The sequence below is a fragment of the Phallusia mammillata genome, chromosome 2 (assembly GCF_965637545.1).
Source record: "Phallusia mammillata chromosome 2, kaPhaMamm4.hap1.1, whole genome shotgun sequence".
In the NCBI taxonomy this organism is placed as follows: Eukaryota; Metazoa; Chordata; class Ascidiacea; order Phlebobranchia; family Ascidiidae; genus Phallusia; species Phallusia mammillata.
The window spans coordinates 2,033,056-2,164,656 of record NC_137253.1 but is presented as its reverse complement, the minus strand read 5'-3'; the positions used below and the strand labels follow the sequence as shown (position 1 = coordinate 2,164,656).

Here is a 131,601-nt window from a genome sequence, read left to right as displayed (position 1 = left end):
GCGTTTAGCCATCATTCAACAAAAAGATACGTAGAACTATAACTCACTGGTGGACGCGCTGGATAAACTATTTTGACAAACCTTTGGCAGTTGCAGCCATTTGGAGATTGTTGGACGGTTGTCGAATCGACGTGCTGTTGATTGACACGCCCCCTGGTGGAGCGCGGACAACGTTGGAACGCGGCACAAGGTGTCGCTGAGGAGCATTTTGGTGACTTGCTGGAAATCTTGACGCTGGTCCAGGTCGTACGGGAGGTTGTATTTGTTGTGGTGGTTGTTGGTGATGCTGCAAACATTGGTTTCGCTTTGTTTCTGTAGATTAGCGGGAGCGTACCGTTGTGATGACGACATGAAGGTATTCGCAAACAAAAGACTGATTCACTTCTCGGCTCAACAGACAGCGGGCGTACTTTCCGAATTATTACATTCATCTTTAGAAAAAGCCATATCATCGACTAGCAATGCCTTATTTACGGCATGCGGGACAGGAAGGCACATTCCAGCACAATCAACGTTTTTACAAACCAATCAAGGGGGAGCAATGAAGGTGCCATAACACAACTAAAGTGCCACAACGAAAAAGAATGACAACAATAAATGATGGTGACAAAAAAACAACAAGCAAACAAAATTTCGTTACAGTTTTCTCTGTGGAAGCAAAAGACGTTCGGACGTTACTCGAGAAATACAATTTATAATTTGCCTTCGTAACAATTTTTGCTGCATCTCAAAATTGCTTTAAGGTTGTACGAAAATAACATAGATGACATGTTTCTGTTTTTGGTAAAAATGTTTTTAAATTGACGTGTCGCAGGCGGTTCGGCATGAGCAGTTTTCCCCGAACGTCGTACTTCTGTATGACGTCATAATGGGTGGGTAACGGAATCTTATCAACAGTTGTAAAAAAATCGACGGGTGGCGGTCGTATATTGTGAAACGACACCGAACTCGGGCCAGACACAAACCCAAAGTCCCTGCCTAAAAAGTTTTTTTTTTGAAGTTTTTTTTTAAAAAAAAAGGAGTTTCACCGAAAAAAAATTGGTCGTTAAGTAAATCTGTGTGCGAGAATAATTTTTACTCTAAATGCTAAAATTTTATCTTCGAGTAGCCAAATCTGCAGTATTTCTCACAATTCAGTATATTGTCTGTGCGGTTTTGATGCACAATGCCGAACGCTCTTGAACGACCATTTCATTTTTCAAACTATCAATGACATGACAGCAATTTTGTATTTAGAAATTAAACTTGTTATGTTTAAAGTTTGAAACTGGCAATGCAAAATTATGTTTTCGAATAGATGTTTCCAGTGAATTTGTCTTTTTAGCATCACACGTTTTATTCTCTACATTCTACCACTGCACGATCTGACGACATAAACCTGTTGTCTGAGCACGAACCGTTTTGCTTTTCCACCAGATGGAGTAATGGGTCGTTTAATTTGACTAAACCATGTTTTGCTCTGCACTTGACCAAGCAGAAACACCGAAGCACGAGTTTCACCTAAACAGGAAAACACGTTTCAGCTACACCGTTATTACCGAGCAAAATGTGACTATGAGTTCACAGGAGAGTGATTGTTGTAGAACAATGCCTTGTCGCTCGAAAACGCTTAAAAGCTGACTTAATTAGATAGAACGTATTTCGTAGGTCTGTCATGCTGTGATTTGGTAACCAGTTATAGTGTTTCCTAACTGTAATTTTCTTTAAACTTTCAAACAATTTATTTGCGACGTGGATATGTTACGAAGTTTCTTAGTTGATAAATTTCAGAAAATCAAACTTTGCATCAACTGAACTCAGGCGTGTGGGGCGTATGACATCATTCATGGTCTGCTACCCGTCACGCATCAGTGCCATTTAGCAACCCTAAACCCACCAGCTTTGTTATTGTTGCTAAGTTGAATCACTCCATCGATATTTTGAAAATGTTCCAAATAAATCTCGGAAACGCTGCTTTATATGATTGAGATACATTACGTAGCAAAACCTAAAAAACAAACATGGGAAAGTTGGTAAATGCTACGGTTCTCACTCTGACTCAAAAAGTCCGACTTTAATACGTTAAAAAATACATAAAAAAATCGTACAACCTGGAAAAATTAGTTTTGGTTTAATTCTGCAACAAGTTTATATATTTCAGAGTTAGGCGTGTAAATTTTAAAAATGTTCTCATATTTTCCTGGAACAGAGGTTTCGATCGGGTTTAGATTTAGGAAAATCTAATTTTTTTATGTATGTGGGATCAGTGTTTGTCAAGGGGTAAACGGGAGAGAAAATGCGAAAACTCGTTGCTCAATAGAATGAACAGATAAATCGTTTGTAAAACCTTGTAAGTGTACAGAACCCGTGACCTTCCAATTTCAAAATGCTACATTAAAACAGAACAGCTAAAATGACTCGAGAAGTAAAATTTCCTGTTTAAGATTAAACTTTGCAACAAATAGAGGGCGTTTTTGTTATAAAGCGGGCATTGTTTTGTCTTGTGCTTGGCGTAAAACGTCACCCTTGTACGGCCTGTTGAAAGTCGACCCGCTGTCTCGGCACGAACGCGACGAATCTTTTGTTCAGGCGTCCTCAGAAGATCGTGTTTCAAAAGGATCAGTTGAGTTGTCAAGCCAACCTTAACAAGTCGCCTCTGGTTGCGCTGTAGTTTAGAAACAGTAGAGACGTAAAACAGATTGAAAAGAAATTGTTTTGCGAATCGAAAGTTGTTAGTTCCGCAAACGGTTTGTTGTTAGATTACTTGTTTATTCGCTTTTCCGGTTAAATGCAGGAGTAGAAATGTAAGAATAAATTCAACTTGCTGGTTTTTAAACATAACCATGAATTACAGCTTTTTTTACTTCCTGAAAAAAGTGTTCCAATTTAAATTAGGTAACCTATGTTTTCTAGATTTCCCTTTTGTGAAATTAAATTGATCACAAATGAGTTATGCAAACTATTAACGGGGAATTTCCTAATTTTGTGTCATGTTATTGTATGAAGTAAAGGTCGATTCAATCATTCGAATTAATCTGTTCACAATTACATTGAAATATTACAAAGTAGTTTATACTTTATACTCCCACAATGCAACAGTAAACTTCTTCTCTCGCACATTATTACGTTTGTTTATGCTGCTTTTAACTGGGCAAAGTCCACATTTTCCTTTTTTGTGTGTTAAGAATGTACTCGAAAACAGGAACATAGACGTCAGTGGGAACGGACATGTATGACTGCGAAATACAAGGCAAAATGTCCCAAAATATAATATTACTTCACCCATACAAGCAAAACATGTACCTGAAAAACGTGTGAAATGTTCGTTTTATGGACTATTTGCGTTTGTTCTTTATAATAGCTGCAAACGCTGCTCTAATGCAGCATGTAAAAGTATATCGCGTAATTCGTGTGAAATATTTATCTACTCCCCGGCTCTGATCAACCATAATTAAATGAAGCCGATTGTTTGCTTGTGTTTACTCGCCCTAATTGCGTTTGTTTATCGGTGTAAGAAAATAAAATAACAGTTTGTTTTAGCCTTTGGTGACAAGAGTGATTGTTAAAATGTTTGAATTACTGAATATTGTATATGCAGAGCAGTTTATAAATACAAAAAGCAATTACAAGGTTAAGTTGGGGACAGTTTTTATGTTTTGCTTTTGTTACATTTAACAATCTGGGTATCTGGCTTGTCGTTAAACGGCCAATGTCTTGTCACCAGCTGCACTGATGAGACAGTATAGGTCAACAACCGCTGAAATTTCGCACTGCTATATGCAATCTGTATTGGCTTTAGCTTCGGCTATTCCTCCATGTCGAATTAATAAGTCTGGATTGCAAAATGTCCACAAACAGATTAATTGGTTCATTCTTTCATAATAAAGATTATTGGGTCATGAAAAAAACCCGGTGACTGTTTAGGTTTATAGGCTACTGACTTCAGTTCAAGCCAGATTTAGTGTCAAAAGTATATGCATTTTTTACCAAGTTGCTTATATTAAACGATTGAAAAAAATGAACACATTTCCTTGTCGCTGTGTTTTGTTCAAACTACTTCGAGACATTTTAGCATTCCTCATTGAACAATATTCATTTGTATTTGCGAACACTTCCAAAGTGGCGCTGACTTCCGGTTTCCGGAATGTTTAAAATTTAATGAGGCAGATTTACTTTTTATTGTAATATTTATTTGAATATTTGGGGAACCTATGGTTCGCTCTTTTGATAGTTTGCGTCTAGCACCCAGACAAATCTTAGCTTACATTTCCTAATATAAAAAGCAATTAAATCAAAGTGTTGAAGTAATCTTTGGTAAGGGAAGGTCCTCTACATATGTACTATCACAAACAAATGTAAATAATTCCCTTTGATTTCAAGAATATACATTTTAAAATATGTGACTTTGTAGATTTATTCAGTTGAAAGGATTCCCGACCCTAATGTAAAGTGATTCAGTTGAATAGATTCCCGACCCTAATGCTTTTGATTTAATACTTTCTTTTTGTTATATCGTTTGATTTCTACGTTTGTTAAAATTTGAGCGATCTTTCTTAATCGCTTTAACATGCCCTAGCCCAGTGGTTCCCAAACTGTGGGCCATGGCCCAGTAGTGGGCCACCAAGACATTTTCAATGGGCCACAGAGCCATTTGAATAGATTCTACTGTTTTGTAATACTGTAGATGTTATGCGCTTTGTTTTTAAAAACGTAATTTTTGCAAAGAACTCTGAATCCTTTAGCCAAATTTCAAGACCATGTATCTCATTAACAATAAATTGCTGGAATATTTCGCCTGTTTTTGAGTTATTTTTTTGTTTGTGCCCAAATTTACAGCACGTGGTGGGCCACGAATCGCTATTAAATAGACATTTGGGCCACAGACCAAAAAAGTTTGGGAACCCCTGCCCTAGCCAAACAGGTTTTAAATCGATGTTGTTCTTTTTTGATCGCCTCCTACATATATGCAATAGATGTCTTGTTTAGACATGTTCTTAATTTTCATTTATCTGAGGACAGTTAAAACGCCCCTTGAAAACTTTTAAAGCTTTAAAATGTAAACTTGATTTTTAAACATGGAAACTTTGTGACGACACAAATATGTGTAGTTGTGGAACGTGATAATTGTTTGATGGATCATTTCTAAGTTAAACTTAATTTAAACTGCATAACGTTTCGAGTTTAATGCTCAGAATTCATAAAACGTGTGTCTTGTATTAAATTTCTTGAAAACTTTTAAGCAAAAGTTTTAAGCAAAAAAAATGTAATATATGTCATATTAACATATAAACGCCAACTTGTGTGCAGGGTTCAATGCAAAATTCAAACAATAACGCACGAATCTTGTAACAATACCGGTTACTGTGCTATGTTTTTATTTATGTTTTAGCTTTAGTCACAAGGAACAGCGTTTCTCCTACGATCATTTGTTTTTCATTCAACCTGTTGTATAGTTTAACTTAGCATATTTTATTGACGAAGGTAAAAAACACACAATATTTCACTCAATTTCCTAAAAATACTTCCTGGCTTGCTGTCTTAATCTGCATGTTGTCCACGTAAATTATCTTTGATTTATTGCTCGATGTAAACAAGCACACATTTAAAGATTTTTCAAAAAAATATTTTATCAAATCTTCAAAAAATATCTGGAGAAAATATGCAAAGTTCCGGCATTACAACTTCGTGTATTTTCATGTCATTGTTGCTTTTCTTGTTTTTCAAGTGCTCCAAATATGCGATAAAGAACAATTTGTTCTAGTTGGTACCGATTTATAAGAAACTGCTTATAATCGTCTCGAAAACGTTGCTTATATGCATCCCACAGAATCATTTTTAACCAGAAAATACAGGGAATCCAATCCTGAGAATTTTCGAGCTTGCTCATAATATCATCCGGATCGAAAACACCCATCGTTCCATTGCACCGCAGACTAGGACACATACAGTACTCGTATGCGGAATTCGCAGCTTGCATATTGTATAGGAATTGGAAAATTAGCGATCAATTACTTTTAAGTTTTCTAAAAAAAATAATTTCTATCTTTACATTCACACTTAGAAATGTAAAACTCCTTCCCAAACCTAATTCCTTTCCATAACACCTTGGTTGCTGTTTAGAATGCAGTTGGTATTTTCGACTGATTTATTTTCAAGTAAAGTGTTTGGTAATATTTTGCTGCTGAACTAATGTATTGCAAACCATCCTAACGTGTTTATTAACTCGTAATCAACAGCATCTACGAACGCTGCCTTTAAATTACCTCACCTTCGACACAGACAAATACAAGGTGATATTGTTTGGAAAGGGTTGGGTAGATTGTAATCTGGTATTTTATACTTTGCTTGATATTTGTGTATTATGATGCTCAATGTATTGTTTACAAGTTGAAAGCATAAACTCGCGTTGCTTGTTACTTGATCCAACTATGCCCACACACAACACGACCTTACGTTGTAATGTTGAACTGATGCCCGCTGCCCAAGCGACAATGACAAAGCCACATAGCTATTTTGGAAATACCTTTTTTACTTCCCACGACATTCACAATACAACTTTTAATTAACTTCAATATTAAAAGCTATATTTGACTGCACTTAAAATTAACTCAATGTAAGCTTTTAAAAAAATGAACCTGTTACAGCAAGATATAGCACTTTGCTGGTTAGAAGTTGGGGTCATTTTTCAGTTTTGTTTGGATTTTACGTCTCTAATAGCTATGCACCGTTCCTTCTAAAACTTGCCCATCAATCTCTACGCTGTTTAGCGTTTAATTCAAATCGGTTCGTTCATCAAACTTTTGGTAATGAAGCTTTATTTTATTTCGAACAACTACACAATGCAGGAAGTTTTGTTGAAAATACGTTTTTTTATTAATAAACGGCAACAATTGTAAGTCACATGCCTACTCTACTCGCCAACTCTTCTAACGTTTCTTTTTTTATCTCGTGATCAACATCGCATCATTGCTATTAAATTAGGGTTGCCATTCGTCCGGATTTTCCCTGACATGTCCGAGAATTTAGTGTTTAATTCTGCGTCAGGGAGAAATGGTAAAATGTACCTAAAAGTCCGGAATTCTAGAAAAAATAATTGTATATATTATAAAATTAATGTACCAACGGAGAAAGTTTCTAGTAGATAGCTACAACCGCGTCTATACCATGAAACGATAAGAGCGCGCAGGTTAGAGCACCTGTTACTGTTTGATGTGTGTGCGCGCGTAACAAAACCTGTTTGTTACTAGATGTTTAACAATATGCGTTAAATACACAAATAAAAATCCGCGTTTCAAGAAAACACAGCATTCTAAGCTACATGAGAACGTGGAAAATTTCATTTAAATGTGTACCTAATATGCAGGGAACTAACTAACAACTAAAAGTCATTTTTACAGTGGCATTTTTCTTCAAATTTAAAAAGCTCCTAGTGACTCCCATCGTTTAATTTTTTTGGTTAAAAAATAACTTAACTAAACAGAAGCCTGCGCAGAAAGTTAATTGACAAGGATCAGAGTATCATATGTAACGTTTTCTCGTGTCGCTGTCCGTGTGACTTCCCAATATTCTAATTTATTCCGGAATAGAAGTGGATCGCAAAAATGAGCAACGCAGCGGTTCTCAGTTCTAAGGTCCGCGGTCCTTTAGGGCAGTGGTCTTCAACCTGTGGGTCGCGACCCCAAGTGGGGTCGCCTAAACTTTTTCTGGGGTCGCCGCAAGTTTAATGTATTGGCGTTTAAATTTATTACCAAAAAATGTTTTTTTTTCTAGTTCGCAACCTTTGCTAATGTTTTGCAGTACAACTTGGTGTCACAATCTGATCATTGTGATGCAATAATGTATATAAAACACAAGTTGTCCGACCCATTGTTACGAGGTAGAGCCTCATAAATGAAATGTTGTGTCCAAACTAATACAGCGGGTAAAGGAAAAATACATAAATTTACTGATTTCTTTAATTAAATAAACTTATGGGTACTATCATTTGAGCGTAATAATGCACACTCAATGCAAATAGTTAAAGTCACTTAAAAATTTATTAGGCGGGCAAATTTACGTGAAAATTCGGCATTACTTAAAACATTTTTTCATTATCGGAAACAAATGGGGTCGCATGTAAATGCTGATTTAATTTTCTTTAAAATTGGGGTCGCCTTTAAAAAAGGTTGAAGACCCCTGCTTTAGGGCAGTGCTTCTCAACCGATGTGCGCAAAAAGATGCTGGGTGTGCCGCCGGTGTGGCCCAAAGAGGGTTTTTGTGTGGCCCGCGAATTAACTTTTAAATTTTAGGTGTTTACGTCAGGTGGAATACCCTGTCAGACCACTGATTTAAAAAAACGATCATTCTTTATTAGTAATAGCTAGAAATAAATTCGACGTTTTTATCGTATGGTAGAAATAGTCCCTTCTGTTGAAGGTCAGCAATTTCAACTGTTGCGTCATATTTCTCAGTTGTTTTGTCATTGTATGCCATTGTTTTCACACATAGTAGTTTATTGCACTTGTATTTTAGTTTACTGCACTGTATATCTGTTTCTTGCATTACAAGTGTTTCATGTACATGACATAGCATAAACGCACAACATTTTTAAGCACATAATGTTTTTGTTCATACAGTATTACTTTTACAAAAAAGTTCCAATAGTACGGCCATAAATACGACCCTTTATTAACGTAAAAATGTTTTTGGCCCCCAAAAAGTTTGAGACTCCTAAGTTGAAATCAAAGTTCAAGTGAGAATCGACCGTCTCCATTGTTAAACAATAAGCTTTATTGCATGACAACTAAAAAAATGCAATTGTTCGCGCACAATTGTTGTGTTTTTGTCCTGTCTGTGATGTCAGATCATTGTTATGTGCAATTTTGCATAACTAGCTAAAATCCTGCAATCAACTTTCGTTTTTCTGAAATACACACTTAGACTTACGTCAACACTTTTAGACTTAAAGTTTCAGAAAAACTGGGTTCACGCAACCGAGATAAATTTTGTCAGGGATTGTGTTTCATAAAATATGGCAACCCTATATTAAATTACCCCACCTTCGACAATGGCGTGAATAAGGCTTCGTTGTATTACGCGTATTTGTGAAATATGATGCTCAATGTATTGGTCACACGTTGTCATTTGAAATAACTGGAAATGTTTTAGTTGAAAGCATAAACTCGCGTTGCTTGTTACTTGATCCAACTATGCCCGCACACGATGTACCTGGGAGGTCGCAACACTATCACCCTCACTCCTATAAATGAGGAGAAGGAGGAGGAGGAGGAGGAGAAGGAGGAGAAGGAGGAGAAGGAGGAGGAGGAGGAGGAGGAGAACAAGTCAGGTTTATAAGCGCCCGGATTACGTAATGTATTCAAACGGAAGGAAGCCACCACATACACAAGACATTTACTGTGAGAGTTCACAAACTCGAATTTTCATCCGATTCCACCGGCTGCAGAAGTACCGCAAAACAACGAGCCAAATGTCCGGTTACGCGTGGAGCTCGCGACAGTCGGCAACATATCGTCCCACTAGGCTCATCTTCAACCTACACACTTCAGGCTTTTTTTAAATACCTTCTATTGTTCCCACGACGTGCACAATACTTTATAGACAGGATGCTAAAAAGGCTTTTGTGAAGAAATGAAGCACGATGCTGATCAAAACTAAATTGGGGTGGAACAAGCCTTTCACAAAATTTTCGATCCGAAACAGAATAGCAACAAAGTGATTTGGATTAAACCAAGTTTAAATCCTAAAATCATCAGTGTAAGTTTTTAAAACAATATAACCTGTCGAAGAAAAACATTTAGCTGATTGGTAGACAGGGTCGTTTGTTTGGGTTTTACGTTTGTGTATTAGATATGCACGGTCCGTTCTAAAACCTTGTCAACCAATGACGTTTAATGCAAATTAGTTTTTTAATCGGACTTTCGTTGATGAAATTTTATTTTAGCCGGTATTTTCGCCGGTTTTTTGCACGGTGCAGTAGTCAACGTTCAAAAAAGAATCACAGAAATTTTTTTTATTGATAAACGACAACAAATCTACGCCAAATGATACAACAACATTGTATAGATATTTAATGTAAAAGTATAAAACTTAGTAAAAAACACACGGTAGATTTTCAACTTTATTTGCATCGCAGTTGCACTTGAGACCGAACTTGTGTCATTTTCGCTTGGAAGTCTTTGATGTCAGGTCGATTTCGTTGTTTTTCGACATCTAGTTGGATGACCGTTTGCCAGTATTTGCACGGCACCCAATCTGGGTTGTTTTTCAAGTGTTCTTCGATCAATTTAGGATCATTGACCCCCATTGTTCCTCCACATCGTTTTTCGCCTACAGGACACATGCAGAAGTCGAATGCCGAAGCCCTAAAATATACGACACAGGCTTATCGATTTAAAAATTGTCAGAAATGAAAATACGAAACAGAGGCTGATGTATATACACAACACGTTCTGGCAATTAAAAATCACACACGTTTTATTTAGGTCGATATGTACGAAACACAAAAAAACTATCGCTACTTTGTTTAAAATGTACTCACATTTTTAGTGTTAACTCTGTCCGGTTCAAGCACACAAAGTCTATCATTTGAAAAAACACAACGAAAACTACCATGTCGTATACGCCCGTAACTGCTTTTATAAAGCACGGCCTAGAACAGCCCGTAACGAAGAAGGTAATGACTCTGACGAATATCGTATTTCGCTTCAAAACAAAAAAATTATAGTCCTGGCTTCTGACAACTTGAGCACAAGAGTTGTAATTGTAACTCGAACCTCGAACTGAATCCCGGCCCGATCCCGAAATCCCTAAATAAATTTATACAGTTAAAAACTTGGAAAAAATATTGGCCCGCAAGCGTTTTCATCTTATAAAAATTGGTCCTCTTTAAAAAAAGAGTTTGTACATCCCTGGCCTAAGAGATAAAAAAAACGAACCAAATATTTTGATATGAAGACCAAACTGTAGGCCAAATGATGATGCACCGAAGTTTCGGTTGGCCGAAACATTTCGGCCGAACACGCTGTTTTTCGATGTTTCGATTTTGGCCCGAACTTTTTCACAAATTCGGCCGAAGCTGAACATTTTAAATGCATGGAATTAATGCTCAAACTATCATTTTCACCAATACGAAACGTCCTAAATTAACTAATTGTTGTATCTATAAAATACGAGCCACTTTGTCTGCAAAATATTACAAGTTTAGTAAAGCTTCGGCATTGTAAAAGTGATTTTGATTTGTCATAATTTACTTCACTCGCATCAACAACACAAAGTTCAGTTGAAAACATCCATAGAAACGAGGATTTTCGGTTCGGCCTGGTTCGGCCTGATTCGGCCGGAATTATTTGGCCTCGTGGCTACATATTCGGTTTCGGCCCGAATCTTTTTAGGCGGGTTCGGTGCATCACTAGTTACAAGTATTAAAATGTAACTACGACCACCCGATCCGTCTACTTTTAGGCGCTTTAAACTGTCGAATTCTGGATAATCCCGGGCCTTTATGCTGTCGTATTATATTCCATATTATGGATTCTGTGCTGCTATTGATATTACGAACAGCTTAGGGGGTTACCCTAGGTGTTGTTTTCGTTGGTTGTGGCTGTTTGTTGACAAATTAAATCAGCTGAACTGAAGCTTACAGTGCGGTAGGAAGTTGGAAGTTAGAACACTGGCTTCAATTTATGGAGTTTTTTCCTAAAATTGGTGGTAAGTTTAACTTATTTATTTTGTAAATAATAGAAAACCATTTTAATACAGAAAGACATATCACATATTTGTCTGAGCTGAGGAGTCAGGACATTAACTGGGTTCACACACAGGAAGTAGATTTTGAGTGAAGCAGCATAGTTTTACGAGTTTGTCAGCCTTAAAAGTGACAAGAATCTGTGCCCCTGCAGGGACCTGGTGTGTATTTGATTTGGACAAAAACATCAAGGTGTTGGAAGTTTAAACTCATATGGGCAACACTTCCATCGATTATAAACAAGGCAGCTACACAGATGGTGTATTTTTGATTAAAGGAAGGTCCTAATTGTTTCAGAAAAAAATGCAACCCGGACAAGTCTGGAAATGTTTGGGCTGGTGGTGAAAATTGGAATGTTCAAACCAATACACTACAAGTACAGGACAAGTGACAGAGAGACAGATTTGGTGAACCACAGATGATTGTGTGAGTAAACAGTTGATCTAATAAACTTAAGGCAGATTAATATAGCATGACTTTGATATTTGGTATAGAAGTGTTTTACACACCTTACAAACTATTACCTGAAAGACTGCGATAGCATGCCTAGTTTTATTGACTGATTTTATTTGGTTGCCTCCAGCACTTGTAATATTAATGACTGGTAAAAACACTAAAATGGGTTCAAAATTGTTTGCGATTTTGAACATATACTGTATGTTTTTTTAGTTAATAGTGAATTGAAATTTATTACTATATTGTGCAATTGCAGCTAAAGCTATGGGTGAATCCTCATATGTACCATACAAACTCATCTTATGGTTTGCCATGAAGATGTCATTTGACAACAATTGCAGTGTTGGATTTCCCAACCAAAAACAATTTAAAGCATGCTTTTTGTCTTTAAAAGAAGCAAATGACACAAAGGCTATGGACTGAAGAGTAGACCAGGTAGATATATATACAATTATAGTACAAAATAGGTTACATTGTTTAACATAAATCAACTGTGTTTGTTCAAATTAATATTGCACCATTGCTACTAAAATAAATTCTACTTTCACAGTGAGATTTACTTAGCAGATATCTCCAATTGTTAACAAAATGTTTGTTAAAAAATGTTGCAGATAGTTTAGTTTGCAGCTCAGCTATTTTTATATTATGACCATTACATAGCAGTACTGTCATATAGTCATTTGATGGTAGCATAAAAAGCCTTTTTAGCAACTAACCATTTGGTTATCAAGTAAAGATTGTAAAAAAACAATTGCATTTAATTAACTCCAACGTTTCAAAACTAGATTTTTATGGTGTTTAATTATTTCATTAAATTTGTGTTTTATTACATGACAAGGCAAGGAGATATTACCCTTAAAATCTGGAAAAGTTAGATGCAAGGGAAGGATATGTGTACTATTTGAAACTTTAACCTTTACACAGCTATAGATTGCATGCAATCTGCTTTCTGTATTCCACATCCAGCACATTAACCAAGATATGACCAAAGGTTCAACATAATAAGCAAATCTGTCTATTCCAATTGTTGGGTAATATTTAGATTGCTATATATGTCCCAATCTATTTGTTAATTTGTGGTGCTTTTTGTGCTTATTTTAATGCCAATTGTATTGTTTTTTTGTTACACTGCGTTTTTAGTCTACAATTTTTATCCACATTTAATACTGAGTAAAAATCCATGACCACTTCCAAATGTTGAACCAGAATTATTTCACTGGATGTGAGGTGTTTTAATGCATTATTGCTGAGATACATTTGTGGCGCTTTTCATTGCGAGTTCTTTCAAAAGTTACAAAGTAAAGCCTCACGGAATTGGATCAATGGCTTGAATAAAGAATGTACAATCCGTGTTTCATTTCTACAGACTTGTTGAGGAAAGTTTACTCCAGAGAAACACAGGCGCAATGGTGTAACATAATGATGTAATATTCGCATTGACGTCATGAGTAAGAGCGGACGTGACTTGTAAGTTTTCCCATTACGTGATTTATATACCTCAAGTGTTTGATTGCGTGAGACCGCAGAGGTACATCCCATATAATTGCTAATTGATGTTTTGAACACAGGATGGAAACGTTCTGTGCCTCCAGGCCAATAACAGATCCCATGTGCGTAGTTTAATGACGATGTTTTGATATGTGTTTATATACCGTATCTTTCAAGTTCTCGTTGGGCAGATTTGACTGGGCTTCGCCCCAGCCCTGGACATTATTCTATTCGATTCGACTTCGGTTGGGCGTATGAATCACATTACGTCAAGCCACGTTTAAATCCGCATTACCGTTGTTGTCAACCGCACAAACACAACCAACCAAAGCTTCGTGCTTGCAATCGGATTTTGGAACTTCAAACCTCAGAACCCTGCCATATTTCCTACAATTTGGTGACCTCGACTGCGATAGCTTCCAGCAGCAAAATAACGACTAAGAAGAACAACTGTGACCGTGAGTACCAAAACAATTGTACTTTTGGTCGGAAGATCTTTCATCATCTAAACGAAGATAATCTTTCTTAAACCATTCAACAAATAACCTTCTGATCCATTCAAGTGTCAAGTAACAATCAAGCAAGCGGTACAACTTAACCCCGCAACAATCAAGCATCGCTTCGACTACGACGAGTCGACGAACAAGCATTAAGCCTTGCCAAGTGCTAGAAGGTTACTATCAATCAATCCATCCATCCACAAGAATTCAAAAGCACGAGCTTTCAATTTCTTGACGAATCAATCAAGCTCGAACTATTGAGGAGGATATGTACTATTCGAGGTACGAAGATGGGAAACACAAACTGTCTATTATAACTGGATTACGGAACAAATGGAACAAGCAAATACATCAAGCATCGTCATAAATCACTACTTCAACGATGACACTTCTTGAATCTTACCAGTTAAGTTATACCTTTTGTTTTTGTTATGTCATTAAGTTCTTTGCCTACCCCATTCTTGGGATATGTTATACTAACACCTTTGTTTGTCTCTTTATTTGTAATGTGCTAGTTTAAAAGCTACTTATGGTAAACACACACTTAATTTGAACTATTAATTTCGAAACTAAGCTTTTTATTATCGCTTTTGCTTGTCTCGATATCCATTAGCTTCGTGGAGACTCGACTATTCGAGTTGAGACACTTTATTCTCTAGTATGCCACCGAGGAAAAGTTAGCTCTTGGTAGCGTTTGTGTCTGATCAACACAAATTATTACTTTTCGTGGTTCTGAGAAATACGTTAGCTTCTCGCGCGTACCTGCTTTACATCGGTCCGTATTGTATGCAAGCAACATGCTCTATTTTTGACGGGATGAGACTTTTCCCCGCACTTATATTCTCCCATGACACTTCACAAGGTTGCTATACCTTTACTGGCTAGATGGCGTCCCAATTGGAAACATGATGCATTAGACACTAGACCAGATATCTTTGCTAGGCCATAGCTGCCTCAGATGTTGCTTACTGAAGCATATTTACGTGAATAACTTTGACCACGTAGAGTAAAAGTGATTATTATTTAGTGATGTTTTGTTATTTGTAATTGCATCTAAATTTTGCTCTAGCACAAAGCAAACTGTTTTTGTACGTGTACTGCTGTTTATTTTATTGTTACAGAAATGTGAATTCATACAACTACTTGTGGCACAATGAAGGAGGACATTTGAATTTCCCATACCACTGCTAAACCCGATTCTCGAATTTTCGGATAACTGTCGACAACCGAGCTCGAGAGACGTGCAAGCGTTATGACAAATTTTACTGTTAATGCATATCAGTTTTGGTGTGGTTAATTAAATGTTTTTCTTTTGTATGTCATAATTGTTTTCACATGTTTTTTTCGCAATTCTTTCTTGTGCATGTTTCATGTAAAACACTTTTTGGAGGAAGACTAATGTAACATAATGATGTAATATTCGCATTGACGTCATGAGTAAGAGCGGACGTGACTTGTAAGTTTTCCCATTACGTGATTTATATACCTCAAGTGTTTGATTGCGTGAGACCGCAGAGGTACATCCCATATAATTGCTAATTGATGTTTTGAACACAGGATGGAAACGTTCTGTGCCTCCAGGCCAATAACAGATCCCATGTGCGTAGTTTAATGACGTTGTTTTGATATGTGTTTATATACCGTATCTTTCAAGTTCTCGTTGGGCAGATTTGACTGGGCTTCGCCCCAGCCCTGGACATTATTCTATTCGATTCGACTTCGGTTGGGCGTATGAATCACATTACGTCAAGCCACGTTTAAATTGCATTACTGTTGGTGTTATAATAAAACAAACTAACCAACGGCTGGACTATTGCTGTAAGAAGAATCAGGAAAACGCAAGTCGCAGAACACGTAATAATATACATACCTATTTCCTACAATGGGTTACCTTGGTAGAAATAGTAAAATTATAGTCAAGAGATAGGGGGCAATTCAGGGAGCGTAAACTTGCTTGAAAGGAAAGCAAATCAACGTCCTGTTGTTTCAGCTTTTGTTAAAAAACTTAATCACGTCACGCTCCTTGACTCGTTAGTTTGAAACTTTGTGTTGCAAGCAAGCTTTATTGCGTCACTATCTGTTGTTTCACATCAATTAGAAAACAATGACTATTCTTTAGTGCTAGACGATACAGTGATTTACCTACTTCAGGTTTTTTCGCATACCTTGGAAGTAATTAAGCATACGAAAGTTGTGTGTCTAATACAACTAATTCAACATTAAGTTTCACATCCTACAAAAAGCAAAAAACAAAAAAACAGTTTATGGTTTGTTTATGTCTTCGGTAGCTTACGACGATGAACACATGGCTTTGCATAAGGTCGCTAAAAGATTAAACAAAACTTTAGTCTTCAAATCTTACTTAACAAATGCCGACATGTTTAAAGAAACATAAAATAGTGTAAAGGCGCCAAAAACTTTTTGTGTGCTACTGGCGTTCGTGCTCCAAGTCGTAAAATAAAATGGCCTGCAGAAATTAGCAATATCAGTCACAAGCAACAATTCAAAAAGCTCGTTTGAAAAACCGTTTTGCCTGTGAAAACCGAATGATTTTATCTCAAACCGTTTGTGTTTTATGGCCGGCAATCTTTATCCCTGTGCGACCATTGTCGTCAGTGCGTGGACGGTCATGCCCTTCGACAAAATGATGATGTACGCTTCTTATTTTCGTTTTGCTTCTGGCAACAAGCTGAAACTTTGCAAGCTGTTACAAATTACAATTCCAAGTTGTCCTGTGCAAACCGTTTAATTTTATCTCAAACCGTTCGTGTTTTATAGCCGGCAATCTTTATCCCTGTGCGACCATTGTCGTCAGTGCGTGGACGGTCATGCCCTTCGACAAAATGATGATGTACGCTTCTTATTTTCGTTTTGCTTCTGGCAACAAGCTGAAACTTTGCAAGCTGTTACAGATTACAATTCCAAGTTGTCCTGTGCAAACCGTTTAATTTTATCTTAAACCGTTCGTGTTTTATAGCCGACAGTCTTAATCACCATGCGACATTATTGTATGGTATGGTGTGGCGGTCAAGCCATTCGACGAATGATGATGTACGCTTCTTATTTTCGTTTCGCTTATGGCAGCAAGCTGAAACTTTGCAAGCTGTTACAGATTACAATTCCAAGTTGTCCTGTGCAAACCGTTTAGTTTTATCTTAAACCGTTCGTGTTTTATAGCCGACAGTCTTAATCACTGTGCGACATTATTGTATGGTATGGTGTGGCGGTCAAGCCATTCGACGAATGATGATGTACGCTTCTTATTTTCGTTTCGCTTATGGCAGCAAGCTGAAACTTTGCAAGATGTTACAGATTACAATTCCACGTTGGCCTGTGAAAACCGTTTAATTTTATCTCAAACCGTTCGTGTTTTATAGCCGGCAATCTTTATCCCTGTGCGACCATTGTCGTCAGTGCGTGGACGGTTATGCCCTTCGACGAATGATGATGTACGCTTCTTATTTTCGTTTTATTTTGGCAACAAGCTGAAACTCGGCCAGCTGTTATAGTTTACAATTCCAAGTTGTCCTGTGAAAAACGTTTAATTTTATCTCAAGAAGTGTACATCATCATTCGTCGAAGGGCTTGACCGCCACACCATACCATACAATAATGTCGCACAGTGATTAAGACTGTCGGCTATAAAACACGAACGGTTTGAGATAAAATTAAACGGTTTTCACAGGCCAACGTGGAATTGTAATCTGTAATAGCTTGCAAAGTTTCAGCTTGTTGCCATAAGCGAAACAAAAATAAGAAGCGTACATCATCATTCGTCGAATGGCATGACCGCCCACAAACTGACGACAATGGTCGCACAGGGATAAAGATTGCCGGCTATAAAACACGAACGGTTTGAGATAAAATTAAACGGTTTTCACAGGCCAACATGGAATTGTAATCTGCAACAGCTTGCAAAGTTTCAGCTTGTTGCCATAAGCAAAACGAAAATAAGAAGCGTACATCATCATTCGTCGAAGGGCATAACCGTCCACGCACTGACGACAATGGTCGCACAGGGATAAAGATTGCCAGCCATAAAACACAAACGGCTTGAGATAAAATGATTCGGTTGTCATAGGCAAAACGATTTTTCAAACGAGCCTTTTGAATTGTTGCTTGTGACTGATATTGCTAATTTCTGCAGGCCATTTTATTTCACGACGTGGAGCACGAACGCCAGTATCACACAAAAAGTTTTTGGCGCCTTTACACTATTTTATGTTTCTTTAAACATGTCGGCATTTGTTAAGTAATATTTGAAGACTAAAGTTTTGTTTAATCTTTTAGCGACCTTATGCACAGTCATGTGATACCAAAGAAACTACTTCATCGTCGTAAGCTACCGAAGACAAAAACAAACCATAAACTGTTTTTTTTTGCTTTTTATAGGATAAGTAAGACTTATTGTTGAATTAGTTGTATTAGACACACAACTTTCGTATGCTCAATTACATTCAAGGTATGCGAAAAAACCTGAAGTAGGTAAATCACTGTATCGTTAAGCACTAAAGAATAGTCATTGTTTTCTAATTGATGTGAAACAACAGATAATGACGCAATAAAGCTTGCTTGCAACACAAAGTTTCAAACTAACGAGTCAAGGAGCGTGACGTGATTAAGTTTTTTAACAAAAGCTGAAACAACAGGACGTTGATTTGCTTTCCTTTCAAGCAAGTTTACGCTCCCTGAATTGTCCCCTATCTCTTGACTATAATTTTACTATTTCTACCAAGGTAACCCATTGCGCCTGTTGTTTCACGCCTGTTGTTTCAAGTAAACTTTCCTCAACAAGTCTGTAGAAATGAAACACGGATTGTACATTCTTTATTCAAGCCATTGATCCAATTCCGTGCAGCTTAACTTTGTAACTTTTGAAAGAACTCGCAATGAAAAGCGCCACAAATGTATCTCAGCAATAATGCAGTAAAACAACTCACATCCAGTGAAATAATTCTGGTTCAACATTTGGAAGTGGTCATGGATTTTTACTCAGTATTAAATGTGGATAAAAATTGTAGACTAAAAACGCAATGTAACAAAAAACAAACAAACAATACAATTTGCATTAAAATAAGCACAAAAAGCACCACAAATTAACATATTTTACAACAATTGGAATAGACAGATTTGCTTATTATGTTGAACCTTTGGTCATATCTTGGTTAATGTGCTGGATGTGGAATGCAGAAAGCAGATTGCATGTAATCTATAGCTGTGTAAAGGTTAAAGTTTCAAATAGTACACATATCCTTCCCTTGCATCTAACTTTTCCAGATTTTAAGGGTAATATCTCCTTGCCTTGTCCTGTAATAAAACACAAATTTAATGAAATAATTAAACACCATAAAAATCTAGTTTTGAAACAATGGAGTTAATTAAATGCAATTTTTACAATCTTTACTTGATAACCAAATGGTTAGTTGCTAAAAAGGCTTTTTATGCTACCATCAAATGACTATATGACAGTACTGCTATGTAATGGTCATAATATAAAAATAGCTGAGCTGCAAACTAAACTATCTGCAACATTTTTTAACAAACATTTTGTTAACAATTGGAGATATCTGCTAAGTAAATCTCACTGTGAAAGTAGAGCTTATTTTAGTAGCAATGGTGCAATATTAATTTGAACAAACACAGTTGATTTATGTTAAACAATGTAACCTATTTTGTACTATAATTGTATATATATCTACCTGGTCTACTCTTCAGTCCATAGCCTTTGTGTCATTTGCTTCTTTTAAAGACAAAAAGCATGCTTTAAATTGTTTTTGGTTGGGAAATCCAACACTGCAATTGTTGTCAAATGACATCTTCATGGCAAACCATAAGATGAGTTTGTATGGTACATATGAGGATTCACCCATAGCTTTAGCTGCAATTGCACAATATAGTAATAAATTTCAATTCACTATTAACTAAAAAAACATACAGTATATGTTCAAAATCGCAAACAATTTTGAACCCATTTTAGTGTTTTTACCAGTCATTAATATTGCAAGTGCTGGAGGCAACCAAATAAAATCAGTCAATAAAACTAGGCATGCTATCGCAGTCTTTCAGGTAATAGTTTGTAAGGTGTGTAAAACACTTCTATACCAAATATCAAAGTCATGCTATATTAATCTGCCTTAAGTTTATTAGATCAACTGTTTACTCACACAATCATCTGTGGTTCACCAAATCTGTCTCTCTGTCACTTGTCCTGTATATACTTGTAGTGTATTGGTTTCAACATTCCAATTTTCACCACCAGCCCAAACATTTCCAGAATTGTCCGGGTTGCATTTTTTTCTGAAACAATTAGGACCTTCCTTTAATCAAAAATACACCATCTGTGTAGCTGCCTTGTTTATAATCGATGGAAGTGTTGCCCATATGAGTTTAAACTTCCAACACCTTGATGTTTTTGTCCAAATCAAATACACACCAGGTCCCTGCAGGGGCACAGATTCTTGTCACTTTTAAGGCTGACAAACTCGTAAAACTATGCTGCTTCACTCAAAATCTACTTCCTGTGTGTGAACCCAGTTAATGTCCTCAGCTCAGACAAATATGTGATATGTCTTTCTGTATTAAAATGGTTTTCTATTATTTACAAAATAAATAAGTTAAACTTACCACCAATTTTAGGAAAAAACTCCATAAATTGAAGCCAGTGTTCTAACTTCCAACTTCCTACCGCACTGTAAGCTTCAGTTCAGCTGATTTAATTTGTCAACAAACAGCCACAACCAACGAAAACAACACCTAGGGTAACCCCCTAAGCTGTTCGTAATATCAATAGCATACCATGTCGCTTAAAGCGCAGAATCCATAACATGGAATATAATACGACAGCATAAAGGCCCGGGATTATCCAGAATTCGACAGTTTAAAGCGCCTAAAAGTAGACGGATCGGGTGCTACGACACAACTGTTGCAAGTAAAGTCCGGCCCGAGTTATTCCCGTTTTATGTCAGCTTCATCTCAAACCTTAAACAGGAAGTCCGGCCCGACTTCTGCCCTTGACCAGTCAATTAACCGACACATAGGCCTACATTTTGATAAAAAATGTGTATATTACAGATTCCCAACTTTCGATTCTCCCCTCAAGCGTCCATGGGTTGGTTTCAGAAGTCGATGAAGGTAAAATTTAAACTAGGTCCCAAAGAGAGCTTTACGTACACTTTATCTAGTAATATGTCAAAATCCAATGATGCAGTGCAAATAACAATTTCCTACAATTTAACAGTGAAAAACAGTTAAGTGACGCATGAACAACGTCACTTGACGTCAGCGCTGGCACGTAAATATTTGTCGCGGGCTGGACTCTTGGTCATGTTGCACGCCCGTGACGTAAACTTTTCAAAAATATCTGTTATCCTTGGAGAGAAGGATTACAATGACGCCTACCACACCACAGTGCTTCGTTTAATGTTACGCTGTTACCGTGCAAGAACATAAGGTATAAGGTTACAATGTGGTGTGTTTGTACATGTTTTTTTTCACAATTTTATTAAAATGTCGTCAAAATTTAAACACAAAACACTTTTGAGGCGTTTATTCGTTACAATACGCGACCGCTAATGTTCAAACTTGGTCAAATTTAATCTCCACAACATTGGGTGCTTCAACGCAAAATATGTCAATAAAGTTATGATACTTCATTGGCCACAACGATCATCAAATTTTCTACATTAAAAAAAAACATTGTTAACTAACATTCTGTAGTCAGGAAGTGTTTTCTATCGCAGTTTTTGCGATCATGTTACGTATGTTGTGCCTAGTTACTTTTTTGGTTTTTACAGTTCCACACTAAACCAAAAACGTAAACACACGGAACATATTAGAGGTTAGTGTTTATTTTGGCAGAATGTGTAAGTTTAACTTTGAACTCAATTCTGTCACCATTGATACATTTTTGTTAAGTATATCCAGTTTTGGTAAAAAGCAAGACGAACTTGTAGACAGATAGAAAACATAAAAAATACTCGCGGAATAAGAGTGGGGTAATACCCCAAAACGCAAATGTTGAGGTGGGATCAGAAATTTAATCAGGTTTCTTGACTTTAGTTTTTGTTTTTATTTGCAAGATTGGGTTTAATAAAGCTTTAGTTGGTGGTAATGTGGTATATTTTATTTAATGCAGAATATTTAAACGCTTACGAGACATCCTTAGCAGCCAGTTTAGTGGCAGTCACAGACATTGAAAAATATGGATCGTTGGGTTGGAAAGGTTGCTCTGGTAACTGGTGCCTCTGTTGGAATTGGAAACTCGATTGCTCGAAAACTTGCTGAGCATGGAATGAAAGTTGTGGCTTGTGCGAGAAACAAACAACAACTGGATGAACTGGCTGCAGCTGTGAATGGGAAAGGGGATATATTTCCATATCAATGCGATGTGAAGGATGAAAAGCAAATCATTGGAATGTTTGACTTCATCAGAAATAAGTTTGGAACGATTCATGTTTGTGTAAATAACGCTGGGCTTGCACGTGAAGCATCAATATTGGCTGGAAATACTGAGGTAAATATTTTCATTCGACTTATTGTTGTGTATATTTTTACAAACAATTTGATAACCTTAAGAACACTGTACACAGATAGAACTTGTGTATAAAGAACAAGTCTTGCATATCTTTTGACAATACATGTATGCTATACTCAAATTCTGAAATTGGCAGCTAGTTTTTTTTAATTGAATTAATAAACTATTTCGATTTTTGTAAATATTTAAGCATGGAGGTTAATTATTTAAATTATTAGCTACTTAAAAGTCTCTAATAAAATTACTTTGCTAAACCTTATAAAATCTATTCACAGGAGTGGCGTGAAATGTTTGATGTGAATGTGATCGGTTTGTGCATTGGATGTCGTGAGTCCGTGAAACTCATGAGAGAAAGTGGAGTAGATGATGGGCATGTGATTAACATCAATAGCATGTCTGGTCATCGAATATTAGGACTGCCATTGTACAGTGCAACTAAGTTTGCAGTCACTGCATTAAGTGAAGGATTACGAAAAGAATTAAATGAAACAAAAACCCACATTCGTTGTACTTCTATATCTCCTGGTGTTGTGGAAACAGAATTTGCTGCAAGGTAAATTATATTTGATTAAATTATTATTTATTGCTAAAAAAATGATGAAACGACAGATTTGGGCTACAAATTTGCTCAGATCAGCATTTCTCAAACTTATACGGATTGCGTACCACCTGACAACTTTTTCTATCGCGTGCTACCACCTAAACCAGTGGTTCCCAACCATTTTGTAGTCACGGACCCCTTTTATAAATTTAAAGCCTGCGGACCCCCAACGTAATTTCCAACAGGTATTTTTATGTTTCTCGTTTTTTTGCATTATACATTAGGATGCATTTGAAGCATTTTTATTCACCTTCACAGTCCTTTAATTTCAAAGAAGTTTTTGTATTGTAGCGGCCAACACAACAAATTGAGACACTTTCTGGTATATTTTTTAACGTGACACAACACTTAAAGTCTTTTGCCCATGTGTGTTATGATGTCACAATCGGAAAAACAATCACAAAAAGTAACTGTTCAGTGTTCTTGGCTCAATTAAGGGGTGATCAACAATTTGCATTTGTATGCAGGATTGTAAAAACAATTGAGAAACTTAAATATATTTAGCCTTAGAAACAGGCCTATTTTCTCCGCGTATTTAGCAATTATAAGAAACTGTCCAAAACACGACTATCGCACAAACCAGGGCTGATAAGTTGGGTCAGTTGAGGTGCAATTTTAAATTGGACTTAAATTAGGTATTACAAAAATCTACTTGCATATCACATAAAAAGTTCCGACGTACCACTAGTGGTACGCATACCACAGTTTGAGAACCACTGGCTTAGATACATTCACAAGGTCTTTTTCTAGGACAAGATTTGAAATTTAAATATGTGCTAAACCCTGCAGTCTCAAACACCTTCATGCACAAAACTCAAATATAAAAATATACACCTAGAATAGAAATTTCTACTCACATAATGCTTTGTACTCAATGCAGTACAGTAGGTGGCTTGTTGTGAAATACCAAAACACTTATCTGCATTTAAACCCTGCAATGCATGTGCGTGAAAGGTTGATATTGTTTTGAAACCTATGTCTAAACACTAATGATAAGATTCTCCTACAAACTATTGTAGAGTTTCAGTTGCACTAACAAGCCAACAAAAGTATGAAAAGATATTATACCCACTTTTTTCTGCTACTGTAAAAATCATGTTTATTACATTCTTTGGAACAGGGGTCGGCAGCCTTTTAAATGCTGCATGTCAGTTTACTGGTTATGTCAAAATAATAATGGGTAAGCATGCCAAAATTATTGTGTGTAATACTGGTTTGTGCCGTCTGATTTCAATTGCAATTAAAAAGCAGACATGTCTGTTTTTGCAGTTTTCATTCTTATTGCCATAAGTCATATAAAATTTTAGTTCTGTCAAACTGTACTTAAATATGAAACCTAAAAATTGCTTGGCGCGCCATGAAACCTCACCTTCAAGGTTGGTATGCATGACTGAGTTGTCGATCTCTGCTCTAGGGTAGGGCTTCTAACACAAGAACTCACAGTACAATAGGTTTGCTAAATACCGATAGATGGCATAAATAGTGCAGTTATTTTACTTAACAGTGAGACTGGAAAAGGGTTAGTGCCTAAAGTTAACATAAGAGTTTTTATGTTGTTGATATGTTGATTTTATTGTTATTATTATAAAGAAACCTTACACCAACCTTACTAGCCCTAACTGTCAGCATTTTTTACACAAACTGCATTTAAAATATTTATGTGTGCACCTATCGGATTTTAGCAAACCTGTCTACTGTAGTTCCTGTGTTAGTAGCTCTACCCTGCTCTAAAGCATGTCTTCTACTCTTTAAAGTAACATACATCCAAGGTTAAAATCTGAAGCTTTTGCACAAGAAATACTTCTTCTAAGACTCCTAGTTTAAAAAACTGCTTATTGTAGCACCATGTGAGAAAGTTTATATACAACTGTGTTACAGGTTGAGCAATAATGATGAAACCACCATAGAGGAATGGTATTCTCCTATCAAGTGTTTGCAAGCTGAAGACATTGCTGATGCTGTTTTATTTGCATTGCAAGCCCCATCTCATGTGAATGTCAATGAAATTATGATACGACCCACAGAACAAGCTATGTGACCTGAACTGCTGTTTTTTTGTTTGGTGCTTGCCTCAAATAGAATGAATATGCAAACTATTAAAATATTATTTATTGTTTAATGTTGGTTGATGGTGCTAAAATCCAAAACCTTTTAAATAAAAACAAAAATTTAAGTTTAGAGCCATTTTTGTTTTATCTTATTTTGTTTTTATGACAGAAATTGTGAATTGGATTTACAACAAGTAATTGAAGGTGCCAGCTACCTTGTTTATGGGTTTCAACTAACCAAGACTAAAAATGTACAAAATTATTCATTTTTACAAACATGAGTGCAAAGCTTTTTCAATGCTCAAACTTTTTGCCTTCAATCATTTGATGCATCATGTTTTTCCACTTTTGCAAGTATGTTGTTTCAGGGTGTGGTTGTGTTTGTTATATTGCCTAAGTCTGTGCTTAGCAAATCCTCAGCTACCAGTTTAGTGGAAAATGAATATTTAATATTTCGCAACTGCAAAGTTTTTTGTGTACCAACAAAAGTTTGGCGAAGGAAGGTTGTGCTTGGTTTCTATTGGACAGTGAAATACTTTACTTTAAGATAAGAGTTTGGCATGTTCATCAATCTCTTTGTAATGTAGATGATGTGCTGAATAGGATTCTTATTTTATTTGCCACATTCTAAAATCAAATCAAATTAGGGGACAACATTGAAATAGATTTTTAAACACTTGAACAAAGTTTTCATGTCTTACAGTTATTTAAATTTACACTGCGTTTTTTGCCATTTGTAACTCCAAAGGAACAGAACAACCGCTGTGCCATAATCCAACATGGTGGAATGGCAACTCAGACAAAGAGAACTCTATTAAGGAGCATGTTAATACACTTTACCAGACATGCAAGCGTAACCTTGCAATTTTGGCAAAGTTCAATGTTATTTGCAAAAAGACACACTATTAAGCCTCTACCATTCTCTCATCATGTCACACATTCGATACTGCATAATAACTCTTTTCTAACATGGGTGGTTAGATTCTAGGGCCCCCTTTCCATTTACTTTAAATAACTTTATCAAATGCCAAAGCATTTTTTACCGATAAATGTAACTGCAAACAAGTCCAAGGTTAACTATTAATAAAGACGAGGGATTTGTTGTGTGTTCTTTTTTCCGGCTTATGAAACTATCCGACAAGTTTTCTTTCGGTGGTTTCTTTTCTTGTCGAACCCCACCCTCTTTCCCTAACACGGGTGGTTAGATTCGGGCCCCCCTCGACCGGTCCCACCAACGCTAGCCCCCAGTCGTGTTATACTCACCTTGCGACCGTTGTGCCACTATCCACCAATTGTGCCATCCACTTTTTTGCGCTCCATAACTTTTTAATGTTGTATAGCTATTTCCAACTTGGGGATTGTTTTAGTGCAATTGTGTCGCTATGTTGTCTTTCACCAAGCAAAATAAACTTAGCGTTTCCTTTGAAAAGTGATTTCTAATTGCACGCTGTATATTTTGCCAACAGAAAGCGGGATGTCCTGTTTATTGCACACGGCTCGGTTTTATCGGATTGAGACAAACACGTTTAGGCTTGCCGTTGTTAAACCAACCATAACTATGCATTATCAAAATGGATGACTGATGTATATTTTCTCGTAACTCTCTTAACCTTTATCCGCATGTATTCTCTTTTAAGAGAGAAACCTATGACGCAAGTTGGGAAGAGGCATATTAACCCCTCGTTTTAGCTGCGTCGGGGCAGATGTTTTATGTGCAGGGTTAGGATTGGTTGTATTGAGACTGAAACCTAGTGTTCAGCCGTATGTTGAAGCCCTGCGTGTAAGCCGCCTTTAAGCAAAATATATTTATCACACAAACGGGGAGAAACTTTGCGTTTTGGCCTACACGACCTGAGGGAGTGTCTTAAAAGTACTTAACGTTGTAAAACATTAAACCTGTCAGTTAAACTTGTTTCGAAATATCCAAAGTCAATTATTTAAAATTGTTCATTAAACCAATGATTTTAAAAGTTTAAAATTAAACAGAGCTAATAAGTTGACGTCATCCACACACGTTTTTCTCGAGTAAGGGGATTTCCCTACAGCTCCTTGCAATTTGCAAATGTAAAGTATAATTACTGCAAAAGAAATTCAGAAAATATGAGGCGTAGTGTCAAAACATCAGCTGGTGTATTTAAATGCGGTAACGTTGAATTTGTCCGAAATATACAAATGCTTACAGTTAGGCTTATCAGCGATGTTTGTTTGAAATAATACTAAACTTTACTACCAGCCCTATTTTCCAACGCTTAATATTTATTATTTTGTCCATTCCGTCAACTAAAAATGTTGCAGGTCCAGGAATTTGACTAGTGTTAGCTGCATTATTAAATTTTATTGTTTGCTACTCTATAAGAAAATTAAAATAAATTGTTTCTACAAAGGTATTTCAAAAACAAGGGTTTAGTGTTAAAACCTAACCTGGTGTTAATTTACCGATTTGTAAAAGTCCAGTGCTTCGTTTTAAGAAGAACAATAAAACGTAATAAGATTTAAACTGTAGTAATAACTATACAGAATAAAATAAACCATGGATCGTTGGTTTGGAAAGGTTGCTCTGGTAACTGGTGCCTCTGTTGGAATTGGAAATTCGATTGCTCGAAAACTTGCTGAGCATGGAATGAAAGTTGTGGCTTGTGCGAGAAACAAACAACAACTGGATGAACTGGCTGCAGCTGTGAATGGGAAAGGGGAGATATTTCCATATCAATGCGATGTGAAAGATGAAAAGCAAATCATTGGAATGTTTGACTTTATCAGGAATAAGTTTGGAACGATTTATGTTTGTGTGAATAATGCTGGACTCGCCCACAGAGCATCAATATTGTCAGGAAATACTGAGGTAATGATATTCTGTTGTTGGTAAAATTGAATGTTACAAGCAGTGGTGAGATTCAGCCGGTTCGCACCAGAACCGTCTCACGAAATTTCATGATATCAGCGAACCGGTTAGCATTACTGATTACTGTCAAATGGACTTTGTAACAGAAATGGGTGAAAAATAGATATTTTGTGACTGAGCGGACTGACAAAAAATTGAATCTCACCGCTGGTTACATGACATAACAATGGTAGTGTATGGCCTATGTGAGGATAAATTTGTGGACTAACAGGTTATGAAAAATGTTTAACAATTGTTTTCACAGGAGTGGCGTGAAATGTTCGACGTGAACGTGATCGCTCTGTGCATTTGTTGTCGTGAGTCCGTGAAACTCATGAGAGAAAGTGGAGTAGATGATGGTCATGTGATCAACATCAATAGCATGTCTGGTCATCGGGTGACACTGCCTGTTTACAGCGCAACAAAGTTTGCAGTCACAGCATTGAGTGAAGGATTGAGAAAGGAATTAAACGAAGCCAAAACCCACATTCGTTGCACTTCTATATCTCCTGGTATGGTCGAGACACAATTTGCTCCAAGGTAGGCAAATTGGATTGTGGATAGCTCCAAATTTAAACTAGCAAAGTTGATTTGAATTTAGTTTGCCATTGGTTGTAAAAACATAATTTAAGCTGACTAACAACAGCTGTTTTTCTTGGGGTTCGAACCAAGCACTGTTGTGGGGACAAATCCCGATCAAGGTTTTTTAATTCCTGTATAAGGGTCAGGGCCCGGACCATTCAGTTTCTGTCCCTAACAACAGCTTTACCTGTCAAATTGTTTAATCTAAACCAGGGGTGTTAAATTTAATTTAGTGCGTTGGACAATATACACTGACCTAAGTTAAAGGGGCCTGCTACCTTGGCAGATGATGATATAATTGCAGTTTTTAGTTACTTACATGTACACTAGTAGCCAACTCATTTATGCAAGTATATTTTAAAAATAATGATAAGACAACCTAACAAACTGATAACAGTTTATTAAACATTAATGCATGGTATGACCTTATAATAATTGTATGTGGTAACTATTTTTTTTGTTATTGCAAATTTGTTATTGTTTATCTGAAATACAAAGTGCAAAACCCCACACAGACGACACTGTAAAGCAGGGGTATCACAGATGTAGCCCTCCGAGAGTTTTTGTGCGGCCAGCGAAGTAACCTTTAGAAAGTATATATGTGTTTCACAATATCTTGTTGTCATGTTACACTGTAACAAATGTTTCGATAGTGTGGCACCTAAAAGTTTGTTTTTGGCCTTTAAAGTTGTTTGAGTTTGACACCCCTGCTGTAGATCATTGAATTGCCTTAACTTTCAGTGCACATGTTGTCCATCATTTATCTGACCAGTTGTTAGTACCTGAATTGGTCAAAACAGTTTCACAAAAAGCTCATTTTACTTAAAAGTCTGCAAATATATTGTTTTTGTAAAAGCATATGAGCCAATAAATGATAAGCTGCAGACAGTGCACACTGTTTCAACCTATAAGGTCTCATCAGTGCAGCTGGTGACGAGAGATCGGCCGCATTGGCTGTCGAGTGTGCACTGCATATTCTTTTTGTATGTAAAAATGTTTCGATGCAGTATATAATTGATTGTCACCTTTTTTACCCACTTTTAATCAACTGTGTAACAGGTTGAACAAAGACACAACTGGCGAAAAGGATTGGTATTCCTCCATGAAGTGCCTGCAAGCTGAAGATATTGCTGATGCTGTTTTATTTGCATTGCAAGCCCCATCACATGTGAACGTCAATGAAATTATGATAAGGCCAACTGAACAAGCTAAATAACTTTTCCTGAGAGCTGAGAATTTACTATTAAAAACACCTACATTACTTAAGGACCCCCATTCCTGGAAGAGGGTTTAATCATGTTTTCACAAATACGCAAATGATTTTAAGATATTGCTAACTTTATGTATATATTTCACATGTAAATGCACCAGTAAACAATTATTTGTCTATTTTTGATCGGTTGTATTTTTTCCCAACCCCTTGTATCCAATGGTGTGCATCCAGATTTTTTTAACTGCCGAACATTTATTTTAGGTCAGGGAATTTTCTCACAGTCGTGCTTTCATAGATTTATGTGTTTATTTCTCTGCTTTGTTTTAAATGTGTGTTACTGCTTCTACAAATAAATTTAAACAAATATAAGGTAACTAACTTTTAAGAACAAACGGTTATTGATGTGTTGTGTTTTGTTTCTTGCAGAAATAGGATTTGGTTTAGTCATAATCACAATAAAAAAATAAAAAAAGCATGGATCGTTGGCTTGGAAAGGTTGCTCTGGTAACTGGTGCATCTGTTGGAATTGGAAACTCGATTGCTCGAAAACTTGCTGAGCATGGAATGAAAGTTGTGGCTTGTGCGAGAAACAAACAACAACTGGATGAACTGGCTGCAGCTGTGAATGGGAAAGGGGAGATATTTCCATATCAATGTGATTTGAAGGATGAAAAGCAAATCATTGGAATGTTTGACTTCATCCGGAATAAGTTTGGAATGATTCATGTTTGTGTGAATAACGCTGGACTTGGACATCAGGCACAAATACTGTCTGGAAATACTGAGGTAATTTTATTTTTGAGAATAATTAAAAAGTAATAGGTTGTAAAAAAATTGTTACAGGAGTGGCGTGAAATGTTTGATGTGAACGTGATCGGTTTGTGCATTGGATGTCGTGAGTCCGTGAAACTCATGAGAGAAAGTGGAGTAGATGATGGTCATGTGATCAACATCAATAGCATGTCAGGTCATCGTGTTGTAAAGTTATCCTTGTATGCTGCAACGAAGTTTGCTGTCACAGCATTAAGTGAGGGATTGAGAAAGGAACTGAAAGAGGCAAAAACCCACATTCGTTGTACTTCTATTTCTCCTGGAAGGGTCGAGACACAATTTGTTCCAAGGTAGAAGACTTGCACATAAAAGCACTCCATACTAAACCTTTTAGGATTAATTAAACCCTGTTTATAAATTTATCACATTAACAAAATTCACAACTAAAACTTTATCACAGCATTTTTGATTCAATTGAAGAATTAACTAAACATATTTTGTTGAAATATGATGCAAAATGTGCATTTTTCATAGGTGAATTATGCATATCTCTAATAGATGGTGGGCGACTTCAGACTTTTTACAGTCTGTTGTTATAGACCAGGGGTGTCCAACCTGTTGCCCGCGGGCCACATGTGGCCTGCAGGAAGGTTCTGAGTGGCCCATGTGGTATGTTTTGAAATGACTCATATTGGCAGTACAATCACCTACGTAATTTATGGCTAACTTTCATTTCGAAAAATTGGCATATTATTGTTTGCTTTATTTCTTTGTTAGTAGAGTAGTAATACACAACTGTTTAAGTTACTTTTATTGCGTCACAATGCGCATTGTTACGCTTAACAATTTCTACATTGTTACGTCACAATCTGACTCGTGCTTTAAGAGTCAGTCAGTAACGTTTCTTGGTTCATTGAGATACTGGTATCAGAGACTCGCGCAAAACACATTTAGCAGTAAAATATCTTCTGCACTCGGCAGTGATATAGATTATGCCAAACAGGAAACAAAAGCAAGTAACGCTAACAGAACTTTCCGAGAAAGGTTGACATGTGACATTAAATCCCCTGCGAGATCAGTAATTTCTGACAGCCATATAGAAAAAAAATCGCTTCGCATTGCTCCATCGTCCATCTCACCGAATTTTGCCAAACTTGTTAGAGAAAAACAGTGCCGAACTTCACATTGAAATGTCGACGTGTGGGAAAGACTTTGTTGACTTACTATATCTTGGTATGTTTATTGTTCTTATAACTGTAAACGAGGATGATACACACTTCTAAGATTAGAATTTCAGGGTGAGGATTTTAATTAGAAATTGTAAGACAGCTATTTCTAAGATTCCAAACTAGCACTGCCAGTAACACTTAAGTGGCCCGCGCAATAATTGTAAACCGCATGTGGCCCTTTGGCCAAAAAGGTTGGCCATCCCTGCTATAGACGTATGTTGTCTCAATCCTTCATACTAAGTCCTGGTAATTAGCAATGTTGTAATATTCTGCACATATTTTATGGTTTTGGGTTGAGTTACTGTCAAAACTTTAACTTTGTACTTTCGTGCAATCACTGAAGGTTAACAACCCCTTATGACTTTAACTTTGTCAAGTTACGTTTTGCCACCATTTTATAAACATTCCTTACTTAACTGTATTATGCTATTGGAAAAATAAAAACACTGTGTTTTAGACTAAACAAGGATACAAGTGGCGAAAAGGATTATTATTCCTTCATGAAGTGTTTGGAAGCTGACGATATTGCTGATGCAGTTTTATTTACATTGCAAGCCCCATCACATGTTAATGTCAATGAAATTATGATACGGCCTACTGAACAAAGCTTTTAATTAAGCTGGCTAATTCTAATTTGCATGAATAATGTAGTTAAGTGTAAAAGCACTGAGCCAATAAATCAAGCGGCCAACAGTACACACTGTTTCGACGTACCAGGGGTCATCAGTACAGCTGGTGATGAGAGATGGGCCATATTGGCTGCACTGATGAGACCTTATAGGTCCAAACAGTGTGGACAGTCTGTGGCTAAAGTTTTTTTTTTGAATATCAGTATGTTACTTTTATTGTTCACTAACTAGTGGTATTGCTATTACTTTGCAAACATGGATATTTACATGCTTACAAATTATTTTTATGTTCAATTTTTTGTTTTTACTATAAAATCGTAAACCAAATCAAAGTAGATCAATTTGCTTCTGACAGACTTTTTCAAACTTGTCTGAACTGTGGTTGTATGGCTCTATCCAGTAGCAAGGAATGTTTATTAGGAAACAGCTGGTATTAGTGACATATGCATTAGTTCAACAGGACCCTTTTCTGAAGTGTTTATATGTAACAAAACCTTTTTGCTATTGTTGTGTTATGCAAAAGTGTTTTTTTAACTAACGTTAAAAATCTGCTTGTGTTTTCTATGCCATACGGTTGTAAATTCTATTCAATCGCAATTTTTCTTAATTAATGCTTTTGTAGGTGACATTTTGGTTTGCTATTAAACCACGTCCTTATGCAATTAACCTTTGTTGCAATACTGGTGAATATTTTTTGTTTGAACTGCAAAACATTTGTTTTAGATCAGGGAGTTTTGTGGGTCTTGCTTTTCATAGATTTATGTGTCTGTTCCTTTGCTTTGTTTTAAATATGTGTTACTGCTTCTACAAAAAATGTAAATTAAAAAAAAAAAGTTACTTACTTTTTAAAACAGATTGTTGTTGATGTGTTGTGCTTTGTTTCTTGCAGAATATAGGATTTTATTTATGTCATAATCTGAATAAAAACTGAATAATAAACCATGGATTGTTGGGTTGGAAAGGTTGCTCTGGTAACTGGTGCCTCTGTTGGAATTGGAAACTCGATTGCTCGAAAACTTGCTGAGCATGGAATAAAAGTTGTGGCTTGTGCGAGAAACAAACAACAACTGGACGAATTGGCTGCAGCTGTGAATGGGAAAGGGGAGATATTTCCATATCAATGCGATGTGAAAGATGAAAAGCAAATCATTGGAATGTTTGACTTCATCAGAAATAAGTTTGGAACGATTCATGTTTGTGTGAATAATGCTGGACTTGCCCACAGAGCATCAATATTGTCAGGAAATACTGAGGTGGTGGTATTCTGTTGTTGGTAAAATTGAATGTTACAAGCAGGGGTGGGATTCAGCCAGTTCACACCGGTTCTATAGAGTCGTCTCACAAAAATTTATGAGCTGGATAAAAAATATAACTTTTGTGATAAAAGAAAATTGGAATTCCACCACTGGTTAACTTTTTGACCTATGTGAGAATAAATTTGTAAAGTATTAGGTTATGTAAAATGTCTACCAATTGTTTTCACAGGAGTGGCGCGACATGTTCGACGTGAACGTGATCGGTTTGTGTATCTGTTGTCGTGAGTCCGTTAAACTCATGAGAGAAAGTGGAGTAGATGATGGTCATGTGATTAACATCAACAGCATGTCGGGTCATCGAATCTTAGGTCTTCCTTTGTACAGTGCAACTAAGTTTGCTGTCACAGCATTAAGTGAAGGATTGAGAAAAGAATTAAACGAAGCAAAAACCCACATCCGTTGCACTTCTATATCGCCTGGTTTGGTGGAGACACAATTTGCTCCAAGGTAGACAAATTTGGATTGTGGTTAGCTCCAACTTAAATTCAGTATGCCATTGGCTGTAATAACGTATTCCAACCTGACTAACAACAGCTTGTTTTTCTTGGGGTTCGATCCAAGCACTCTCCTGGCGATGAATCCTGATCAAGGTTTTTTATGCCTGTATATGGGCTAGGTACCGGACCATTCAGTTTCTGTCCCTAACAACAGTTTTACCTGTCAAATTGTTCAATCTAAACCAGGGGTGTTTAAATTAATTTAGTGCATTGGACAATATACACTGACCCTAGTTAAAAAGGCCAAATACATTGGCAGATAATGATATAATTGTAGTTTTTAGTTATTTCTATCTACACTAGTAGCTAGTTCTACCATTTATGCAAGTATATTTAAAAAATATGATAAGGCAACCTAACAATTTGATAACAGTTTATTAAACATTAATGCATGGTATGACCTCATAATAATTGTATGTGGTGAAATATTTTTGTTGTCATTGTAAATATGTTATTGTTTATCTGGAATACAAAGTGCAAAACCCCACACAGGCGACAATGTAAAGAAGGGTTGTCAAACATGTAGCCCTCCAAGAGTCATGTTACACTATAAGAAATGTTTCGATGTGCCCTTGACTTACTTAAAAGTTTGTTTTTGGCCCTTAAATTTGTTTGAGTTTAAATTTGTCTTCTGTAGAGCAATGCAGACTTGACTTGGTTTTCAGTGCACATGTTTATCATCTTTCATCTAACCTGTTTTATTTGTTTAGTACCTAAATTAGTCAAAACAGTTTCACAAAAAGCTCATTTTACTCAAAAGTCTGCAAATATATTCTTTTTGTATGTAAAAATGTTTCGATGCAGTATATAATTCATTGTCACCTTTTTTACACACTTTTAATCAACTGTGTCACAGGTTGAACAAAGACACAACTGGCGAAAAGGATTATTATTCCTCCATAAAGTGTTTGCAAGCTGAAGATATTGCTGATGCAGTTTTATTTGCGTTACAAGCCCCATCACATGTTGATGTCAATGAAATTATGATAAGGCCTACTGAGCAAAGCTTTTAATTTAGTTGACAGGTTGCTGGTTTCACTGTAAGCTAGAAAATAGTTATGCTTGCATGAATGTGGCTTAATTTATGTATAATTTGTAGTTTGATTTTCAATTTCAGTTTGTTGCTTTTAATGTTTATTAACTAGTGGTGCTGCTATTAGTTGGCAAACATGATTTAAATGCTTACAAATAGTTTTTGTATTCAATATTTTTGGTTTTACTATAAAAGTGTTAACCAAATCAAAGTAGATTAATTGGCTTTTAAAAAAAATATGTCCGATTTGGGGATGTATCTCAAAACAATAGTAACGGAGTGATCTAGTAGTTTTTGTTTCATATGTATCAGTTTAACAAGACCTTTTTTCTTCAGTATTTGTGAACCAATTTTTTTTGTTATTCTTAAGTTATGCAATCATGTATTATTCCATAAGTTAAAATGATGCCTCAATCATGTTGTAAAGCAAATTATAGTAGTGTGTCAACCGTTTGGTTTTGCATTCTTTCTGTTTGTAATTGTGTTCATTGCGGTGTACGTCACTTGTCACGTGACCGCCTTAGCTTGCTGGAAACTGAAACATGATCATGAACGCTTTTGGGCTGATCCCAGCTATTCATCTATGTCTTAAATGATCACGAACTTCCGACAGCTTTGTGCAGTCGGCGTTACGCAGCCAATTTTGTGAGGTTTGTTCAAGTATGTTTTAGGAGTTCTGCTTTTTATGTATGCAACGTTTATTTACACAGACAAGTCGGTTAAATTGAACTGTTTCCTGTAAGGCGGTTGTATTTCCGAGGTGGGTTCGAATTTGCATAACGAGCTCTGTTAAGCCAATCACAGGAGCGCAATTTGGCTGGTGAGAAGATGGGTGCTTTTTTATCAAATGTTTTGTTTTCTTTCTCCAAATGTTCATCTTTCAGCAAACACACTTAAATTAACAACAATCTCTGCGCAAAAGTGAAGCAAGTATCGATAATATTATTAAAAACCAAGCGTTTTACGGAGCGTTGTTCTTAATCGTATTGTTTCTATTAGGGTTGGAAATTTGGGGCTATAGTGATAGTGGTGGATCGTAAATCAATCTATTTTTGAACACAATTACGGAACGTTTGAGATTCTGGGCTACAAGCAGGGCCCTGAAGAGGAAAAACTTACACTGTTCTAGACCAGGGGTCGGCAACCTTTTTTGCACTGCGGACCGTTTTTGAAACTATAACATTCTATCGCGGACCGGTCTTCAAAAAACCACAAATATATAGCAATAAAAGCGCTTAAATTAGTTTATCATCCTCGGGATACATGGGCAAAATGTTTTATAGAATTTAACCTAAAAATTTATACGGCCCGGTAACGAACTCCTCGCGGACCGGTACCGGGCCGCGGACCGGCGGTTGCCGACCACTGTTCTAGACGACTAATCGAGCACCAGTCAGTACTATTGGCCCTCACTTGTATCAAAAGAGATTATAAAACTGTTTTTCTGGACAATAACACCAATACCTTGAAGCTTAATAAAACAGTAAAAGTTTACATGTACATGTTTTTAGCGCCTGGTGCAGTGTGTTTTATCAACAACCTAAATTGTATTCTGACATCGAAGGCCGCAGGTTCCCCACCCCTGGAGTAGACTGTTATGGGCCCTGGTGCGGCGCTCCAGCTGCACCCCCCCGTTCGTGGGCCCGGGGGTAACTGATGTGACCCTTCATATCACTGATGATACCATTAGCATTTGTCGAAACGTTTGAATAATAAAGCATGTCGCTATTTGGGCCGTTATTTTCTACATTAAACAATCAATACATTTCTGAAATTAAACAACAAAATTTACGTGAAAGTCCATTGATGCGAAGATTTTTTCAACTTCACAGCCAGAAAACGCCGGACAACTGTTACAATAATTGCTCAATTGGTCGTATCATAATTTCATTGACATCGACATGCGGTGGAGCTTGTAAAGCAAATAAAACTGTGTCAGCAATATCTTTAGCTTGCAAACACTTCATTGATGAGTACCAATCCTTCCTTGCTAAATCCTTGTTCAACCTGTGGTTTTAACATGACTTGTTAAAGCAGTGGTTCCCAACCGGGGAGGAATTCCTCCTTAGGGAGGAATTTTATGGGTTCAAGGGAGCAATTTCATAAAAACTGTAAAAAAAATTTTCATTGGAATATTTTTGTATCCACATTATTATGTCCATTATAATTTGGGCCGGTTCACATTTAGAACCGGTTGTAAAGGATTCTGAAATGGACATCCCTAATTAAAAGGTATATTTCAAATTGCTATAATTTTTTATGTTATATTTGTTTTTCGTCTTATGGGGAGGAATGAATAGTTCGAAAAATGGGCAAAGGGGGAATGTAACAAAAAAGGTTGAGAACCACTGTGGTAAAGGTTTAATATTGATCTAGTTAACGGGAAAACAAATTTCATAAAGCGTTATTCGAGATACAGGCAAAACAACACGTTATACCGTAATGCTTTTTGACAACATACTTGCAGTAAAGTTTAAGTAAGAAGTAAGTTAACGACCTATTTTACTTCATTCGGTTTTAGGTGAATTTAAACCAAAATTAAAAATTGAAACTTCAAACACTGCTATTCAGTTGTATTTTTTTCGAATGATATCACACTTTTTAAAGGCAGGAAAAACTTTGTCGATATAGGCTACATAAAAGTTTAGTTATTGATTGTACGCATGGTTCAAATTGGTTTTGTCGCACTTCACTACAAATTCACTACAACATAAAAAGTAACATAAAAAAATTGAAATAGCTATACCTTTGTAAAAGCGGTGTATCTACATCACCGGGCGAAATAGAAGTACAACGAATGTGGGTTTTGGCTTCATTTAATTCCTTTCTTAATCCTTCACTCAATGCTGTGACAGCAAACTTAGATGCAGCATACAAATGCAAGTCAACAACCCGATGACCCGACATGCTATTGACGTTGATCACATGACCATCATCTACTCCACTTTCTCTCATGAGTTTCACGGACTCACGACAACAGATACACAAACCGATCACGTTCACGTCGAACATATCACGCCACTCCTGTGAATGGATTTTTGATCACGACCTAGTTTCATATGAACATTTTACTATTTTTTTTTTGTTCACAAGTATTTTAGTAGTTATTTAAATCACTCCAATATTCTACTGTTGCAATGTTTTACACAAGTCCTTGAAAACGATACAAACCTCAGTATTTCCAGACAATATTGATGACTTATACCAGGGGTGGGCAACATACGGCCCGCGGGCCGGATCCGGCCCGCGACGGGATTATGAGCGGCCCGCGGACAGTTTCCGGTCTTACATGATGATGTGGCCCGCGGCCACAGTCTGCCGCAATCCCCCATTACTTGCTTACTACGTCAAATTACAGTTGTAACGCACAGTAACGCTCCCCAATAGCAAAAAAAATTCCCGCCGTTGTTACCATTGCACCATACGTCCATTGTTACGACATAACTACCAACCTTGTGTGTGTCCTACTTTAACGGTTTTCTTTGTTTCCACACGTATAGCCTAGTTCAGGGCCAGACTGCAGAACATGGCAGTTCCCGGCGAGATCTCGTGCGTGAAGGACCAACATGTCCCGCGTGCGCGCGTGCACGACCCGTAAGTTCGCGTGCGAGGCCAAGTTCAGCAGGCGCATAGCAAGTAAAAGAAGTCAAGACAGGCCAATTAAACGCCTTTGGAGCGAAATTTCCGCGTGCAACCCCCCAAAATTGGCGTGCAAAAATTTTTTTTACAAAAAATAATCGCGCGTGCAGCTGCCACACTCTGCAGACTGGGTTCAGGGGTGGGGAACCTGCGGCCTAAAGGCCACATGCGGCCTTTCAGGGCACTAAGTGCGGCCTTCGATGGCAAAATACATTTTTAAGATGTTGATATAACCGACTGCACCAGGCGCTTAAAAAAATAGACAGAAACGTATTTTTGACTTTATTGCAGATTATTTTTTGATTAGTTCCAGGGCAGCGGTTTTCAAACAAGACCCATGTGGTCCCATAGTGGTACATAACGCGATTTCCATAGTTAGGACTACCAAAAACTCCAGGTTCAGCAATTTCTAGGTTAAATAAATCCTGAATGTTGTAGTGAAGATGAAAATGTAGTGAGGAATTTTAATTAGCTGGGACCGTAAGTCCTACAAACTACGAGGAAATAGCAAAACGACCATTCTGTAAGTCAAAAAGTTTGAACATCACTGCCCTTGGCCTGGGAAATAGTCTATGCGGCCTACACGAGTGTCGATAAATCGTTAGGTAGCTTTTATAAACAAAAAGGTTCCCCACCCCTGGTTTAGGTGGTCAAAAATCCGTTTTAAATCACTGGATAAATACGCGATTAATGTATCGATTCAGGAATCCGGCCCACCAAGTACTTCATTTTCCCATATCAGGCCCGCCCACTGGAGAAGTTGCCCGCCCCTGACTTATACGCTTGCCCAGCAGTATTCACACAAACATGAATCGTTCCAAACTTATTCCTGATGAAGTCAAACATTCCAATGATTTGCTTTTCATCCTTCACATCGCATTGATATGGAAATATCTCCCCTTTCCCATTCTCAGCTGCAGCCAGTTCATCCAGTTGTTGTTTGTTTCTGTCACAAGCCACAACTTTTATTCCATGCTCAGCAAGTTTTCGGGCAATTGAGTTTCCGATTCCACTAGAGGCACCAGTTACCAGAGCAATCTGTCCAAACCAACGATCCATGGTTTATTACTTAGTTTTGTATTTGAAAACTGAATTCGAGTCTAATGTGTGAAAAATACTGCATTTAAACAGAGTATAAGAAAATTACACCAAATTGGGTTTAACACTAAATGTAATGCCTTTCTTCCGTTGTAAATATCGTGATATTGATTTTTTTTCGGCAGGTTGAAATATCATCACCAAACTATGCACTTGTTTAAGTCTTGCGTTTTGTAAACACGTGTGCTCTGATTTTATAAAGTTGAAAAAGTTTCTACAAATTCAAAGTTTTTTTCTTATTCATGTTTTTACAAAGCTACTTAACAAATTTGTCGTTCAACTGGTGTGATGCTAAACAAAATACTAGTTGTTTTTTAAACACTCATGGTCAAATGTAGCTTATATTAAACCACTTCGGCATGTTGCTGAACGAAATTAAAGTACCACAACGTCACTTGCCAAGGTGATAACATTAAACTGTCAGGACGTTTACTAAACATGAATAAAGCTATTAAAGCTAGCGTCACTAAATTAAAAGTATAATCCTACGTTAATATAGATTAAGTTATTGAGCTAAGTTTATTCCAAAATATCGTAAGTTCACATACTCGCTTATAGCTTTTTTGTCTAATAGTTATAAATTAAAGTAAAAATATGTTATAAAAAAACTCTCAATAAGACAAGACCCAGTTCCACTCTACCAAGCAATTTTGATAAAAGTTACACAGCCAACTATGGTACACTTAAAAAGTTAAGATCACAACATCAGAATAAAGCATTCAATCCAACAAAACGACAAGCCTGGTTCTCAGCTCATAGTAACTAACTTACAACCAACAAAACTGAACAACCGCTCTTACTATAAAATGCAGAGCTTATAATATCTGAATTTAGTAGATGTGTATGTCACAGAGATATTTTCACCGAGTAAACTGCGTGCATGATGGGCTGATACGCCTCCAGGGCAAACTGCATGAAATCTTGTTCCAGATTGTTACAAACAAATGTTGGTTTACTATGTAACAGCAACAGAAAGAAGTGTTTCATGAAACACTAGTAAATAATATTATGGCATGCGGCTTACAATCGAGTAAATACGATACTTTGGGTAAACACGGGAAAAATAGTTTTAATTGAAATTGGATCAATTGGTGCGTTTGCCCAGATTTACAAACCACATCTAAAGGCCGATGCACACACAATGCGATGGATGCGATTTGCGATGAATGCGATAACTGGCTCATTGCGATGGCGGCGACGTGTCATGCACACACAAAGCGATTTTTGCGTTAAACAAGCGCATTACATCTGTATTAAGTCCGATCCACACTGGTTAATTGCTCGTTCGTACTTCCGTTTAGTTAAGTTTATTAGGCTAAGCTCACTTCTCTTACTATCCTTGAAACAATAAGCACATATATCAGGGGTCTCCAACCTTTACCACTCTAAAACTATTTTTACAAAGAATAAAACTAACAACGGGAGCCACAAAGACCTTTTTAAATTTGAAATAAAATGCCACTGAAAAAACGTTTTTATGTCTCACGACATTCGACGTTTCGTTGTTAGTTAGTTCCTTGCATATTAGGTACAGTGTACCTACCTGGTACACAGTTAAAGCAAATGAAATTTCTCACGTTCCCACGTAGCATCGAATGCTGTGTTTTCTTGAAACGCGGATTTTTATTTGTGTATTTAACGCGTACTGTTAGACAACTAGTAACAAACAGGTAGAAAGAAACAGTAACTTTGTGCGTTAACTAGCGCGCCGCCAGTTTACCTCTTTTCGCCGCCAGTTTACCTCTACGTTTCATGGCATAGACGCGGTTGTAGCTAACTACTAGAAACTTTCTCCGTTGGTACATTAATTTCATAGTATATATATATATATTTCTTAAATTCCTGACTTGTAAGTACATTTTAACATTTCTCCCTGATACAGATTTTAACACTAAATTCCCTGACATGTCAGGGAAAATCCTGACGTATGGCAACCCTACTCTTGAGCAGACTGGGCACTAACTTTCTTATTTTGCTTCCGAAACAGCGATTTTTAACGTGCGTTGCCGCTTAACTTTCACCTTTCCGAGGCCGTAGTCATGCCTGGTTGCGTAAGATCTAAATCAGTCGCTTCGTTTTTTGTTGGTTTGCTAGCGAATCACTACTTGCGATCGCTACTAGAAACGAAAAAACGTACAATCGTACATTTTTTTGTTTGTTTTTGTTAGAAAATCGGCTTAAATAAAAATTTCGAGATTCTCGAGAAATGGATTTTTAATTTCTCGTTTCTCGAGAAACGCAAAAGTCGAGAAATAGAGGACCCTAGTTCATACGATCGCCCGCTTGCCTTGAATTTCTGCGTCATGCTTGGTTGACTGTCTGCGTGCTTTTAAGCAGCTGACGACTTGACTACTAAACAACCAATAAAGCTAACATGGAATCCAGCAGTTGTAACTGTCTAACAAACCATGACAAAAGGCCTTCTGTGGATTGACAATATCTTTGGATGGGTTACAGTAATGAAGGCATTTTTCTTCAAAAAACTACTGTTATGTAAAAATTTTGCAATAGATTGATTAATAAATTTATGACACTGGAAGTGTAATCAATTGTAAGTAAATAAATCATGTCATTTTTTAGGGGGGAAGATTTGAAATAGTGCCCATCAGCAAACAGTAAAACTTATTTTGTCTTGACAATGCTCACAAACATATTATTTTAGTCATTTCCTATACATGAACATGAGCATTTGCAAAAAAATAAAACACCAAGGACAACAAGAAAACAGATATGGTGAGCTGTTTGTGGCAGTTGATTGTTGCTTCAATAATTGCTTGTCCAACCCTGTCATATTCTTTTAAATGGGAGGTTTGATCTCTGAGAGTAATCTTCAAAATCATCTGTTTGGTGGACACTGATATGGTTTGTTGATGCAGGTGTAGTTGACACCTTCAGCATCAAATGTAACCCAAAAGTTACATGTCAACCAAGTAGAAAGTAGCTTGTTTCAATGTTCTATCACCACACCCTTTCAGCTTGCACTTGAATTGGTAAATTGTCGGGTGTGCTGCTTAAAAGAAACAAAAATATTTAGTAATAAAAATAAATTATCAAATGTAAAACATACCTTATCTTCAAGGTTTTATAAATGACTCAAGAAATTGCATTGTTTCATAATATGTCCATGTTCCAAGCAGAAAGGCAGCAAATCCAAATTCAACATTTATTTCAACACTACGGTCAGTGAAACTTGAAGTATCTACAACATCATAACAATCCTCTTACTTCTGTTTCTTCAAGCAATACCAATCCAGTTTACAAGGTGATTCAGATTTACTAAGCTAATCTATTCAAAAGTTTTGTAAACACAAACACGACACTTTTGTGGAAGCTATAGCTATACCTGGTGATCCAGAGTTTATATTGTCGTTCTTGTTCTTGTAACTTTTCACTACAATATTATGTTTTAATTTTCTGTACACAAAAAGAAATCACCACAACTTTGCAACTTGCTGATTCGTTGTGGAGGGTGGACCGACAGCAAAGAAAGCCAAAATATGACGCGGACCTCTGCGAAGACCGCGATTTTGTAGCGAACATTTGAACTCTGCGATTTTGTCGCATTTGTCGCCGAAGAGCGGAAATGACGTCAATTATTTTGGCCTTGCGACAAAAAATCGCATCCATCGCATCGTGTGTGCATCGGCCTTAATAGTTAAAGTGAATTCCTCCTCTCAAGCTTTAAATTTCGCCCTAGAGAGGAATTTATCTTTGGTTGAAAACCGGTTACCTATATGGTAACAGGTCAAAGAAAATGCGCTTTTAGTGTTTTTATCCACACCCACGTTTCCCAATACCTCCAAATGCATACAACAATTTACACACCACGCACATCCAATTTTAATAAATGAGTTACGATGTACACAGGACAAAAGTAGCAGATCTGATTCCACACATAATATGAATACAATCCGTAATATTAACAACATATCTGAGATTATACAAATACAGGGCTTTAACAAAGGCTTAGCAAACTGTTAATCTCTAGAAGCGTATATGCTTTAGTCCTAATACTAGTATTACCAATCCAATCCCTAAACATAAAACATCTGTCCCGACGCAGCTAAAGCGAGGGGTTAATATGCCTCTTCCCAACTTGCGTCGTAGGTTTCTCTTTTACACTTTAAAAAGAGAATACATGCGAATAAACGTTGCGAGAGTTACGAGAAAATATACGTCAATCACCCATTTTCGAAATGCATGGTTAAATTAAAAGGAAACGGAAATTAGTCTATGTCTGTGTTGCCATCACGTGTGGGGCGCAACATGTCGAATAAATCAAGTTGCCGCAACTTAATTCTTTCGATAACGGCGCTTTTAGGCCGTTTTGAAAAGAAACAAAAAAACTTGCAAGATAGCTAACTTGCGGCAACTTTGCGATCTTGTGTCGCAAGTTAGCTATGTTTCGTTACAAGCTATCTAAGTTGTCGCAGAATAACCCAACTTGCGGCAAATTAGCTAACTTGCAACGCTTAGTTTCTGCAACTTACGGCCACCCATAATTACGCCATGTTGGATTATGGAACAATTACCGCATGATGGCGAAAAAGAGTAAGCAAGTTTTTTGATTTATTTCTTTGTCCGTCAAAGGATGGATATCAGTCAAAGTGAAAGTTTTTAACAAACTCAAATTGACGGTCGCGGCTTTTAATCTTTCACTTAAAACTGAAATAAAGAAATTGTGGGACGAGCACCTGTCGATCAAAAGGTTACTGGTTTCAAAACTCATACGCATCTCTGTGTTTCAGAAGCCAGCGACTGGATCAGAAGTTCTTACTTGTGATTGCCTCAGCAAGAAACTTGAGCGGCGCTGATCCAACCTAATGGAATCTGATAGATTGTAAAAGTTCAAAATAAAAACTCATCTACATAAAAAAACAAATTCAAACAAAAAAATATTCAACGAATAAGTACTTCAGAAGGTGGATCCCGGGGCGGACTCATTGTGAGCATAACGTATTCAGGCGTTTCCCAACCATCTAGGATAAAAACAAAACAATTAAACTCACACAAATTCATAAAAAAATGTAAATTAACAAAATGTTTCAATTTACCTGCCATGACGTATTCATCTGTTATTCCGCCCACTGACAATAAAAAACGAAACATGCCTGTCTATAAAGCACTTAACGTTAACCGCTTTAACCAGACCAGTAATCTATCTTGATCTGTTTAATCCTGTACCACAGCGTCATCGTAACATGATGAGGTGACGACAAACGAAGGCAGCTGTGGGTCTGGATAAGGAATAAACATGACGCTGAGAATTTGCACCAAAACAAAGAAGTTCCAGTTTGATTATCCTTTAGTGCAGTGGTTCTCTACCTTTTTTGTTCTGTGCACCCTTTTAGTCGATATTCAAATCCAATCTCTCCTAAAATTTTAGTTCGATAAAATTTCGTGCAGCAATGACACATACGCAGCAATAACTCATAGCACAGACAACCAGTAAGAGATTAATATTGTGACACAAATTCCCCCCTATTGGGAAATTCCCTCTTCTTGGGAACCACTGCCTTAAAGTTTTGTCAGAATGCGTTTGCCACTGTTCCATATTTGCGTCATTAATGATCAATTTTGAAACAAGTTATAATTTTATTTAACATATACGTTTTTTTTTAAAAAAAACGCAATAAATATCTTTATAGCCAGATCCACTAGTACTGTGATGTCATACGAGCGTCAGTGTGACGTCACAGTGATGCAACAATGGATAAAGCGGGTTGACCTCTCAAACAGCGGGCGCACGCCCCACTTTCGAACACAAACAAAGGGCGGCGACGCGATGCGAGCGTTGGAACTTGGAAGTTAATTAAACAAGTCGTCTTGGAATAGGAATCGCTGCTTTAATACTTCCAGTGGATTTCATTGTTTCGCGAATAATATTGCCCGGTTTGTGGTTATTGCTAACACAGGATTAGGGTTAGATCGGATTGTATTGTGAAAAAGCTATCTTCGTTATCCGTATAGTGTTTTATGTGTGGTAAATAAAAAACAAAAAATAGCGTAACAATATCCTGTGTCAGCTGTAATGTAGTGTTTTTGTCTTAATCTGTTGGCCATGTCCTATTTTAAGTGCAGAATCTGAATTTATACAATAGTGCAAATACATGTCATCTACTAGTAAATCATGTATACACTGGCGAAGTATTAGAATTATTTGAACGTGTTAATTTCACGAAAGTTTGCGATTTAAAGTCAAACCAGGTAAAGGTTTAAAATTCGGTCCTGTTTACATTAAACAAATACAAACATTAATTGATTCTGTAAAGCGTTATTACCGCATTTTCTTTATTGTATGCCGAATTTTAAGGTGTCAAAAAATAATGTAAGCCGCCCCCGTAAAAAACTTAAAAAAACCAAACCTGGTGTTCGGTTCCTAATATGCATTTCTAATGCTCTTAAAGTTAACTTTTATAACCAGAAGCCTAGAAACAGATTCAAACCCGAAGCCGCGACAGGAATTCGGCGATATTTTGTTTCCGACTTATCCAAACAAACAACAAGTCGCCACAGACCACATAAAGTCGATGTAATTCAAATTTGAAGACGCCGCACACAGACCAAAATCCCGGCTAGATCCACTTTTACCTTGTTGACACAACTTTGTGTGGCGCCGCCGTGAAACCTTGTTACCCTTGTAATCCTGCTGTACAAAAGGCGAGCGCACGATTTCATGGCGCATTTTTTCACGCTTTTTGTGCGTAGAATGCCAGCATCTCTTGAGGATGGCTCGTCTTGTCGCGGCGAAGATAAAGAACTGCGCGCTCGACGCGATTTCGCGGCCTTCAGCAACTTGCTTTGCTCTTTCAGTTGTTTCGAGCCGTCTTGCTGTCAGCACTAGAACTAGCGCACAATTGAAACGTGCCTTTTCGCCAGTTTGGCCAAGTTTTTGCTAGCACTAGTTGTGAAAACACAGACCAGCTAGTTTCTTCATTTAAGCCGTACTGTTTTACCAAATGCCTTAGGTATTTTAGTTCAAATACTTCACTGCTTATAAAGTTTTGCTATTCAGTTTAGTCAACAGTGCGGTTGTGCAGATGTGATTTCCTGAGGTCTTGGTCTTGTTTTATTTGAAATATTAGGATTTGTTTGGACCATTGTCGGCCATTGTTGTCAATAGTGCATTGAAACAAAGTTAGATTGCTCATTGTTGGCTGACAGTTATATTTAATGGAATCAAGTACAACTGCTACGATTCTTGGTCAGCTGTATTTCTGTTGGAAATGAAAAGTCTATGTACTTGTTAACAACAGTGTGCACTGTCTGCAGCTTAGAATTTTGTTTGTTATGTGAGTTTTCGGCAGAAATCAACTTGTATGATGTTATTTTAATGGTTTATAAACAGTTTATAGTATGTGCTTTTTGAAACATGTTTAAAGAGGCAATTATGTGGTACGTAACATTTCGCCAGAATATGCCGAACTTGCGCTTCTAGGCTTGCCAAAAATAACGTTACTGAATTAGTTGTCAAAAATCTTTACAAATTTGGGTTTTGTCAAACTTTGTTGTTTTGTGTTTTAGCGTGCTTGGAATAACCTTTGATCAAGTTGGCTTTGAGACGACGCAAATGGAATATTTCACATGAGTTCAGTTGTGTGGGATGGTACGCAGCTTTCAACTGAACAACACAAGCTTTTGGATTAACATCAGGTTTTTAGCCGGAAATCAGAGCCAGTTTTCCCGCCGAAGAAGTTTTTTGGCACTGTTTGAAAAAAACGCCGACCAAGAATGAAAGCCCTTGCCTGGACAATTGAAGGATGTGTTTTTGTGATTTTATTTGCTGGTAAGTGAATATTATAAAATCTAGTTGTACTTAGTTTATGAATTAATTTAACTAGTTAATTGTGGTGTTACTTAATGCAATAAGGTACATTAACAACACTACAGCCATTTTTACAATAGTTTTACTTTTCATAATTATACACATACACAATTTTGTAGGCACGTTACAACATTATAATATACATTATCATTATTAACCGTGCAATCAATGACAATAATGTCATAAAGCAATAAAAATATTGCTTGTGAGGAAAAGTTTCTTGCTATTGCGAAGTTTTAAAGCACTGTGGCAAAGCTTTTGTTTTAAATGGCCACTTCACAGCCATTCAAAAGTGCTTGAATGCAGCATGTCGAATTGTGGCGTCATAAAACACCCTTTATTGTGTCACATAAACCCTCATTGTGGTTTCGAGAATGAAAATTGTTCTTGGCTTGAAGCGGAGTTACGGAAAAGCTTTGTGCAGTCAACAAGGATTAATAAAAATTGTAAAGCCCTAAAAACATAGCTGAGATGTACGGATCTCAAGTCTTGTCATATGTGCAAAATGGGAATGCTCAGGAGACCGGCCTGATTCGGTATAACGTCTGTAGCATTAGACTGGCGCACTGTGATCGTTTATGCACAGTATTAGTGATAATTTTTTGGGATCCCCTGTTTAACTTTAATTGCTTGATTGTACCGACTGAATGAGTTTACATTAAAGTTTGTTACATGTAATGTTGCGCAGTAATTGTTGGGACTTTAGACCTATAAATACCACAAGAGGTAATGTTCAGATGTTTACAATACCAAAGCAATGGGCCACAACGATAAGTAATAGCTCCAAATAAACTATAGTGCAGTAATCAGGCTGATATTTTGTCACCAGTTGCATTGTCAGGACCTTACAAATCAAACGGATGATTCCACGTTGAAACTTACAATCTTTTACCCTATTAGCTGCGCAAAAGTTTCTTGAAAAGCTTCAAAAACTTTCGCCCCCAACCCCCCGCAGTTTAGCACAGCTTCCGTGGTGCCGCTTTTAACGTTGAAAACTCGAAAAGTTAAACCAGCTCACATTCCTTTTCCGCATCAACGAATCGTAGCAACGCGAAGAGCTTTTGAAAAGTGACTTCTCCCTCTTTTCACCACTGAGAACAAAGTTCGGGTTTTCGGCCCAAATCGTGCGTCACGGTAGAGCGCACTTGCGGATAGTGAACCGTGACCCTGTAGATCGTGTCACGTGATTCATTGGTCTCAGTTTTTGTTGAAGTCGTCGAAAAGTGTTCTGTCGTGCTTTTTTTGCGCAAAAAAGAAAGATTTGGATCAGTAACCAGTAAATAAAAATCTTCAAAAATGTTAGGTTATGCCAAAAAACAAAGTAATGTAACCGTTCACTTGGAAATTTGGTTGAAAGATTTTAGTTTTTTTCCTGCACAATCAACTTATGTTCTGGGCTAGTTTACAATTTTATAGCTGCCACTGCAAATTTTGTTTAGTACTATAGCGGTTTGAACCTCAGCAAGAAATTTTTGTGCCGATTCCGCGAAAAACAAATTTTAATTTTTTGAAGCTTTAAAAACCGCGTAAGCTAATAGCTGGTGAGTCATGATGCATAGAACCGCTCTCTCTCTCGTTTTCTCCCACGCAGACCCGGATAATTGCCCTCCCCGTCGAACCTCCTTTACCCTCCGGAAGTTCAATTTAGAATATTTTCTCAATTGCCAAATCCACAAAACAGCTCAACCCGAACGACCCCGTTAAGAATACGAACCGGGTTCTTGTGTGACGTGAAAGCAGTGTCAGTGATGTCACAAAGGATGCACGACGTCGCGCGCACGTGACACGTTTGTGTCAGTTCCAATGTTTGTTGATTCAACTTCGCGAGAGTCAACTTGCTTTGTGACGTCACATGGCTTGATCCGGTCATTGTCAATCCGGTTGTGACGCCACTATCCTGCGACAAATGTAGTCGAGGCTGGGATGAGAAGTGTTTCGATTGTTTTATGACGTCACAGTGAAACTGGAATCGTCGAGAAGTGAATTCGGTTTCTGGTTGGGGAAGTTCCCTATCTAGGGCGCTCGTCAAATATTTTATCAATGTTTTTATGTTTTTCCGTTTCCCTGTGGCGACGCGTCATTAAAAACCAACAAACGATCGTAAAACTGGAAGTGGTGTTTTACAGCTGGGAGATGAAACACTTGTTCGAGTTTTATTGTACCCGTCATGTCCAGTTTCCTTTCAAGGGTTCTGGCAAAATGTCGGTCATTAAATTTAACGTTTTTTGTGTCAACTTGTTTCTGAAACGCATCCAGCACTTTTTAGGGGTCAGGATTGTTGTGTTGAAACTCATGCAGGTTCTGAATCTTTTTTACGTGAAAGTTTTATTGACAACACGCTTTAAGCGCTATTGTTGACTGCACGAAGCTCCTTAGTAAACCGGCTTTGAGCTTGCAAAGTCGTGCATTTAACAAGCGCTGTGGATGACTGTACGAAGCTTGTTTGTAAATCCGCTTTAATTGTTCAAAGTCGTGCGTGTAACAAGTGCTATGGTTGACTGCATGAAGCTCGTTGGCAACACACGTGTTGGACATGTACAGTGGTGCATGTGACAAATCCGTACTTACGCAAATTGGCCTTAACAGCCTTTTTCGAAACCGAATCTTGTACCCCTGCTCTGGTTGTTTGTACCCTTGCCTAAAAACCCGTAGTAAAAGCGCTTGTATCAAAAACAGTTAACAGCACTCGACAACCGATACAACGTTAATATCAAGTCTCTCTGTTCGAACGAGCGATCTTGAGTATTAAACCGTCGACTCTATCTCGTCCGAACAAGACCACAGGCTTCCAACATGCCTCAGTGCAGCTAATTACAGCCAGCATACCGTGATTAGAGTCTCGTTGTCGTATTTTTACCCACAGTCTAGTCGTTATCCTGCTCTGCGATCATCCGATTATTATCCACTTAACCTGAACGAATTGTTTGCAAAGTCATTTCAAAATTTGATGTTCACTGGCCGCAACACAGCGTAAAACATGGGTATATGTTCAGTTTAATTCACTGTTTCAAACAAGACATTGAAAACACTCTTGTTTATGTCAGTCGCCGAAAAACGAAGCACGCGTTGTTTTACTTATATCTACCCGATATAATTTGCGATTGTAATGCAAAAAATTAAGGGTTTTTGTTAATACAAACATTTTATTTCACCTGACAATGACAGTAGGAAATATTAAAACTTTATAAAAATACACAACATTACATTAGCAAGTTTATTCTTGCCTGTAATTCTTAGTTATAAAATTTAAAACAGTTTAGCATCAAATTTTGGACAAATGATCAACGGCAATGGCAGTGTTTATTTTAAAACATTTATTTTAAAAGCATCACTATTAAATGTGACTTTCTCCCTAAACTATGCGAGTATTACGTGTAAACAAATCAGCCCTTACTCACCGCCTACAATCTGATTGTTATCGCTTGTTGCCCAACAATACTTGTAGCAAGGAGTGGGTTTGTGTCGTAACAATAAACAAACAAGATATGACGGGTTTGGAATGTGGCGATTATTATTTTTAGTGCTTTACCTCTGATACCTATTAATTGCAGTGGATTAATTGGATTTTGTTTTTTGAAATAAATAACTTGAGGGTTCATAGCGCTTAGGGCAATTGCACACACTTATATTTCGATGATTTTTTTAGTTAGCACATAAAAAGTAACCGCTGATATTATTACCCGATTTGAAACCAACGTTTTAGCGTCACTTTTAGCCTTTTAAAACTTATTTTAAGGCATCAGCAAGTGTGTTTTGATGCAAGCATGAGATACGGAGGCTGCGTTTTAGGTTGTTATGACTGGCAGAGAAAACTCCGGAAGAACCGAGTCCCGTTATTTCAACATTTGATTCAGTATCAGTTGAAAGTGCTTGTAGGTTTGGGGTGTGGCGTTATCGGTGCCTTTTCCTCTTGTGATTTTTGTGATTTCGTTGTTTTGTGGAATTTTTGTGGCTGAATCCTGTTTTGTAACGCTCCAAGACTTTGTTGTTTTAGCACACTTTTTCCGTCCACACGCCGTTTTGTTGACACTTCGGTTTAGTCGCGGATTTAAACATGTTTTCACCGCAAGATTAAAATGTATTTCACCAACAACTTCATCTACATTTGTTAGGTCCTGCGCAAACAACTGTAGATTTTTGGAAATTTGATTTTTGTAAACGATTAAATATGGCTGTTTGATCGAAACCCTGTGAAATGTGTTTTGCGTTGAATACGAAATTGGAAAAAAAGTTGCTTAGATATTAATCACAAGGCTGTGGGTTCTAGTCCCAATCCAACCAACCTCAATGTGTTTTGGAGAAAATGAATAAAATGACTTTGTTCCAACGCAGTGCAGGCGATTAAATAAAACTCCATGTAGTTGTAATATAAAGAAAAAAAATATTAACGTAAAATGAATAACTCACTTAAATCAGGTTAAAAATGTGTACAGGAAAACAGTAACACTAACCTAGCGAAATTCCTAGGGGAGCCGTGGAATGTTTGAACTCTTAAACAAGCGCCACGCCTTTAAAGTTGTTTTGCCCAAACGGAAACAAAAAATAAACGGATAATTTAAGCTTATGCTGACATTAAACAAATGATTTACTAAGCCGTCGGAAGTCTTTACTTTTGTTAAGTAGTTTGAGTTATGTTGTCTGAATCAACTAACCTTTCCCATACATCACTTTATTATTGACTAACCGCACAAGTTTGCTTCCTGTCTTCCGTGTTTGCTATCTCTTATCTTGAAGCGACACTAAACAAATAACGCGACACATTTACAGCTTGTCGCGTGTCGTGTGGCGCGACTTTTTGTGGACAAAACAGAGCAAGGCGCCAACGCTTGTGTGTCAAGTTGAAAGGGTCGCTGCGTCTTATGTCTTGCGGTTGTTTGCTCAAAATCTTTCGGGTAACTTTGTTTGGGTTGGCGATTTTGGAATAACCGTTGACTTTTGTTGGGTATTTTTGACACAAAAACGCTTTGTTAATTTTGAGTCTTTAGTGGGATTCAAACGTTTTTCCTTACACAGTAAACCTCACTCCGGACCCGTGTGGACTACGAAATGTCTGGATTCTGGGATGTCAATTTCGTTCAAGCTTTACCACATCACAAATCATTTGTACCTTAAGTGTTTTTTTTTAAAATTAGGCGAAGATCCGGATTAACCGAGATTTACTGTATATGGGCACCAAAAACGTCACAATCCGGCGGCCTGTATGATGTAACAATGTCGGTGTCGATTTCGCGAAAGAATCTCCGAAAAAAGTTTTTGTTACGACCCATTAACGACCCGTCTTGTTGGTCGCGCGCTTTTGTTTGTTACGTCACACCGAATGATTGTGATGTCACAACAGCGCGGCGAGTTTTAACCGGTGGAAATGCGCTGTAACGAGATTAGTTACGTCGACGATTGGAGCTAATTATGTAAAAGCGAATTCCTCAACTCTTGTAACTGTTACTTGATATCACTAATTTGTTGTCCTCGTTGCTCCCTGGAAAGCAGTGGACGCCTGCAAAATGTAAGCTTGTTTTTTTTTTAAATTAAGTTGGACTTTTCAAAACATTTTTATGTTTAGAAGATTATGCAGAATGCAACTTAGACGACAATTTTGTTCGTTTCAAGTCTGTTTCACAAAAACTTTTCAGTTTAAATTTTTGATTAACTTCAAAGCCACATTAAAATTGTAACATTTAAAAAGATCTTACATTTTTTCACGTTCACGTCACCAATTCAACCTTGTTGTCAACACCCTTAAAAACCACCGGTGCGCATCGATCATTGAAGCGTATACTTCGCGTGACCTCATGTTGGTAAATATTTTTGCTTGTGACGAAAACAGACACAAATATTTGTATCCGTTGCCTTTGGTCGTGGTTAAGTTATCTAAACCTGCTTTACATGTTACCTTGATGTGTGCAAACAAAAACAAACCCTCCCAAACATTCGGGGTTATTGCCGTGGTGTGCGTTGAATATTTATGTCATAGTTTGAAATAAATCCCCATAAAAATATGATCAGTATAGAAAGGGTGGGTTGTTTAACACCAATTGTTAAATTTCTGTTTTTTTAAACAACCCAAGTTGTTGGTCAGCTTCGCGGTCAAGTTTGTAGTTAGCCTGTGACACAAAATACTCAAAATGACCAAGGGACAAGCTAGCTTCACATTAAATTTGTGGTTCTATTCTGCTGGGCCAAAACGGGAAACAATGGGCGAAAAATAAATAAAACGGATGGAACGCTTTGTTTAGAAAGCGAACAAATGTTAAATAAGGCATTTCTGTCCTTTTTTACATCACACAACTTAGTAAAAAACATGTGTTCCTAGGTTATAACGGTAGATTATCGTTTTTGTGCAAACGAAAGTGTTTTTGTCTTATTGCGCATCATATTGAACGGATAATTGGATATATAAGCAACATAACTTTCCCCACAGCAGTAAAATAAGAAAATGGCAGCTTAAAAGTTGGCTTTCCAAACAGAAGTAGTCGTACACTTTGCACAGCGCGTACGGAAGTTGACTTAAGCGCAATAAAAACCCGAAAAACACCCCAAACAACCGTCCTTATCGGGAACTCGACTCAACCAGACCTCGATGCCTAACCGCGGGCAAACATTACCCAAGATAAAGTCTGACGTCATAGGTTAAAGGTCATCGAGTGTACTTGAGAGATCGAGGGTCGATTTTCAAACTCGCAGGATTCTTTTCGGGATTGTGTTGAGTGCGTTGTTGGAATTTCAGTCGCGTATTAAATATCTTAAGGAGCTGTTCTTAAGGAGCAGTTTTTTTTACTATTGCTGATGTTATGAAAACGTTTTTTTTTTCATTTACGAAAAGCTGTTATGAAAATGAACACTTATTTTTAAGCAGTTGTAATGCTTACCATGATGCTTGGAGTTTAAACTTTATATGTTCAACTCACACACAATGTTTATTGCTTTAACTTCTGAACAAACTTTTACTACTTCAAATCTTCTACTAATAGGTTACTTTGATTTTAGTGAAATATATTCGTATGGTAAAGATACTGTGTCGCAATTTTAAGGTGGTTTAACCCTCTGTTTAACTGCACACTTTAAATTAAATTGTACCAACATCAAAAGCAACGCAATATCGGATTGGATAAATGTCGACAACCACACTATTACATGCAGACAAACATAGATGGACAACTTTAAACAATATACCAAAAACATTGCACAAACAGACGATCCCAAATTCAATAGTACGTCACATTAACATAATTGTTACGCGATACTCAATTGTTACGTGATAGAACACCACTAGTCGATGGACTACCGTCATCAAGTAGTGCGCGATGACAAACGACTTGACTTGGTTCAATGTTTGCTTGAACAAATATTTGTGGTTTGCTCACAACTTGAAATCTCATGCGAGTAAACATGTAATGCTTGTATCGGCTCGAGACCTTCGTAGCTTAACTTGACTGGATGGCTAGCAACATCTACGTCTTTGCATACGCTTTGAGCCAAACAAGCTTATTCCAGTCAACCACAGCGCTTGTTATATGCACGACTTTGTAAATTTAAAGCGGGTTTCCTAACGAGCTTCGTGCAGTCAACTGCATTGCTTGTTACATGCTCGACTTTGCAAGCTTAAAGCGGGTTTCCTAACGAGCTTCGTGCATTCAACCACAGCGCTTGTTAAATGCACGACTTTGCAAGCTTAAAGCAGGTTTCCTAACGAGCTTCGTGCAGTCAACTGCATTGCTTGTTAAATGCACAACTTTGCAAGCTTAAAGCAGGTTTCCTAACGAGCTTCGTGCAGTCAACCATAGCGCTTGTTATATGCACGACTTTGCAAGCTTAAAGCGTGTTTACTAGGAGCTTCGTGCAGTCAACCATAGCGCTTGTTACATGCACGACTTTGCAAGCTTAAAACGGGTTTTTAACGAGATTTCGAGATTTTATCAGTCAACTACAGCGCTTAATAAACAAACCACCACATACGCTTAGACCAGGTTCAATACCGAGTTTCGTGCACATGTTACGTCTGTTACAATACGCCTAAAACAGGCGTTACAAGCTCACAATTCCAGATCACAATTTATGTCTGAATCAAATATATTGCTTTTTCACTGATTTTCCGACCGAAGTTTTTCGTTTCTAAACCCGACTACATTGTGTCACGCAGGTGTATTGTGTGAATCGAAAAAATCCACATCCGAATGTAAATGTGATGAGAAGCAATTCGCCTGCTCCGAATCACCGGGAAAATGCCACTGTATCCCCCTCAAGTGGAAATGCGACACCGACAACGATTGTGGAGATTTCAGCGACGAAAGAGATTGTGGTAGGTGGAAATTTAGTTTCATGACTTGCTTTAATAATAAACGAATATGCAATGCTTATCCAACAAACTGTTCAATTAGTCATGTTGGGTAGCAGCAGTTTATAAATTGCCACTCTTGTTGTTAAAGAGCTACTCGTGTCGTTACCATATTCGTTCATTTGTGTTATGCCTCCGAGCGTTCCAATAGTACCGAGCGGTTCACGTTGTTCCACTCGTACCTGGACCACGTTTAAACACTTGAAAATCACAATCTTTTGCAAGATATCTCTTACTAACAAGTATCTCCAGCGGTAATATGGTTAAAAAAGTAGTTCTTCGTGCGAATGCTTTTGAAACAGGGACGCATGGGTGTTTCTGTTGTGAATCTTAAAATGACATAAATTCTTAGCTTCACTTTTTACCCCGGGATAAGTTTTTTCCTAGCCTTTCAATTTGAACGCCCCAGTTTTGTCGTCACGCCTGGTTGCGTGTCCGCTAATGCGTGCGATCGCTTTCACGCTATTTTAGTCACGTGACTTAACAGAACAATCAGATCCATTGTTATGTTTGGGGGGTTGTCGAATGTTGTCCCCCCATGTAAGTAGGACCTCGCGTGTCGACACACAAGCAGCAACAACACGCCGTCGATGATTGAGATTTGAAGATTTGTTGGTTGGGCTAAAAATAACTCATGACTGAATTGAGTAAAACTTTAAACTTACCTAGTTCGGATGTTTGTGGCTGTTTGTGGGAATTTGTGGTTGTAAGAAGCTTTAATGACATTTTTAGTCACCCAGATTGGGTTGATGTTTCATAGTTGTTTGGGACACAGCATTATAACAGCTATAAGTTTTTTGTCAAGCAATACTTTTTTAACGCTTTTTTCGTGTCTTTTTTGCCATTGTAAATAAATGGATTAATGCCTTAGCTTTGGTTTTGAGTAAGTTACTTTAAAATGAATTCACTTATTCTTTAAAGCAACACATTAAAACTGGTAGTCCTCTGTTTTTAGGCTTTTGTCTGTCTTTTTGCCATTGTAAATACGTATATCAACATCTAAACATTGTTCATTCGAGTTTTTTTGGGTTTACGTTAGTGACAGTTTGTGGATAATTATGGGTTATTTTTTCTTCGTTCAACCTCTCATGCTGTTCGAGACAATTTTTATCTTGTTGCGCAAAAAACAAATCGCGATGAGTCGATTCGTCTTTGTTCTGTTTCGAGTGATTTTATAAATACCAGATTCTGACCGCAAAATGAGATTAATTCAAATTGCTTGATCTCCAATTGAAACGAGCACTGACACGACCACTATAAAGTACAACCTGAGATAATAAGTACTTTTCACCACATCTGAAACATTGTCTTTGACTTGAAGCCGCAATGCCTCGTAGGCACTTAAAAATACTGCTCGCTGATTGGTTCGAATTGTCACGTGGTTTGTGTGCAAATGTCGGTGCTTTTTAAAACTCAAATTGGCTTGGTGGTCATATATGCAAAGGAAATTGTACGATGGAAATTTTTTTTATTTCCAAGTTGCCAGCGATTTGGGCCTCGAAAATGTGATTATGATGAAACTGAACATTAATCTTTAATAACCGTTCATAAAACCAGATAAGACCAGGTGAGTGGTCGATTGTGGCAATTTGTGGTTTTAATAGTCTTACGGGCGTTTATTACTAAAAAACAACACTACTACCATGTTCTTACGAAAAATGTCTCTTTTTTATGGTTTTAATAGAAGTGAATAAGTTTGTTTTCCCCATACATTCAAGTGCTAGAAGATATCACAAGTATATTTCATACGTGTTGATCTAAACAGCGTCGAATTAACCGCGCAAGGGTATTTCCTTAGATTAGACACCCACTTTAATATGTTGATTTGAAACAAATAAGAAACGTGCAGCAATCCCTATTTTTTGCGTTGAATTGCAACAGAAGCTGATGTGTTAAATTACTTTCTTAAATTGTCCGTGCAAATTTGAAACAACCACCTTCACGATATTGGGCGTCACTGTGCGAAGCTACCCACATATTTCTGTTTGTGCCACCACTTCAACGTCTACTTCTAATCCAGCCACACCTTTTCACGGATAGTTAACCATAGTTTAACTTCACATCTGCCCCGAAAAACTTTTCGCCCGAAAACTCAGTTCACGACACGGCAGACAAACTTTTAATGTGGTCGTGCCAAGTTTCAGTTGCTAAAGACTTACTTTACACCCAAAATTGTATGTTAGACCTGTGACTTCCAAACGTTTTTATTTTGTTTTTAAAATATTCAGTCAAAAATTGGTATGTGACTCCATTACATGTTGCCAAGTGTTTGTATAGTATTTACAATTGTTAGATTACAAGCTTTTATGACAGTTTTTTTATTCCAATACTTGGATCACATAGCTTTCCTTTTGCTTGATTGCTCAGTGGTAGTTTCGGAAACCTCTTTAACATAGCGAGCAGCATTCCTGCATTGAGGGATTAGTAAATGGCGTGCTTCGCAAAACATATTAGTTGCGTAAGTTTTACCGATGAAAAACATGCTGGATAGGTTACGAGGTGGAAACTAGACACCACTGCATAATCCGCCGGCATGTCGACGCCATATACGGTGAAAACAACGCAACGGGCTGTTTATAGAAAACCACATAATGCAGCGAAATATTACGTGGTTTGGTCGGGTGAACTAGTTTACAAGCTGTGCTCATCTGTGCAGTGTAATATCGCACAAATTGTGGTAAATTACTTCACAGTTCTGTAGATTATTACCAGTTTGACTATAGTAGATCAACACAAATAAAATTGGTCAGGCAAAACTTCTTAAAAACGAGTATAGCTTTTTCTGCAGTTTTATCATTAACAAACCACGTTTCATCGGCCCATACCTGAGGTTAAAGCAGATTTTTTATAGTTTACCTAATAAGCCAACGTGGCAGAGACGCATGTATAAATATCTATAGGAGCACAGTTACACACAGCAAACCAATATACACACCTTGTGCGCATGTGTGCGATAGAAAATGAAATTACGACTCAATTGTGGCAGATCTGAATCTCAGAATCCAATTTTGCCCGTTTTTTAAACAAAACTTAGACCCGACTTACAACCCTATGTCAGGCGGCGGTAGCGACAGTTTTTTGCTTGTGTCTTGATTTTTATTTACCCGAACAGGATTGTTTTGAACAAACTTTCACGCTTTCTGGATCTGCGAGGAGAAAATTAGTCGGTGTCTCGCTACTCAACCATGATTAGTCTGATAACTAGTGGTTGTGGTTATGTTAACTTATTTTAAGCTCCCAGACTCAGGAAGTGAACGTTCCGCGTTTGCTCTGCACGATTCTTCAAGCCCGAGAAATTGTTTATTTTGTTTTTCTCGTTAGTTAGATCTGTTTTTTCTTGCCCGGTTTCGTTTCACATAATTGCGATTTCGTGTTTGGATTGTTCCGGGTCGAACCGGTTCTTAAATTGCCTTCAAGTCTAAAACCCGTTCTGACGATTAAAATGGCAACAAGTACGTAATATATCAGGAATTGCAAATGCCGACAACATTATGGAATATGTAGTTTCTTGTTGGAAAATCTGTTTTGTCATGAACGATTAGAAAATATTGCAGACATTTCCAAAGCACCAAAACATTGCAAGTAACTTTATCAAAAACAAAACTGTCCAAAAGCTTACGAGAAGAATTTCATTGTAAAACAGCCGAAAAAAAGAAAATTTAAACGCCTAAAAATACCCGAAAAGATTAAAAATAAGTCTAAATACATAGAATAAGGTTCAACAGTAAAATATATCCGATATGTGTTGTAAGTTTCGTTTTCAAATCTTTATATAAACTGTTTACTTTTCGCTTCTAGGATTGTTCCCTTAAAAATAGTTTGCTTGCAACGTATTTTCTCAAACAAGTCTTTTTTCAAACAAATATTTTTTCCAACAAATATTTCCAACCTGTAAGGAAACATTTCTAATTATTAAACGCGGTGTGTGTTGTAACTTTCCTTTTCAAAACGCTTTATATAAACTGATTATTTTTCGCTTTTAGGATTTTCCCTGAAAATATTTTGCTTCAAACGTATTTTTTCAAACAAATATTTTTTCAAACAAACATTTCCAACTTGTGAGGAAACATTTTTAAATATTGTTGTGAACCTCTCGAATATATGGGTTCGGTGGGGCATTTTAGGTTGTTTACCTGGGTTATGTTGACCCGTGTGAAGCCCCAGCATCACCCCTCGACTCGCGTGCGAAGAAAAAAATGTTTGTTCTTCTTCGATGCGCACCGCGATCCCGCTTATGACGTCATAAACAACTTACCTATGTTCGCGGTTTTTCTGGAGGCCGAAGTAAACGCGTTTCCGATGTTTGTTCATTTCACTGCGCGTTAAAATATTTGTGATAAATAGGTTTGCTTTTTTCCAGCTTTATCTTGCATTGTTCAGTTCGCTATAGTTTGTCACAGTTCATAGATAGAGGAAATGTCTGCAATAAGTAGTGCATTTTAATTGGGTAATTAGTTGATTCGTAGATAACTAACGCTTTTCCAATGTTTGTTTCTTTTCACTGCTCGTTAAGTTGTTTGTCATAAAGTTGTTTTCTCATTTTGTACTTTATTTGTTTTGTTCAATTCGGTTTAGTTTGTCACAGTTCATGAATAGAAGTAATGTCTGCATATAATGTAGCATTTGGTTTATTAGTTGATTCTTAGTTAACTAACGCTTTGGAAATCTAACTGTTTTTTCCGACAGGCACGGGATAAATTTGATTTCGGCAAGATATTTTTCCCCACCCTTTCTACTTTGCTTATTATTTGCTTTGGTAAAGGCGATTTGAAAAGCACGGTGTTTAAACCCTAAACATAATTGCCAACTAGCCAAGTTTATGAAACTTTAGATGTCGTTTATTAATTTATTACCGAGATTTTCCCAAGTTGTTAGTTGCTTTAAAATTTTCATGCATCAGCAAAAATTGTTTCATGATTATAATCACACTGAAATAAATGCATTCTAGGACATAACAGTTGACAAAAATGTCGGGACAGTATAACATTTTCAATGGTTCGACTCAAATATCTTCAAACACTCTTAACAACTTTAAACTCGGGGCGATAGAGATAACAAACGCCGATGATCGGATTTCGGGCCAAGTTTTAACCTTCCGCGTTTCGGCGGGGTCGGTAAACAGGGATTTGTGTCACGTGATCTTGTAGCGGTTCGCGGGCGTCCGGTTAGATTTTCGTGCTCAAATCCAGTCGATTAAAATATCCGGTTCCAACCACTTTCCCCTCGAGCACGGACCGCGCGCGTGCTTCTGCGACGCGTCATTGCTGAAAATGTTTTTTTTTACTTTGTTCAGTCGCTTTCATTGCCTGGTTTAAACCAGTGGTTCCCAAACTTTTGTATTCCATGGAATATTAAGTCAATACCGTTCTGTGGCACGCCACTGGTAATCGTTTTGTACGATTATGAAATCTCATTTTGTCATTTAATCAAATCATAACTGCCAGATAACTTGTGTATGGGGAATATATCAAGCAAACGTTATACTGGCAGTTATGATTTTGATTAATTTTTTTTCAAGTCAGTATTTAACGTTTCTTGCGTTATCACATATTTAACAAGTTCAAATCGTTCCTTGGTTAACAGATTATGGTTTCATGCTTGTTCTAAAATCCACTGACTGAAATATTCAAGTTTGAAGCGTATAAAACGCTAAAACTTTGCTCATTTAGAAGAACGTTTTTGTTTTCCACTAGTCTATTCCAACCATCTTCACTATCAATGTTTGGGTACAGAAACCCTAAAACAAAGTTAACACGAGTAGACTTAGACTGTCGTTGGTGTTGCAGAGGGGACCACAAAGGAAAGGGTTAATAGACATTTTTAATGATTGCTGGCATAGATTTCGTGTTGTTAATAAACAAGCAAAAATGTGTAAGGATGAAACCAGTAAATTTAACAAATTATTGCAACAAAAATGTACAGAAAAGCTTGCTTGTGATTGTTGACGTAACGCCCAGCAGATAAAACCAATTTGTTACATATGGCGTGAAATTTAAACATTGTTGCACGAATTTTACAGTTCGTCCTACGTGCGCCACTGGGTGGTATCAATGCACCAACGGGAAATGCATCAAGAACGAGTGGGTTTGTGACGGAGACAATGACTGTGGTGACGACAGCGACGAAAACGAACAATGCGGTAAGTGACGTCACACACAGTACTGCGGTGCCTCACATCAAAATGTGGGTCGATATCGCTGTTATCGCGATACCAGTTATCAACAAACAATCACCACGTCTGTGACGTCATAAACACGTGACGAGTGATTGTGCGAAAGGGTGATGACGTAACAGATGTCACATTTGTCTAACGGGAGATTGAAAAATGTTTCTATAATGCAAAAACAGTAAATTAAATGCACGAAGTAAACTGGATCACAATAAATCACAGTTTCAAAAATCCTGTTAGGTTTTTCGTGTTGGGTTCAGATCGTTTGAATGTAACTGGATTGATTCAGGCCTGACTTTACAATCGACAACTTTCGGAAAGACTCGTGTCGTGGGTTCGAATCCCACTGCAAGCTATATGAGAAAATCCAACTGGAATATCACATGAAAGTGCTAGGGAGACCGACTAGATTCGGTATTGCGCCTTCAATGGGCCTAGCGTATCATGATTTACTTCAAACAAAGACAGATTTCGGCCTTGTTTCGATTCTACACCAAATCATGCAAAGTTATACAAGTTTGTTGATGACAGAGATTAAAGTCAATTTTTTGTGTAGCTTTTGTCACTTCGCGTAGTTTAAAAATTGCGGTCGAACTTTGTCAACCGCTTTAACTAAACCGGCGACACTTTTCCTGATAATTGGGTAATCTCCCTAAACCCATACCGTGGGAATTCCCCCAAACTGAACCCAGCCACCGACAGCGACTGTTCGGATGAGATAAGGAACCTTATCAGGTCATAATAGATCTTGTCTCGAGCGACGCGCGCCAAATATAAATCCCTTCTATGACGTCATAGTGCTTGAGGGCGCGCGGTTCTTGCTGAACTTGGGATGATGTTAACCTGACGCTGTCGGAAATGTTTACGACAAATTTCTCGTCGATGAGGTTTCGCCCAAAACGTTTCTGTTATTTTGTTGGTTAAAAACGTTTGCCAATTTCGCGATACTTTTTCCGTCTGAGTTGAACAAAGGCTGGTGCAGCCAACGTGCATGGTTAAATTAATTTATGGATGCACATGCATTCAATTTGGTGATTTCGCCTTTTCGAGACCCACTCTCATTTTTCCGAGGCTGTGTGTTGGTAACAGAAAAGTGGTACGGTCAACTTGATGAAATATTTTTTATAGATCTTTTGAATTTCGTGGCTTTGTTTTTTTCAAGTTCAAAACTCTTTTTTCGTGTCTGTTTTTGTCATGGTAACGGAAAAGTTTGACGCTAAATGCAAATTTGTTTAAAAGTGAAATATTCACCTTTGATTGTTTTTCATGTTTTTAGAACATCAGCCGTGCGACGAAACAGAGCGGCGTTGTGACGATGGAGAATGTATTCTAGAACGTTGGTGGTGCGACCATGAGGACGATTGTGACGATGGAAGCGACGAAAAAAGTTGCAGTGAGTGAATTTTAGTGAAAAATTCCAGAAACAGTTGCATTGTGTCGTTTTTTTTTGGACTCAATTTTGTCAGGATGGATTTTTGACATTTCTTTGATCTGAAGTTTTCCACTTTTACCCACAAACACCTGCAAATCTGGGTCGGCTCAGGTGCTTCAACCCATTTGACCTCTGTACACACAAAACACATGTTGTTTACACAGATGTGCTGCGTCATGCTCTGACGCAGCCTTAATCAGCAAAACTGGGACGTCGCCATACTTGCGAGGGTTTTTGCTCCAAAACAAACAAACATAGGGATTATGACGTCACAGTTAATTCCCAGATTGAAATTTGAAAGACCAACTTTTTCACAAAATCAATATAGTCTACTAAATATTTTTGTTGGTAATATTAAAACAGTGGTTAGTCTCAAAACCAGTCAACATTTAATTGTTTTTATAGAATGTTTATCCCATAAAGAAATCTTTGCTACCTTATTCAAATAGAATTAAAGAACACGTTATTTGTTGCACAAAATTACACTGAACTAAAACTGATTCATAACTACGTTTGTGCCAGGGGAACTTTTAGTTACTAAAACAAGTTGAGTAGCAAATAAAACCCGAATAAATGAAACAAATCAGAGCGACGCGTTTTTCTTCTCCACTTGTCACCTGTCAGTTTGACGAACGCTCTATGACGTCATAAAGTGAAGTGTTATCGGCGTCGCGATTATCTGAAAGCTTCGAAAGTTGTCGGTCGGATGACTTTGATGTGGTGGGCGTGTTACGAAAAACAAAAGCTTAAAGAAAAACGTCACACAAGACCCACTGTTACGTCACTGTACCATAACTTTTTGGCTTTTTCTGATCTCATACTGCAGTGGTTCTCAACTGGTGGTCCATGGACCACTAGTGGTCCATGATGACTTTTTGGGTGGTCCACAGGACGTCCACTAAGTTTGTTGATAAACTAGAGATTATTGCATATTACATGTTAAAAGAGTATTGAAATATTAGCTGTTAATAATTGTATCTCACTTCTTGAAAATCGCTTTTAAAGAATTATGTTTCAAGCCCAAATAGTAGTTTTGTATGTGTACTTTAATCTTGCTCAAAAATAAAATGGTCCATAATATTATTTTTACTTGCGCGGTGGTCCATGGCCCGAAACGAGTTGAGAACCACTGTCATACTGTATTGATATGTAAAATTCAATTAAGGGAGCAGTACTAGTAATATAACTTATTTTGAAAAACATTTTTCAAAAATACAAATAAAGAAAATAAAAATGAGTTCCATCGTAAGATTTATTAACGGATAAAAAGCGTTTCAAAAGATTTAATATTTCCCTTCTGTTTGAAGGGGGACACATTTTGTTTTCAATCATTTTTTTGTCTTATTTGGGCTTCTTTTGACATTGTGACCATAAAAAAGTGTTTAAACTTCTTCTAATTTACTCTAGTGTTAGATAGGCATCTTGCATAATGTACAAGGAGTTTTGACCCCATATGATCCAGCGCTTAACCCACTGGATTTCAAAAATGAAATTTTGATCACTATTTTTCCACAGAGAAACGATCTTGCGTGGAGGGCAAGGAGTTTAAATGTTCAGACGGAGATTGCGTGGACACAGCGTTTCTATGCGACGGTGATTTTGATTGCAGAGATGGTTCCGATGAAGAATGCGGTGAGTTTTTTCACTAACAAGACACCATATCTATATGTATTAAAGTTGTAGTCATGTAGCTGCGTCACGGTCATATAAACAGCATTTAGATCAATAATTCTTTACCACAGCTCCTAAACATCTGTTTGTTGTTTGACAAAACCTTTGTGCGTTTGTGATGTATAAAAAATAACTTTTTTGTTTCTGTGGTTGGTGTTACTGTTAAAGGAGATAACCTGATCGATTTGTAACATGTTTTAACTAGTCGTTGTTCTTCTTTTCTATCAACAATCGCGGTAAAAACACCCAACACAAAAGAACATGAAACATGTTCGTATGTCTACAAGCAATTTAAAAGATTGTTAAGCACTGAGATTGCCCACAAAGCTTAAAAACTCAGCTACAGTGGCACGATGAAGCTAAAAATCGTATCCTTCGTCGGGATTCGAACCCACGACAGTAGCCTATCCTGGTCTGATCTTCCATAAGCCACAGACTATGTGAATTCGTGGAAACTAATAATTTACTCATTTTCTCGCAGAAGCCCCAGCTGATCCTGTTGTTATTCCAACCAACCACAGTTTTACGTGCAAAAGTGAGGATTTCTCGTGTTCTGGGGGTGATACAGCGGTACTGGGGGATGAAATTGACGTCTGCATTCCACTGGATTACGTGTGTGATGGGGAGGATGACTGCGCGAACGGAGTGGATGAGAGGGACTGCGGTGAGTTACGATTTCTATGTTCAGTTGTGATTTTTATTCTTAAATCTAAACTCCTGTCTCTGTTACACGCGAGGAATGTATGTAAACATATAATACAGCACATATAGGGCCACTGAAGGTAAAACAAAAATAATCTGAGACAGAAAAAAACTCTTTTTTAATTACTTGATAACAGTAAAAGCGGGTTATTAGTGAATATTGTGCGTTCAGGCAAGTTAAATCAAATGATTAAGTGTTACTTGACCTAAATTATACCACACAATTGCAAATCTACCTCTGAAAAGGACATTGGTTTGTTTTGTATTCAAAAGTAGATATGGTGCTTGTGTAGCAAAACTTCAATCCCCATTCTCTCCTTAAGCCCCCACTCAGTCTCAAGAATATTGTCGAGCCCCATAAAAATATCCCACATTACCCCACCTGTAACCGACACCCTTGAACTTCACCCCGGTGTTAGCGACGTTTATTTGCAGTTAGGGTGGGGTTACCCGGGTAATTTAGGGGTCATGGGTTGGCCACACCCCCCGAGAAAATGCCCCATTTAAGTGGGATTTTCACCCACAGACGCAAACGTGACATTTTCAACTTTTTTTTCATGTTGTTTTTAAATGTTGACTGGGAAATGTGAAATGCGTTGAAATAAATTCTTAACGCCTTTTCCTTGTTTCGAATAACCGTTTTAATAGCTTAAGTTGCTTTTAATTCAAATATGTTGCTTTAAATGTTGTAATATATGTTTAGTTTATTGCCAACAAACTGACAACGTACGTTAAGATGCTATAAAATTTTTGATTTGAAGATGAAATCAATTGTTATAAATCCTGTTAAATTGCTTAAACTAAAACTACCTTGATGTCCCTAACACTACCCAAAACCCCTAAAACTGCCCCCATACCTTCCTAATCACTCCCTCGCGTGCACCAACCACATTCCCGCGATCTCTTGTGACGTCACAAGCAGACTCGACTTCTCTATTATGACGTACAATGGCAGATTCGATTTTGACTTTGTGCGGTGTCACGTGTTGTTGGGTTGCTCGCGATCGCGAATTCGAATTCGACTTCTTTTGTTCGAATCCCCCCCACCCAAGTTCGAGTGCTTACAGGAGGATTAAGTTTTACAATCGCGGCTGCTTTGTGACGTAATAGTAGCACGCGATTCTTTTGATTTTACACCTGTTTGGGTGGAATTGTAACCAGCAGAGAAAAACTCGCTTCGGTTTCTCGCGTTTTGAAGTCTTTAATCTCAGATTGGATCGTAACTTAAGATTTTCGCTTTTCGTGGTTCGTCGTTGTTTTTCGCCCCAACTTGGATTTTCCCACAAGCCAAATTACTCCAGGAATTTTTACGTTGTGATATTCCGCACGAAGCTTCACCTGTTTTTCCCGCGGAAAAGTGTCGGATTAATCACTTGTTTTTCACCACTTAACATTCCTACAAGTATTTACCAACTTTAGTAACGGCCTTGTGCTGTGTTCAGGACATGAAAAAATTACAAATGCACGTGTTTCGATTAAGATATTTTAATTAGGATAGTTTTGTACCCTGTTTGTGCATTCAACCGTTTTCTATGACAGGAAAATTGTACTATTAAAACTGTCCTTTTTAATTGAATTATATACCGTATTTACTCGATTGTGAATCATCCTCGTTTATAAGCCGCCCTCGATTGTAAGCCGCACGCTGGAATTTTAGATACTATTGTTTCATAATACATCTTTCTATTGTTACCTAGTATAACTGGGCTATTTGCCCATACTTTTCAGTTATGTTGATAACTGTACCCAACAGAACGTATATCGACGTATAATCTGTACACGCATAAAAGTTTTGAACCCCAAATAAATTACAAAGTTGAAGTGTAGAGATGCTAACGATATAAAATTAAAATGTGAGCCGCCCTCAATTATAAGCCGCACAAACGGCAGATAAAAAGCAATATAAGCCGCGGCTTACAATCGAGTAAATACGGTATTTGTCATTTAACTGACTTTGTAGGCGTGTTTATGATTTAAATGTTCTTTGTTATACTCACCTGTCGTTTACTGAAATATTGACACTAACTTCCGTATATATAACTCTCAGCTCATCCATGTACGTCGGATCAACACCGTTGCGCTAATGGACAATGTATCGCGCTCCATAATCACTGTGACGGAAGTGACGACTGCGGGGACGGAAGTGACGAATTGCATTGTGGTAAGATTCATCGCTGGTTGAGTTTTAGATTTTGCAAATAAATTCATTTATTGTTTTGCTGCCATCAACAATTTCAACGCAGCAACGCACATTTTTGATTAACTAATTCAACAGTAGAAATCTCCCCCCAGTTGTGGTGGTATTTTGTATTTGCAAAAACATTTTTTTCTCCCCAACCAATTAAATGTTAGGAGCACTATACATGGACTTAAAAAGTAATTTAATACACACGTTCTCTGGCAGTAATGTTTTCGAATATTTTTTTCAAATGTTTTTGTTTTAAAACCGTTAAACTTTTTACACCAATCATTGAATCCGTGGGCTTTTTTCTCCTGGTCTGTAAACGTCCCGTGTGCTTACTTGGAAAATTTGAGGTTTCATGATAAATTTTTGCCCAGTAACTTGATTCTAATCCCCTTAAACGTGTTCGGTGTCCCCAAAATATCCTCCTAATCTGTGACGACATATACCATGAATGTTGGTTTAGAAATGTTGGTTGGTCATTTATAGTTTGAGGAAGATGGAAATCTTCCAGAAGATTTTGCTGCACTGTGATATGATAGTTGGGCAAGGTGTCCATCTAATGCAGTGTTTCTTTTTTCTTTTTTTAAATTTTTTGTACCGTTTCCAAAAGCTTGTCATTCCAAACCCTTTTTAATAAATCTCGAAACCGGTTTGAGTTTATGCACTGACACCAAAATATCAATTTACGATTTTGATTTTGTAAAAATCAATATTACAAAAAAATTACGACAAATTGTTCATATCGGACGTTTGGAGATATATAGGACCAAACTCACAAATCATGATACGCCAGGCCTATAACAGGATAAAAAAATACCTATAATAATGAAATGCGTAATTCCGAATCAGACGGTCTTCCAAGTATTCCCATATGGTTGAGTGTAGGTAGGCTAAAGCAGTGGTCTTCAACCTTTTTTAAAGGCGACCCCAATTTAAAAGAAAATTAAATCAGCATTTACATGCGACCCCATTTTTTTCCGATATGCTGAAACATGTTTTAAGTAATGCCGAAACTGAAACTATTTTCATGTAAACATGCCCGCTTAATTTTCAAGTAGACTTTAAATATTAACATTCACGCCATTCAGCGTGCATTATTACGCTTAAATGTTAGAACCCAAAAGTTTCATTTGATTTGACCAATCTAATTCGCGTTAAAGCTCACCAGTTTGCAGAAACCTGTAAATTTGTACATTTTTTCCTGTACCCGCTGTAATATTATAGACACCACGTGTCATTCATGGGGCTCTATCGCGTAACAATGGGTTGGACAACTTGTGTTTTATATTAATTATTGCATCACAATGATTAGATTGTGACAGTAGGTACCAAGCTGTACTGCAAAATATGAGCAAAGTTTGCGAACCAGAACGAATACGAATTATTTTGTTGGTAATAAATTTAAACGCAAATAAATGGAATTGATAGCGACCCCAGAAAAAGTTTAGGCGACCCCACTTGGGGTCGCGACCCACAGGTTGAAGACCACTGGGCTAAAGCATCTGACCTGCGGTGGGATTCGAACCCACGACAGGGGACTTTCCGGGACTATATGCGGAAATGCTTGGTGACCGGCTGATTCGGTATAACGCCTTCATTGGGCCTGGCGTGCTGTGATTTCAGGCCCTAATCGGGATTTACTGTTTAAAATCTTGGTTTTGGCCCCAATTTTGCATCTCTGTGTTTAATAAGTCGTAAAAATTGTGCTTATTAATTAATAGCTTGGCATATGCTAGTATCAAATTTGGTTTAACATCTTGAATTGTGTTATGCAGAAGACCAGGAGCCTTGTGTTGAAGGAGAGTTCCGATGCACCAGTGGAATGTGTATCAGTCATCTGTGGAGGTGTGATGGTGATAGTGATTGCAACGATTCGTCAGATGAAGAAAACTGTGGTAAGTAAAACAATGCAAACGTTCCTTGTACCTTCATTACGTCCGAAATAAGCTCCTTTTCAAGTAACAGCTCTACATTGTTTAATAGCAAACCCCTGCATAAGATTCTATTTGAATAAGATACTGACGATGCTGTAATAGCGAAATATATATATCTTTAAAACCAAAGGGTGAACGACTAAGTGATTTGTCGGAACTCACATCCCCTGCATAAGTTTATGAAGAAAGCGAAAATTAAGCTATTTGTTAAGTAAAACATTGCAAAACTTGTCTGTAACCTCATTAAGTCAGATTTTAGCTTCTTTTCTAGTTAAAGTTGTGCATTTTTTAATAGCAAACTGTTTTATCACTTCAGAAAGTCGTCAATGCGCAAAGTTAAGCTTTTGGCGATTTAAGCAGTGTATTACTTTGGAATAAAATGTGGCAAAATTGTCGTTTCTGCAAAACAGGAAGAATCAAACACGTTCGATTGTTGACCTTCCGCAAACACATTAGGGTGGCTTAACCTTTTTGCATTGCGTTAAAACATCATTTTAGCGAAACCTTACGTTAACCGCCTTTTAAACATCCGTTTCCATCGATCTTACCATGACCATGACATTTTAATGACCTTCATTGCAACGTGTTTTCATGTTCCCGCCTCTAAAAGTGTCAAGTTTCAAAACAATAAATTCCTCGCCGTGTCGCAAATGTGAATGGGAAACATTTTCTCCCGTTTTCGCGCCCAATTTCCCGTGCTTTAATTCTAGAACACATCGCTGAGCGAGCACATGTTATTTTAGCTGCCCACGTTGCTCTGTTATTGCACTTGCGGTGTCTTGTGGTTGTTAATGGACGTTTGTGGTCACGAGTTTTGCCGGTCCTCTCAATTTAACCTTGCCACTTTGCCAAGGTCAAAAGCTTTTCCCGCTATTTTCGAGTTCACCTTCGACCCCTGGTGACGTTGCCAACTCTGCTATTACAACGGGAACTTCCCTCTTATGACAAAAAAATTAGTGACAATTTTTCTCTTTAAACTCAGTATTGTTACAAAACTAATTTCATCGATTTTAGTAGCATTGGTAAAAAAATTCTGTTGAGATAAGTTCGTAGGCATTGAACCTCAATATTAATTTCATAATGGTGGAAAACTTGTAGCAAATTTTCTCATCAAGGCCAAGTTCGTATTCAGCAGCTAGACGTTATTTGCGGGCTCAGCTAACTTGCTGGTGGTTGTTTGTAAAATAACCACATGTGACTGGCGATTGTGTAAAGGGTTTTGTGCAACTGATGCACAAGTTGCAATTTATCACACTACTGACCTTGGCAAGTTTATTTAATCAGAGCATTTTTTACTTTTATATAAGCTATTGCTGCCAGGCATAATATCAAGTTTATACAGCCCTTGTGGCAAATGCATTTTAATTCCGACGTTTCGACGTCCTATACAGGTTGCCTTCATCAGGGTAAATAACACTGAATGCGCGTAGTACAGTGCGCGATAAACAAAGGAAAAAAAGATTTGATACACAAGTTACTTTATCGCAGTACTGTCTACCATTTTTAATCACAGCATTTTCACTTTTACATTATTACAGAACGTTTGGACGCGACTTGTGACGAAGATCAGTTTCACTGTTTGCCTTCAAACCGTTGCATCAGATCGAGTTGGAGATGCGACGGAACAGCTGATTGCGATGATAAAAGTGATGAAGTCAACTGCGGTAAGTTTGATCACGTGTCCATGTTGCCATGACAATCACAATGGGTTTCTATGACACGATTGTCATCTTTTTCGCACTTAATTTTTCCCTAAGTCAACAGGCCTGTACCCCAGAAAAAAACAAGTTTTCAAAAGTAACAAGTTTTAAAATTGATGTAAAGAAAAATGTTTTGCTTGAAAAAAGCCGAATAAAAACAACACAAGGTGGGCATAGAGGAAAAGTCGAAACAGTGTGCACTGTCTGCAGCTTATCATTTATTGGCTCTATGCTTTTACATTATATAAGAAGCATTTTTGTCAAACTTTGGTTATATCTTTGTATTCCAGACGTTTGTGAAAGCGGCCAATACAGATGTCTCAGTGGTGATTGTATCGCCATCAGCAAAGTTTGCAACAAGAAACCAGATTGCCCTGATGGATCGGATGAGAGGCCTGTCCACTCATGCAGTAAGCTAGATATGATTTCTATATTTACTATTGGTGCAAATATTGTAGATTAAAACATTTGTTCTTTGTTGCTTTTTGTTTTTGTAACGCTTATGTTTGTAATTGCTTTCACTCTTGTTTAATTCTAAAACGGAAAACTATTGATTTGTATAATTGCTCTAAATTTTCACCCATTTTTGATCCGACATTTGCAACCAGCGGTTTAAAATCGTGTTTCTAAACTGCTGAACAAATTTGGTGTGTAAATTCAACCACCCAAAACTTACAAAATGTTTTTTCACTCCTTAACTCTTTTAATTGCTTTACATTTTAATAGATTTGCTTCAACATCTGACAACACAAATTAAGCTTCTCAACCGTTTTTACTTTTGAAAACATAATTTACCCCCACAGTTTCCCAACACAATAATTTATACAAAAAACTTCTTGTCTACTAATAAATATATTTCCTAAACCTTGTCATATTTACTCCTTAGCAGTAAATCTACCTTCATTTGAAACCCTATCTGTTATAAATGTTACAAAAACAGACAAACAACGCAAACGATTTTCTATATTTGCTCAATTTGCTTTCACAGATGGTTCCATCATCTTGGGATCGAACTTCACATCATGTGAGGATAGGAACGGAGGTTGTGAACACAGATGCAAGGAGACGCCGCACGGATCGTTGTGTACATGCAGGAAGGGATTTCAAATCGCTCCTGACATGAGAACTTGTATTGGTGAGTTGGAACTGGTAGCGAAAATTCGTAGCTTAGTTGAACGTTTGTTTGACTGGAAGTTTTCAACTTAATTTTTTCACTGTGAACGGCAGAAAGTTAATAAAAAGACGTAAACATAACAGTACAACCGGTTTAAAAACGTTTGGCAATTCTTTTTTACACAAAAGCAGAAACACAAAACCTCGTAAAGTTACAAATATATTTGAGTTTGGTTAAGCAAGCTTTTTATTCCCTACTTACAATTTATTGATGCGTGTCTTTAAATGTGGAATTGTACTGTAAGGCTTTTAACATTGTTCACGCATGTACAAATGTGAAAACTTTAGTTCTGCAATTTGACAAGTGTATTATTATGTCATAACATCGCGTCATAACTATCTGTGAAATCTAAAATACCCGTTTGAGTTCGAAATCAAGTTCCCTAAGTTCGGCAGTAACGAAACGTATTCTGGATTCTGTAAACTGTATTTTAGTTCTGCGACTTGACAACTCCTATGTTACGTCATAAAGTCCCCTATGACATCATAACTCTGTACAGGATCCGAAATCGAGTACCCGAGGACTCGACATTAACGAAAACTCTGATCGTAACTCTGTGTTTGTGGTTAGATATCGACGAGTGCAGAGTAGAAGGTTCGTGCAGTCAGATCTGCAACAACACTATGGGGAGTTTCGTGTGTTCGTGTGTGGATGGTTACATACTACGACCTAACGGACGAACCTGCAAAGCTAGCGGTCCCAAACCGGCGCTCCTATTCACGAACCGGATCGACATTCAGAAAATGTTACCGGATCGTTCCGAATACAAACCGATTCTTCGAGACCTGGAAAACGCAATCGGCTTAGGTAAGTTGTTAACTTTTAAGGTTTCGGATGTTATAGTACTTTGGCCAAATATTCTCAAATTTCGTTTCTTATTTTTTCGTAACATTTTTTTAATCTGTTACTCCATTTTGGTTTGTTGTCTGCTGGAAATCAGATCTTTGCTGGGAAGTGTTTGAAAGTAGTTTTTGTTTAATTTTTCCTGCAGTCTATTTGTCAGGATACATTAGTATTTTTGTATCAGAACTTTAGCTGTTCTTAACCGATGTTTTAGCTCTGTCAAAAGTTGTGTTTGAACTGTTTTTTTTGTTGTTGTTCAAAATTTCACCATCCAAACTTTCATTTTTGGGGTTTTTGCCTGGAATTTGTACAAATCTCTTCATTTTTTTTATAGCGTGACAAAAAGGATAAATAAAATTACTGCTATCAAGTTTTGTTTTTGGACATAATTGGTGAAAAACTGTTTCGTTTCTGCTTCACATAAAACGGACAAACGCAATTACTGTGGCAGTGTCTAGCTGGGCGATAAGAATACAGATCATTACCCAAGCAGGAAACTCGGTAGTTCCGCTTTACTGGTCACGCACGTTTCGGTGCACCTTCGTGTTGTTGCAAACAAGCCCACACATTTGCATTGGATGTTTGCAAAGTGGGTTAATTGCCTCTTTACTGTGTCAGATCACAACAAGCGAGCGATGAAACCCAAACATGAACTTGACTCAAGTTCGTCAACCCAAGTTTTTTCGCTTTAGGCAGCACTGCTGACAAGTGCGGTTTTGGGCGCCTAAAGTGGGTTTCCTAACACGTTTTGTCAACCATGGCGCTTGTTACATACACGACTTTGTGAGCCTAATGCGTGTTTTTTAACTAGCTTCGTGTAGTCATCCATGGCGCTTGTTACATACACGACTTTGTGAGCCTAATGCGTGTTTTTTTTAACTAGCTTCGTGTAGTCAGCCATAGCGCTTGTTACATCCACAACTGTGCACCCTTTAAGTGGGTTTCCTAACAACTTAATGCAGTCGACCACAGCGCTTGTTACATTAAAACATTTGCAAGCTTAAAGCGGGTTTCGTAACGAGCTTTGTGTAGTCAACCATATGCATTTCTAACAACACTTTAATGATTGGTTCTTTCTGTTGATTTCTAATCGTATTCTTTCTGTTGTTTTCTAATCTCTATGTCGTTCTAGCAAGTCTATGAATCTTAGCTATGCGGCGTCAGTAAACGAATGCGGCGTCAGTAAAACTAAATATAGAACGTAGCCAAATATTTGTGGGTAAACCACCTTTGAGAAACCCGCATGCGACGTGAAAAAGTTTTGCAACACCGAAGTTTAAGTTTTATCAGTTTGCTGGTAAAGGTGAGGTACGTGGCTTTTATCGTCGTGTTTTCCAGCTTTCATTGAGTTTGAGGTTAAAACGAGCGAAATACCCGACTTCTGTGGTTGTCTGCTTGTGGTCTTGTTTCGAAGAAACGGAAAAAGTGCATTTAACATTTGCTCATTTTCGACAGGCGCCAATTAGTTCTGACTGGCAGATTCTTGTCGCTTTAAGCGTTTTATTTGTTTCTTAAAAATACTTGACTGGTTAAATAATGATAAAATATGACGGTTTATTCATGAACATTTATTTTTTTGCTCACGACTATTTATGACAAAAAGAACCTTTTATTCCCCAAAACGGAGCTGATTTAATAACCGGCAGGTTGATTGGCACGTGTTTTCAAGGTCATTTGACCCGCATAGGTCATGACCTTTTGTCCGCGTGGCGAGCTTCGCGTGACCTCTGAATGTTTCTATTTCTCACACAAGAATCGAGTCCAGCTGCTGAAAAAAGCCTTTCATGCCCGAAAATGTTTTCTTCCCCTGGCACGCAAAGTCGCCCACCCCGGGTAACCTTAAACCCTAAGGACCTTCGGGGTCACTTGGGGTCAATGAACTGGCCAGTTTGTACAGTATTTGACCGTGGCGTGTCTGGTGACCGAACGTTACCCCATGATATTAACCCCGCTGTATGTTGGCTCAATGGTTTAGTCCATTGTGTGTTTGGGGATTGAATTGTCGGTTTTACTGGCCGCGCTGACTTTAACATTTGTCCCACTATGTTGAATGATGTACTTTATGGTCTTAGAGGTTGATGATGTCACGCTATGACAGGATACAAACTTAGTCTAAAATCTAACATGGTCTTTATCATATAAATATAGGTTTTGCACCAAACTAGCTGGAACTTATTTAAACGCAACAAACAAAAATAAAAAATCCTACAATTTCAAAGATAGCTGTACCATGTATATATTTCCTGAAAATACGTCGTATGTTGAAATGACGTCGTAGTTTCTTAAAGTCACATTTTAGAAAAACATGATTGTGGGCGCACATTTTAATGCTTTTTATCCGGTTTTCTCAACTTCTAAACCTAAATTTTTGCTGATTTATCTCATACGTCTTGAGTCGATGTGCAAATAACTTATCTGTGGTCCAGTTTAAACAACAAACAGTTGAAAGTTTCGTAAACTCTGATGGAGCCTTTTAACCGGCGCTTTTCGTGTTTTTGTGTTTTGTCATCCTACCTTCTCTTGTGTGGTAAGCGGCCAGATCAAGTTTGCCGAAAATATTTTGCATTCCACTTCGGTGATTCGCGTGGGAAAATTTCGACACCTTGACCTAACTCGAAAGCGATAATGGGTCGCTCGAATTCTGGGTCAATGTTTTTTGACCTTCTTGAGGTCTCGGACTGTTTTTGCCCGAGAATAACCTTTCGCGGACTTTTCGCGGTCAATATTTTGTATTGTCGAAGTGCTGTTGTATAAAACAATACCTAAATGCGTGACACTTTATTCGGAGTCCGGTAGCAATCAGTCGATTTATAACAAAAATGTACTGCGTTTTTCTTGCTTGTTTGACTCTTCACTCGAGATTAACATAAGGATTGTCGGAACGTCATGTAGTTTACAGATATAGTGCTTGTCAGAACATAGATTCGATTTTAGGCGTTGGTAATAATAATTAGATAGATGGAACTCTGTTAGACCTGGTGAAATTGCTGTTTGTAAACAGGAGGCAGAGATGGGGTTCGACCCTCAATTTTGGGTCTGAACTTACAAGATGCCATAGTTACACGTTTTTCAACTTGACTTGTGTTACTCGCTTGTCTGGGAGGGCTTAGGGTAAATGTAGGGTAAAAGTATAACCCCAATATGAGAGATATACTTCTTTGAATAAACCCCTAAGTTTTGTACTTACGGAGGGTAGTTATTTAGAGCGAGTGTGGGGTTGACCCATCCCCAGCCCCTACTTATAACCCGAACATCAAAGTCTTAAATTTGGGTCAAGTTGTATTGCGAATTTTTAGGAATTTCGGAGCTGACTTAGGAGATGGTTCTGTTGAAAATTACGGGTATTGACATTTTTTCACACTTGTCGCCATTTAGGGTAATGCTCGGCGACAGAAAGAACACTAGAAATTTTTGAGAGATAACAGATGAAATATTTATCACATGATAGACGTAAAGTTATGGCTTTTTATTTAAACCTCTGCAAATTGGAAATTTCCCTTTTTTCTGGTTTCAATATTACTGTCACTGAAGCAGTGTTTGCAATTGTTAAACCAATGTGCACGTTTAGCAAAAATCTCCAGCCATAGAGGGAAATTTTATTAGTTGAAACAAAACCAGTATTTGATGTAGAAATAAAATGCACACAAATCTTAAAATTAATAACACTTTTGCTCTCACTGTTTGAAATGGGCCGTCGATACCCGTATACAAACTTTTAAATAACAAATTTAAAGTTTAAAATTTAAAGAGATTTTTTTCAAATTTCCTGTTTTTCTTGTAAACAACAATATTATTTCTGCAAACCATTCATCAAGCGAAATTAAAAACAAGCTGTCTCGCTCTCTGCAGAATCGCAATTAAACTCGAAGTTAAAAGGCTTCGTTGCGTTTCGCTGGGCCAGTAATTGCCAGGAAACACAAGCACTGCGTTTCGTCGAGTCACTAATGGTCCGAAAACAAACAGTGCAGTTTTGAGTTTCCACCGTGAGCTACTTGTACGTAACCAACACCGGAACGTAAACAATGAACGCCGGTCTCTTCTCGCTAGGTGGTCACTTGATAACTACAGCACCAGTAACTGATACTTTAACGCCACACAAATCGGTATGCGTGTTGATGAAAACTGAAATACTGTTTTTTGCTAATCTTTGATTTTAATTCGTTTATTCCTTAAGCTTAGTTGTTAAATCTGTGAAGATACTTTTACTAAGAACAAAACTGCCAGCGATGTAGAATAAAACGTAGATATTTTATTGAGTACATTTCGACAAAAATGTGACTGTTTTGTTTTCTTTCATTGCAGTTTGCTCGCAAAACTTAACTGTAAGTCCTAGATAGCATTATGGTCAGTTCTACCATGATTTTGGGTTCTTTGTATTGAACGAGGCACGTCTTGTTTTCGTTTGTTTTTTCCATTTGGTTCTATTTGTTTTATTTTTTCTGCCCAACGCGGCTTTTAACCCAAGTTTAGATTAAGAAAACGGGGTTTAAACTAGAGATGTACCGAATATTCGGTTTGCCGAATTTATTCGGCCGAATCGGCCACTTTTGCAAAGATTCGGTTTCGGCCGAATAATTTGTTGCGATTCGGCCGAAACCGAATCTTTTATGAACACACATTTGAAGCGTTAAGCGTGTCTTTCCTGCTTCGTACCAACGAAAATCCTGTCAGTTATTATATTTTTTACCACATTATCGTTTTCCCCACTGCAGACAACTAAATAGTAATTCATTGCCGGGTTGGAAATTATGCTTAAGGCAATGTTAAACCCCACAGAACTGAAATAAGGACGAAACACAACCATTCTGCACTAATTGCCTGGTAGATAAACTTATGTTTTCATGTCAAACGCATGCCGTACGACTTCGCGTGACATCATAAATGATTCGGTTGATTCGGCCGAATTTATTCGGCAAAACCGCCGAATATTCGGTTTCGGCCGAATCGAAATTTCGCCGATTCGGTACATCACTAGTTTAAACTAATGCAAACATTTGCATATTATACATCAATATCTGAAGTTTTTACCACGGTTGACCCAGCGGTTCACCCACATGCCCCTAAGGTTAAACTTTATGCTCTTTTGAAAATTGTTTAAAAAATGATTTTTAGGATAATTATTGCAATGAGTATTATATGCATTTTTTCCAATATTTTTGGCTTCAGGTTATGAACAGGTGACACTGTTTTCATTACTGTACAGATTATCACATCGAATTGGGTCTGATGTTCTGGACTGACGTGTCACTGGATCGCATTATGAGGTCATACATGAACGGAAGCGGTCAAGAACAAGTCGTTTCATCGGGACTTGAAAGCCCAGGTATGACGTCACAATTAATTATGGGTCCCCTTCCCTGAAGGGGACACATCTTGATTTCACTATGTTTTTTTTTTTCTTTTTTTTTTTCTTTTTTTTTTCTTTTTTCCGCCGTGAAGTTTGTCCATGCACTTTTGGCAACAAATCTTTGTTGGATTTGGATGAAATTTTCACAGATTGAAGATATGGTTATGTAGATGTGCCTTTTGGTTTGTTTGACTTAATCACCCCAGTATTTACCCCACCAGCCCCCTAAAATGGGTGAAATTTTAAACAATGTCCGAAATAGATGAAATTTGGACAGTTTGTTCTTTGTGCCATAATTAGGTGTCGATTGTTGTGTTTCACCCTGCAGCCCCAATATTTACCCCACCAGCCCCCTAAAATGGGTAAAATTTTAAACAATGTCCGAATTGGATGAAATTTGGACAGTTTGTTCTTTGTGCCATAATAAGGTGTCGATTGTTGTGTTTCACCCTGCACCCCCAATATTTACCCCACCAGCCCCCTAAAATGGGTAAAATTTTAAACAATGTCCAAATTGGATGAAATTTTGACAGTTTGTTCTTTGTGCCATAATTAGGTGTCGATTGTTGTGTTTCACCCTGCAGCCCCAATATTTACCCCACCAGCCCCCCAAAAAGGGTGATTTTTAAACAATGTCTGAATTGGATGAAATTTTGACAGTTTGTTCATTTTGCCATAATTAGGTGTCGACTGTTGTGTTTCACCCTGTAGCCCCAATATTTACCCAGCTGGCCCCCTAAAAACGGTTAATTTTTTAAACAAAGTCTGAATTGCAAAAAATATTGACAGTGCAATGGTTAAATTTTGCAAACAATTGCTGAATTGAATGTGACTTGAATAGTTGTACCTCATATAGCATGATTATGTCTGCAGACTTTTTATCGCCTTGTTTAAACAGATAGCACCAAAATTTTTCATAGTTTTTTTTGCAAAATGCATTATTTACAACTTTGCTTGTGTAGGGGACCCATGAGTTTCTGCTTGCAGAAACAACTAAGGCTATAAAAGACGATGGCTAATATGGGACCCAATATAAATAAGTGTAGGAAATATATTAATGTTTCAAAATATGCTATAGTGTATGTGCAATGGCAATATGTGCTGAGCCACCCTTCTAGTTGTAAAAGTTAGTTTTGTTTGCAGCAAGTCAAACTGTCAAAGGCAACGCATTGTTAGCATTTTTGGCTCTTTTAGGCAACAACTTGAATGCTAAATACATGGTGATGTTTAGTATTTAAACTCACTTTCAATAGGTAATGTTTGTCAACTGTGCTATCTTATCAGTTTTAATTATTCCAACCAAACTAAAACACAAACAAACAATAGTGTATTTTGGTTTCGGCATTATAAGCAAAATTTATTGTGGCAATTTCAATTCAAACAACTGTCGTAGCTTATGAATTGGCGAGACTTAAGATTGACACTTCGGCGCCTCAACGAATGGGAAATATGTGTACATACATTCACTGCATTGTAACGAAACACGTTACTATTGTGACGGAACACAGCGGCGTGTGACGACACAAACAAACAGCAGACAATTGTGCAACACAGTGGAAGATTGCAATGTAAAGTCTTACCTGTAAGACGTTACCTCCAATTTACCCAAGTTTTTGAGAAAATAAATTTAATCATGCGATGAAAATAATTGAGAAATTTAACATTAAAATTGGTTTATACAAAGAAAAAAGAAAATAAATTTCAGATGTAAATAAAGTACCAATTTTTTACTGAAGTCCTTGAATAAATGTATTTAAACCCCCATCTAAACAAATAATTCTATTCATTTGGCTGTGTAAGAATGTCCCGGAAACGTTAAGCTACGAAGCAGGCCTGTAATTGACATTGACAAATCGGTTGTGATGATAACGAAGTTGCACAAATACTTTAACTAAGTGAGGCTGCTTTCAACATTTTAACCCCCCTTATCAGGTAAGAGATTAACCCCTATCCGGCCAGATAAGGTTGGAATACTGATGTAAATTAGGCCAGGGATTGCACAAGAATATTATTGGGAGAGGGCTATTTTGGGTTAAAACTGTTTAGTAAAGAAACGCAAGGAATATAAGCTTTAATTTCACATCGACAGATTAACAAACTAATATGTTGATTTCATGTTTTTGTGTTTCTCTGCTGAAAGCTTGTGATACTAAATATACCTGTTAAAACTAAATGTACTTGTCTTGCATTTCTCCTGGACTGCAGCGGCCTCCTCTGGGCGTTATGTAAAATTGTGTTGACGCTACCAGTTGAAATAATACATCAGATATCTTTATGGGCAAAAAATTCTCTTTGTGTTAACAACAATATTGTAACAATCTCTGAAGGAGTTAAATAGTTGTGGAGCCCTAATCTAGTAATTTATTTGCGATACTAGAAAAATCGTTTGTTAATTATTTTCTTTCCACATAAAATGCCAGAAGATAAATTTATTATTGAATTCATAAAATGTCTTTTCCATTCACCTTACGCTGCCGAGTTTAGCCGTATAAAAACAGCAACAAAACTGGAAATTAGAGTTTAGACTCATTTCCTTGAAAACCGATCAATTCTAATCACAAATTGAGATGAATTTGAAACAAAGCATTTGTCTGAGTTTCACTTGTTCTTACAAATCACTTCCTGTTTCGGATTTTTCGCTTGCGGTTTCACGATCGATTTCTTTGTGGAAGTTCGTGGTTTTGTTGTTTTTGTTTCTTCCCCACAAAAATCGTTTCAGTTCAAAGATAAGATTAATAGTTTGGTTTAAAAGCTTTTACACCATGACCTTGAGTTTTGACTCTCTGTGAAGGTCAAACACCGCTAAGTATTTTTGTGAAAAGCATTTTTTAAAGATAAATGTTCTCTTTGTATTGTTGTTCAACTAATTAAAGGGTTCGTTTTACAAAGGTACATATATGTGATTTAATCAAAAACACACCTGCCAAATAACTTGTGTATTTAGAATACATTATGCAGACGTTTCAACAATCACTGTTGTCATCATCAGTGCAGATTGTTAAAACGTCTGCATCATATATTGTTTATGCACAAGTTCTATGGCCGTTATGTTTTTGATTAAATTACTTCAAGTTCGTTTATAGTGTTCATAAGTACATATATGTGTTATTAGTTTTGTTTGTATATGACTTGGTTTATTATACTGGTCTTTAAATAGAGATGTTTAAATTTTTATATTTCTACATATGAAAGATAATTAGGTTTCTGAAGTTGTGTTAATTTTATTCCTGGTTCACCCAGCTGTGAAAACGTTGAAGACTTCAAAGTTTAAAAACTTTTTTTATATTTTTGGTAAAAAACAAACATTCTCAGAAGAAACTTCCATTTTTTATTGCCATGCCTAAAAACTTATTAAACTTATCAGCACTGTTTCATTTTTCAACCCATCTGATAACGTCTGTAAACTGAAAATAATGAGACGAGTTTATGAGCAAGCTGATAAGCAAAGTGGTCTTGCAATTATGGTTGACGGAATAAAATAATTGGACGACATTGTCGAGAAAAAAATTGACCCACTATTTGAAATGTTAAAAACACAGAATCATTTTTAACGATGACTTTATTTAAAATAATATGATGATTCAGCGAAATTTTCACGATGAGTCACAAGCTTGTAAAATTTCCAAACACTAAACGAGAAACAATTTATTATTATTCGTTGGTTAACTATGGCGACCACTTTACTTGTCTGTCAATTTTGTCCATAAACAAAAACAATTTTTCTCAAACCCCTTAAAACGTCGCGACAGGGTTTACTCTATGACGTAACCTACGTAACAATGGGGGCATTGTTTGAAACGTGCGTTGCCTAGCGCCAGCAATCCTAACGACCTTATTGTGACGTAGACAATGCCAATTATCGTCGTGTGAAGTCAATCTGGTTTTGGATTTTGACCGACTAATGTAAACGCGCAAAAAATTCACTATTACAGAAAAATGTCGAATTTTAGACTATTATTTTCACTCTTGAACGACATGTTCTAAAATTTATATATGAGGTCATCATATTGTTTGTGACGTCATCGTGTCGTTGTCGAGGGTTATATCCATTCTAAGCACAAATTTCCACACGTGGCTTTGCGCACTGTGAAGTATTTCCGCAAGTAGAATTTAAACAGTTTTATAAATCACTAAATGGCAATGGAATGTACAGAAAAATATGTTCCCAATATCTACAAGAGACTATAGCAGGGGTCGGCAACCTTGTTTGCACTGCGGACCGTTTTTGAAAGTGAAATTTTATCGCGAGCCGGTCTTCAAAAAAACTACAAATATTCAGCAATAAAAACGCTCAACTTAGTTTATCATCCCCGGGATGCACGAGGAAAATGATTTGAAGCATTTAACCTGAAAATTACACGGCCCGGTAACGAACTCCTCACGGACCGGCGGTTGCCGACCACCGGACTATAACACCAATACCTTTATTTGCAAAGTATACAAAGATAACCAAGGTTTTAAGCCATAGCCGTATGATTTGGGGTTTCAACGTTTTCGCAAAAAAAGTCGCTTATATGGTTGCGATTCACACTGATTCATCCAACTCCTAACCTCTTCATCCTATTTCAGCCGGGGTCGCTGTGGATTGGGTTCACAATCTTCTTTACTGGACGGATTCCGGAACATCCCGCATAGAAGTGTCACGCTTGAACGGTTCCTACAGGAAAGTTCTGGTATGGGATAATTTGCAAAAACCTCGAGCTATCGCGCTCCACCCACTGGAGAGGTACGATTTCTATGTACTGTTCTGTAAGCTAAGCATAAATGAAGCTATACCATTACTACTTATACTGGTTTCAGCAATTTGTAAAACAAATTGTGTAGACCATGCAGTGTTAAAGGACTTGAATATTTTCTAATACTGGGCCTGAATTTATTAATATTTTAACGCTTAAAACAATCGGCATGCTATTAATATTGCAGAGGACAGACGCAATAAAGCTTGGATGCTAAACACGTTTGTATTAAAGCTCTTTGTTGTAAAGAAACCGCGGTTACTTTGTACTTCTTATACTTGTAACTGGTAAAAACTTGGTAAAAGTTTGTAATGACTTGTAAAAGATCCAATATCGTCTATTGGATCATCGATCCGATAGACGATAAGCTGCAGACAGCGCAAATGCAGCTGTTGTCGAGAGACGGACCGTATTGGCTAGTGTAGCTATTTAATAGCACTGTCATCTTTATAAAAATCTAATTGACATCAACTCTGTTTTCAAACCGTACGGAAACTTTTTTTGTGTTTTTTTACGTTGCAAAACAAACCTTTAATCGTCGAAGTCAGTTTAAAAAATCAAGTTTTCTTTTTATTTCAGCTTGATGGTTTGGACGGACTGGGGGGAAACTCCCTGTCTTGAGAGCGCTGCAATGGATGGAAGTATGAGAAAATCTTTGGCGTCGAGAAACCTTCACTGGCCGAACGGACTCACAATCGATTACACGAGAAACCACATCTACTGGGCTGACGCAAAATATCACATCATCGAAAAGATTAACTTAGATGGAGGCGACAGAAGAACCGTCATCAGCAGCGGTATGACGTCATTATGCTATGACGTGTTTTTATTTTGTAGCTTTACGTAACTTATTGTTTGTAATATATAGAGTTTGTTTTGTCGTTTTTGAGCTTCTACTTAATTGTGCTAATCACGCTGCTGTGACGAAATAAATGCTGGCGATGCACTCTTGTATACCTTTTCGTACTGGTGCACCCCATGCACATTTTGTGCACACCGGTTGAAGAGCACTGGTGTACATGACAAGCGATACACTTGACTGCTCAAAGCTCGTTCAGAAACCTGTTTTTTCACTCACGAAGTCAGACATAAATAAAAAACTAATTAGTTCTTCAAATAAAAGTATTCTAAGTCGTGCATTTAACAAGCGCTATTGTTGACCGCACGAAGCCCGTTAGGAAACCCGCTTTAAGCTTGCAAAGTCGGGCATATAACAAGCGATATGGTTAGCTGCACGAATCTAGTTGGGAAACCCGCTTTAAATATGTTACAAATTCCACTTATTTCAAGCCCTGCTGTGTTTCAGGCCTTCCTCATCCATTCGGGGTTACAATATTCGAGGACAGATTATATTGGACTGACTGGCATACACGGAGTGTTAACAGCGTCAATAAATTTACTGGCAGCGGAGTTCAGACAATAAGTAGTAGGTTGCACTTTCCCATGGACATTCAGACCTACCACCCTCTCAGACAACCAAAAGGTGAGTATTGGAAATCGATACTTCATGGGTTCGAGTCCCGCCGAGATATCAACATTTTTTATAATTTTCTGTTGCATAGAGCATCCAATTTCAAATTAAAAACTATATTCTTTTTGGTTTTGGTGCAGAAAATTCAGAAATTGAAATTGAACAACTTGATTTTGCATTGATGTGTGTTTCCGTTGAATTATGTTTGTACTTAAGTAACAATCGTAAATAAAAACTTTATTTATTTAACTTCACATGAAGTAAATCATCTGTACATATTTTAGGACCGAACCGTTGTAAGCATTCGAACTGCAGTCATTTGTGCTTGCCACATCCTGGAGGCATCTCATGTGCTTGTCCAACCGGATTCAGGCGTGTGAGCGACATCCAGTGTGCAGAAAACATCGAAAGATTTTTGGTGTTTACAAGAAGAACCGATATAAGGTACGGTGAGAAACAGTAAAGTATTTTGCAAGGTACAGTGACAAAATGTCAAACAAAAGAGAAACAAACTTATAAGTCAATGATGTGATAAAACCTCGATTTTCAACACATTTGTAAAATGATTTCAAAAGGTTTCAGAATTATTTTTGTATTTTTCAACTCGCTTTGTCTTGGTTGACTTCACAAAGCTCGTTTGTAAACCCTCTTTTTTCATTCAAGCTCACGTTTTTGATTTTTTTCTGCTGTAAATCAGTTGAAAGATCTCATATGGATCCAACCAATTTCTATAATTTCCTAAACATGTTTACCCACTGTAACAAACAATACTTTTTCGGCAGACGAATTTCGTTTGACGGAGCTGGGCGAGCTGACAGTGTTATTCCACTGGAAGGATTACGTGGCGCAATCGCATTGGACTGGCACAGTTTACATCCGGGTTACATTTACTGGTCGGACGTTGATTCTGACACAATAAGCAGAGCAGAGTGGGATGGGAGAAATGCGAGGGTGAGAGTGATGAGCATCTTTGTTTGTTTCTTTTTTATCTGTGCTCTAAAGAGTGATTTGTTGTTTAAACGTTTGAGAAGACTTTGTTTAAAGCAGCCAACTGTGATATAATGGTGAAAATCAAATTCAAAAAATTGACAATTTTTCATACTACATAAAAAATTCACAGTACGCCAGGCCCATTGAAGGCGCTATACCGAATCAGCCGGTCACCAAGCATTCACCACCATATGGCAAGGCGTAGGCTAGAAAAATCTAGCCTGCGGTGGGATTCGAACCCACGACAGGAGTCTTTCCGGGACTCGCGCTCTACCAACTGAGCTACACAGGCCCAGTGGAGAATCCGCCGAAAGTCGAATCACAAGCACCGTTGCCTGCCTCGTATGCTGCACATGTCAGCTTCGTAGTAGGGGATCGCCAGATTGACCAGTATCAGTTAAGATGAACATAAATTCATAACTGGGATCAGCCCTGAAGCGTCTATGCAGACCAGCGATCACGGCACACTCATATATAAATCACAGTACGCCAGGCCCATTGAAGGCGCTATACCGAATCAGCCGGTCACCACGCATTCACCACCATATGGCAAGGCGTAGGCTAGAAAAATCTAGCCTGCGGTGGGATTCGAACCCACGACAGGAGTCTTTCCGGGACTCGCGCTCTACCAACTGAGCTACACAGGCCCAGTGGAGAATCCGCCGAAAGTCGAATTCCGGGACTCGCGCTCTACCAACTGAGCTACACAGGCCCAGTGGAGAATCCGCCGAAAGTCGAAATACATAAAAAATTAAACGACTTTTGACAGTGCACACTGTTTCGATGTAATGTCACATTAGTGCAGCTGGTGACAAGACATTGACGGTACAGGCTGGTGTAGCCAGCTTACTTAAGCTGCAAGCATGCGAGAGAGAAGTATTTGTTTTAACAAAGATGCTACTTTTGACATAATCAATACAATCTTTCCAGTAATTTATTAAAACACATTTTATGGTGTTTACAAAAAATGGGCCAAGGCTAGTGTAGGCCTAATCCACATTGTATTGTATTTTTAACATCAATATACACAGGTGATCGTCAGTAGTGGTGTCTCTTCGCCAGTCGGTCTCGCCATAGATTGGATCACCAACAAAATATATTGGACGGATGCTGGGGTGAACAGGATCGAAGTTGCTTTGTTGGATGGATCAATGAGATCAGTGCTGGTCTGGACCGGGTTGGATCGACCAAGAGGAATTGTGGTTTATCCAAAAGCTGGGTATGAGATAAAGGATTGTTCGTTTGTTGTCATAAAACAGAATTATTTTTATATATTATCAAATTATTCTCCTGCTAATTATAATTCTCCGTCAAAGTTTTGCTTTATTTTGATGGAATGTTATTTTATTTCTTTTTTCCTCGTTAAGTTCGGAAAAACAGCTTTTTTCTGTAAAAAAATTTCTTTGTTAATTTGTTTACTGTCGTTTATGATTAGTATGGAAACCGTTTTGTCGAAATTTGGAACTCTGTATATACGGTGCTTTTTAATAGTTGAACTTTCAAAAAGTGCAATAATTGCTCGATCAGTGCAATAATCACTTAAAACTGTCTTATTTTTACCGTTTGTCGGTTAAAATGTTTAAACTGGGGCATTTATATTTCGTATCCTTCCTCTCCTGTACTAAACCGTTTTCTGTTTTTCTTCAGCTTAATGATTTGGTCAGACTGGGGCCACGCAGCACCCAAGATTGAGCGAGCTGGGATGGACGGAAGTCAACGAACTACTATTGTCTCTAGCGGCCTCACGTGGCCGAACGGCGTTGCTATTGACTACACAACTGAGAGGTAAGGGAAAACATTTTTTAATATAAGCAACTTCATAAAATTGTTTCTGAGGAGAATAGACATTAGTGATTGTTTTTTGATCTTATGAGACCCTGTTTGAAGTAGACAACTGTAATATTTCGGGATCACCTTGGATGAAACATATTCAAAATTGTTTCTGTCACTGCAAAGTGTCGTAATATACATTTTGGCGACATTTAAGCTGGGATCAGCCCAACCAGCGATCACGCCACACTTATTTCTAAATCATATACGTCATGCCTATTGAAGGCGTTATACCCAATCAAGCAGGTCTCTCGAGCATTCCCATATGGCAAAACGTAGAAAATCTAGCCTGAGTGGGATTCAAACCCACGACAGGAGCCTACTAAGGGTTTTAGAACTGATGACTATAATATTTGGGTTTCTATTTTATTTCTTGTGTAAATCGCGGCATTGTGGGCCTTTTGACGCGTTGAACAGGTTCATCAATAGCCCTAACTTATATTATAACACATCACCAATTAGAAACCTAAATTTATTGCTGGGATCAACTCTAAAGCGTTCATGCAGACGATCACGACACACTCAACATAAAAATTATAGCGCGCCAGGCCAAAAAAACAGAAAAAATCAACGTTTTAAAACTGATTAGACCTAACTTACAATATTCACTCACAGAGTATATTGGACGGAGGCTGGTCGTTCGTATCAAGCCATCGAGGCTTGTGACTTGGACGGCGGAAACAGGAGGAAGATTATCGAGCACAACCTCCCACATCCGTTCGGGATCACATTGGATGAAACTCGGATCTATTGGACGGATTGGGATTCGAAGTCGATTAATAGCGCGGATAAGGAGACAGGTTGGTTGAATTTTGTTTTTGTTTCAAAGATTGGAAAAGAAACTTTTTTTGGCTTGTGTAAGACGGTAGAGTTACTAACACAGGAACTCACAGTACTAACGTTTGCGAAATTCCGGTAGGTGGCACAAAGAGCATTTAAAATGCATTTTGTGTAAAAAAAATGCTGACGGGTAGGGCTATTAGGGTTAGACTAAGCTTTCATAATGATTACAATAAAATCAACCAATTCGGCATGGCTGTTGCTCTAAAGCTTGAAACGGGTTTACTACCCAGCTAGGAGTATTTAACCGTAGTGAGCTGTTTATTTCATAAGTCAGCAAAACAATTTAATGCATCAGCAGCAAAATTTGTGGAATCAGAATTATTTTAATGGGTCAGCAATGCATTTTATTGATTCACAGAATTTATTCAGTATCATCTTGCAGTCAACTGTGGAAAAAAATTAATTTCTGTTATATTTTAAATAAACTGTAAAATTGCCCTTTTAAATCTTTCCATTATCCCATTTCAACACAAATTGTTCATTAAACTTTTTGTAAATCTCACCTCGTTGCTTTTTAGGAGAAAACCGTCAAGTTTTACGGGAACACTTGGAGCAACTGATGGACATCCGTTATTTCCACCAAACACGGCCTCAATCTCCTAACCCATGTTCTCTGCGAAACGGGGGTTGCTCTCATCTATGTCTTCTCGCCCCAAGGGGTAACGCACCCCTAACTATCGAGGAAACCCCCTATTCTTGCGCCTGCCCCACGGGACTGTCCCTGGGACCTAGTGGAAAAGAATGTAACACCAAAATGAACAAGTAAGTTAGAATAAATATTTTTGTGTGTTAAGTAACTTTATAGCAATACAGTACTTTTACTTCATAGCAGTAGATACAAAAATATATGTTTTATGTTACAAATTACTGTACCAATCGAATGATTACTTTTATTATACCTTATGCAAATGTTGTAGCATTAAACTTTGTAAAGATTATTTAGGCCCAGTAAAAATTTCTGTGTTTTACTTAACAACACCAAACTTTATTATGGTTATCTCTTGAAATGAATTGTTTTCAACTTTGCATGTGTGGGCAGTGAGTTTCTGCCTGCAGTAACAACTAACGTAATATGGAACCCATTATAAAATTACTGAAAGAAATATATTAATGTTTCAAAATATGTTATAGTGTATGTGCAACGACAAAAAGTGCTAAGCCACCCTTCTAGTTTCCTGGAACGTTTATTGAAAAAGGCATGTCGCATTTAGTGCAGTATGACCTGCATGATTATATCAAAACCAGTAAAGTTGTTGTTCAAATATTTTAGGTAAAATGACAGTACACTTTTCTACTTTCGGTTTCGCATGTATTTGTCGGTTTCCATTACTTTTTTCTATATCTTATTTTTCATCAACCGATTTTCAATTTCAGGTTTTTGGCGATCGCACGTCGAACTGACATCCGGGTTATTTCACTGGATGTTGCTTACTCAGCAGATATGAAATTGCCGATTGATGCTTACATGACAAATGTTGCTGATGTCGACGTTGATCCACAGGAGGGTAAGAATTCTGTGTAATACATCAATAGATGTGAAGTTTGTTGCTTTTGGTAACCTGTAAAATCTCTCAGTTTCAAAATAAACCAGATTATTTGCAAATTAACAAAGACTTTTCAGTGATTAGAGGTTTATTAACACATGTGAAATTTAAAGTCTAAATTTGCATATTTTCATGAAAAAAGACTCGTGTATAAAATGTGTGAAAAATTTTAGGTGGCAAATCATTAATTCGAGTATACTGTATGAAAAATCACAATGTACGGAAAAGCTATCTTTTATTTTGAAATTTAAAGTTAATAATTTAATTTAATTGAAACCAAACTAATAAAAACGCTAAAAGTTGTTTCAAGAGAGTTTTTAGAAGTTTTTAATTTAATACAAGGGATTTTTGTTTCATCAGGTTACATTTACTGGTCTGATAACGGTTCGCGGGAAATTACTCGAAGCTCATTGGCTGATCAATCCAAGAGCGAGGTTGTGATTGATTCAGGACTCGACATGGTAGACGGAATAGCGATTGATCACGTGGGAAGATTTATCTACTGGACAGGTCCGTAATGCTGATGTCAACAAAGTTTTAGAACTTTTAGATGTTTACAAAAGTTAAACATTTCAGCATGATGAGTTGCAATTTTACCATGAAAAACTTTGTTGTGTCTTTAATATTGCTAAAAATCAGCCTGTTAACAAGGGATGGGCCGGGCCGGGCCGAGTACTCGGTCACGAGCATCGCTGTTTTTGATGCTCGGTGCTCGGTTAAGCAGATGCACACTGACCCGAGCATTAAATTTGCATATTAATGCCTTTCTAATATACAAAACTTCGGAAAGGGCATTCAGTACAAAAATGAATGTTTTTTTTAAATGCGTTGGATATAGAGGAAAAATGCCTGGTGACTTAAGGGACGTTGGAAAGCTATTTTTTGTTTGAAAGTTTGTTATTCAATTAACCTAGTTCGTCTGTACTCTGGCAAAATATGTTCCCAATTAATGTCAGCCAAACAATTTTTTAATCTTACGTTCACATTTGCAGATGACGGTCGTGACGTCATATCTGTGTCGTCATTGGACGGGAAAATGCGTCGGATTTTGATCGACGATAATATGGGGTCGCCCCGAGCAATCGCTTTGCATTATGAGCTTGGGTGAGTCACAATAAAATACAGATTTTCGGTCGTTTTTACATTTAATCGAACACCTACCAATGACAATGGCATAAACGATTGTTGAAACCCTTGCAATAAAATGTATTCTATTTAGCTATTTGGCAGTTTTGTTGTTCAAGCTTCACTTACATTGACCGTTACAAAGTTTTATAGAATGTCAAAACTTGTCCAAAAAACTGAAAGGATTTTCTGTGTAAACTTTGTTAACCTTTGATTAGTTAAGTTGAGTTTATTTCGCTTGGTGAAAGACAACATAGCGACACAATTGTACTAAACAATCACCAAGCCGGAAATAGCTGGGCACATTTAGTGTTATGACTTTTCATTATTCTAAATTTAATAAAAATCAGAATTATCCTCAAAAATAAATTGGTTTAAAGCAATCAATTTCCAAAACAGCAAAATGATTTTTTACGTCAGAGACAGTATTGCGGCGTAATTATTTCTAAACATGTGATGCCACTGACTAACAGCAGTTCGAATTTAACAGTTCTGTTCCATGGCGTTAGATTGTCATCAAAATTATGACTACAATACAAAATCAACAAGACCATTTTCTGATAAGCTATTAACAGATTTTTTTTTCTCCCACAGCTACATGTATTGGACAGATTGGGGGAATTCACCTGGTGCGAAAATTGAACGAGCCGGTTTGGATGGAACGAATCGTTCTGTGATTGTATCTAATGACCTCATTTGGCCCAACGCTGTCGTCATCGATCAAGAACGAGGTCTCGTCATCTGGGGTGACGCACAAACTGAGGTGAGGGTGACGTCAGTGTTAATGACTTCAGTGCTTTGTATTTTTTCTTTTTACGATTTTTATTAAAATCTAAATCAGTATTCTTACAAATTAAAATGTTTAGTTGCTTTTAAACATTACTTATTTTGTGAAAATATTTTTGAAATTTCTGCAAACTACAAAAAATTGTTCGTGGTAATATTAAATATAACGATAACTATGTCGCTATGGTCTGCTGTCGTGAGTTCAAATCCCAGCGCAGACTGTGTTATCGGGTCGTGATATTGTCAAGCCGGAACGATTTCTCAGTGTCTGATCTAACGCATTATGCAAACTTGACTTGTGCACTGTACCAGTCGCATTTAATGTTATTTACCTTGATGACGACCTGTATAGGACGCCGAAACGTCGGAATAAAATACAATTGCCAGAAGAGCTGTATAAACTTGATATTATGCCTGGCAGCAATAGCTTGTATATTGACTTGTAAGATCTAATAAAACGTAACGTAGTAAATAGTTCTAATGCATTGCCCAAAAACCTAAAATTTTTGTAAATATATAAAACACAATTGTTTTCTTTTTCACCCAGCGAATCGAATGTTCGGATTTGGAAGGAGGCAACCGAACGATTCTCTACGCACAAGCTTCCCACCCTTACTCACTTGCTATACTTGATGGCATCATCTACTGGAATGATTGGGGAACGCGGAATATTAACCAGATGTCGTTAAGTAACATCAGCAGTGTTAGTGTTGTGCGTGAAAATATGCCACATATGATGGGGATGGCGGCTGTCTCCATGGATGAAAAAGGAAATAACAGGTAAATACCCCGACTCGACACTTTATTGCGTGGATCTTACGCGTCGTAGAACAAAAAGATAAACAACATTCCGATTGTAATTATGTTTTTTTGGCAAAATCGTTGCATAATCAACTTTGTACATTTTGGGTAGTTTTCTAAAGGGTTAAGTCATAGCGCTTATTACATTTACGACTTTGTAAGTTTAAAGCAGATTTCCAACGAGCTTCGTGCAGTCAACCATTAGTGCTTGTTACAGTATTCTTTATTGTCACTTTAAGCGGGTTTATAAGCGAGCATTGCGCAGTCAACTAGAATCAACTGCTGTTCAGTATTTTTGACTCCACAATAACCAGATATTTGCTTTGCATAGGTGCGGTTCAAACAACGGCGGATGCAGCCACTTCTGTCTGCGAAGCCCTACCTCAGACACCGGATTTAGGTGCGCGTGTCCCACCGGAGTTCGGATGCAGGAAGACGGCAGAACTTGCACCGACTTGCCGAGCCAATATCTGCTGCTCGCCACTCGCCTTTCCATCCGCCGGGTGTCGCTAGAGGCCGACTTTAACATGTACGAAGAACTTCCAGTAGGGGAGCTAGAGAACACCATAGCTGTGGATTATCACTATGGGAAACAGGTAAATTGTGAAACTTTGTGTTTCCGATTAACGTTTGTTTGGTCTCGTCAAAATCAGGCACCGAAACAATACATTATGAGAAACAATACATTATGTATGCTAGAAATTACGAACAAAATGTAGTTGTATTGAGTACATTTGCCCCTATAGTTTGAAACCCTGCATTGTGCAAAAATACTAAAAGCCTGACCTACTTAAAATTCGTGCTCTTATATTTGGCATCAGTAGCACATTTACTTCAGAAACCAAATTTACCGATTAGTTAATAAAAACAAACAAGTCTTGACGAGATTTGAAACCAAAACCTCTGGGCTTACTTTAAACTTTCAATTTTCATCTTTTAGCTTCTTTTCTTCACTGACGTATATCTTGACGTCATCAAGCGTTCACACTTGAACGGTTCCAACGTACAGACGATAATTTCACACGGATTGAAGACGATGGACGGCATTGCTGTGGATTGGGTGGCCGACAATCTTTTCTGGACCGACGCAGTTCTTAATACGATCTCTGTGTCGCGTTTGGACGGCAGTAGCAGGTAAGGGAAACTCCTTGTAGTGGCAAATCGAACAAATGATCGCAATCTTTGAAAAGCAATGCAACTGTTGGGGTAAAATATTTGATTGTAACGGGGCTGCTTCATGCTGTAGTAACAGACGACGCCGTTTAGTTTTGACGAAAGGTTTATTTACTGAAGGTGAAGACGTGCTTAAACAGTGTCTCTCTGTTTGGAAAAAGTTTCCTAATCAACACCAAAATTGCCTGCATTTGAATAAAGTGTGGTGAATGCCTTGCACTTTTGATGACAACAACTATTGTTAAAGCGTCTCCAAAAAAATCGATTTAGAAGCTCCCTAGCAGTTTTGTTCTTCGGTGTAGTAAGCAGGTCCCAAACACGGCCCAAACCAACCCGTATTTGTTCGGAATAAATCCCTAATTAGGCCCTAAAGATAGATCCACCAAAGTAGAATTAAAATTTCCACCAAAGTAAAATTAAAAAGTGGCAGAAAATCATGTCAGGCCCGAATAACCCCGTTTAATAAAAACCTACACACGAAGAGCACGGCCTGACCTACACTTCTGGATTAAGCTTTTTCTCTCTGTAATGTGTAAAATTTTATTTGTTTGAATGTTTCATCATATCTCGTTGATTTATTGTTCAGACGCGTCATCATCAGTGATAATTTGGACGAACCACGTGCTTTGTGCGTTCACCCGTCACGTGGTCTGTTGTTTTGGACCGACTGGGGAGGAAAAGCGAGAATTGAAAAAGCTTACATGGATGGGTCGGGAAGAAAGGTGAGGACTGTGCGGTATAGGATTAATTAGGAAATAGCATAATCTTTACGGGTTTGATTTTGGAATTCAATTAGAGACAGTGCTTGTTTTGTACTGCGCAGAAGAAAGATATTGAGAAGAAGGTGCTTAGTAAGTTCGTTAAAATTGCTGATGCAAATGCATCAATTAGTTGGGTGAATTTTGTTAAAAAATTTTATGCTTCTTTGACAATTTTTTTTTCGGCACACAAAAAGTAATGAATCTTATAAAACTGTTTTACATTTGACAGATTGTTGTTCGTAAAAACCTGAAATGGCCGAACGGGTTGACGATAGATTACAAGCAGTCTCGAATATATTGGGTGGACGCACACGATGATCTGAGAAGAATTGAAACTTGCGATTTTAACGGAAGGAAGAGAAGAATTGTGGTTCCATCTGTACCGCATGGATTCTCTGTTACTTATGTAAGCAATAGATAACATCAGATAAAGATCCCATTTGAGCTTGTTAGTACGATTGTGCGGTTTGCAACGACAAGAACTATTTTAGAATCAGTTTAAACGATTTATCATCGATTTTAGCAGTTCAGTGGTTGGTTTTTACTTTCTTTTATGAGGTTTGTTAAAACAGTAAAGAATTTTGAACCACAACAAGACGAAGTTTGGTTCTAATTTTGATTTCGATTATTATATTAAACTGAGTTCGTTGTGTTTTTCCAATTGATGATAGTGAGATTTGCACAACTGGTTGAGTAAATAACTCATTCACAGAATGTCATGTAATATGTGTGAAATAACGCCACACATTAAACTCAACGTTTGAAAAAAACGCTGTTAGGATTGAATTTAATCAACCTCTTCTATTAATTGTTCTGATTTAAAACATTTTGTTGTAGCAAAAATATTGTGCCCAAAAGTGCGACGGAGGCTTCTAAAAATATAGGATTTTTCGTTGAAACTGCAATAAATTTGCAGAAATGTTGCGTTTAATTATTATTGTTATCGTTGACTTTGTGTTTCAGTTGGACAACACTTTATACTGGACTGATTGGGAAACAAAAAGTTTACATTCAACCAAATATCCGTTCAACACAAGCAAAAGAAATACCATCATCCGTGGGTTGGAAGGTCTCATGGATATTAAGGTGAGAAATCAACGACACAAGTGAATAGATTATCAAAAAGACATAGATTTGAAACGGGTGTATACTAGAATTTGCTGGTCATTTAGTTAGAAAAAAAATAGCCTTTAGTAGGTTTCGAACTTACGGCTCGACTCTTTGCCGGACTCGCATTCTTGAACTTGATTTAGCTGATTCGGTATTATACCTGACGAAAGTCGTATCGTGGCTTTTAGTTTTATAAGCCTGACGTAGTATGATGTTTTGTGACATTTTGGGTTTTCCACATACTTCTGCATGTCATCTGTGAACCAAAATATGCAAAAAAGGGAGTTTCGCTTATTTTTACTCCTATTAAAAACTTAGAAATTTATATTTTACTCATTTTAACTAAAAGCATCTCCACTCTAACGGATTATTGACTAACCACTCTACCGCATTGGATTGTTTCAGGCGGTTTCGGCTTCGCGTCAGAAAGGAACAAGTCCTTGTGATGTCACAACAGGCTACGGCGCGTGCACTCATCTTTGTTTGATGAAGGGGTCGGTCGAATACACTTGCGCGTGCCCGAGCCCCACTAACCCCGAAGATGAGGAGGATGGGTCGATCCTGGACGGCCTGGGTAAAGGGGACTTCCCCGTGGATCACCCCGAATCCCTGCAACGCAACTGCAGCGAAATCCCGATTCCACCCAAACCCGAAAATTCTTCAACCACTCGCAACGTCATTGCTGTGACGTCAGCGGAAGTAACTACGTCACCGAAAGTAACTACATCACCGGACGTGATGGGGTCAGGGGGCACGGTTTCCCCGCAAAACCACGGATTGCTCAGATTGCTGCTCGCGTCGCTAGGTGCCGCTGTTGTGGTGTTCCTCGTGTTTGCCGGATGTGGATTCTTGTTTTGGAAGTAAGTGGTGGGAACTAAAATGATTTAAAATAATGGGTCATTAATTTAAATCACTTTGTTTTGTCTTGTTCCAAATGTTTGCTCTTTGGCGTTTTTAGTTACCTGGTTTCGTTAAGTATGGAGAACAGAGGTTCTTAAACGGGAGAATTTATCCTGAGGTTAAATCTGGCATGGTTGGGGGGTAAACGAAGCACACGTTTTGTTGAGTATACGAAAATACCAGCAACTGCAAAGGGTTAAAACCTATTACGTAGAGCAGGGGTCGGCAACCTTTTAAACACCGCGTGTCAGTTTACTTGTTCTGTCATTAACTTGACTTGGGTGCCAACAATATGGTGTGGAATAATGGTTCTTTTCAACTGATTCGAATAGTAATTAGAAGCAGATATATATGTGCCAACTTGGGCATGGAGGCTTACGACCCTGACTTAGGGTATTAAAACGTAGCAATACAAGTTCATTGTAAATGACAAACAACGTGTATTAGCAAAGCGCTTAAATGGTGGTGATATCTCCTTTAAACGCGTACAAGTTCAAAGTTGTTTTCTGAAACAAAACAAACTAACTTTACCTTCGTATTCACAGGCGAATGAAAAAGCGGGCGGTGAAACAACACGACGATGGAGTAAGATTCCAATATCTGTTGGACGGCCAGAGCAGCCAGAGTATTCTCAACGGGTCGTGCACCCCCCGCTCTGACGTTTCACACACGCCCTCTGACGTCAGCGATCGTTATGACGACACAACTACGCAATACAGTCGCGTTTCGACTTTGGACGCACAACGCAAACCTCAACAGGCTTCTCCACGTCGCCAGGGGGTCACTTCACCCCCCAATAACTTACAGGGGGCGACACCTAGCGACTCGCCCCTGCTCGGTGAAACTTCCGACGAAAAGGGTGATAACGTCACTGCCGATTACGTCACCCCGGATGCGCGCGCACGCAACAAGGTGAAACACCGCTTGGTGCGCCACCTACAGGAAAAACAGCCCAAGTCGAGTGTTTCCACGATATGCACGATGTTGTCCGAGGACGATCGAAAGGTTCCGGGTTCGAATCCCGTCGAAGGCGAGTCGGATTCGCTACTGGATCACACAACAAGCAAGTGTTGAATCCCTGATGACAGTTGTCGCCCATTTCTTCAATTTCACGATTTTTGACAGGAAGCACATCTGCAGTGTTTCTCGATGTTTGTTCCCAACTCACGTGATTAGATTATTGCACAAATATTATGTCGTTTCGCCGAGTACGACTGACACGAAATGTTCGCTGTAGCGAAATGTTTTTGACGCTTAACGCCTATAGTTTAATGGTCGCAGCGTTTTGAAACAAATTTTTCAGTCCTGTTTATCTCTTGATTGCTCTACGCCACTAGATGACGCTGTTGCACCATCTGTGGGGAATCCCCCCTCTTCCCAGTTTTTTTTACCGACTACCTCGAAATATTTTTGCCAAAACCCGCTACTTTTGGCAACATGTTAAATTACTTTGTTTATGTAATGAAAATCTTGCATGTTTGTTGATAATAATGAAAGAGTTTGTTCGCGTGCAGTCGACGTCATCCATCATTGACCTTTGCCCCATTTTTTTTATTACAGTCACATCGATTCAAATCATTTCGCCCCAATCCTTGTGACAAACCCGATCACCATTTTTTTTGCCGCAGTGTTATAACCTTTGACCTTTCCTCCTCGTGCACTCCTTGGCCTATGACGTAAGCCGTTGCTCCTGACAACGGTCGATCCGCTTTTTATTTATAGTTTCCTGAACTTTTGTAAATTTATTTTTGTTGTTGTTGTTTTTCCGACGATTTTTAAACTTTCGCCTCACTGTCGCCACCGCGTGGAAATTTTAAGTGCCACAAAAATGTGTTGACTCGAATCACGTGACTGTGACTGTGGTTGTTATGGTGACAGTGTTAGTGAGCAAAATACTCGTCTGTGTAGAAGTTGAGTTAGTTGGCAGGTTTGGTTGTATTGTAGAGAAAGAATGCAATTAGGTATAGAGCACAAGAAGAAACAAAAATAACAAGAACTTTTTTAATATAAAAGTTGGAAACTTACCAATTTGAAGAACAACAAATCCATTTCTATTGCAAAGTTACATATTTATGACTTAACATAATGGCCCCTGCATGGTCAATTGTACAAATTGTACTAAACAATTACATGAGATGTTTAGAACTTTGTCATACAGAACAGTTGCAGTTTTGTTCTATCACCTTTTTTCAACCTCATGATGCATAGCTCATAGCTGGCTTAATGGCTGTGAAAGGTTTGACGCACGTCTTGTGCCCATGATATGATATTTTCCTGCTGTTTAGCTGGCAAAGAAAATTAGAACAAATTATTCCATAGTGTGATTTCTGAAAACTTGGATTGGTCAAAACATTCGATTCTGTAATTGCTTTCCATCGTAGCTATCAACAATTCATTTTCCCCGGATTGTAAACAAGGTTTAAAACTGCAAGCGGCATAAACTGGATAAAAAAAATATTTACTTTTATGTTATTGTACCTGAAATTTATTAACACATTTGATTTATATTTCGACAACTTGCTAATTGTGTAGCAATTACTTATGATAACATCACAAATCAAACATACCCATGATGAGTAATGTGTTTTATGACAATATACAAAGTTATTTTACCGGGCAGCTGTTTTCAAACGCGTTCCGAACAAAGCGAATTAGTTTCCGCGTTTCTTGCCTTAAGCGCGTCACAATCGGCGTTTGTGATGTAACAGTAGGGTTTCGGTTGTGCCTGCTCAATGCTGTTTTGTTTTATTTGTTGTTTGAAAGTGCTGGATTCAAAGAGGATTTTCAGTTTGAAAAGGACGATTATACATTGGTAAGTTGTATGTTTTACGTTGTAAGTTATCAGTATTTACGCAATATTAAGTAAAGTTACGGTTTCAAGCAACACTTGCCCTTTGTTTAACTGATTTATGTTCAAATAATGCACAGGGAGCGTTGAAGTTTTAGGAAAACTTCAAAATTTTTGTATTCTAAAATGTGTTTCTTTAGGTTTAGGTTTATGGGTTTTTGTGATCATATTAGTTTTTATTAAAGTTTTAACCAAGGATAAAAACCAAATTTTAGGGCTTTTAGATATAAAGTGACATGTTCAAAATTAGTGTTGCCATAAGCTGTTAACTTGTGACAGCTTTAAGATTGTCAATTTATGTTTCACTGTTATCAATTTTTTTACTTAATTTTGTTTTTGGATATTGTGCCTGCATGTTTAAAGTTCATTATTTTTTAAAGGTTCTTAAAATAAGAATGAAAAGTGATTTTTTTATTGCTGGGAACCTTGTAATGTTAGCCCTGTGTTAGTTTTTTGACAAATTTTTGCTGGTGTCCACTTTAGTTGTGTACAAATGTTTCAAAACACAATGTTAACGTTTTTATTCCTTTTGTACTGGTAGCAACATTGATCTTTTTTTAATGAAAAGAGCTGGGTACAACCGTTTTAAATTAAATTTAAAAACCCTAATCCTTTCTGTTGCATTTTTGTTGTCAGCTTAGCTGTAAAAAATGAAAATTTGTAATGCCGGTTTTTATTATGCCAAGATTTCCATAAAAATTGACGGCCATCGCATTTGAAACACAAAACAACGGCGACTCGTCAAACAAATCGAATCTTTTCGAAACAAAAAGACAAGAGACATAAAAACATTCTCATACATCCAGAAACAAGAGCACAGCAATTAAGTTTAAGTAGGAATTCTGTACATGGGATATTTTGTGTTTTGTAGGTTGGGATCTCATTTGAATGCAGCGGCAACTGAACCGACGCCACCGTGACCGGCGATCTTCACTTTGCCAGTTCCTGCGCGCTTGGTCTTGCTGAATTTGCCCATGTACTCGTTCACTCGTTGTCTCAGCTGGTTGATCTGTGATGGAACAATAGAAATCGTAAGTTTTTGCAACTTAACAAAAAAAAAACATTAAGTTCTGTTTTTATTTGGTTATGTGGGTCAAACTAAGGCCTGCTAAGCTGTGGGTATCGCTTGTAAAATTAGGTACTCATTAAAAAAATTTTGACGCACTCATTAAATTAGGTAAGTTTGACGCAATCATTAGACCAATGGTTCATATAGAAGACCCGCCGCAAATAAGGTTTACTACAGTTAAGTTACATTTGACATCATAAAATAGAAATCGAGTTAAAAGCAGATTTCAAACAACTTACATCGTATTTCTGTCGGTTGATTCTTTGTTCGTGATCGTATTTTTCCTCTTCGAGCTGGTAAAGCCAGTCCCACAATTCCTTGGCCTTGTCACGGAGTCTAAAAAAGACGGTAAAAATTAGTTTTCAACGAAGGTCAGCCCCTAGAAATCGGTATGTTGGTCAAGAGTCACTGCTCAGTATCTAAAATGAACAAGTGCTGTTAAATATCAGCTATTAATGTATCCAGTACCATTTACACTGCGACTGTTTCAACTGTACAGATCTCACACCACCAAGATAATCTAATCAATTTCTCAACTCACTTGTCAACGTTGAGATGATCGATGTTAAGAGGCTTACGGCGGTCGGCCAAGTACTTGCGTTTCTTTTCACGTTCAGTTTGCCTCTTGTTGGGTTTGTTCTTCTCAGCCTAAGATAGTTTACAGAAAAATTTTAACTTACCCTACGTATTATGAGAAACTATCCACCTTTTCATGGAGTTAAAAGTTTCATGGATAAAGTTTATGTACACTAGTTACATTCAAAGTAGGTTTCACTTATTAAACTCCAATAACATTTAATTTAAATTTTAAATATTGCATTGTTTACTCATTAACTTTTTATTCAAATTTTTGAAAACATTGTATTTTTAACTCGAATAACATTTTACTTAAACTTTGAATATTGCGTTTTGAACCCCGTAAAGAATTGCGTTTTATTGCGGTAACTTTGTAACGCAAAGTTTTAGTTTTAAAATCTGATAACAGTTTATTATTTACCCGGGCGAGGTAGCCACCATAATGAAGTGACATGTTGGCGATGGCTGCCTTCTTTCTTGCTTCTTCTTCCAACCTCTTTGTCTCTTCCTCTTCTTCTTTGCGCTTGCGCTCCTCCTGCGGATGCAAGAGGACAAAGATTAAAACAATGAAGACTTGTAGTTTAGAAGCAATTTTTACAAGTACATCTAAACCAAACCAATAATTTGACCACAGAATCTTGTGGATTATCACAAGTATTTGTGCCAGTGTGGTGTAGATTAAATGAAGATCTTTTGCTGTTTAAAAGCAATTTTAACCGATAATTAGGGTATCATTTTTTTAACGTATTTGTGCGGGAGAGGAATAGATTGAAGGGTAAATCTGTAATTAAACCCAGAAATCAGCTGCTCATTGTTTCAATTTATCAAACTGCGCAGATTAAAGCAGGAATTTTACGCGAATAAGTCTTAGAAATATCACTTTGTATGTTGTCATTCACAACAATTCAAACTATAACTAGGGCAGGGGTGTCTAAACTTTTTTCAATAGGGGCCAATTTTTGTCAGGTAAAGACCCCCGCGGGCCAACGTTTTATGGAAAGTTATTGAACCGTAGAATTAGAACGCAAATATACGGGATTTAAGGAAGTTTTGGGATTTTGTTGCGACAGCACCTTGTAGGCCATACTTCCTTTTTACCGGTAAAAAAGTTCCATGGAAAGCTTTTGCGTGAAGTCGCAGCTATAGCGGACCACACAGTTTGAAACAGCAGCGGCGGGTCACGTGAAATGCCGCGGGGGCCGCACTTTGAAAACCCCTGAACTAGGGGATAAATATGGAACCAGCTCCTCCTTACCCGCTCCTGTGCCATCCTCTGCTTCTCCTTCTCCTGGCGTTTCTGGAGTTGTTCCGCTCTCTCAGATTTGCGCTGCTCAATGCGGATGCGAAGAGATTCGAGCTCTTCCTCATCTTTCTTCCTCTGCTCGAAGTGAGCGTTGATGAGAGCCTGGAGCTCTACCATGTCCTTCTCCATCCTCTTCCGGTGGATGTCCTCCAGATCAACGATCTCGCCATCAGGGATCTTGGGAGGAGTGATGCGAGGAACGGAGAGTCTGCAAAAGAAGATGCACTTCTGTTTTCAAACTTATTTTAGTATAAAGTAACGCCAAGAAATTAAAGTTGACTTATGGACTTATGTGTGTGATCTTAACCAACACATCGTCACGTGACTTACTTGGGAGTTTGGGGCGTTTCCGGTTTGAGCTGAAAACAAAAAAATAAAATTAGAATTTAATCAGCGCCAAAACATGGGCGGGATATTTTATGTTTGGTAATTTGGAAGCTAGCTGTTAAAAATCGGTCAGTTTTATCTGATTTATAACCAACAGTCGTTCTAAATCTTCATTTATCTATTATTGTAGCCCGTTATATTTTCTCCAGGGAATCCACGGAAAGTTCCGCCTTCTACCTCTTCCCGTTGTTGCTGTGGTTCCGGTTTTTCTTCGATTTCCTCTTCTTCCTGTTCCTCAACTTCTTCCACCTCTTCCTGAGTTTCCTCAACCTCTTCCTGACATCATCATCGATTGCGTAAGCGGATGGGGATGACGTCATTTCGGCGAAGACAGGTGAAAAAAGCAAGCGTGTTGTTAGTGACGTCATGCACGTGTGTGACGTAATAAACGTTAACATATTTATTCGATAAATTTAATTTTCTTTGCGGTTTTTTATTCGAGTTAAAGTGAAATGATATTTATGCAAGTTTATTTGTTAGTTATTTCCAATATGACATTGGGATCTACTTGTTTTTTTTCTACTCTGCATGACCAAGTGTTAAATTCAATTTGTCACGCATTTAGTGGTCTGCACATATTCCTAAAGTTGTACCATATCATATCTGTGTCATTCTAGTTTCTTTCCTGAGGTCACTAGCTGGCCTGAAGGAACGTCAATTGCTCAAACTTTCTGTACGTCTATCAGTTAACCCAGCATGTAAACGTTAATTTATAATTCTTTGCATCTACGTCGTCAGGCGTAACTGAACGATACATTATTCGCTGCAAAGTGTCGAATAACAAAAAACCTGATTTGCCAATAAATTTCTACAAATTTAAACTTTATTCTATTTCTCAACTGAAAACCCTATCTGTGTTACCTCATTATTCCACCTGTATTTTACCCAGGGTGGCCTTAAAAGTTCGATATGACCTATAATAACCTTGCAAATTTAAAGCTATTTAAAAAAATAGTACAATTTCTCTCTTCGCCTCTCCCGTTTCCTCCTCCCCCTCTGTCTCTTCTTCACTCCCACTCTCCTCTGTCTCCTCCTCGCTTGTTTCTTCCTTTTATCCCACCCCCGTGTAAGTTATCATTAAGAAGTTGGAAATATTTTAAAGGTTAAAAAGTGATTTTGAGATTAATTTCATGCAAGTGATTTTTGTGACGAGCAAGGAAGAAAATGAAAACATGATATGTTTAGAAAACGAAATGAAAGTATTTCTTAAGTTTATAGCGAGCTAAATCAATTAAAAATGACACAATAAACTTTAAATTGGAATTTTGACACGCATGAATGATCAGCAGCAGGCAAGCGACTTTTTAACCTTGAACTGTTTCAAGGTCAAATGACTAAATTCTGACTGTTACAATATTGCTCCTTGTAACATTGCATCGAATGTGTTTTCAAAAGTTTTTTTCGCGAACAATACAATATTGTTCTTTTTCTAAATGACCTTATTAGGTATTTAAAAAAAAACTTGTTTAAATCGCTTCCGATTCAAACTTTGACGTCACGATGGATATTTGTGTTACCTCGTTTGTTTGTGCTTCCTCGGGCGGAACCTAATGTGACGTCATAAGTTATGTAATAAAGAAGTTCTAGATTTTGACTTAAAGCGGTCACAGCGTCTTTTCGTCTGATTGAATGTGTCAACAATATTTTAGCATCTTAAATTCGAAAATGCTATCGATAAAAAGTAAAACTATTGGTACTAAATCCATAAAAACTAATTTGTTTTACATATTTTTAACTTTTTTTTAGCATACCTCTGAGTAATCTTCTGAATCTGACATGATGATTGTAGTGGTCCGGATCAGGATCTTACAACAAAACTAATTTGATTTCTATCTGGAAAAATAAATATGTCAAGCAAAAATTCTTTGATGCGACAGGTACGTTTAAACATCCTTATTTGCTCGGTGCCAGTTGTACTGCTCGGTGCAGTTCCAGAATAGTTTTAATGCAAGGGTCCTGTCCAGTAGTAGGATTCAATTCTTTTTTGTCAGCCGGTTCTATCACAAAAGTCATATTTTTCTGCCGGTTCTGTTACAAATATTCTATTGACAGTAACCAGTAATGCTAACCGGTTCGCTGATCTCATGAAATTTCGTGAGACGGTTCTATATAACCGGTGCGAACCGACTGAATCCCACCACTGTACCAGTTATATTGCTCGTTACTGTTCCATAATAGTTTAAATGCAAGGTCTAATAAACATTCCGTTTATGAACCAGTATTACCTGTAAACTAACTCGGATTTTCTATGAAACGCAAAAAGTTTAATAACCCTGTGAGATGCCTGTTCTAATATATTGCTTCAACACGTTTGTGCGTTCTGGATAACGTGCAATGTTACCCGACAAGATAGCGCTTATCCCTCGCCATAGACAGATGCGGTTATTACGTCATAATGTGACAGCTGTAGACGCGCGACGTTCTAATCATGCGTAGCTGGGGTCGCTGCGTCTTATGGCGCCTTCCTACATTGGCCCATGTTATCCTCAACTTACAATTTAAACAAGAAAATGCTAATTTATGAAATGTATTAAACAAATGCTTGACAAACCCATACAATATTCTACACTGCGAAACTGACGCACACAATTTTAAGCGATGTTGGGCAGTTGTAACTTTATTAACTAAGCAGAACATATTTAACTTTTGCTAAATTAGCTGCACTGCTCATCTTATGTCCGCAAACAACCTTCTCAACTCTGAACAACTTTCAGAACAGTGATGTCACTTTTCCTGTTCTCCCTAGAGAGATGGAACACGATTGTTATGCTTTCCCTCAACGAGCGCCCGGTAATAAAGGGCCATGATTGCCGCGAAGCCTTTTTTCCTTTCAGCGCCCCGCCCCGAGTGCGAATGACGTAACTAGGTATGACGTCACTAACGCTAACACTTTGGCGATGGCTTGAAGGTAGCAAAGCGGGTTGATTGTGCCAAATTACATCAAGCCCATCTGCCGAAATTGTAAACATTTTAAAATACGCCGAAATTGTTTGAAAAGACTTTATAGTTCGGGTTTTTACCTTCAAGGGCATTGTGCATACTATGTAATTTGAATATTAAAATGGGTTTTAACGGCATAAAACGCCTTTGTCTTGTTAAAGCGCTCAAGTTTCTTTCTTTATCCTGACATGTTCAACGCATGGTGAAGGGTAAATTTTTTCACTGGCAGTAACACAGAAAAGCAAATGCATTTGAAACAATTTTTTAAAGTAGTTACCCGGGTCTAAATATCTTGTACCACTACGTTTGGAAGTAATTGCAGTTTAAAGGTATTGCCATTGTCCTGCCTACTATGTAAGCTCTATCAAATACCAAATAAGTTTCCAACTTTTCTAGCTTAAGGTACATGTCCGCTTTAGTCTGAAAGATGCACTGGGTCTTTTTGCGATTATGTACAGTTGTTTTAGAGGGGTTTACCAGTATTATCTGTAACCGGAGCAAAATTAGTAAAACTTTGTATTAAAAATAGACCTTTATAAACACGAGCTACGATATTTAATGCAGTATGTTGCCGTATTAATTTTCACTACACAATAATTGATTTCCAAATCAGTGAACAAATGTTTGTGAAAAAATGTCACCAGAAAGAAACTTGACGGTGCCTGCTGCAAAAAATATGAACTAGAATTTATTGACTTAACAGCGTTAATTTCTCACGACAAACCACCATTTTCGTGGCGTTTGTATGACTTTCCTTTAATTAAAGCACTAAATTATTCTTTGTAGGTGAAAAAAAGCAAATTCTCTCGCCAAAAACTTGTGAACATTTAAAACCTGGCGACTTCGTCTCCACTCCGCATCAACTGTCAGCACCATCTCAAACCCAGTTGTGACGTCATAGATAGGTTGCTAAAAATAGCGTCACGTGACATTAGGGGAGCGTTGTGATTGGCTGATTATATCGGCGAGTGACGTGGTAACAGTTGTCACGAGCTGTCACTGTGTGAGACGAGTGGTGGTTGAGAAGTTGTTACAACCCAGATGTTCCCAAGTGCGACATGTCTGCTTGTTTGCTCGAGTTTTGCACAGCATTTGAAACTAGTAGTTTACATACTTTAATGCAGGGGTGTCCAACGTTTTTGGCCAAAGGGCCAAATGCGGCTTACGAATGATTGCGCGGGCCACTTGAAAGTTACTTCTAATTTGAAAAATCTTAGAAATAGCTGTCTTATAATTTCTAATTAAAATCCTCACACCGAAATTCTAATCTTAGAAATGTCTTTTATCCTCGTTTACAGTTATAAGAACAATAAACATACCAAGATATAGTAAAGTCAACAAGGTTTTTCCCACACGTCGACATTTCAATGTGAAGTTTGGCACTGTTTTTCTCTAACTAGTTTGGCAATATTCGGTGAGATGGATGATGGAGCAATGCGAAGCGATTTTTCCATCTGGCGGTCACAAATTACTAATCTTACAGGGGACTTAAAGTCACATGTCAACCTTTCTTGGAAAGTTCTGATAGCGTTACTTGCTTTTTGTTTCCTGCTTGGCATAATCTATATCACTGCAGAGTGCAGAAGATGTTTTTACTGCTAAATGCGTTTAGCGCGAGTCTCTGATACCAGACGTATCTCAATTAACCAAGAAACATTACTGACTGACTCTTGTAGCACGATTCAGATTGTGACACAACAAAAGTAACTTGAAAAGTTGTGTATTACTCTATTAACAAAAAAATAAAGCAAACAATAAATGCCAATTTTTCGGAACAAAAGTTCGCCATAAATTACGTAGGAGATTAAGTTGCCAATATGAGTCATTTCAAAAAATACCACGCGGGCCACCCAGAACCTTCCTGCGGGCCACGCGTTGGACACCCCTGCTTTAATGCAAGGGGGGTCGGCAACCTTTTTTGCACTGTGGACCGTTTTTGAAACTAAAATTTTATCGCGGACCGGTTTTCAAAAAACTAAAAATATTTAACAATAAAAAGGCTTAAATTAGTTTATCATCCCCGGGATACATGGGCAAAACGTTTTATGGCATTTAACCTGAAAAATTATACGGCCCGGTAACGAACTTCTCGCGGACCGGCGGTTGCCGACCACTGCTTTAATTGACACATTGTTCATTCAAAACATTATAAGTAAACCACAGACAGTGTACACCGTTTCTACCCGTAAGGTCTCATCAGTGCAGCTAGTGACAAGACATGGGCCGTGTCGGCTAGTGTAGCCACATTACGGCAATGCAGTCTGTAGGGGTAACATGCTAAAAAGTCATGACTTGCTTATTATGTTCGATGCCACAACTGGGCTTAACAAAAAAAAACTTAAAAAAAACGGTTTCACAATGGCCAATTTGTTAAAACATTGAATTGTAATTTATTTTGGTCCTGAGCATACCATTCACATATTTAAAAACGACATTTACACATGTGACACAGAATCAACAAACAAATAAGAAAACCTCATGGTCAAAACTGATACAAACAATATAAAGTCAAACATTGTACATGACGAACATGATTTAAAATTCGCTTTCAGAAGTTTTTATTAACCACATGCAAAAACAATTTTGGAACAACTGGTTTAAATGCATCTGCGCCTCGTTTAAACCGGTGTAAGATGGATGTAACAGTTACATGTGCAATAAAAAGTATTCTGCTCATTTTTAATATATCAGTTTGGAATGTATAGAGTTGTGGTGTGTTATGCCGTGCCGAGCTTTTAAACTTCTTTAAGGTCACGATCTAGATCATATAAACGACGTGTGTTTGTATAATTTAACGTCCGCCAGACGTTAACAAAATTGATGCGTCGAATGGTTTAGTAAAACAGAAGTACAGCATGTAATTATTACAAACCTAAAAGCATAAAAATATTTTGATTACAACTATTTATTTCATGTTGAAAAAGTATTTGTGCAAAAGCATTGCATGAAAACATAGCAAATATTTCCAATACATAAAGAAAGAACTAATTTAACCGCATTATTACCCAGCCTTTTTTAATTGACTGGCACCATTTGACCGGAGGTAACCCCTGGAGCTGTTATGGCATCATGGCCACTTTCCAAACCCAATGACCCAAGGTAAGCTTTTGTGGTTAATTCTTATCCTATGTACCTCAATAACATAAAGTAGGACAGGGGTCGGCAACGTTTAGGCGACACGTGTCAATTTACTTGTTATTTCCATGCGTTAATGACCTCGCGTGCCAACGTTTTTCTAAATAATAGTGGTTCGTGCCAGCAGATATCAGCAATAAGGAGAAATCAGAGTGTTCTGTGCATGTAAGGCTGAATTTTAAGACGATGGCATGACAAAAAGTGTAACAGGTTACATTTTAATATAAACACGCAAATTGGTTGGCGTGCCATTAAAAAACACCTTAGCGTGCCAACCTTGGCTCGCATGCCAGGATTTGCCGACCCCTGATGTAGGGTGTTTTCAACCGGGGGAAATTTACCACTAGGGGCAGTTTTGTACATATAAGAGGTTATTCTAAATCAGTGACGCGCAACTGTTTATTGCAATTTACATTTATAATGATGCTGAATGCCAGTCAATCAATAAACCTACACATACATTTTGATGAAAAATTCATTTATTGCAGTGTCTGTTTGTCTGCGGTTCTTGTCCCCTCAGGGGTCCGTGAGCTGGGTCCAGGGGATCAGTTACAGAGAAGAAATTAAACCAAGTTTCTATAGAGGGCTTCACGTAAACTATGCCTAATAATAAACTTTACGTACACTTTATCAATAGTCATATGTCAAAAATTCCAAAGGTGCAGTTCAAATAACAACTTCCTACGTGAAATGTATAAAACAATGGACTACTTGACGCAGTCAGCGCGGGCAAGCTAATAGCTGTCGCGGGCCATACTTTGACCAGGGAGCAGTGTGTTGCACGCCGCTGTTCTAAAGGATACTAAAATATTTTGAAATAAACAATTAAAATATGTTATAAGGTATTACTTATACGATGAGTCAACAAAATTATAAATAAAATAAGAAAATTGAGAACCTCTGACCCAATGCATCCAATGGTACTGGTGATATGCGCTTTAATCCTTGCAATCAAGAAAAAAAACCTTTAAACTGCCTATATCACTACAGTCCTGTTAAACCAAGTTTGTTTGATTTTGTATTTTTATGTCAGGATCAGATTGCTGGTAACCTGGTGTTGGTGGAACCGGGAACAAAACGGCGCTTGGAAACCGATTTGAAGCAGGAAAACTTTAATTCAAACTTGCCAATGAAACTGAAGTACGAAAACTACCACGTTTGCAGCCTGATTCCAGGATCAAAACACCCAAGTTCCTTTATGACTTGATAAGTCAGAAGCGACAAAGTTGGGACCAGAGAAACGACGGTCATAATTTTAGCGGCATCTTGATCCGCTAGATGGCGCAATGACCTACTTATTAGTAATAGCATGATTATGGGTTTGAGATTAGAAGCCAAACTACCAGTTAATGTTATCCGCAGGCCACACTGATCACGCAAAACTTTGACTTCGACGCCACTGCATACCTTATACCCAGGGTTGCCATGCCGTCCTTTTTTACGAGATTTGTTCTTATTTTGAAATGGTAATGTCTTATGTCTAAAATTCTCTGTTTTTGATTGATTTTGTATTATTTTCAACAGTTACATGTCAAGTCCCTGCTACCAAGTAAAAGTAAACCTAGACCTGAGCTGTCATGAGATGCACGAAGTCTTTTCTACGAACAAGAAGTTGCTGGAACAGATGGTTTTAGGCAGAAAATATGGCATCTGATATCTCGTATAAATGCAAAGATTTATTTAAAAAAACGTTTGTTTAGTTTCGTATGAAAATTGTTTGTTTTTTTGGTTTTCCTTATTTTAAAGTCCATGTATATTGCAACCCTGTGAAATATATATGTATATATATAAACGGTTGATGACTTTAGGCTTGTTAAAGTTTTCAGTATGTTATTATGTGCGACTGTTGTCTCCATCTGTCGCACTGAGTCTCTGGTGACTCGTGGTTTATATAATATACTACACACAGTTGCTGGTTATAATAGATCACTCTTTTGAAACCCTCTTGCGTGTCCAGTTGTCAAGGGTTTCATTTGGACAGTATAAACTCGACTACTCTTAGTCTTCAACCAGCAGCACACGTGTTCAGTAATTTCCACTCTACCTCTGTGTTACGCATCTCACAAGGCTTGCTTTATTGCTGGTTGCTTGGCAGCAAACGTGAAAAAAATACGTTGCACGTTTTATGTATTGGGTGAATTTCCTTTTGCAAATTAACATTTATTAAAGAAGTTGTACTAAGTTGTAACGAGTGTGTGTTATTTTAGTTCAGAATCCAAGCAATATCTGAAGTACTAGTTAAACCCAAAAACAAATTTACCCGGAGATTTTTTCAATCCATCATAAAATATAAGCTAGATTTGACCCGAATTCTTCCACAGGTCTAAGTATTACGCAGCGGTACAAAAAGTCGTCAGGTTGTAGTAGAAGGTTAAGAACCGCTGGTTCAGACAAAAACGATTTTAAATCGTAAAACTTAACGTGAAAGTTGCAACAAAGCCAAGTATTGAAAATTATGAAGATGAAAGGCAAGCTAAAACTGGGTTGAAACTCAAAAATCAAACACTTTTGCAAAAAAAATCAAAAAAAGAACAAGATTGTGTGGACAATTCGCCTGCATTTTTGTGGAACCACAATTGTAATATTATTTACTATTGAAAACACTATACACGGATCAGTTCATAAGTCTCATGAATATAACGGACCAAATAGACCTAAAAAGCGACATACCTTATTACTCAAACGCTCATGACATCACCAGTGATAATATTATTTATTTGTACCTAATAACGATATATGTAGACTGCGTCTTATAGGTTTTTGTTATTTTATTCTACTAGTTAAATTTTCGAATTAAAATTCCGAATACAACAAATTCACATGTAACTTGTCGGAAATAACAAGCTAAGGTATAAGTGTCTTCAAACCCGGTTTTAAATATCAAAGGTCAAGTCGCACGTGTTTGAAATTAATTTATTTTCCAAAAAAATCGGGGTCTAAGTTTTAAGGTGGTTGACAGCCTGACAGTTGAGGAATTGTTAATTTATGTTGCTAACTGTGGCTTATATACCAGCACTAATGTCTGACCAATTAAACCAACTTTAAACCCAATATAAGGTGGAAAATATATTGTTTGTTTCCTTTTTTAAATTAATCTTTACAAATTTTGCTCCCCAAGTTTTTTTCCCGCGCCACATCGTCAAAAACCTGACACGCATCCAATCAGCGCTCAGTGAGTTTTTGGCGTGCCAAAGTCATTCCAGTCAAAGTCATTCGTCTCGTGGTGTTTGTGGCGTGCGGAGGTGGAATCATCCAGAAGCTACAAGGTAAATCAGAGTTCTGTGTTTAACTATGCTACACAATAGCGATTACTTGAACAATATTGTGGCGTATGCGGGAACTAAAAAGAAAACGTAAAAACTTTATTTTAGTATTTGTTTGTTGTACATGGCCTTGTAGTGGTTTACTGTAAAAACTTTCTAACTAAGCGAATTGCAACGTTTAAAGTATTTAATCTGATTTGTAAATCATGCATCCGTGTATAGCAGTTGCACTAAACTTAATCATAGTGATGTGTCCATATAATTAATTCCAAATTTGCATTGTATACAATCGCGCTTTCAATCTTGTAGACATAACAAAACTTAACAAGCAACCATTTAAGCCACGAAGAACAATTAACTACACGATGCCGTTGTTGCAACGCATCGCGCTTTAGGCATTGTAACGTCACACAAGCGCGCGCGTTTTTTTTTAATCGACGTGGCTTGTGAAATCTGCAACGCGCGTGTGGTTTCTGCCTTATGGGCCTAGATTTATTAATATAACTTGCACAGCCCATGTCTGTTACGCGTTTATTAAAGTGTTATTTTATTTACAGAATCGGATGTTCTTCTGTCCAACAATCTCTTCCAACTTTCATACTTCATCATCAAACAACTTCAAATATTTACTTGTATGTAAACATAAGAGTCTGTTGTGGGTCAACCGGGTTGCGGAACTGTTAGGCCTAACTTAGGCTAACTGGCGCTAGGGTGAGTGACCTATTCTTTATCCGAGGAGGACCGTGGGAGTCTTTCTCGGTTAAAGAAGGGTCCAAGTCTACAGGAGTGCTACTATGTCAGCAAGTTGGCGCTAGGGATAGAACTAGAGTGGCACTCGTTAACTAAGGGTAGGTTATAGTTAACATAGGTGGGGTACGTTTGGGGTTCGCGCGCCACGTAGGGCCTTAGTTTAGATCGATTTCTAGCTAGGCGTGGCGCGTTGCTAAATGGCTTTAGCTAAAATAAGGTGCGCTTAGAAACACGGCCTGGGCATGGCCTCTACCGCATTGCATTGGCCGCGGTGTAGACGACACCTAGTAAGGACACCGCTATTTCCAATGAAGGTCCAGGCTCGTGGACCTGAGGAGAACGGCTTTGCATATAGCCCGAAACGTTTCGTGATCCACCCTGGTAGGGCGCAAACTGTTGTTAATTTTTTCCCCAGCCCTGCGTTCGCGTAATTCATTTGGGTCCTTCCGGGGGGACTCTGAGGGCAGGTGACAGTAACACGATGTTGTTGAGTTATACGCCTTAAAACGTTACTGTCCCTTTTTAAACAAATTTTTGCGCCTATGCTAACTGTAAAATTAGGGACGTTGTGGATTTTTTTATCGGGTTTTGACCAGCTTGTTTGATCCATGCTTGTACATCCGGCTCAAGGTTTTCTTTTCTAAAAAGAGGCCGAGAATTGGATATCAAGCATGTGATGTAATAACTCCTGTTAATCGCATCGCAATTATTATATTAACAATTTTTTATGCTAAACATTTCGCAGAATTAAATGCCCCAAATTTCCCATGTTGCTGGTTAAACCCATTTTTTATTTGTGGATTTAGGCTAACTAACTTATCACTTACTTCAGTTCCGTATTCCTGCTTGACCCGGCCACGCAGTCATTATGGGGCAGTGACAATTGGATGGTTGTAAAACATGACAGACTCACCTTCTACTTTTCTAGGCTAATTTGCGACGGTTGTGTGTAGGGCAGGTAGTTGAGGTTAGTTTGTGTACTTTTACGTCGCGCGCGCAGGGCGATGGCGGTTCCAACGTTTTTTCAGAAACTTATCCAACGAAGCAGACGAACAACCCATTCGTTACTTAATTCTTCGACTCTGTTTTCAAATTCAAAGTTAATTAAAGAACTATTATAGCCTAAAAACGAAAGTGTTATATTTCTCTGTCGTTTTCCCTCTTTCATCAACAAAACTGTGTGTGGAGTCCACTTTTTCTATCCTTTCATTTCTTTTTAAGTAGACCAGTTCTTGGGGGGTGTTGTGCCTTTTTACATCAGCCGACAGGCCTTCATAATCTTATTGTGTATTTTTTATCGCTCGTCGCTCGCTCTAACGATGCGAACCGCCATCGTCAAGTGTTAGAATGTGTTAAGTTTAGTTGTGACAGAAGTTAGGTTTTGCTATTGGCCAATTCCAAGTCAACTTCCTAAATTGTAAGTTTCTTGTTGTTTATCCAGTTTACTGTTGAAAACTAACCTTGTTTTGTTTGTTTTTCAGGTTTTTGGTGCAAACATTGGTGTTTTTAAAAAAAGGGAAGTTAAACAAATGTAAAAATGCATTCAAAACTTATAAAACCACGCCATGCATTGCACGATTTCAGGTATATTTCACATTTGTGTTTTTAACCTTCCATGTTTTTCTGCAGGAAATAACTTGTATATTATTTACAGGTTTAAACTTTTGTTTTGTTTTCAGGTTTTAATATTATTTTCTGCAGGGTTAACAAATCGTTTTGTTTTTCAGATTCCGGAAGGATTTTTGAAATATTTAAATTTACAACAAGTTGTTTTGTTTTTCAGATTTTAATATTATTTTCTGCAGGGTTAACAAATTGTTTTGTTTTTCAGGTTTTAGGCTTTTGAAACTTGTTTTGTTTTTCAGATTAGGGGTTTGTTAATAACATTTGTTCTGCAGGTGTTGGAAAAAGTAGTTTTGATTTCTAAGTAATAATTTGGTTTTGCAGGCGCAACCAAACATGTTTTTGTTTCCAGGTTTTTAGGGATTTGATACATTTTCTGATGAGTTTGCTATTTAAAACAACTGTCTTTTGTTTAGCGACTTACGCTTATTCAGAAAATATAAAAGTTGATTATTTAAAGATTAACCTTCTTTTTTGCAGGTTTACCAAACTGTGTTTTTGTTTTTCAGCTTTTTATAGTTTAAGCAGTTTAGAATTTTAGGTCTTATGTTTCCACAGGTTTACTAATTAACATTTTATTGTTGCAAAAAGAGGAATAACGAAGTAAAAGATAAAGCTGTCATTCGAAAAACCAACGTAAGTATGGCGAAACTCTGTCCCACATAGTTTTTTTATTCCACTTAAACACGTGGTAAATATAATTTTTTAATTTGTTTTTCAGATGCTTCAACGAAGGGTGACGTCACTCCACGATCCAGCAAACGACGGCGATGATTTCAACCACACGAAAAAAGGTGAGAAAAGCTCACTTCAAATACATATGGATTATGTGCCTAAAACTTATGGATTAATGACTTAACTTGTTGTGTTCATATTTAGGCAAGTTTTTTTTAATTCAAAGTTTAACAAAATTTTCTATATTTCAGACTTCGTCTTCACTTCAATGGTGGCAACGCACGGCTGCCTTCAGCACGGGAGTTCCCCCTGACATCATCGTCAATGACGTCATGACATTTCGTCAGAGGATGTCACCTGAAGCATAATATCACCTCGCCATCACAGTGACCTCGTGCAACGTATACCTCTCAAACGATGACGTCACCACATTCACTCCATGTTGTCATCACAACTTACGTCACACTGACGTAAACAACGTGACGTCAAGCTGGGTTCCATTCTGGGGTGAACCTGTTTCACAGTAAGCCCCCACAAGACGGCGCCCTACAAAGATGGGGCTCCTCCTACGTCGCTGTGACGTAAATTTCTGACGTCATGATGCAATTCCACCGCTTGGTGGAGCTCTTGTTCAGGAAGTATTGTTGCCCCCACTTTTAACTGAACGATGCCGGGACCTATTGTTGTTTTACTGCGGCATGTTATAATCGAGCATGTTTGGATTTAATTACACTGCGATGTGTTGAAAGCACGGAGATGCTTTATTAATTCCGCCACTGCAACATATTTAATTCAAAATTTTGAATTGTAATGCATAAGTGAATGGTGACAAAGACATTTTGCTTCTACGCGATATTCTATGCATCGTAACAGGCTTCATATGAACTGTGATGTTTCAGTTAAAATTGTTGTAATTAAACACCAATGAATTTCACTCACAACATTGCTGTTTGTATTTGGCGGCTATCGTCTTAAACGTGCATCGTTTCCTGTTTTTCACCTCCATGCAATCTATAGGCAAACTTGACTTATTCCAAACATAGATTATAGCGGACAGCACAAACTGTTGTTGATTGTAAGAACGTTGATCAAATTTACTTGCGCCGAAGCAGTATTTAACTTGCAATGATGTTTTCTGCATACTAAACACAATTTCTTTTGTGGGTTATTTATGTTATTGTGTTTTGATTGCAAATTTTCATTTGTGTGCTTAACAGTCACGTATGTTTTACTTGGCTATTTTGCTTCGCACCTTCATGTTTCGGTTGCATTCATATGATCCGCTAGTGGCGCTGTTCCCCACTTATCACTGTAGTTGACTGCAAGATCTGCCTTAACGATCCTCTCATTACAAAGTTGCAACATCAAACCCAAACCATCTGCAGTACGTTTAACATGAATGACAGTTGCATTGTTTTGTGTGCTTGTGTTATATTGTTAATTACTTATCTGCCATACTGGTCTTGTGTTGTTGTTTTCTGTCATTACCATCTTTAACGGGAGGCTCTTTAAAACTTGTTTTTTCATTAATACTGATCCAAAACAGTAGCATATTAATGACAGTTATGCATGTTACTTTGGATTCGTGTTATATTGTTAATTATTTATCTGCCATACACAGGTCTTGTGTTTCTTTTATTGCTATCTTACCACTAGAGGCGCTGTGAAACTTGTTATTCATTTATAATTTCCCAAACAGTTGCTTGTTGATGACAGTTGTTGTTTTATGTAGATATGTATCTACTATAATGGCCGTGTGTTGCTATCTTCCGCTAGAGGCGCTTTCCATGTTTGTTTTAACTAAGCGATTATTTTTCCCTCCCAAGTAAAGTCTAGTTTATTACGTAAAAGCTGCTATTAATGATTCTTGCAACGTAGCCACACTAATTTTTCCATCCGTGCCCTTTGATGGAATCTTCAATCAATCTCCATTTGTTGTGTTTTGCTGCTTGGAAGTTTGTCAAACTATTGTCACCTCACAGCGCATACTGAACAATAAGAAATGGCAATTTGATTCTAAGCTGAGATACTGTCCCAGTGTATGTGTGCAAAACAAGTGAGTTCGAATTTAAGGTGCAATTACCTCCAAAGTACGTGTTTATGTCTACTTATGACGCAACAATTACCAATATCTGTTCAATATTCTTTTGTACTGTTGTTGTCGCGAAAAAAAGGAATACATGGATGAGAACTTTGATGGTTTGATTATTTTGCATAAATGATTGGTAAGGTTTTACTATATTCAGTTTTGGGGAATAAAGTGTAGTAATACCGCCGGATAATTAATAAAAAGAAAGACAAGGAATTCGCATGCAAAGTCAACGAACGTCCCTTCCCTGCTTTGTTCATACATTTAACTTAGTTCGATATCCCATTTCATCATGTATAACCATCCTTTTGTGGATAGACTACTGGGAATGATTTTTTTTCTGCGAAATTAAACATTTGACTGAAAAAATAGTCACGTACAAATAAAACTAGCACATACAAATAATAGTACGCCAGCCTATTAAAGGTGTATTACCGAATCAGCCGATCACCCAAGCATTACCATATGGCAAGGCATAGGCCAGAAAAATGTAGCCTGCGGTGGGATTCGAACCCACGACAGGAGTCTTTCGGGGACTCGCGCTCTACCAACTGAGCTACACAGGCTCAGTGGCGAATCCACCGAAAGTCGAATCACAAGCACCGTTGCCTGCCTTGTATGCTGCACATGTCAGCTTCCTAGTAGGGGATCGCCAGTTCGACCGTATTAGCACCGGCATGTTAAAGCAAAATTGTTTGCATTCTTTTCAGACAGAAAACACAAATCTCTCCCGGTCGTCCGTATTTTTAGCTATAGGTGGATATGAATTTGATATGAAACAAGCAACAGCAACGAATTCAAGTCGAGATACTTACATGTATCGAGATAATATCGCAGAGAAATAATATCACAGAATAACCAGCAACAACTTCTGCGTTACAACAGAATAAGGTTAACCAATTTTTTTTTCAGCTTGGCAATCCCAACAAACTGGAGAACGGTAGGATTGTTATGCAAGCCTATACAGCCAATCACTGGTTTCAAACTGCACTGATGAGACGTTCGTCAAAAACATAGTGCATTTTTAGTAATGGCTCGATGCTGTCAAGTTAATAAGTATTGTTTTGTGGATTATCTGCGTTTTGGGACTGTGCCCAGTTTGATTTACCATTGGAAGGGGTCAGGTGAGGAAGTTTCAATTGATACGGAAAAAAAATTGAAAATTTTGGGGTCATCATCTCTCCGGTTTAAACGGGAATTGGAAAAGATTTTAGGCTATTGTCTGCAAATTATTTGCTTCAATGTGCTCTAGTGTTGTTATCAATACAAATACCTGCTTAAGATGTATTTGAGGATACAGAAATTAATTACCGGCATTGAGTGAGATCCTGAGTGTCTGTTGGTTTTAGGCTTAGCACCACTACAAGGCAGCGACTAACTGCAAGAAAAGACAAAAACAATCGGAGAAGAAAAAACCGGTTTTCGGTGGGTTTTCGCCGGATTATTCCAGTTTCAAACTGGTTCTGGCCGGTTTTAGCCTCCTACCGAACCTCCAAACCGGTTTAAACCGGAATCGTGAACCAAAAATTGTGACCCGATTTTCGAAAAAATCCTAAGGCTATGGCCTTTCCGTTTTTTCGAGTTTTGAGGCTCAAAATATCGAAGAAAAAACCGGTTTTCGGTGGGTTTTCGCCGGAATATTCCAGTTTCAAACTGGTTCTGGCTGGTTTTAGCCTCCTACCGAACCTCCAAACCGGTTTAAACCGGAATCGAAAACCAAAAATTTTGACCCGATTTTTGAAAAAACCCTAAGTCTATAGCCTTTCCATTTTTTCGAGTTTTGAGGCTCAAAAAATTCAAGAAAAAACCGGTTTTCGGTGGGTTTTCTCCGGAATATTCCAGTTTCAAACTGGTTCTGGCCAGTTTTAGCCTCCTACCGAACCTCCAAACCGGTTTAAACCGGAATCGAAAACCAAAAATTTTGACCCGATTTTCGAAAAAACCCTAAGGCTATAGCCTTTCCGTTTTTTCGAGTTTTGAGGCTCAAAAAATCGAAGAAAAATGCGATTTTCGGTGGGTTTTCGCCGGAATATTCCAGTTTCAAACTGGTTCTGGCTGGTTTTAGCCTCCTACCGAACCTCCAAACCGGTTTAAACCGGAATCGAAAACAGAAAATTTTAACCCGATTTTCGAAAAAACCCTAAGGCTATAGCCTTTCCGTTTTTTCGAGTTTTAAGGCTCAAAAAATCCAAGAAAAATCCGGTTTTCGGTGGGTTTTCGCCGGAATATTCCAGTTTCAAACTGGTTCTGGCCGGTTTTAGCCTCCTACCGAACCTCCAAACCGGTTTAAACCGGAATCGAGAACCAAAAATTTTGACCCGATTTTCGAAAAAATCCTAAGGCTATGGCCTTTCCGTTTTTTCGAGTTTTGAGGCTCAAAATATCGAAGAAAAAACCGGTTTTCGGTGGGTTTTCGCCGGAATATTCCAGTTTCAAACTGGTTCTGGCCAGTTTTAGCCTCCTACCGAACCTCCAAACCGGTTTAAACCGGAATCGAAAACCAAAAATTTTGACCCGAGTTTTGAGGCTCAAAAAATCGAAGAAAAATGCGATTTTCGGTGGGTTTTCGCCGGAATATTCCAGTTTCAAACTGGTTCTGGCCGGTTTTAGCCTCCTACCGAACCTCCAAACCGGTTTAAACCGGAATCGAAAACCAAAAATTTTGACCCGATTTTTGAAAAAACCCTAAGGCTATAGCCTTTCCATTTTTTCGAGTTTTGAGGCTCAAAAAATTCAAGAAAAAACCGGTTTTCGGTGGGTTTTCTCCGGAATATTCCAGTTTCAAACTGGTTCTGGCTGGTTTTAGCCTCCTACCGAACCTCCAAACCGGTTTAAACCGGAATCGAAAACCAAAAATTTTAACCCGATTTTCGAAAAAACCCTAAGGCTATAGCCTTTCCGTTTTTTCGAGTTTTGAGGCTCAAAAAATCCAAGAAAAATCCGGTTTTCGGTGGGTTTTCGCCGGAATATTCCAGTTTCAAACTGGTTCTGGCCGGTTTTAGCCTCCTACCGAACCTCCAAACCGGTTTAAACCGGAATCGAGAACCAAAAATTTTGACCCGATTTTTGAAAAAACCCTAAGGCTATAGCCTTTCCGTTTTTTCGAGTTTTGAGGCTCAAAAAATCGAAGAAAAAAACGGTTTTCGGTGGGTTTTCGCCGGAATATTCCAGTTTCAAACTGGTTCTGGCTGGTTTTAGCCTCCTACCGAACCTCCAAACCGGTTTAAACCGGAATCGAGAACCAAAAATTTTGACCCGATTTTTGAAAAAACCCTAAGGCTATAGCCTTTCCGTTTTTTCGAGTTTTGAGGCTCAAAAAATCGAAGAAAAAACCGGTTTTCGGTGGGTTTTCGCCGGAATATTCCAGTTTCAAACTGGTTCTGGCCGGTTTTAGCCTCCTACCGAACCTCCAAACCGGTTTAAACCGGAATCGAAAACCAAAAATTTTGATCCGATTTTTGAAAAAACCCTAAGGCTATAGCCTTTCCGTTTTTTCGAGTTTTGAGGCTCAAAAAATCGAAGAAAAAACCGGTTTTCGGTGGGTTTTCGGCGGAATATTCCAGTTTCAAACTGGTTCTGGCCGGTTTTAGCCTCCTACCGAACCTCCAAACCGGTTTAAACCGGAATCGAAAACCAAAAATTTTGACCCGATTTTCGAAAAAACCCTAAGGCTATAGCCTTTCCGTTTTTTCGAGTTTTGAGGCTCAAAAAATCGAAGAAAAAACCGGTTTTCGGTGGGTTTTCGCCGGAATATTCCAGTTTCAAACTGGTTCTGGCCGGTTTTAGCCTCCTACCGAACCTCCAAACCGGTTTAAACCGGAATCGAAAACCAAAAATTTTGACCCGATTTTTGAAAAAACCCTAAGGCCTTTCCGTTTTTTCGAGTTTTGAGGCTCAAAAAATCGAAGAAAAAACCGGTTTTCGGTGGGTTTTCGCCGGAATATTCCAGTTTCAAACTGGTTCTGGCCGGTTTTAGCCTCCTACCGAACCTCCAAACCGGTTTAAACCGGAATCGAAAACAGAAAATTTTGACCCGATTTTCGAAAAAACCCTAAGGCTATAGCCTTTCCGTTTTTTCGAGTTTTGAGGCTCAAAAAATCGAAGAAAAATGCGATTTTCGGTGGGTTTTCGCCGGAATATTCCAGTTTCAAACTGGTTCTGGCTGGTTTTAGCCTCCTACCGAACCTCCAAACCGGTTTAAACCGGAATCGAAAACAGAAAATTTTAACCCGATTTTCGAAAAAACCCTAAGGCTATAGCCTTTCCGTTTTTTCGAGTTTTAAGGCTCAAAAAATCCAAGAAAAATCCGGTTTTCGGTGGGTTTTCGCCGGAATATTCCAGTTTCAAACTGGTTCTGGCCGGTTTTAGCCTCCTACCGAACCTCCAAACCGGTTTAAACCGGAATCGAGAACCAAAAATTTTGACCCGATTTTCGAAAAAATCCTAAGGCTATGGCCTTTCCGTTTTTTCGAGTTTTGAGGCTCAAAATATCGAAGAAAAAACCGGTTTTCGGTGGGTTTTCGCCGGAATATTCCAGTTTCAAACTGGTTCTGGCCAGTTTTAGCCTCCTACCGAACCTCCAAACCGGTTTAAACCGGAATCGAAAACCAAAAATTTTGACCCGAGTTTTGAGGCTCAAAAAATCGAAGAAAAATGCGATTTTCGGTGGGTTTTCGCCGGAATATTCCAGTTTCAAACTGGTTCTGGCCGGTTTTAGCCTCCTACCGAACCTCCAAACCGGTTTAAACCGGAATCGAAAACCAAAAATTTTGACCCGATTTTTGAAAAAACCCTAAGGCTATAGCCTTTCCATTTTTTCGAGTTTTGAGGCTCAAAAAATTCAAGAAAAAACCGGTTTTCGGTGGGTTTTCTCCGGAATATTCCAGTTTCAAACTGGTTCTGGCTGGTTTTAGCCTCCTACCGAACCTCCAAACCGGTTTAAACCGGAATCGAAAACCAAAAATTTTAACCCGATTTTCGAAAAAACCCTAAGGCTATAGCCTTTCCGTTTTTTCGAGTTTTGAGGCTCAAAAAATCCAAGAAAAATCCGGTTTTCGGTGGGTTTTCGCCGGAATATTCCAGTTTCAAACTGGTTCTGGCCGGTTTTAGCCTCCTACCGAACCTCCAAACCGGTTTAAACCGGAATCGAGAACCAAAAATTTTGACCCGATTTTTGAAAAAACCCTAAGGCTATAGCCTTTCCGTTTTTTCGAGTTTTGAGGCTCAAAAAATCGAAGAAAAAAACGGTTTTCGGTGGGTTTTCGCCGGAATATTCCAGTTTCAAACTGGTTCTGGCTGGTTTTAGCCTCCTACCGAACCTCCAAACCGGTTTAAACCGGAATCGAGAACCAAAAATTTTGACCCGATTTTTGAAAAAACCCTAAGGCTATAGCCTTTCCGTTTTTTCGAGTTTTGAGGCTCAAAAAATCGAAGAAAAAACCGGTTTTCGGTGGGTTTTCGCCGGAATATTCCAGTTTCAAACTGGTTCTGGCCGGTTTTAGCCTCCTACCGAACCTCCAAACCGGTTTAAACCGGAATCGAAAACCAAAAATTTTGATCCGATTTTTGAAAAAACCCTAAGGCTATAGCCTTTCCGTTTTTTCGAGTTTTGAGGCTCAAAAAATCGAAGAAAAAACCGGTTTTCGGTGGGTTTTCGGCGGAATATTCCAGTTTCAAACTGGTTCTGGCCGGTTTTAGCCTCCTACCGAACCTCCAAACCGGTTTAAACCGGAATCGAAAACCAAAAATTTTGACCCGATTTTCGAAAAAACCCTAAGGCTATAGCCTTTCCGTTTTTTCGAGTTTTGAGGCTCAAAAAATCGAAGAAAAAACCGGTTTTCGGTGGGTTTTCGCCGGAATATTCCAGTTTCAAACTGGTTCTGGCCGGTTTTAGCCTCCTACCGAACCTCCAAACCGGTTTAAACCGGAATCGAAAACCAAAAATTTTGACCCGATTTTTGAAAAAACCCTAAGGCCTTTCCGTTTTTTCGAGTTTTGAGGCTCAAAAAATCGAAGAAAAAACCGGTTTTCGGTGGGTTTTCGCCGGAATATTCCAGTTTCAAACTGGTTCTGGCCGGTTTTAGCCTCCTACCGAACCTCCAAACCGGTTTAAACCGGAATCGAAAACCAAAAATTTTGACCCGATTTTTGAAAAAACCCTAAGGCTATAGCCTTTCCGTTTTTTCGAGTTTTGAGGCTCAAAAAATCCAAGAAAAAAACCGGTTTTCGGTGGGTTTTCGCCGGAATATTCCAGTTTCAAACTGGTTCTGGCCGGTTTTAGCCTCCTACCGAACCTCCAAACCGGTTTAAACCGGAATCGAAAACCAAAAATTTTGACCCGTTTTTCGAAAAAACCCTAAGGCTATAGCCTTTCCGTTTTTTCGAGTTTTGAGGCTCAAAAAATCCAAGAAAAAACCGGTTTTCGGTGGGTTTTCGCCGGAATATTCCAGTTTCAAACTGGTTCTGGCCGGTTTTAGCCTCCTACCGAACCTCCAAACCGGTTTAAACCGGAATCGAAAACCAAAAATTTTGACCCGATTTTTGAAAAAACCCTAAGGCTATAGCCTTTCCGTTTTTTCGAGTTTTGAGGCTCAAAAAATCGAAGAAAAAACCGTTTTTCGGTGGGTTTTCGCCGGAATATTCCAGTTTCAAACTGGTTCTGGCCGGTTTTAGCCTCCTACCGAACCTCCAAACCGGTTTAAACCGGAATCGAAAACAGAAAATTTTGACCCGATTTTTGAAAAAACCCTAAAGCTATAGCCTTTCCGTTTTTTCGAGTTTTGAGGCTCAAAAAATCGAAGAAAAATCCGGTTTTCGGTGGGTTTTCGCCGGAATATTCCAGTTTCAAACTGGTTCTGGCCGGTTTTAGCCTCCTACCGAACCTCCAAACCGGTTTAAACCGGGATCGTGAACCAAAAATTTTGACCCGATTTTTGAAAAAACCCTAAGGCTATAGCCTTTCCGTTTTTTCGAGTTTTGAGGCTCAAAAAATCGAAGAAAAAACCGGTTTTCGGTGGGTTTTCGCCGGAATATTCCAGTTTCAAACTGGTTCTGGCCGGTTTTAGCCTCCTACCGAACCTCCAAACCGGTTTAAACCGGAATCGAAAACCAAAAATTTTGACCCGATTTTTGAAAAAACCCTAAGGCTATAGCCTTTCCGTTTTTTCGAGTTTTGAGGCTCAAAAAATCGAAGAAAAAACCGGTTTTCGGTGGGTTTTCGCCGGAATATTCCAGTTTCAAACTGGTTCTGGCCGGTTTTAGCCTCCTACCGAACCTCCAAACCGGTTTAAACCGGAATCGAAAACCAAAAATTTTGACCCGATTTTTGAAAAAACCCTAAGGCTGTAGCCTTTCCGTTTTTTCGAGTTTTGAGGCTCAAAAAATCGAAGAAAAAACCGGTTTTCGGTGGGTTTTCGCCGGAATATTCCAGTTTCAAACTGGTTCTGGCCGGTTTTAGCCTCCTACCGAACCTCCAAACCGGTTTAAACCGGAATCGAGAACCAAAAATTTTGACCCGATTTTTGAAAAAACCCTAAGGCCTTTCCGTTTTTTCGAGTTTTGAGGCTCAAAAAATCGAAGAAAAAACCGGTTTTCGGTGGGTTTTCGCCGGAATATTCCAGTTTCAAACTGGTTCTAGCCGGTTTTAGCCTCCTACCGAACCTCCAAACCGGTTTAAACCGGGATCGTGAACCAAAAATTGTGACCCGATTTTTGAAAAAACCCTAAGGCTATAGCCTTTCCGTTTTTTCGAGTTTTGAGGCTCAAAAAATCCAAGAAAAATCCGGTTTTCGGTGGGTTTTCGCCGGAATATTCCAGTTTCAAACTGGTTCTGGCCGGTTTTAGCCTCCTACCGAATCTCCAAACCGGTTTAAACCGGAATCGAAAACCAAAAATTTTGACCCGATTTTCGAAAAAACCCTAAGGCTATAGCCTTTCCGTTTTTTCGAGTTTTGAGGCTCAAAAAATCGAAGAAAAAACCGGTTTTCGGTGGGTTTTCGCCGGAATATTCCAGTTTCAAACTGGTTCTGGCTGGTTTTAGCCTCCTACCGAACCTCCAAACCGGTTTAAACCGGAATCGAAAACCAAAAATTTTAACCCGATTTTCGAAAAAACCCTAAGGCTATAGCCTTTCCGTTTTTTCGAGTTTTGAGGCTCAAAAAATCGAAGAAAAAACCGGTTTTCGGTGGGTTTTCGCCGGAATATTCCAGTTTCAAACTGGTTCTGGCCGGTTTTAGCCTCCTACCGAACCTCCAAACCGGTTTAAACCGGGATCGTGAACCAAAAATTTTGTCCCGATTTTTGAAAAAACCCTAAGGCTATAGCCTTTCCGTTTTTTCGAGTTTTGAGGCTCAAAAAATCGAAGAAAAATCCGGTTTTCGGTGGGTTTTCGCCGGAATATTCCAGTTTCAAACTGGTTCTGGCCGGTTTTAGCCTCCTACCGAACCTCCAAACCGGTTTAAACCGGAATCGAAAACCAAAAATTTTGACCCGATTTTTGAAAAAACCCTAAGGCTATAGCCTTTCCGTTTTTTCGAGTTTTGAGGCTCAAAAAATCGAAGAAAAAACCGGTTTTCGGTGGGTTTTCGCCGGAATATTCCAGTTTCAAACTGGTTCTGGCCGGTTTTAGCCTCCTACCGAACCTCCAAACCGGTTTAAACCGGGATCGTGAACCAAAAATTTTGACCCGATTTTTGAAAAAACCCTAAGGCTATAGCCTTTCCGTTTTTTCGAGTTTTGAGGCTCAAAAAATCGAAGAAAAAACCGTTTTTCGGTGGGTTTTCGCCGGAATATTCCAGTTTCAAACTGGTTCTGGCCGGTTTTAGCCTCCTACCGAACCTCCAAACCGGTTTAAACCGGAATCGAAAACCAAAAATTTTGACCCGATTTTTGAAAAAACCCTAAAGCTATAGCCTTTCCGTTTTTTCGAGTTTTGAGGCTCAAAAAATCGAAGAAAAATCCGGTTTTCGGTGGGTTTTCGCCGGAATATTCCAGTTTCAAACTGGTTCTGGCCGGTTTTAGCCTCCTACCGAACCTCCAAACCGGTTTAAACCGGGATCGTGAACCAAAAATTTTGACCCGATTTTTGAAAAAACCCTAAGGCTATAGCCTTTCCGTTTTTTCGAGTTTTGAGGCTCAAAAAATCGAAGAAAAAACCGGTTTTCGGTGGGTTTTCGCCGGAATATTCCAGTTTCAAACTGGTTCTGGCCGGTTTTAGCCTCCTACCGAACCTCCAAACCGGTTTAAACCGGAATCGAAAACCAAAAATTTTGACCCGATTTTTGAAAAAACCCTAAGGCTATAGCCTTTCCGTTTTTTCGAGTTTTGAGGCTCAAAAAATCGAAGAAAAAACCGGTTTTCGGTGGGTTTTCGCCGGAATATTCCAGTTTCAAACTGGTTCTGGCCGGTTTTAGCCTCCTACCGAACCTCCAAACCGGTTTAAACCGGAATCGAAAACCAAAAATTTTGACCCGATTTTTGAAAAAACCCTAAGGCTGTAGCCTTTCCGTTTTTTCGAGTTTTGAGGCTCAAAAAATCGAAGAAAAAACCGGTTTTCGGTGGGTTTTCGCCGGAATATTCCAGTTTCAAACTGGTTCTGGCCGGTTTTAGCCTCCTACCGAACCTCCAAACCGGTTTAAACCGGAATCGAGAACCAAAAATTTTGACCCGATTTTTGAAAAAACCCTAAGGCCTTTCCGTTTTTTCGAGTTTTGAGGCTCAAAAAATCGAAGAAAAAACCGGTTTTCGGTGGGTTTTCGCCGGAATATTCCAGTTTCAAACTGGTTCTAGCCGGTTTTAGCCTCCTACCGAACCTCCAAACCGGTTTAAACCGGAATCGTGAACCAAAAATTGTGACCCGATTTTTGAAAAAACCCTAAGGCTATAGCCTTTCCGTTTTTTCGAGTTTTGAGGCTCAAAAAATCCAAGAAAAATCCGGTTTTCGGTGGGTTTTCGCCGGAATATTCCAGTTTCAAACTGGTTCTGGCCGGTTTTAGCCTCCTACCGAATCTCCAAACCGGTTTAAACCGGAATCGAAAACCAAAAATTTTGACCCGATTTTCGAAAATACCCTAAGGCTATAGCCTTTCCGTTTTTTCGAGTTTTGAGGCTCAAAAAATCGAAGAAAAAACCGGTTTTCGGTGGGTTTTCGCCGGAATATTCCAGTTTCAAACTGGTTCTGGCCGGTTTTAGCCTCCTACCGAACCTCCAAACCGGTTTAAACCGGGATCGTGAACCAAAAATTTTGTCCCGATTTTTGAAAAAACCCTAAGGCTATAGCCTTTCCGTTTTTTCGAGTTTTGAGGCTCAAAAAATCGAAGAAAAATCCGGTTTTCGGTGGGTTTTCGCCGGAATATTCCAGTTTCAAACTGGTTCTGGCCGGTTTTAGCCTCCTACCGAACCTCCAAACCGGTTTAAACCGGAATCGAAAACCAAAAATTTTGACCCGATTTTTGAAAAAACCCTAAGGCTATAGCCTTTCCGTTTTTTCGAGTTTTGAGGCTCAAAAAATCGAAGAAAAAACCGGTTTTCGGTGGGTTTTCGCCGGAATATTCCAGTTTCAAACTGGTTCTGGCCGGTTTTAGCCTCCTACCGAACCTCCAAACCGGTTTAAACCGGGATCGTGAACCAAAAATTTTGACCCGATTTTTGAAAAAACCCTAAGGCTATAGCCTTTCCGTTTTTTCGAGTTTTGAGGCTCAAAAAATCGAAGAAAAAACCGGTTTTCGGTGGGTTTTCGCCGGAATATTCCAGTTTCAAACTGGTTCTGGCTGGTTTTAGCCTCCTACCGAACCTCCAAACCGGTTTAAACCGGAATCGAAAACCAAAAATTTTAACCCGATTTTCGGAAAAACCCTAAGGCTATAGCCTTTCCGTTTTTTCGAGTTTTGAGGCTCAAAAAATCGAAGAAAAAACCGGTTTTCGGTGGGTTTTCGCCGGAATATTCCAGTTTCAAACTGGTTCTAGCCGGTTTTAGCCTCCTACCGAACCTCCAAACCGGTTTAAACCGGGATCGTGAACCAAAAATTGTGACCCGATTTTTGAAAAAACCCTAAGGCTATAGCCTTTCCGTTTTTTCGAGTTTTGAGGCTCAAAAAATCCAAGAAAAATCCGGTTTTCGGTGGGTTTTCGCCGGAATATTCCAGTTTCAAACTGGTTCTGGCCGGTTTTAGCCTCCTACCGAATCTCCAAACCGGTTTAAACCGGAATCGAAAACCAAAAATTTTGACCCGATTTTCGAAAAAACCCTAAGGCTATAGCCTTTCCGTTTTTTCGAGTTTTGAGGCTCAAAAAATCGAAGAAAAAAACGGTTTTCGGTGGGTTTTCGCCGGAATATTCCAGTTTCAAACTGGTTCTGGCTGGTTTTAGCCTCCTACCGAACCTCCAAACCGGTTTAAACCGGAATCGAAAACCAAAAATTTTAACCCGATTTTCGAAAAAACCCTAAGGCTATAGCCTTTCCGTTTTTTCGAGTTTTGAGGCTCAAAAAATCGAAGAAAAAACCGGTTTTCGGTGGGTTTTCGCCGGAATATTCCAGTTTCAAACTGGTTCTGGCCGGTTTTAGCCTCCTACCGAACCTCCAAACCGGTTTAAACCGGAATCGAAAACCAAAAATTTTAACCCGATTTTCGAAAAAACCCTAAGGCTATAGCCTTTCCGTTTTTTCGAGTTTTGAGGCTCAAAAAATCGAAGAAAAATCCGGTTTTCGGTGGGTTTTCGCCGGAATATTCCAGTTTCAAACTGGTTCTGGCCGGTTTTAGCCTCCTACCGAACCTCCAAACCGGTTTAAACCGGAATCGAAAACCAAAAATTTTGACCCGATTTTTGAAAAAAACCTAAGGCTATAGCCTTTCCGTTTTTTCGAGTTTTGAGGCTCAAAAAATCGAAGAAAAAACCGGTTTTCGGTGGGTTTTCGCCGGAATATTCCAGTTTCAAACTGGTTCTGGCCGGTTTTAGCCTCCTACCGAACCTCCAAACCGGTTTAAACCGGAATCGAAAACCAAAAATTTTGACCCGATTTTTGAAAAAACCCTAAGGCTATAGCCTTTCCGTTTTTTCGAGTTTTGAGGCTCAAAAAATCCAAGAAAAAACCGTTTTTCGGTGGGTTTTCACCGGAAAATTCCAGTTCCAAACTGGTTCTGGCCAGTTTTAGCCTCCTACCGAACCTCCAAACCGGTTTAAACCGGAATCGAAAACCAAAAATTTTGACCCGATTTTTGAAAAAACCCTAAGGCTATAGCCTTTCCGTTTTTTCGAGTTTTGAGGCTCAAAAAATCCAAGAAAAATCCGGTTTTCGGTGGGTTTTCGCCGGAATATTCCAGTTTCAAACTGGTTCTGGCTGGTTTTAGCCTCCTACCGAACCTCCAAACCGGTTTAAACCGGAATCGAGAACCAAAAATTTTGACCCGATTTTTGAAAAAACCCTAAGGCTATAGCCTTTCCGTTTTTTCGAGTTTTGAGGCTCAAAAAATCCAAGAAAAATCCGGTTTTCGGTGGGTTTTCGCCGGAATATTCCAGTTTCAAACTGGTTCTGGCCAGTTTTAGCCTCCTACCGAACCTCCAAACCGGTTTAAACCGGAATCGAAAACCAAAAATTTTGACCCGATTTTCGAAAAAAACCTAAGGCTATAGCCTTTCCGTTTTTTCGAGTTTTGAGGCTCAAAAAATCGAAGAAAAATGCGATTTTCGGTGGGTTTTCGCCGGAATATTCCAGTTTCAAACTGGTTCTGGCCGGTTTTAGCCTCCTACCGAACCTCCAAACCGGTTTAAACCGGAATCGAAAACCAAAAATTTTGACCCGATTTTTGAAAAAACCCTAAGGCTATAGCCTTTCCGTTTTTTCGAGTTTTGAGGCTCAAAAAATTCAAGAAAAAACCGGTTTTCGGTGGGTTTTCTCCGGAATATTCCAGTTTCAAACTGGTTCTGGCCGGTTTTAGCCTCCTACCGAACCTCCAAACCGGTTTAAACCGGAATCGAGAACCAAAAATTGTGACCCGATTTTTGAAAAAACCCTAAGGCTATAGCCTTTCCGTTTTTTCGAGTTTTGAGGCTCAAAAAATCCAAGAAAAATCCGGTTTTCGGTGGGTTTTCGCCGGAATATTCCAGTTTCAAACTGGTTCTGGCCGGTTTTAGCCTCCTACCGAACCTCCAAACCGGTTTAAACCGGAATCGAGAACCAAAAATTTTGACCCGATTTTTGAAAAAACCCTAAGGCTATAGCCTTTCCGTTTTTTCGAGTTTTGAGGCTCAAAAAATTCAAGAAAAAACCGGTTTTCGGTGGGTTTTCTCCGGAATATTCCAGTTTCAAACTGGTTCTGGCCGGTTTTA

The 131,601-nt window shown here is 38.1% G+C and overlaps 6 protein-coding genes, 4 long non-coding RNA genes and 3 other non-coding genes across 15 annotated transcripts; 6 read left to right on the top strand and 7 right to left on the bottom strand.

The window, feature by feature from the left end:
* Positions 1-11,500: 11,500 nt before the first annotated feature.
* Positions 11,501-15,968, top strand: LOC145214757 (uncharacterized). Its single transcript, XR_013857118.1, has 3 exons — positions 11,501-11,685; positions 12,020-12,148; positions 12,435-15,968. It is a non-coding gene; the product is annotated as an uncharacterized LOC145214757 (long non-coding RNA).
* Positions 15,969-18,976: 3,008 nt separating this feature from the next.
* On the bottom strand, positions 18,977-21,099 carry LOC145215423 (uncharacterized). Its single transcript, XR_013857302.1, has 4 exons — positions 20,791-21,099; positions 20,331-20,463; positions 19,866-20,044; positions 18,977-19,473 (listed from the first exon to the last, which is right to left on the bottom strand). It is a non-coding gene; the product is annotated as an uncharacterized LOC145215423 (long non-coding RNA).
* A 1,181-nt stretch (positions 21,100-22,280) lies between these two features.
* On the top strand, positions 22,281-25,850 carry LOC145213465 (dehydrogenase/reductase SDR family member 11-like). The gene is made up of 3 exons (XM_080081750.1): positions 22,281-22,678; positions 22,975-23,252; positions 25,179-25,850. Exons 1-3 carry the CDS (start codon positions 22,367-22,369, stop codon positions 25,336-25,338), a joined length of 750 nt encoding a protein of 249 aa, XP_079937876.1. The 5' UTR covers positions 22,281-22,366; the 3' UTR covers positions 25,339-25,850.
* A 1,869-nt stretch (positions 25,851-27,719) lies between these two features.
* On the top strand, positions 27,720-36,075 carry LOC145215635 (uncharacterized). Its single transcript, XM_080084363.1, has 6 exons — positions 27,720-28,190; positions 28,495-28,769; positions 29,871-30,018; positions 33,592-33,906; positions 34,139-34,416; positions 35,323-36,075. Exons 1-6 carry the CDS (start codon positions 27,879-27,881, stop codon positions 35,477-35,479), a joined length of 1,485 nt encoding a protein of 494 aa, XP_079940489.1. The 5' UTR covers positions 27,720-27,878; the 3' UTR covers positions 35,480-36,075.
* On the top strand, positions 30,023-33,544 carry LOC145213466 (dehydrogenase/reductase SDR family member 11-like). Its single transcript, XM_080081751.1, has 3 exons — positions 30,023-30,810; positions 30,868-31,145; positions 32,482-33,544. The coding sequence occupies exons 1-3, from the start codon at positions 30,499-30,501 to the stop codon at positions 32,636-32,638; spliced, it is 747 nt and encodes a 248-aa protein (XP_079937877.1). The 5' UTR covers positions 30,023-30,498; the 3' UTR covers positions 32,639-33,544.
* A 1,254-nt stretch (positions 36,076-37,329) lies between the features above and the next one.
* Positions 37,330-40,396, bottom strand: LOC145213467 (dehydrogenase/reductase SDR family member 11-like). The gene is made up of 4 exons (XM_080081752.1): positions 39,920-40,396; positions 38,671-38,704; positions 38,246-38,523; positions 37,330-37,506 (listed from the first exon to the last, which is right to left on the bottom strand). Exons 1-4 carry the CDS (start codon positions 40,195-40,197, stop codon positions 37,353-37,355), a joined length of 744 nt encoding a protein of 247 aa, XP_079937878.1. The 5' UTR covers positions 40,198-40,396; the 3' UTR covers positions 37,330-37,352.
* Positions 40,397-42,657: 2,261 nt separating this feature from the next.
* On the bottom strand, positions 42,658-47,006 carry LOC145215625 (uncharacterized). Of its 3 annotated transcripts, none has more exons than XR_013857335.1 (5): positions 45,291-47,006; positions 45,151-45,215; positions 43,580-45,066; positions 43,304-43,435; positions 42,658-43,243 (listed from the first exon to the last, which is right to left on the bottom strand). It is a non-coding gene; the product is annotated as an uncharacterized LOC145215625 (long non-coding RNA). The 3 variants fall into 3 exon arrangements; XR_013857336.1 differs by having other exon boundaries at positions 43,304-45,066; positions 45,291-45,473; positions 45,562-47,006; XR_013857334.1 differs by having other exon boundaries at positions 43,304-45,066.
* A 60-nt stretch (positions 47,007-47,066) lies between these two features.
* Positions 47,067-99,471, top strand: LOC145215624 (low-density lipoprotein receptor-related protein 4-like). Its single transcript, XM_080084346.1, has 35 exons — positions 47,067-47,528; positions 47,761-48,022; positions 56,199-56,357; positions 62,413-62,532; positions 63,839-63,955; positions 65,510-65,626; positions 66,147-66,329; positions 68,415-68,528; positions 70,328-70,447; positions 72,025-72,150; positions 72,477-72,596; positions 73,175-73,321; positions 73,931-74,167; positions 79,407-79,526; positions 84,120-84,276; positions 84,866-85,083; positions 85,593-85,769; positions 86,042-86,201; positions 86,540-86,708; positions 87,779-87,966; positions 88,395-88,532; positions 89,193-89,377; positions 89,939-90,182; positions 90,795-90,925; positions 91,325-91,474; positions 91,957-92,068; positions 92,684-92,852; positions 93,423-93,655; positions 94,008-94,272; positions 94,617-94,810; positions 95,436-95,571; positions 95,840-96,016; positions 96,574-96,696; positions 97,126-97,580; positions 98,166-99,471. The coding sequence occupies exons 2-35, from the start codon at positions 47,968-47,970 to the stop codon at positions 98,692-98,694; spliced, it is 6,045 nt and encodes a 2,014-aa protein (XP_079940472.1). The 5' UTR covers positions 47,067-47,528; positions 47,761-47,967; the 3' UTR covers positions 98,695-99,471.
* Positions 86,966-87,039, bottom strand: Trnas-gga (transfer RNA serine (anticodon GGA)). The gene has a single exon. It is a non-coding gene; the product is annotated as a tRNA-Ser (tRNA).
* Positions 87,321-87,394, bottom strand: Trnas-gga (transfer RNA serine (anticodon GGA)). The gene has a single exon. It is a non-coding gene; the product is annotated as a tRNA-Ser (tRNA).
* A 1,654-nt stretch (positions 99,472-101,125) lies between the features above and the next one.
* On the bottom strand, positions 101,126-105,660 carry LOC145213740 (troponin T, fast skeletal muscle isoforms-like). Its single transcript, XM_080082127.1, has 8 exons — positions 105,555-105,660; positions 103,981-104,079; positions 103,747-103,775; positions 103,369-103,624; positions 102,535-102,648; positions 102,079-102,185; positions 101,777-101,873; positions 101,126-101,477 (listed from the first exon to the last, which is right to left on the bottom strand). The coding sequence occupies exons 1-8, from the start codon at positions 105,579-105,581 to the stop codon at positions 101,349-101,351; spliced, it is 858 nt and encodes a 285-aa protein (XP_079938253.1). The 5' UTR covers positions 105,582-105,660; the 3' UTR covers positions 101,126-101,348.
* A 7,425-nt stretch (positions 105,661-113,085) lies between these two features.
* LOC145214265 (uncharacterized) lies at positions 113,086-114,634 on the top strand. The gene is made up of 2 exons (XR_013857009.1): positions 113,086-113,144; positions 113,699-114,634. It is a non-coding gene; the product is annotated as an uncharacterized LOC145214265 (long non-coding RNA).
* A 4,136-nt stretch (positions 114,635-118,770) lies between these two features.
* On the bottom strand, positions 118,771-118,844 carry Trnas-cga (transfer RNA serine (anticodon CGA)). The gene has a single exon. It is a non-coding gene; the product is annotated as a tRNA-Ser (tRNA).
* Between the last annotated feature and the right edge of the window lie 12,757 nt (positions 118,845-131,601).

Excerpts from the sequence above, each read along its gene's own strand:
- LOC145213465 (XM_080081750.1), top strand. The coding sequence starts at position 22,367 with ATGGATCGTTGGGTTGGAAAGGTTGCTCTGGTAACTGGTGCCTCTGTT. Across the intron at positions 22,679-22,974 it reads TATTGGCTGGAAATACTGAG|GAGTGGCGTGAAATGTTTGA; the intron begins GTAAATATTTTC and ends ATCTATTCACAG. Across the intron at positions 23,253-25,178 it reads GAAACAGAATTTGCTGCAAG|GTTGAGCAATAATGATGAAA; the intron begins GTAAATTATATT and ends ACTGTGTTACAG.
- LOC145215635 (XM_080084363.1), top strand. The coding sequence starts at position 27,879 with ATGGATCGTTGGTTTGGAAAGGTTGCTCTGGTAACTGGTGCCTCTGTT. Across the intron at positions 28,191-28,494 it reads TATTGTCAGGAAATACTGAG|GAGTGGCGTGAAATGTTCGA; the intron begins GTAATGATATTC and ends TTGTTTTCACAG. Across the intron at positions 33,907-34,138 it reads TATTGTCAGGAAATACTGAG|GAGTGGCGCGACATGTTCGA; the intron begins GTGGTGGTATTC and ends TTGTTTTCACAG.
- LOC145213466 (XM_080081751.1), top strand. The coding sequence starts at position 30,499 with ATGGATCGTTGGCTTGGAAAGGTTGCTCTGGTAACTGGTGCATCTGTT. Across the intron at positions 30,811-30,867 it reads TACTGTCTGGAAATACTGAG|GAGTGGCGTGAAATGTTTGA; the intron begins GTAATTTTATTT and ends AAATTGTTACAG. Across the intron at positions 31,146-32,481 it reads GAGACACAATTTGTTCCAAG|ACTAAACAAGGATACAAGTG; the intron begins GTAGAAGACTTG and ends ACTGTGTTTTAG.
- LOC145213467 (XM_080081752.1), bottom strand. The coding sequence starts at position 40,197 with ATGGATCGTTGGTTTGGACAGATTGCTCTGGTAACTGGTGCCTCTAGT. Across the intron at positions 38,705-39,919 it reads GTGAATACTGCTGGGCAAGC|GTATAAGTCATCAATATTGT; the intron begins GTATAAGTCAGG and ends TGCCCACCCCTG. Across the intron at positions 38,524-38,670 it reads TATTGTCTGGAAATACTGAG|GAGTGGCGTGATATGTTCGA; the intron begins GTTTGTATCGTT and ends ATCCATTCACAG.
- LOC145215624 (XM_080084346.1), top strand. The coding sequence starts at position 47,968 with ATGAAAGCCCTTGCCTGGACAATTGAAGGATGTGTTTTTGTGATTTTA. Across the intron at positions 79,527-84,119 it reads ATCGGGACTTGAAAGCCCAG|CCGGGGTCGCTGTGGATTGG; the intron begins GTATGACGTCAC and ends ATCCTATTTCAG. Across the intron at positions 93,656-94,007 it reads GATGAAAAAGGAAATAACAG|GTGCGGTTCAAACAACGGCG; the intron begins GTAAATACCCCG and ends TGCTTTGCATAG.
- LOC145213740 (XM_080082127.1), bottom strand. The coding sequence starts at position 105,581 with ATGTCAGATTCAGAAGATTACTCAGAG. Across the intron at positions 103,776-103,980 it reads CACAGCAACAACGGGAAGAG|CTCAAACCGGAAACGCCCCA; the intron begins GTAGAAGGCGGA and ends TTTTGTTTTCAG. Across the intron at positions 103,625-103,746 it reads GAAACGCCCCAAACTCCCAA|ACTCTCCGTTCCTCGCATCA; the intron begins GTAAGTCACGTG and ends CTTCTTTTGCAG.